The sequence below is a fragment of the Schistocerca serialis genome, chromosome 2 (genome assembly GCF_023864345.2).
Source record: "Schistocerca serialis cubense isolate TAMUIC-IGC-003099 chromosome 2, iqSchSeri2.2, whole genome shotgun sequence".
Classification (NCBI taxonomy): domain Eukaryota; kingdom Metazoa; phylum Arthropoda; class Insecta; order Orthoptera; family Acrididae; genus Schistocerca; species Schistocerca serialis.
The window spans coordinates 1054093354-1054237532 of record NC_064639.1 but is presented as its reverse complement, the minus strand read 5'-3'; the positions used below and the strand labels follow the sequence as shown (position 1 = coordinate 1054237532).

The 144179-nt window shown below is 43.3% G+C and overlaps 1 protein-coding gene across 1 annotated transcript; it reads left to right on the top strand.

The window, feature by feature from the left end:
* Positions 1-33833: 33833 nt before the first annotated feature.
* Positions 33834-133449, top strand: LOC126458505 (clavesin-1). Its single transcript, XM_050095600.1, has 8 exons — positions 33834-33999; positions 84887-85075; positions 104597-104691; positions 108340-108493; positions 115537-115730; positions 119761-119871; positions 128443-128593; positions 132756-133449. The coding sequence occupies exons 1-8, from the start codon at positions 33993-33995 to the stop codon at positions 132785-132787; spliced, it is 933 nt and encodes a 310-aa protein (XP_049951557.1). The 5' UTR covers positions 33834-33992; the 3' UTR covers positions 132788-133449.
* The last annotated feature ends 10730 nt before the right edge of the window (positions 133450-144179 follow it).

Here is a 144179-nt window from a genome sequence, read left to right as displayed (position 1 = left end):
TAGCAATTTTAATGGTCAGCAGTGTAGTTAACTTCACCCAAGAGATCACTGCCTGGATTTACGTCAGTGTCCAGGGCAGGTAACCAATACACTAACGGCCACAAGGCAGAATATTCCGCTAGTGCACTTGAATTGTAGTCAACCAATATAGTTAATTCTCCCACATGGCGGCTAAATGTCAGCAATAGAAACACTCGGTGTTGCTCACAGGAAAACCTCCGCAACAGTGAACCACCGAAACGAACCTCTACAACATGAATGGACGTGTCTTGGGTACCTGAAACCGCTACTCAACTTTGACGTCCTGGGTCGGTGAAACACGAAGCTCGTAGCGATCGGACAGCTCCACACACGCTCCGACACTGCGCAGGGACCACCAGCGGACCCAGCCGACTGCACCGCGCGGAGATAACTTCCGTGGTCCGCAAAAACCGACCGACTCCGTCCGAATGCCGACAACATCTAAAATAGTCGTCAGTTGACATATCGCCAACTGTACACAGAACCTACCAACACTGCACGAAGACCTAAACGATACCCAACAGTAACTAAGCACGCACGAAGACAAATCGGGAGTCGATGCACACACACACAGCCGACTCACGAACGATCGGCGAGCCAAAAGGCGTGGTCCAGTAGGACGACCGACCGACGATCCACCAAGACCGTGGCCCGGCTGAAGTAATGCACGGCGGTAATGGTCGGGCGAACCATGTCGGCGCAGACCTCACTGCTCCAACCCGACTGCACTAGGGCCACATCGCAACTCCCCGACTGGCATGTCCTGACTGTGCTCCAGGAGTGTTCCAACTGACTGGCAGCCCAAACTCGCGACCCGAACTCCCTACGACCGACAACGACCGCGCAGCAATAGCAGTCAAGCAAAGATACTACGAGAGGGTGTATATCGATACGCGCTGCTAACGCCGCTCACCGTCAGGCAAAGCAGCCACTCAGTGGCAGTAGTAATTTAAATTAACGTAGTTAGGTGGAAGTACGTTAAAAACAGGGTGTAAAATACATGATGGCGGGAACACGAGACACGCACGGTTCACATGCATTCGAGTTTACACGTACTGTGCTGTTTATTTACATGCACATTCTTTATTTCCTGCAAGAAAACAATGAGGACGAGCCTGATTAATAGGAAGTCATGATGAAGGTTTTGTTTAGTTTACTTGTCCATAAGGTGGCTCTATTTACGTTCTCCCTTGACAGAACGTGCTATGAATCAACGACAGACACATAAATTACTCAGCGCTGTTGAGAGACGTACAGTACAATTTGGTGGAGCAGTACCTGTACTGCACCTTGTGCATGGAGAAATACGTTGCAGCGTCCTCGCTGCTGAAAGGCTGTACATCATCCGCTACGACGAGTGTTTATTCCTCTCGATCGACGAATGCGGGAGACTGGTTCACTGGAAAGAAGAAACGAGGGACCTGGCAACCTGAGGACCACTCGCACATCCGATTTTGACGAGGAAGCACTGGAACGTGTTGCAGCAGACCCCACTACAAGTACTCGTCGTAGTGCATGTGAAATGGGCACTACGCATACTAGCGTGTGGCGAGTACTCCATGTACAGCAATTACACCCATATTACCCACAATGAGTCTATGCAATGCTTGTGAATGACTTTGCACCAAGGATGGCATTGTGTCAGACGTTGCTCCAACAATGGAATGATCGACCAGATTTCCCCAAAAACGTCCTGCTTACTGACGATGCCTCATTTGATCGTGATGGTATTTCGAACAGCAGGAATAGCCATGTGTGGGATGAGGAGAGCCCTCATGCTGTAGTACACACCGTCAAGTATACCTATTACCTCCTTAAGCTGGCTTCTCGCACCCCAGATTCGCTACGCCAAATTTTTCAGTGGAGCATCCTCTACGTTCTGTTAAATTTTTACATGCTCTTACGAAAACACCGTGCGGAATTGCCGTAACTACATAGTTAGGATACAAATTATCTAACGCTTTTCACAATAAATATGGTTTGAAAGGATTCTGCCTTCATTACGGGCAAATGACGAATAGCTACATGAACAACAGTGTGTGCTAGAAAACAACGTATTTTGTTTAAATTTTTTGAACATGTTTGTTGTTGTGGTCTTCAGTCCAGAGACAGGTTTGATGCAGCTCTCCGTGTTACTCTATCTTGTGCAAGCTTCTTCATCTCCCAGTACCTACTGCAACCTACATCCTTCTGAATCTGTTTAGTGTATTCATCTCTTGGTCTCCCTCTACGATTTTTACCCTCCACGCTGCCCTCCAATGCTAAATTTGTGATCCCTTGATGCCTCAGAACATGTCCTACCAACCGGTCCCTTCTTCTTGTCAAGTTGTGCCACAAAGTCCTCTTCTCCCCAATTTTATTCAATACCTCCTCATTAGTTATGTGATCTACCCATCTAATCTTCAGCATTCTTCTGTAGCACCACATTTCGAAAGCTTCTATTCTCGTCTTGCCTAAACTATTTATCGTCCATGTTTCACTTCCATACATGGCTACACTCCATACAAATACTTTCAGAAACGATTTCCTGACACTTAAATCTATACTCGATCTTAACTAATTTCTTTTCTTCAGAAACGCTTTCCTTGCCATTGCCAGTCTACATTTTCTATCCTTTCTACTTCGACCATCATCAGGTATTTTGCTCCCCAAATAGCAAAACTCCTTTACTACTTTAAGTGTCTCATTTCCTAATCTAATTCCCTCAGCATCACCCGACTTAATTCGACAACATTCCATTTTCCTCGTTTTGCTTTTGTTGATGTTCATCTTATACCCTCCTTTCAAGACACTGTCCATTCCTTTCAACTGCTCTTCCAAGTCGTTTGCTGTCTCTGACAGAATTACAATGCCATCGGCAAACCTCAACGTTTTTATTTCTTCTCCATGGACTTTAATACCTACTCCAAATTTTTCTTTTGTTTCCTTTACTGCTACAGGCTACAACCCTGTCTCACTGCCTTCCCAACCGCTGCTTCCCTTTCATGCCCCTCGACTCTTATAACTGCCATCTGGTTTCTGTACAAATTGTAAATAACCTTTCGCTCCCTGTATTTTACACCTGTTACCTTCAGAATTTGAAAGAGCGTATTCCAGTATTTTGAACATAAAGACAACAATTCCGGAACAACTTGTATGTTCATGTGATATTTTACTTGCAATTCGAGATAAAAATACCAACGGCGATGGCAAAATATCACTGAAACATCTGCAGATGGAAAAGAAAGATAAGAAAATTGTTTTCAAAACTAAGATTGAGTTATCACCTACGGATTAACAAATTTTGTAATATTTCTTTTCAGTACATTCGCAAACCATTTCAAATATCAGCATTACAAGTAGAACCACATGTAATGCATTCTAAACAATGACATAAAGTATGTATACTTAGACTATCACTGAACAAAATTAGACAATGCTAGAAATAGTGTGGTGTTATTTGGCTAAAATATCAACGGATATACGTTTCTCTATTGGCACTATTTCTCAAGTAGCTCGGTAAAGTTCCTCGGTGGACTTCAGGGCACGGCTAGTCACGTTCGACGACGTTTAAAGACGTCTGCATTCTTGCGTGTTCTCTGCAGACTTCCGCATGGGACATATTATGTAAGTTAAATTACTGGGGATAAGGCGCTTGGAGCATTTTTCTTGCGAATGAATCATCATAATTGCACTCCTGTAGGCTAGCGTCCCTTTTGTCACCGAAGGAAATCACGCACGCACACACAATGTCAGTGACCGGAAGCCACTTGACATGAGCGTTGTAACCACTATGTCACTGCCTAATGAGAGGATAGCGTTGACAGCCGGGAATATATAGCGTCTGCAGAATTCCAACCAGGCCAAATGATAGGTTGCAGTTGGAATATCAATTCTGCTTGCTATGCCTGGGCGCTGTAACTCCTATTAATGGCAAAGACTTTCAATGATATTCATTCATCCGCACATTTATAATGTCCAGTAGCTACCGACATATAGAATATTCTGCAGGAATGTGGAACGCGTTTTAACATGAGTAAACACAGAGGAAAAGCTACTCGGCGTACATGTTTATGATATATTAGCAAATAACAACCGTTACGAGCTGATAAATGAACCGGTATACAGCTGCAAGAAAAAGCGGACACCTTGAAAAGATCAACTACTGTCCCAGTTTTAATAATGAGATGATGTTTTGTTTACCTTTTCTTGCTTAACGTTTGGACGTGCACACTAATAATTCGTAAATGACATTATCAAACTATTGAGAGGGACTCTTAATCCTCGGATGTGCGTTAACAGATAATTTCTAAAAGGAGTACCTAATAATTAATCTTTCATTTTCTTTTAAAATTTCAGATTTTTTTCGATATACTGCCGTTCGTCTATTTGAACATCGTTAGTGTGCTTTGCATTACAGCATAAAGGCACTCTGAATGCACACATAGACTCTTACTCTATATTGACATTGTTTTTGTGTGATACGTCATAACTTGGTTCTTGTAACTACACCTATTACCAAAAAGAAATTGTTGTACTGAAGATTTACGTTGATGGCTAACATTCATCATGCTTATCGCATCTTCAATGGGTACTAAATCGTCTTACTTTTTGACACAGTAACGCTTAACTTATCTGACGCTAGTTATACTTAATTAGTTATAATTAATTTGTCAACATTTCGCAAAAATACACCAAATTCCAATAAACGAACACAGCGAAGTACTCCTTTATAAATGAACAGTTTTCTTTAATTGTATACTTAAATATATCTTATACTGTGAGCCATTATGCAAGATGTGTCGCCAAAATCCGGAATAATTTAAGTTTCGCGGTAAAATTTTCTTTCGATTGAATTAGCTCTCGCAAACAATCATAATGTCAAAATAGTTACGATCCAGAAACGAAATGCTGGTTATGTCGAAGGCTTCGCAGAGGGCGCTCAGCAACAGATACAAGTCGCTTGTTTAAACATCCTAAATCCTCAATCCATGATGTTGTGGCTAAGTATTCAGCTTCCGAGCAGTCACACGAAGGCTCCAGTGTACTTTCGAGGAAAGTTCACTCGAAAGACTTCATCGCAGTGAACCAATAATGCATAGACTTACTGAGGCCTGTCTTTAATGCAGGCCTCACATATTGAGAATAAAAGGAATGATTTATGACACTGATAGGACGAACTGGAGTCAATCTCTGCAAACTAGTTTCATGTTTACTGAACTGATTCATTCCGACGAGAAGATTTTTACGGTAGACCAATGGCAGATGCGACTGTTGGCTCGAACGTGATCCAGATATGGTTGATGATGATGATGAGGTCCCATACTCCGAGGAACGGTGGGGACGATGGGGGAGACCAGCACCACTGACTAGGCAAGGTCCTACCGGAGGTAGTTTGCCGTTGCCTTCCTCCGACCGTAGTGGGGATGAATGATGATGATGAAAACGACACATCAACATCCAGTCATCTCGAGGCAGGGAAAGTCCCTGACCCCACCGGGAATCGAACCCGGAACCCCATGCACGGGAAGCGAGAACGCTACGGCAAGACCTAGACATGGTTACCAACCCAGAATTATCAAAAGCAGGACAGACCTTCGCTAACGGAGGCCATTTTTACAAAAAAAAACTGACAGTTGAGTTTTGAACCAATGAATTTTTTTTATTCCACACACTAGGGTAATAAATATGCTCTTGATAATATGAGCAGAAAATAATGCATTGAAAATCTGCTATAGTGATAGACAATAGTATTTCATTGTTATGATAACAGGTTAATTATCCTGAATTAATCTTCAGTTTTTCCAGTGATGTTTCCTTATAAAGTATATTTTTCAACAGAAGGTACTGCTGTAAGCAGAGTTCAGTTGCTAACTATTATGAAGAACATAGCTGTAAAATTCCTCACAAGTCATACCTTGAAGCTGTACTTGACTAGTACATTTCCTTTGACCGAGTCTATCAACAAAAGGTTTCTTACTTTTCTCCACTGAACAGCTATGAGAGAAAACACACATTCTGTAGTTGATTTGCTACCAAGAATCACAATAAAAAATTGGCAATCATTTTGACACATTTCTAAATACAGAACACCACTGTTGATTTAGAGCTCTCATCCAGCATTATAAATATGGCACAATTCCTGATGTTGCATAACTGATCAAACAGAATGAATTTTTCACTCTGCAGTGGAGTACGTACTGATATGAAATTACCTTGCAGACTGAAAAACTCGAACTTGGGACATATAAATTTCGTGGGCAGGAATTCGACCCTTCCTCACAGCTTTTCTACTGTCAGCAGCTGATCTTTTACTTTCCAGACTTCACAGAAGTTCTTTTCTGAAACTGGCAGGACTACCACTTCTGAAAGAAAGGATATTGCAGAGACATGGCTTAGCCACGTGCTTATCTTCGTTTGGAGAATGAGTTTTTCACTCTGCAGCGGAGTGTGCGCTGATATGGAACTTCCTCTCAGACTGAAACTGTGTGCTGTATCGCTCACTTGACCCGCGAAATGCAAATGTCTCAGATTCGAGAACCCGGACCGCCATACATTTTGATCTCCCAGGCTGTTTCCTATCAGCACACACTCTATTGCACTCTGTTTCATTCTGCAGACATCCCTCAGTAAGGGGCCAAGCCATATCTCTGGTATATCCTTGCTTCCAGGGGTTCGGTCCTACAAATTTTGCAGGAGAGAGGTAGGATATCAGGTTTTGCCAAAAGTAAAACTTCGAAGGCGGTTCGTGAGTAGTGTTTGGGTAGCTTACTTGGTCCTAGCACTTTCCTGCTAAAGAGAAAGGTCCAGTGTTCGAGTCCCAGTCCATGAGACAGTTTTAATCTGCCAGGAAGTTTCGAGATTAAGCAGTTTCTAATCATTTATTTTCACACTATTTGGTTTGTAATTACAGAACACATGGAAGAATGTTCTTAAAGAAAATGTCCTTTAAGTGAGTTGAAGCTGTTTGTAGCACCTGTATTCTTCCACCGTCTGCATCAATTTTTCTAGGTATTCAGTGCAACTGTGAAGGCGCAAATTCACAAAATATCTGAAGACAAATTGTCTTCTCAAGCCCAGGGTGTTAAACAGACATTCCAGATAAATATGAACCTGGCCCTGTAATGCAGCTAATATTAGGTGCAATTAGAAATGCTGCTGTCACATAACTAGAATCCATTCATTAATAAAAGTGAAAGGCTGGGGTCTATTCTAGAAGGACAAAACAGCTATTCCCTTTTTCATTCTACATATAATTTATCACTGTGCATTCAGGGGTCAAGTGATACTCAACAATCATGTTCTATTAATTCCAACACTCAATAACAAAAGATTTAAATCTTGGTCATACTATACTGGCAATTATCAAATTCGTTATCTCTACATATGAAAATTTTCATCACAGACAAGAATGGTAAAAAATCTTCATCAGCTAAGTTAACGTCTACGATGGTGTAGCTGGTCAATACACTGAGTTGGTGAAGAATAATTTTACTTTTTAAACCAATGAAAAACTCCCATGCACTCAACATGAGGGTAGGTTAGTATCCTAACTTTTGATATTCAGTGGTCAAAACATACACAAGTTGGAGTGAGCAAACTCTCGACTCAATATTTACTGTGGCCTAATGTGTGATGGTACTTTACCAAGTGGGATCTGCAACAGTGTTGTCTCCGTGTTGGATCTGAAACGCTAATTCGCTACATCTACATCTACATCTACATCTACATTGATACTCCGCAAGCCACCCAACGGTGTGTGGCGGAGGGCACTTTACGTGCCACTGTCATTACCTCCCTTTCCTGTTCCAGTCGCGTATGGTTCGCGGGAAGAACGACTGTCTGAAAGCCTCCGTGCGCGCTCTAATCTCTCTAATTTTACATTCGTGATCTCCTCGGGAGGTATAAGTAGGGGGAAGCAATATATTCGATACCTCATCCAGAAACGCACCCTCTCGAAACCTGGACAGCAAGCTACACCGCGATGCAGAGCGCCTCTCTTGCAGAGTCTGCCACTTGAGTTTATTAAACATCTCCGTAACGCTATCACGGTTACCAAATAACCCGGTGACGAAACGCGCCGCTCTTCTTTGGATCTTTTCTATCTCCTCCGTCAACCCGACCTGGTACGGATCCCACACTGATGAGCAATACTCAAGTATAGGTCGAACGAGTGTTTTGTAAGCCACCTCCTTTGTTGATGGACTACATTTTCTAAGCACTCTCCCAATGAATCTCAACCTGGTACCCGCCTTACCAGCAATTAATTTTATATGATCATTCCACTTCAAATCGTTCCGTACGCATACTCCCAGATATTTTACAGAAGTAACTGCTACCAGTGTTTGTTCCGCTATCATATAATCATACAATAAAGGATCCTTCTTTCTATGTATTCGCAATACATTACATTTGTCTATGTTAAGGGTCAGCTGCCACTCCCTGCACCAAGTGCCCATCCGCTGCAGATCTTCCTGTATTTCGCTACAATTTTCTAATGCAGCAACTTCTCTGTATACTACAGCATCATCCGCGAAAAGCCGCATGGAACTTCCGACACTATCTACTAAGTCAATTATATATATTGCGAAAAGCAATGGTCCCATAACACTCCCCTGTGGCACGCCAGAGGTTACTTTAACGTCTGTAGACGCCTCTCCATTGATAACAACATGCTGTGTTCTGTTTGCTAAAAACTCTTCAATCCAGCCACACAGCTGGTCTGATATTCCGTAGGCTCTTACTTTGTTTATCAGGCGACAGTGCGGAACTGTATCGAACGCCTTCCGGAAGTCAAGAAAAATAGCATCTACCTGGGAGCCTGTATCTAATATTTTCTGGGTCTCATGAACAAATAAGGCGAGTTGGGTCTCACACGATCGCTGTTTCCGGAATCCATGTTGATTCCTACATAGTAGATTCTGGGTTTCCAGAAATGACATGATACGCGAGCAAAAAACATGTTCTAAAATTCTACAAGAGATCGACGTAAGAGATATAGGTCTATAGTTTTGCGCATCTGCTCGACGACCCTTCTTGAAGACTGGGACTATCTGTGCTCTTTTCCAATCATTTGGAACCCTCCGTTCCTCTAGAGACTTGCGGTACACGGCTGTTAGAAGGGGGGCAAGTTCTTTCGCGTACTCTGTGTAGAATCGAATTGGTATCCCGTCAGGTCCAGTGGACTTTCCTCTATTGAGTGATTCCAGTTGCTTTTCTATTCCTTGGACACTTATTTCGATGTCAGCCATTTTTTCGTTTGTGCGAGGATTTAGAGAAGGAACTGCAGTGCGGTCTTCCTCTGTGAAACAGCTTTGGAAAAAGGTGTTTAGTATTTCAGCTTTACGCGTGTCATCCTCTGTTTCAATGCCATCATCATCCCGTAGTGTCTGGATATGCTGTTTCGAGCCACTTACTGATTTAACGTAAGACCAGAACTTCCTAGGATTTTCTGTCAAGTCGGTACATAGGATTTTACTTTCGAATTCAATGAACGCTTCACGCATAGCCCTCCTTACGCTAACTTTGACATCGTTTAGCTTCTGTTTGTCTGAGAGGTTTTGGCTGCGTTTAAACTTGGAGTGGAGCTCTCTTTGCTTTCGCAGTAGTTTCCTAACTTTGTTGTTGTACCACGGTGGGTTTTTCCCGTCCCTCACAGTTTTACTCGGCACGTACCTGTCTAAAACGCATTTTACGATTGCCTTGAACTTTTTCCATAAACACTCAACATTGTCAGTGTCGGAACAGAAATTTTCGTTTTGATCTGTTAGGTAGTCTGAAATCTGCCTTCTATTACTCTTGCTAAACAGATAAACCTTCCTCCCTTTTTTTATATTCCTATTAACTTCCATATTCAGGGATGCTGCAACGGCCTTATGATCACTGATTCCCTGTTCTGTACATACAGAGTCGAAAAGTTCGGGTCTGTTTGTTATCAGTAGGTCCAAGATGTTATCTCCACGAGTCGGTTCTCTGTTTAATTGCTCGAGGTAATTTTCGGATAGTGCACTCAGTATAATGTCACTCGATGCTCTGTCCCTACCACCCGTCCTAAACATCTGAGTGTCCCAGTCTATATCTGGTAAATTGAAATCTCCACCTAAGACTATAACATGCTGAGAAAATTTATGTGAAATGTATTCCAAATTTTCTCTCAGTTGTTCTGCCACTAATGCTGCTGAGTCGGGAGGTCGGTAAAAGGAGCCAATTATTAACCTAGTTCGGTTGTTTAGTGTAACCTCCACCCATAATAATTCACAGGAACTATCCACATCTACTTCACTACAGGATAAACTACTACTAACAGCGATGAACACTCCACCACCGGTTGCATGCAATCTATCCTTTCTAAACACCGTCTGTACCTTTGTAAAAATTTCGGCAGAATTTATCTCTGGCTTAAGCCAGCTTTCTGTACCTATAACGATTTCAGCTTCGGTGCTTTCTATCAGCGCTTGAAGTTCCGGTACTTTACCAACGCAGCTTCGACAGTTGACAATTACAATACCGATTACTGCTTGGTCCCCGCATGTCCTGACTTTGCCCCACACCCGTTGAGGCTGTTGCCCTTTCTGTACTTGCCCAAGGCCATCTAACCTAAAAAACCGCCCAGCCCACGCCACACAACCCCTGCTACCCGTGTAGCCGCTTGTTGCGTGTAGTGGACTCCTGACCTATCCAGCGGAACCCGAAACCCCACCACCCTATGGCGCAAGTCGAGGAATCTGCAGCCCACACGGTCGCAGAACCGTCTCAGCCTCTGATTCAGACCCTCCACTCGGCTCTGTACCAAAGGTCCGCAGTCAGTCCTGTCGACGATGCTGCAGATGGTGAGCTCTGCTTTCATCCCGCTAGCGAGACTGGCAGTCTTCACCAAATCAGATAGCCGCCGGAAGCCAGAGAGGATTTCCTCCGATCCATAGCGACACACATCATTGGTGCCGACATGAGCGACCACCTGCAGATGGGTGCACCCTGTACCCTCCATGGCATCCGGAAGGACCCTTTCCACATCTGGAATGACTCCCCCCGGTATGCACACGGAGTGCACATTGGTTTTCTTCCCCTCTCTTGCTGCCATTTCCCTAAGGGGCCCCATTACGCGCCTGACGTTGGAGCTCCCAACTACCAGTAAGCCCACCCTCTGCGACTGCCCGGATCTTGCAGACTGAGGGGCAACCTCTGGAACAGGACAAGCAGCCATGTCAGGCCGAAGATCAGTATCAGCCTGAGACAGAGCCTGAAACCGGTTCGTCAGACAAACTGGAGAGGCTTTCCGTTCAGCCCTCCGGAATGTCTTTCGCCCCCTGCCACACCTTGAAACGACCTCCCACTCTACCACAGGTGAGGGATCAGCCTCAATGCGGGCAGTATCCCGGGCAACCACAGTCTTAGTCCGATCAGGGGATGCGTGGGACGAGCTGGCCGTCCCCGACAAACCCCCATCCGGACCCCCACAGTGATGCCCATTGGCAACAGCCTCAAGCTGTGTGACCGAAGCCAACACTGCCTGAAGCTGGGAGCGAAGGGATGCCAACTCAGCCTGCATCCGAACACAGCAGTTGCAGTCCCTATCCATGCTAAAAACTGTTTTGCAAAGAACGTCTGAACTAATCTACAGAGAGCGCAAACAAATCGACAAAATTTAAACGGTTATTAAAATACAAGATTGCCTAGTAAATGCAGTAATGCTGTTACTTGCGCACTGCTGACACTGCTCGGCAGCGGAAGGAGACTAAGCGAAATTACACTATTCAGGTACTAAAACACGATGCTACACTCTCAAATACTATAATACGCCCGAAATTTATGAATTAAACAATGCAAGTACCAAAAACACGCAAAGAAATTAAGAATTAAACCATGTAACAAATGAGTGAGCTAGGAGTATACGACTTGCTGCTGCAGCTGCTTATCCAACGGCGGCAGGGAGCACACTGACTGCGACCAACCGACACTGGCCGTTCAAAACAGAAACAGTAGACAAACGACTACGCGAATTTACACTATTCAGGTACTAAAACGCGATGCTACAACTCTCAAATACTATAATACGCCCGAAATTTATGAATTAAACAATGCAAGTACCAAAAACACGCAAAGAAATTAAGAATTAAACTATGTAACAAATGAGTGAGCTAGGAGTATACGACTTGCTGCTCAGCTGCTTATCCAACGGCGGCAGGGAGCACACTGACTGCGACCAACCGACACTGGTCGTTCAAAACAAAAACAGTAGACAAACGACTACGCGAATTTACACTATTCAGGTACTAAAACGCGATGCTACAACTCTCAAATACTATAATACGCCCGAAATTTATGAATTAAACAATGCAAGTACCAAAAACACGCAAAGAAATTAAGAATTAAACTATGTAACAAATGAGTGAGCTAGGAGTATACGACTTGCTGCTCAGCTGCTTATCCAACGGCGGCAGGGAGCACTCTGGCCCTGACTGAATTCACTTAGTCTCAACTTTCCTGCGTTCCATAGAAGGTTAACTTTTCCCTAGTCGAAACAATGGCCGTTGTACACTTGCTAAGGGTTGGAGAGACATGCACAATTTCTTTGCCCACAAAAATTCAAATGGCTCTGAGTACTATGGGACTTAACTTCTAAGGTCATCAGTCCTAAAACTTAGAACTATTTAAACCTAACTAACACACATCCATGCCCGAGGCAGGATTCGAATCTGTGACTGTAGCAGTCATACAGTTCCAAACTGTAGCGCCTAGAACTGCTCGGCCACCCTGGCCACAAAAATTACTGCAGGGATAATTAACTACCTCTTTGCTATCTGTCACCATGATATCATGAAGTATATTGTCCACACTTCGCAGAAGCAAAGCTGTCAATGCCCTCACTATTTTCCACGCACTTGTGCCGTCTGCCGTGAGACATGAGAGATTCTTTGATATTTTAGTTCTCCAAACACCACCGTGTGGCATCTGCCTCGCCCAGTATGGCTTCAGCCAATCACTGTCTCATTAGAGGTGAATTTTATTTTTCTTGCCAGGTCGCCTATTAGCCCTCTTATAGCTGTCCAGCCACTTACGCTTGGTCCCAGCCATATTTACGTTAAAAGGAATAATGTATTGTTCTGGCCTTACCCCTTTCTGTGATGAAGCTCACTGTTTTCTTGTTAAGTGGGGTTTTCCAAGGCCATTAACCACCTCCTGGGTTCGTCTCCATAACTTATTTATGCATACCCCTGTCCTTATATTGGTAGATATTGTTTTGAAGTTTTCGATAGGCTGAAGTTCAAGACATTAGTCAGGAAGAATCAATACGCAAAGAAGTGGGATACGGAAGTACTAAGGAATGACGAGATACGTTTGAAGTTCTCTAAAGCTATAGATACAGCAATAAGGAATAGCGCAGTAGGCAGTACAGTTGAAGAGGGCCATCGCAGAAGTTGGGAAGGAAAACAGAGGTACAAAGAAGGTAGCTGCGAAGAAACCATGGGTAACAGACGAAATACTTCAGTTGATTGATGAAAGGAGGAAGTACAAACATGTTCCGGGAAAATCAGGAATACAGAAATACAAGTCGCTGAGGAATGAAATAAATAGGAAGTGCAGGGAAGCTAAGACGAAATGGCTGCAGGAAAAATGTGAAGACATCGAAAAAGATATGATTGTCGGAAGGAAAGTCAAAACAACGTTTGGTGACATTAAAAGCAACGGTGGTAACATTAAGAGTGCAACGGGAATTCCACTGTTAAATGCAGAGGAGAGAGCAGATAGGTGGAAAGAATACACTGAAAGCCTCTATGAGGGTGAAGATTTGTCTAATGTGATAGAAGAAGAAACAGGAGTCGATTTAGAAGAGATAGGGGATTCAGTATTAGAATCTGAATTTAAAAGAGCTTTGGAGGACTTACGGTCAAATAAGGCAGAAGGGATAGATAACATTCCATCAGAATTTCTAAAATCATTGGGGGAAGTGGCAACAAAACGACTATTCACGTTGGTGTGTAGAATATATGAGTCTGGCGACATACCATCTGACATTCGGAAAAGCATCATCCGCACAATTCCGAAGACGGCAAGAGCTGACAAGTGCGAGAATCATCACACAATCAGCTTAACAGCTCATGCATCGAAGCTGCTTACAAGAATAATACACAGAAGAATGGAAAAGAAAATTGAGAATGCGCTAGCTGACGATCAGTTTGGCTTTAGGAAAAGTAAAGGGACGAGAGAGGCAATTCTGATGTTACGGCTAATAATGGAAGCAAGGCTAAAGAAAAATCAAGACACTTTCATAGGATTTGTCGACCTGGAAAAACCGTTCGACAATATAAAATGGTGCAAGCTGTTCGAGATTCTGAAAAAAGTAGGGGTAAGCTATAGGGAGAGACGGGTCATATACAATATGTACAACAACCAAGAGGGAATAATAAGAGTGGACGATCAACAACGAAGTGCTCGTATTAAGAAGGGTGTAAGACAAGGCTGTAGCCTTTCGCCCCTACTCTTCAATCTGTACATCGAGGAAGCAATGATGGAAATAAAAGAAAGGTTCAGGAGTGGAATTAAAATACAAGGTGAAAGGATATCAATGATACGATTCGCTGATGACATTGCTATCCTGAGTGAAAGTGAAGAACAATTAAATGATCTGCTGAACGGAATGAACAGTCTAATGAGTACACAGTATGATTTGAGAGTAAATCGGAGAAAGACGAAAGTAATGAGAAGTAGTAGAAATGAGAACAGCGAGAAACTTAACATCAGGATTGATGGTCACGAAGTCAATGAAGTTAAGGAATTCTGCTACCTAGGCAGTAAAATAACGAATGACGGACGGAGCAAGGAGGACATCAAAAGCAGACTCGCTATGGCAAAAAAGGTATTTCTGGCCAAGAGAAGTCTACTAATATCAAATACCGGCCTTAATTTGAGGAAGAAATTTCTGAGGATGTACGTCTGGAGTACAGCATTGTACGGTAGTGAAACATGGACTGTGGGAAAACCGGAACAGAAGAGAATCGAAACATTTGAGATGTGGTGCTATAGACGAATGTTGAAAATTAGGTGGACTGATAAGGCAAGGAATGAGGAGGTTCTACGCAGAATCGGAGAGGAAAGGAATATGTGGAAAACACTGATAAGGAGAAGGGACAGGATGATAGGACATCTGCTAACACATGAGGGAATGACTTCCATGGTACTAGAGGGAGCTGTAGAGAGCAACAACTGTAGAGGAAGACAGAGATTGGAATACGTCAAGCAAATAATTGAGGACATAGGTTGCAAGTGCTACTCTGAGATGAAGAGGTTAGCACAGGAAAGGAATTCGTGACGGGCCGCATCAAACCAGTCAGTAGACTGATGACCAAAAAAAAAAGTTTTCTATAATGAGATTGCTGCTATTGCATTTTGTTGATATAATATAATTATTATTTACTGAGGACGTCATATGGTATCATACTGTCATAGTGGATCAAGCTCATGTAAGGTCTGAAAAATCTGGTCACCTTACACATGCCATCCTTTCGAAATTAATTTTGTGCTGCTGTGATCAATGGTTGAGGCATTGCTTATTGCAGTGCAAAATTATAAATTCAATTAATTTAATCATTTTCCACCTACTGGGCTTTCTTTTGAGGATGTTGTCGTTTTAATAACCTATTTTGATTTTAAATGTATTGCTTTACACGGCTTTTTCTATTTAGATGATTATTAAGGGAAGGAAGACGAAAATTTAATAGTCATGGGTGACTGGAATTCGACAGTAAGAAAAGGGAGAGAAGGAAACATAGTGGGTGAATATGGATTGGGGCTAAGAAATGAAAGAGGAAGCCGTCTGGTAGAATTTTGCACAGAGCATAACTTAATCATAGCTAACACTTGGTTCAAGAATCATAAAACAAGGTTGTATACATGGAAGAATCCTGGAGATACTAAAAGGTATCAGATAGATTATATAATGGTAAGACAGAGATTTAGGAACCAGGTTTTAAATTGTAGGACATTTCCAAGGGCAGATATGGACTCTGACCACAATGTATTGGTTATGAACTGTAGATTAAAACTGAAGAAATAGCAAAAAGGTGGGAATTTAAGGAGATGGGACCTGGATAAACTGACTAAACCAGAGGTTGTACAGAGTTTCAGGGACAGCATAAGGGAACAATTGACAGGAATGGGGGAAAGAAATACAGCAGAAGACGAATGGGTAGCTTTAAGGGATGAAGTAGTGAAGGCAGCAGAGGATCAAGTAGGTAAAAAGACGAGGGCTAGTAGAAATCCTTGGGTAACAGAAGAAATATTGAATTTAATTGATGAAAGGAGAAAATATAAAAATGCAGTAAATGAAGCAGGCAAAAAGGAATACAAACGTCTCAAAAATAAGATCGACTGTAAGTGAAAATGGCTAAGCAGGCATGGCTAGAGGACAAATGTAAGGATGGAGAGGCTTATCTCACAAGGGGTAAGATAGATACAGCCTACAGGAAAATTACAGAGAAATTTGGAGAAAAGAGAGCCACTTGTATGAACATCAAGAGCTCAGATGGAAACCAAGTTCTAAGCAAAGAGGGGATAGCAGAAATGTGGAAGCAGTATATGGAGGGTCTATACAAGGGCGATGAACTTGAGGACAATATTATGGAAATGGAAGAGGATGTAGATGGAGATGAAATGGGAGATCTAATACTGCGTGAAGAGTTTGACAGAGCACTGAAAGACCTGAGTCGAAACAAGGCCCCGGGAGTAGACGACATTCCATTAGAACTACTGACGGCCTTGGGAGAGCCAGTCCTGACAAAACTCTACCATCTGGTGAGCAAGATGTACGAGACAGGCGAAATACCCTCGGACTTCAAGAAGAATATAATAATTCCAATCCCAAAGAAAGCAGGTTTTGACAGATGTCAAAATTACCGAACAATCAGTTTAATAAGCCGCAGCTGCAAAATACTAACGCGAATTATTTACAGACGAATGGAAAAACTGGTAGAAGCCGACCTCGGGGAAGATCAGTTTGGATTCCATAGAAATGTTGGAACACGTGAGGCAATACTGACCCTACGACTTATCTTAGAAGCTAGATTAAGGAAAGGCAAATCTACGTTTCTAGCATTTGTAGACTTAGAGAAAGCTTTTGACAATGTTGACTGGAATACTCTCTTTCAAATTCTAAAGGTGGCAGGGGTAAAATACAGGGAGGGAAAGGCTATTTACAATTTGTACAGAAACCAGATGGCAGTTATAAGAGTCGAGGGACATGAAAGGGAAGCAGCGGTTGGGAAGGGAGTGAGACAGGGTTGTAGCCTCTCCCCGATGTTATTCAATCTGTATATTGAGCAAGCAGTAAAGGAAACAAAAGAAAAATTCGGAGTAGGTATTAAAATCCATGGAGAAGAAATAAAAACTTTGTGGTTCGCCGATGACATTGTAATTCTGTCAGAAACAGCAAAGGACTTGGAAGAGCAGTTGAAAGGAATGGACAGTGTCTTGAAAGGAGGATATAATGTGAACATCAACAAAAGCAAAACGAGGAAAATGGAATGTTGTCGAATTAAGTCGGGTGATGCTGAGGGAATTAGATTGGGAAATGAGACACTTAAAGTAGTTAAGGAGTTTTGCTATTTAGGGAGCAAAATAACTGATGATGGTCGAAGTAGAGAGGATATAAAATGTAGACTGGCAATGGCAAGGAAAGCGTTTCTGAAGAAGACAAATTTGTTAAGATCGAGCATAGATTTAAGTAGCAGGAAGTCGTTTCTGAAAGTATTTGTATGGAGTGTAACCATGTATGGAAGTGAAACGTGGATGATAAATACACTCCTGGAAATGGAAAAAAGAGCACATTGACACCGGTGTGTCAGACCCACCATACTTGCTCCGGACACTGCGAGAGGGCTGTACAAGCAATGATCACACGCACGGCACAGCGGACACACCAGGAACCGCGGTGTTGGCCGTCGAATGGCGCTAGCTGCGCAGCATTTGTGCACCGCCGCCGTCAGTGTCAGCCAGTTTGCCGTGGCATACGGAGCTCCATCGCAGTCTTTAACACTGGTAGCATGCCGCGACAGCGTGGACGTGAACCGTATGTGCAGTTGACGGACTTTGAGCGAGGGCGTATAGTGGGCATGCGGGAGGCCGGGTGGACGTACCGCCGAATTGCTCAACACGTGGGGCGTGAGGTCTCCACAGTACATCGATGTTGTCGCCAGTGGTCGGCGGAAGGTGCACGTGCCCGTCGACCTGGGACCGGACCGCAGCGACGCACGGATGCACGCCAAGACCGTAGGATCCTACGCAGTGCCGTCGGGGACCCCACCGCCACTTCCCAGCAAATTAGGGACACTGTTGCTCCTGGGGTATCGGCGAGGACCATTCGCAACCGTCTCCATGAAGCTGGGCTACGGTCCCGCACACCGTTAGGCCGTCTTCCGCTCACGCCCCAACATCGTGCAGCCCGCCTCCAGTGGTGTCGCGACAGGCGTGAGTGGAGGGACGAATGGAGACGTGTCGTCTTCAGCGATGAGAGTCGCTTCTGCCTTGGTGCGAATGATGGTCGTATGCGTGTTTGGCGCCGTGCAGGTGAGCGCCACAATCAGGACTGCATACGACCGAGGCACACAGGGCCAACACCCGGCATCATGGTGTGGGGAGCGATCTCCTACACTGGCCGTACACCACTGGTGATCGTCGAGGGGACACTGAATAGTGCACGGTACATCCAAACCGTCATCGAACCCATCGTTCTACCATTCCTAGACCGGCAAGGGAACTTGCTGTTCCAACAGGACAATGCACATCCGCATGTATCCCGTGCCACCCAACGTGCTCTAGAAGGTGTAAGTCAACTACCCTGGCCAGCAAGATCTCCGGATCTGTCCCCCATTGAGCATGTTTGGGACTGGATGAAGCGGCGTCTCACGCGGTCTGCACGTCCAGCACGAACGCTGGTCCAACTGAGGCGCCAGGTGGAAATGGCATGGCAAGCCGTTCCACAGGACTACATCCAGCATCTCTACGATCGTCTCCATGGGAGAATAGCAGCCTGCATTGCTGCGATAGGTGGATATACACTGTACTAGTGCCGACATTGTGCATGCTCTGTTGCCTGTGTCTATGTGCCTGTGGTTCTGTCAGTGTGATCATGTGATGTATCTGACCCCAGGAATGTGTCGATAAACTTTCCCCTTCCTGGGACAATGAATTCACGGTGTTCTTATTTCAATTTCCAGGAGTGTATAAGCATCAGTGACAAGATAATTACTATTCTCATCCCGTGGAAAAGTTTATTAGTGTCCATTTCACTTGCATTCACACGGATGGAATTAGACTGTTTGTGGAGTATGTTCTGTATTTTGACACTGTTCAACACAATGTAGTGATTCACATGTAAGTTTCTCACAATATGCACATTTTGAACACTGCACCGTTAATCATACAAGTGTCCTTAGTGTGCTTCGTTTACTTAAGCGGAATGTAAATATTTTCGCGACGCGCTGCGTAGCCAACGTTGCATTATTGTTTTGCCGCGCGGCTGGCTGTACAGTCTGTCACATTAAATTTGGCACGCGGAGACGCTTCATATCAAACTACTAAAGGTCATCAGTTCAAATTAATTATTAATACAGTCAACAGTACTCAACGTTCATAGCGTTGCTGCTAACTTTGACACTACAAGAGCGTTCATAAGGTTACGTGATCACAGTTTTTATCACTGTTCATCATTATTCACAATGTAAATCACAGTTCTTCACGCGTTCACTAGTTCCTTCGAAACACGTTTCACTGTTCTGATTGCTGTCAGTAGTTTTCCACAGTACTTAACAGACAATCTATGTGCAAATGACACTTTTCAAGTAATGGGGTCTGATACACTTGCACATAAGTTCATATTACCTTTACTGAATAACAAAATTTAAAACTTTACACTGTCACATGAACATGAGACAATATAAAACTTTCAGAATCTGCTACATTATCTTGACCATGAGATCATTACTGATCTGTCCAGATAACAGTACATTTCCATTTTTATTACAGATACATATATTTATATTTTTTACTTTTTTTATTGGGATTGTTATTTACCATGTTTTTGGGACAGATGTCCATGTTCAGTTTATCTAACAAGAATGTTGCTCATAAGAGCATTTTAAATGACTTCGTAATGGAACTGTGTACGTAAATCAGTACACATTCAGATTTTGCTTCACTAGTGGTGAAAGCAGTTTATTTTATTTTTTTTTTTTTTTTTCAGTCACATGGCTCTCACACAACCAACACTCACTACGTGTGTGGGACTACATGACTTGATCTTATGAAAATATTTTTGTTATATCCATTCTTACACACGAACAAATATATTATTTAAGCATTTTAATTATTTCTATCCTACGTATAGAAAGGTAAAATTCCTCACATTTAATGCAATAACACTCAAGTGTTTATCAAGTTATTTATTATGGGGATTCTTTACTCCTTGTTCAAATAATTCAAGAACATTACAGTGTAATACTTGACATAAAAGCTTATAAAATAATACATACATAAGATTATCACATTATTACTGCTAATTATTTTACCATGAACATTATATTTACAGTTATGGGGTAGTGCACTTGCAATTCTGATTGTATCACTTGGTTTTTTTTTAGTCCAGGGGACCGAGTAAGATGTTCTGCAATAGGTCTTGTGCGGATATACTTTCATATTATACTGGTAATCTTTTATGATTCCAGGGCGTTCAGTGACTACTTCGAGGTATCCGGATAATAATTATGTTAATTGTCTAGCCTCTGAAGCATTAATGCAAGTTGCTTCCTGTACTTTCTCTTCTATTGTTGTGACGATGTCACTCACGTTGCTGGGTGCGTCGTTATTTCGAATTTTGTGACACATCTGTGGGTGCTTATGATCCAACACTAACAACTTCTGTTTGCTGACAGAAAGATTCATATTTCTCATCAGCGGAAGGTTCGCACCGAACTCCCTATTCAGCATTAATGTTAGGGGACGCTGTTGGTACTTGAGTGCACATGTCTCACGGGCGAGATCTATTACAGCTCCCCTTTCCCGAAGGAACTCAGACCCAGAAGCACCGGTATGGACAAGTTATCCATTAGTAGGAACGTGCATAATAAGCGATCATTTCCCAAGGAAACTTCCACCTGTGTCTGGTATTTTATATTCTGTGCCTTTTTTCCCAATGCCCCTATAACCTTAAAATTTGCAACCGGCAAAATCGGCAATCTCCTTATCTCCGATACCTCATCAAGCAAACATTTGATTTGTTTCTAAAGAAAACACAGACAAAAACGCGATACAAATCGCTATCATCAATGGCTGCGCTCGTTGCAGCGGAAAGAAATAATTAACACAGATAATGCTTACTGAGAGAGGAATTAAAGTTCCAAATAATTATTCACTCATATTTATAATAATAATGAACTCTATTTTCAAGTAATAATTAACAAATAATTACAATTTCTTAACAGACCTCAGTTTGATATGCGTCCGCAACTTACAAAAGCCAACCAACAAAAGGTAAAAACAAAGGAAGAAAAACGCAGATCATAAAAGGAATTTACAATTATCATTGTCTTTGTATGATACACATCGATATGTCCAATTACATCAAAGAATATTATATAAATAATTAATATTTATAAGTTTTCACTGTTTTTTCATACGTCGAATGGATAATGTTTATAACTGTTAGAGGCATAATTTCCTCTCGTCGCACTGTAGCCAAAATTATCTCGTGGATGTTACACTGTGCTGAATCGCGACGTCCTTGAGCATCGTGTTCATACCTGAATTCTACTTCTCTCAAAACACATTTGAAAGTTTCTACATTACCGCCTCCACGTCCTATCAAGGCTTGTTTGGTACTTCATTGGCAGTTTCGTTTTGCATATTTGAATCATTTCTCCGTCGCTATGTGGGTTATCTAAGTATTGGTTCCTTTTAGCCATATTCTCAAGGTATTTGACTGCTGCTTTCTCATGTGAATTTTCGAATGAGACATTTTGTAATAACCCATATTTTATTCTCATCTGAGTCTTAGGTGACCAATCTCTTGCTCTAAACGAATCATACGAATCGCTTCTGCATAGTTTCAGCAACGCTTCCCTCCATATGTGCGCAAATGAAACTTATATTTCAATGGCCAATGTACGGTATTTCTACTTTCGATTGGTCGATAAATTTGCGGGGTTGGAGAACATTTGCATCTTCCTTATAGTGCCGGTATTTCTCTCTCGCTTCTCTCTGCGATGTACCTTCTGGATTTTGAAGACTGGAATTCTGTCCTTTTTTTGCATCGAATCTACGCAAACGTGTGTAACGTGGTTTATTCTGTCACATTTGTGCCGTAGAATCGCTTGCAGATCTCATTGTGCAATATGCGTGCATAACGCCCGCTACTGGCTCCGTATCGTGACGTGTAAGCAATTCTGGCTCGTTAGACGCCGTACTGTATGGTTCAAATGGCTCTGAGCACTGTGGGACTTAACATCTGAGGTCATCAGTCCCCTAGAACTTTAGAACTACTTAAACCTAAGGACATCACACACATCCATGCCCGAGGCAGGATTCGAACCTGCGACCGTAGCGGTCGCGCGGTTCCAGACCGAAGTGCCTAGAACCGCTCGGCCACACCGGCCGGCGGCCGCCATACTGTAGCCCAACGGTATTCGTCGTACAGGTTGTGGCGTTGCGTAACGCGACTCTATGCTTTGATCAGCGTGTGTCACGCGTTGTGCTTGACATACAGAACCATGCTGCAAACCACACTCTTGTATTCCCGATTGACTTATTATTCTTTCTTGAACAAGTGGTCGGAATCCACACTTTTCCCTACGGCTACCGCTGGTTTGGACTAATTTCCCGTTCGCAGTTTGCGGTTTTGGACTGACATCCACATGTCCTTTCCATATTATGTCACACGTAATTATGCGTACCCTTTCTGTCACATAATCGGCAACTGTTGATTTTCCATTCTTCACAGTAGTATCTACCGACACTAAAGTGGATTCTGTCGTCGTCTGCGACTTCTCACTAACGCTTTCTACGTCACCTCGACTTTCGATCGAACGTAAAACTTCCGATCTCAGCCGCTGAAATTCGTGTTCGTTTTTCTCTTGTATTTTTAAAATACGAGCATCGAATTTATTTAATGCTGCTTTTGTTGTTCTTTTGTGAGACTTTGTCTCAACAACAACATGTTTCACTTTCTTCCTCGCTTTGATGGCAAAAGCTTCGACTTACTGTTTAACATTTTTGATACTTTGTCGCTTAACTTCACGCAATGTAACCTTCTCTCTTTGGACAGTGTCAATGTCTGTCCTCAACTGTTTGTGCCTTGTAACGAGCGTTTGAAGCGTGATATGCGCTTCCTTAGCTTCAGTTCACATTTAATCTAATTGGCCTTGAGTATTATCACACGTTATTTGTATTTCCTTGTTAGTTTCTTTCAGCCTCACTGTTATGCACCCATATAATTCATTTTGCCCTTTTATTATGCGCGCTTCTATTCGCTTTTCTGATTCCTTACATTGTTCTAATAAACGCTGAAACACTCCAAATATGTTGGCGTTTTCATCTACACCATTTTCGCCTGTTGCCATCTGATGTAACCGTTTCCTATCTCGTTTTTCGTGAACCGTTTCCTTCACTTCTGAACATAATGTAGGAGCACTAACACTCTTTCTTTCATGCAATTGAAAACCTGCCTGATTCAATATGATTACGTTTGGTTCAATATGCTGAAAATTACTATCTACAGGGTCAGCGTCTGATTCATTACCAACGCCGTTCTCATGTCCATTGCATGGACCATATTGAACATCACGTGTTGCATTTTCGGTCTCATTCGGCATTTCAACGTGTTCTGTCTCGTGTTGTTCACGCTGATCTTCCTGCTGCGTGTCCAACTAGGTCCTATTAAAATCTTCCATGACTTCTCTTTGTCTTAAACTATTATTTTCTGCCATTTTTGAGTGTCCCACTGAGCGTTGCTGTTCGCCAATTTTCTGAACCTAACTACACGTTAACATCTGATCATATGACTTGATTCCACCCCAAAATATCATCCACGGTCCTATATTCAATATTTGAAACCGTTTCCTCGTCTTTTATTTAGCCTTATGGTTACTGTATTTGAGTCAGAACTCAACACAACCCAATTCAACGATGTGATGCGCCAGCAAATAAGAAATAAAAGAATATAATTCGGCCTACACTTACAACATAGTTGAGTCACATTTTCATTTACATTTTTTTTCTTTCCGTCAGCTTATTGTTTGGGAGGATTGTGTGTTTTGTACCTATCAAAAGCAAACACTCAATCTATCACAATGCTATAATTTCGAATCCTGGCAGGGTAGCCATTTGTGAACGAGCAAATTGACAAAACATCTGAACTGTCTTCTCAAGCCCAGGCTGTTAAACAGCCATTCTAGATAAATATGAACCTGGCCCTGTAATGCAGCTAATATTAGGTGCAATTAGAAATGCTGCTGTCGCATAACTAGAATGCATTAATTAATAAAAGTGAAAGGTTGGGGTCTACTCTAGAAAGACAAAACAACTATTCCATTTTTCATTCTACATATTATTTATCACTGTGCTTTCAGGGATCAAGTGATACACAACAATCATGTTCAATTACTTCCAAAACACAATAACAAAATATTTAACTCTTGGACATATTGAATTGGCGATTATTAAATTCACTATCTCTACATATTAAAATTTTTATCACAGGCAAGAATGATTAAAATCTTCATCAGCTAACTTAACATTTACAATGGCATAGCTGGTCAATGCACTGAGTTGGTGAAGAATAATTTTACTTTTTAAACAAATGAAAAACTCTCATGTATTCAATGTCAGGGTAGGTTAGTATCCTAGCCTCCGATATTCAATGGTCAAAGTGTATGCTGGTTGGAGTGAGCAAAACCTCAGATCAACATTTACTGTGGCCTAATGTGCAATGGTACTTTACCAAGTTGGATATGTAATGGTGTTGTCTCTGTGCTGCATCTGAAATGCTAATTCCCTACTTCAGCCTTGATTGAATTCACTCAGTCTCAACTTTCCTGCGTTCCATAGAACGTTAATTTTTCCCTCGTCGAAATAATGGCTATTGCACACTCGTTATGGGTTGGAGCAACATGCACAAAACATGCACAAAGTCGCTGCCTCAGCAGTGCCATTAAAGGAGGAACATCTTGTCGGTATATCATATATTTAACAGGGTGGAACATACGTACAACCCTCACACAAAGAGGAGGTTGGTATGTCGCACTGATAAGGTAGCTCTCTAACCACATGGTTTCATTCAAATCATGATCATGAAAGAAATTTCAAATGCGGAATTCAAACGACTTTAGGGAAAGCTATTTTGCAAACAGTGGCAGACGGTTGCTGTGACGAAAGCTGACAGCGTGTGCTCCAGGGAGGGGGAGAGGAGGCGTGAAGTATCTTGCTGTCAGGAAAACGATCTACACAAACTTTATGATCCTCGTCTAGTCAGTCATGGATTTCGTGCAGATGCGTTGCGCAGTGTCTTTAGGATGCCCGTCTATCGCTTCACGTCACACTTTTCAGTTTTATGCACGCAGTAAGATGCCTACGAAATAATTCTTCCACCAAGTGTGAAGTCCTGCTGAGGGGTTTCGCCTGATTTTATGCACCACACACAATGTAACTCTCGTGGGTTTCATGACAATTCTCGGTCACATACTGTAGATGAAAAGAAAACACTCCTGCAGCATTTTCGATGGGAAGTGTTTGATCACCCATTATACAGTCCGGACTTGGCTCCCTCTGACTTTAATCTCTTCGCTCACATGAACCGCTGTCTATAAGCACAACATTTTGGCACAGATAACGGGCTGCAGATCAGCACAGGGAATTGGTGGAAATCGCAGGCGGCTGCCTTCTACGACGAGGGTATTACAAAGTTGGTATCACACTACGATAAATGTCTCACCTGAAGTGGCGACTACGAAGAGAAGTAACTGGAAGTTGTAGCTAAACATTTCAAGTAAAACGTTTGGATTTTCACTGTCGTTTCCATTTCGCTACCGATCGAAGATTTCAAAAAGTAGCATTTGTACGACGGAGGGAAAGAAATTGAATGGATCTGCAACAAATTTCCTCACCCCAGTGTTACGCTGTCAGCGACCGCCATCGAGGCAGGATTCGCCATGGATTCAGATACATTCTGTCGTGCATTCACGCACTTCAGAAACAGACTGGGGGCCGTTATTCGAGATAAAGTGGAATACATGCAAATAGCGATCATCTACGTACCATGTAACAATATTTTGTCACATATAATATTTCACTAGTAAAGCTTTGTTTAAAGAAACTTTAAATTAGAATTTTTGCGTAGGTTTCACCGAAACTGTTATCGATATCAAATGAAACAACAACTTCACTGTTACCAGCCACTAGTTATATATTTCCACGTCATATTTCTGAAGTTTATACCGCTGTCATCTACCGATTTATATGGATTAATAAGGCATGTATGTTTGGTGTTATGACTTTGGAGAAACCAGCGGCTCTGACTCAGTTCCGCACACAGTACGATGGTGTACGTGATGTAACACTACATGGAAAAGAGCTCTGACCACTGGTGACATAACATGACATATATATGCCATATTAATCCACATAAACCCACCTGATGATGGAGGTTTACATCTCCGAAACGCGCAGTGTAAATAAACAAATAGTGACTGGTAATAGCGATCTTGTTATTTCATTCGATTTAAAGACACTGTTAAATTTGCCTTGATTTTGGTGATACATCCTGGGCACCACACGTCTGGGTCATACTGCATTAATGGTTCATTAAAAACTAAATAAAACAAAACTCCGAACAGGTCTCGAAAGACCCTAACGGTACTGACCGATCGCGGTGTCATCCTCATCCTCTAGGAGTCACTGGTTGCGGATATGGAGGGGCATGTGGTCAACACACCGCTCTACCTGCCGTTGTCAGTTTTCGTGCCCGGAGCCGCTACTTCTCAATCAAGTATCTCCTCAATTTGCCTCACAATGGCTGAGTGCACTCCCCTTGTCAACAGCACTCGGCAGATCCGACGGTAACCCATACAAGTGCTAGCCAAGCCCGACAGCGCTTAACTTCGGTGATCTGATGGGAACCAGTGTCACCACTGCGACAAGGCACTTTGCTTAATAGTACATTAATGCAAGCAAAAAATATTTTTTAAACGAAAAGTGAAATGAAATGTGTGGCGAGAGCCTCTCGTAGGGTAGACCAGTCGCCTGGCACAAGATTTTGTGTCGATGATGTTGATGATAACAACACAAAAGCCAGTCCACGAGCAGGAAAAATCTTCGACCCAGCCGGGAAAAAACCTGGGCCCCTTGCATGGCATTCTGTCACGCTGACCACACAGTTATGGAGGCGAACGTAAACGAAACAAACCAGAGTGCTTCAGTGTGTATGGCTGATCGTTTCTGGTAGGATAGTAGGCGGTCATTAGAGACACTGCCTTCAACCAATTGGCCTTCGAGTTTCGCACAGGTAGATGCCGCTGGAGGGAGAACACGCGCAGCGGCAATGGTCGCTCTCACTCGGAGTACTCGTAAACAAACAAAAACTCCAGTAGGCCCTTTTTACTGCCGAAATAGATATTTACAAAAAATGGTTCAAATAGCTCTGACCACTATGGGACTTAACATCTGAGGTCATTAGACCCCTAGAACTTAGAACTACTTAAACCTAACTAACCTGAAGATATCACACACATCCACGGCCGAGGCAGGATTCGAACCTGCGACCGTAGCGATCTCACGGTTCCAGACTGAAGTGCCTAGAACCGCTCGGCCACTCTGGCCAGCATATATTTACCGATGTAGTGTATCGTAATAACTGAAGCATTAATGATCAGTTTCGGAGGTGATAGTAACGACAGGTAATTAGCTACCTATCTCTGGTATCTACAAGTGTTGGACGAACACGTGGCAACACGGTGAGAAATTCACGCTTAAACATACTAGATGCAAATGATAGCCAAACCTGCAGGTTGCGCTGGTGTTTTTGATCACGAAGGCCACCTGTGCAATATCCTCAATATGTTTCAAGTGTCAGTCGAGGTCAGAAGCGTGTTCTGTGTGGTTATGAAAGCATTATATCTGAGCTAAGTGACTTCGAAAGAGGGCAAACTGGTGGTGGTCGTTTGGTGGGTGCTCTTGCAACCCAGATAGCAGAAGTGTTTGGTTTTTCCAGAGGCAGCGTATCAAAGATTTGTACTCCATACAGGGAAAGCGGAAGACTTTCTGGTAAATCACAACGCGGACGAAATTGTATGTTGAGTGATCTTGACGGACTGTCATTGAAGAGGACTGTGACGAGAAGAAAAAGAGAACGACAGTTGTAAAAGTGGCTGCAGAACCGAATATAGCATTCACGAAAGCTGTCAGTACCAAAACAATTGCAAGGGAATTCCAAAAGCAGGGAGTTACAAGACGAGCTGGAATGCGGTTGGATAGAAAGTTTTCTAACATACAGGGAGCAGTATGTCGTCCTGAACGGGGTGACTTCAACAGAAACAAGCCTAACTTCAGGTGTGCCCCAGGGCAGCGTAATAGGTCCTCTGCTTTCTACGATTTACATAAACGATCTGGTTGATGGTACTGATAGCGGCTTTAGACTGTTTGCCGATGATGCTGTAGTCCACAGTAAAGTAGTATCACACGAAAGTTGTGAACAAATCAAAGAGTATTTGCAGAAAATAAATGCGTGGTGTAATGACTGGCAGTTATCTCTTAATATTAGTAAGTGTAACCTACTGCGTATAACAAGGCGAAATCCCCATTAATGTACGAGTACAAAAAAAATGCCCAGTCTTTGGGAACGGTAACGTCCGTCAAGTATCTGGGTGTGACTATTCGAAATGATCTCAAATGGAACGATCAGATTACACAAGTAACGGGTAAGGAGACTCTAGATTGCGGTTTACTGGTAGAATCCCGAAGCGAAGCAGTCCTTCAACAAAGGAAATAGCTTACAATACGTTAGTTCGTCCAGTCTTAGAGTATTGTTCGTCTGTATGGGACCCTTACCAGTTGGGTCTGATTCAAGAGATTGAGAGGGTCCAAAGAAGAGCAGCAAGATTCGTGACTGGTACATTCAGCCATCGTGAGAGCATTACAAATCTCACACAAAGTTTGAAGTGGGACACACTGCAGATAGACGGCGCGCTAAACAGAAGGGACTGCTCACTAAATTCCGAAATCCGATCTTCACCGAGGATGTAAAGCATATATTATTACGACCAACTTCCAAATCGCGCAATGACCACTATTGAAAGATAAGGGAAATTAGAGCTCTTACTGTGGCGTTCAGACAGTCCTTTTACCTTCGCGCGAGTGGAACAGAGGAGGGGAAATATGACATTGGTGCGAATTCTGCCCTCTGCCACACACCGCTTGGTGGCTAGCGGAGTATATATTTAGATGTAGATGTAGATGTAGAATTCCAAAACCACTCATCAGTGATGCAAGTGTCCGTAACAGGAAAACGAGGTGCCGAAGCGATTTAAGCTGATTTTTGTGGAGATGTGGAAGAATGTCATGTGATCGGAAGGGTCTTGTTCTGCACTGTTTCCAACTTCTGACCGAGTTTCCGTCCCAAGAGTGAAACATGACGGGGGTTCAGCGATGATCTGCGCATCAATAGCGTGGTATTCAATGGGCCTTGTGACTCGCATGATCGCGTTACTACCAGGGAATACGTGGCCATTTTGGGTGATCAGGTCCATCCCACGGCACATCGTTTGATCCCCAATAGAGATGCTGCGTTCCTGGACGACAGGGCCCCGGTTCAAACAGCTCGCATCGTCCAGGACTGGATTTGTTGGCACAAGGATGAAATGTCGCATCTCCCTGGCCATCACGGACACAGGATCTCAGTAGCCTATGTGATCTACTGTGACGAGAAGGGTGCTTGATCGCTACCTATCTCCATCATCATTACCTTACGTGAAATGGGCACTATTTTGCAGGAAGAATTGTATAACACTCATCTGAAAACCATGTAGGACCTGTATTTATCCATTACGGGACGACTGGGTCCTGTTTTGAAAGCCAACGGTTTTCCTATATATGACAATGTGTTTCTTGTGTTTTCATATTTTTGTCCACTCCCTATATGTAGGCTCGCTCAGTGACGAAGAGATCGGGCGACAACGGTTTTGGCGTTTATGAAACTTATTTCGCTATTTTTGTGCACTTTGTCAATGATACCGTCTATTGTCTTCTGTGAAGATACATGCAATAAGTTTCCTTTGCTGTAGATCTTACGGTGACTTGTGGAGCGCAAGTACTGGAACTGATGTGATGTGGAGAGTGTCATTAAGGCAAAGAATATGCAGCCCCGTAACGGGATGAAGCCCGTGGACATACTTACAGAGTATTTTCCAACGTATGGCTCCATGAATTTTATCACATAGTGTACTTTCTGCAGCGTTTTTCTTGGCTTCCTCGTAGTAATTCCTTGCGGTGGATCGGTGGTCACTTTCCTTGAAATCGAGAAAGAAGTTGTGCAGAGTGTGACCATGAGGCGTCTACGAGCTGTTTCAAGTACGAGCAACGAGATTTGTCTCTTCGCTTTTTTCGTTTACTCATACTCGCACGTCATGCACACTAATGTCTTAACTACGCGTTGTTCCCTGCTCAAGCTTTCAATGACGCAGCAGTTTCTTCCATGTCGTAGATCGATGAGTAATTACTCGTTTTTTAGACGTCTGTCAAACCTGTTCAGTATTCATGAGTGATATTATTAATAATGAAATATATGCAACACCTCTATAAACATGCAGCTAACTACCCCACACTATCATAACCTTCATGTTAACTGCGGTCTTATACTACCTACTACAGACAGTAAGTACCCACCCACGAACACAATTCGCTGCAGATACTATAGTGCGTATTTGAAAGGCTTTTGAGATCCAGTCTACAAGAATTGCCATTGAGAGGAAAATGTAAAGGAACATTTGTGAGTGTTGAACCGTTGCATAAAACCCTTCAAGTAATAGGCTGGAAGCTTTTCTTTACAGACTAGTGAAATTTCCCTAATTCTTAGATCACTTTTTTTTGTAAAGAGTCTATATTTGTAACAAATTCGTAATCTTATCGAGCCGACAACATACCCTTTATTTTCAAATCTTGATGAATCGCCAACACCCAACACTCAGTGATATTTGTCACTGTGACTTTTCACACATGTGCAGTACTTGTATTTGACAGCCTAGTGTCATTCTCCGTTAGTAGCTTCGCTACGCAGTGACATAGAGCTGACGTTTGCCGTCGTATAGTCAAACCTCAAGATCAGCATTGAACGTACGAAAAAAAATTGCAGTTTACGGGCACTTGGCTTCAGATTCTTACACCTTACAAAAGTAACTAAACAACGTCGAAGATGAGGTATTAGGCCTATCTGAAACACTTCATCGTTAAATTCGTAATCGGTGGTGCTGGCTTCTGATGGAGTAGGGTATTTTAATAATAGCAGTGTAACCACAATACCCTCAGAAACTTACTGGTGTCACAGGAGGCACAGTTTTGACCTAAACATCTAGGTGAATGAACGTAATTTCCTATACTGGATAGTGCCGGCTGGTGTGGCCGAGCGGTTCTAGGCGCTACAGTCTGGAACCGCGCGACCGCTACGGTCGCTGCTTCGAATCCTGCCTCGGGCATGGATGTGTGTGATGTCCTTAGGTTAGTTAGGTTTAAGTAGTTCTAAGTTCTAGGGAACTGATGACCTCAGAAGTTGAGTCCCATAGTGCTCAGAGCCATTTGAACCATTTGAACCTATACTGGATAGTAAAAACATCCTTGTCAACTTCACGAGTACCTAGGACTATTATTTAGCACGAGGGGTACTGGGGAGTGCTGTATTATGCTAACAGCTCAACCTTTCAATCCCACTATTTCTTTTTAGGTGGGGAGAGGACATTTGAGGAAACCACGTAAAACGTGAAATAATAATCGTGAATTTATGGTACATCCTTGTATATACATTTACATGTCCCCAAAAACGTGTTTTGCATTTGGAATATCTGTACCTGTTCGGACGACAGTTACAGATCAGAGACTGTCAGAAGGGCGACACAACCTGTAACTTTAACTCGACAAAAATTTTCATTTACAGTAAGCACATTAGGTCGTAGTAGCAATAAGTCAACCACAGTTCAAGAAAGCAATGACAAATACATTCATTTTGAGAAGTCGACGTGTACAACGAACAGAGATAATGGACTACCGCAGTGGTCATGTTTATTGTATACGACAATTCTGTATGCGAATTATCCAGTTAAGAAGTACTTCAAAACAAATAAAATGGTATTTGCAATAATATAATATGAAAAAGGAGTCTCTTATTCGTGTTTAATAACTTAGTTTCGCAAGATACAGGTGTGAAGATGGGTATCCATGATCCTCATGCCTATGATAGTTATGAGACTCCTTTATATTAAAATTTTCCATAAATAATAGGTCTTAGCGCAGAATCGGTATGCAGAGTCAGGAGCCAGTTAAAATCCTTTCTAAGAATACGTCATTCATCCCTGTACTATTAGCATGTGTTGAGAAAAGGGGCTGTTGACTTGAGAAATAATATGCATGATTACAAAGCAAATAGATTTAAATTAAATTACAATGAAATGAAAACCCTTTGCTGGTTACAAGCGTTGACATACGTTAAAGGGGACATATGAAAATGTATGCCCCGACTGGGACTCGAACCCGGGATCTCCTGCTTATATTCAAATTTCATGTGTGTGTGTGCGCGTGCGCAATCGCAAGTGAAGGCGAAGGAGGAGATGAGTTTTGCATTTCACGTGTAATATTTTATTATTTGGGCAAACCACTTTCATGTACAAGAAATATGTATCAGTAATTCATAACAATAACATAAATATCGTATATTCACTATATTTTCAAGGACGTGAAATTCTAATTTGAAGAAATACTATACATTATGTGGCAGTCCTTGCAATTCTGCTCTTAAATTACACAAATGTATCATTAAAACTAGTTCCAACATTATATCAACACGCACAGATAAAATTATCTGCAATAAAAAGCAAAAATATAAAAACAATTCTTTGGAATGCAAATGAACACTGTTATTGTCACCATATATATATGTTAAATCCCTTACTTTGTGCAAATAATTTGAGGGATGTGTTGAGTTTCGCAGCAATATTTGCGCAACTTTGTAGGTCACTAAATTTTACAATAAAAACATTTATAGTGCCCACTGCAACTGTGGCCGAAACGTTGGTTTCTCCAGTAGTATAATTTTTACATTATGCAGTTCGATGCTCAGAAGACTTTTATGTCAACTGAATCTAGCCACATAAGCCTACGCAATTATAAAAGCATTTCATTTAAAACAAGTAGCGCAGTGAAGCTATGAGAACGGGGCATTAGTTGTGCACGGGCAGTGCAGTCTGTAAGAGCACTTCCCGCCGGAACATAAAGTTCCATGTTCGAGCTGTGGTCCGTAACACAGTTGTGACATGACAGGAAATATAAAATGTGTAAATATTTCGATTTTTTTTTTTTAGTTAGGTTATATCCAAAAACAGTTGTAGATTTGTTCTAGGTAATACGTATTTCCGAACAACAAAATAATTTACGTCAGTGTTACGTTTACGTGAAGAGAAGCGCCATACGTCACACCTGTTCCGCTGCGGAAAGAGCCTGTGGAGCAACGAGACGTGGCCAGCGCAGGGTCACGTCCCTAAAGGCCCCCCTGCCTTACGCGGGACGTTCGTGTTCGTCAGCGGGTGGAAGGGAATTCCGCCGCTGTGTGCAGCAGCCGCAGCCGGTTCCCCCACTCCTGCTACCGGGGGCAGGGCGCCTGCGCGCCGAGACACTCTATAGGCGGCGCCGCGGCGGCAGACGGGTTAGTCTGTCGCCGGATCTCGTACCAAGAGGACGCAGCAGTAGCAGCCGCCATGACAGGTACTGCATCCGATGCCGCTAGCACGCGCTCGCTGTTAGTCGCCCACTGGCCGTAACTAGTTCGATAGCCTGTGCTGCAACGAACAGAACACGCTGTAGTTAATGGCTCGGTCCGGTAGCGTTGCTAGCAGTTGTACTGGTCCCGCCATCTTCTGGTAAACAACCAGCTGGAGCCCTGTAGCTCGCTCGGAAAGTTTGACTGCCCAGCCATGTTCACTGCTTCTCTTTGGAGATTGTGAATGGTTCTATCAAAATTGAAGTCTTGTGTTTAACTTTCATTTAATTTTGTACACTCGCGTTCTCCACTCAGATCATCTGAGCCTCGTACGACTTGAGCATGATTAGTGTCTTAATTTCGGTAACGTGGTACCTTGCTTCTCCCCTCTAAAAGAATCGTTCCATGCTTTACTCGGAGTATAAACAATGAGTAGTCCGCTATTAACGGTAAATTTCATCAAGCCCCCAAGTAATTGAGCGGCTTACCTTGAAAGCCGGTGAATGCACTTTCAGAACGATTTCGCGTCGTTGCATAGCTGCTATTTAACTTATAGTGATTGCTCGGTCTTCGTATCGTCGTTCGTTACTATGAACGACATTTTGACGTCTATGCACGACTTTTCAACAATTGTTCAGTTAACGGTGTAAATCTTCAAAATAATGTGATCAGGCTGAAAGGGTGGCTAGGTAAAACCAAGCATTTCATGAATTTATTTATAGGACTTCAGTTATAGGAAATCTCGTAAAGCTCAGTTTTAATCAATTACATTTGCAGCCAAAATTTAATTGTGAACAGTCGTGACTAGAGTGACTTCATGTTCAGAAGAGAATTACGTAAATCTACCGTAATTGCTTTTAGACTGAAGCACAATGTTCCAAAACTAAGCGTTCTGAAAGTGTCATATGAAACTGAGCTTTGATAGAAACAGGCAAAAGCAAACATTTTGGCTGACTGCAAGCGTTTCTAGCCATCATTAAATATACAGTCATGGTGTTTAAGAAATGTGCATTGTGTATAAGCATAATTTAACGTATTGTTTACCTTTATCCGCTCTTATTTGCTGTTCTATGTTTGAACTTGTGATAAATGTGGAGAAAAGTGTAATTTACGACAGTGTAGTGACGTGGCGGTCCTGTGCAGATCCTTCTGACAGTATAATCTATTTAAATCTCACCAATTTTACAGTAGTTCATTCACCGTTACACGACCGATGCAGATGACGGCAGAAAAACTGATTTGGACAACAAATGAAAGTAGCAAGGTTTCTTGTGAATTTCTTACCTAGCTCATCTCCTTGCCAATCAAACGGGATTTGGAGTTAATAAAGTAACGAAAGACCTTAAGAAAAAAAGGCTTTAAGTTGCAGCACATATAGAACGAACAAGCGAACGAAAACTGAAATAAAAAGCATATGAGTATTCCATCATCCTTGGTTATACACCCGCTTAGGCCACTGAACCTGGCACACACCATTTTGCGGATCAGTAATGCAAATCAAATGTCATTTGAATAAACACAGATAATAGGACGCGTATCAGTCTTGAAAACGTACATACGAATGCGGCAAGGGTGAGGAGAGATGGGCCAATAATCGTAGAGTAAGCTCCGTAGCACATATTGAAGGTACTGCGACAAATTCAATGTTAAACAGAAAGTTCTTATTTCGATACGTGTCCCATTATGCAGCCCACAATTGGTGTACTAAGGACACCAATTTTTCAAATAGCTTCGATGGTCGAAGTGCTTAAGGTATTGCTCATAATTGCGAACAAGTAGCATGTGATGGACCACAATTTCATGCGGTCGCTCGCGACCTCCTGGGACCTCCATTGTTCATACGATAGCCATTGTTCCTGTTTCCACGGTCATTCTCTCGCGTGTTTACAAACGTGACTATGTGCTAACCCGATTGTGTGTGTCATTGGATTGCGTCACAGTAAAAGTAGCCTTTCAGCTGACAGTTCGTAGATCTGTGTTTTAGTCCGCTGAGTTTCTTTTTCCGTCACGCGCAGCCTAGATTCTTTTAACGAAAATAAGTTTTTCCAGTTTTTCCATTGATGTATTATCAGACGATATTGTGGGAAGTTTCCAGGAATACAGTTTGGCGAGTAGCCACACTAGGAGTATAACAATGTGCAGGAGCTCGAACTTCCCGATGGCAGTGGCTCGCGATTGCAAAATGTACTTCGTAGTTGTACATGCCGTTGTCAGAGCGCAGCGTCCAAGTCATGATGAAAGTAACGACTGAGAGAAAACTTTGTGTGCACATTGTCATTTAGGAGGACTGCTTTTGATCAAGCAACTAAGGCAGCTTTTTCTGTAACATGAGCGGCCACAGTAAGTGGCGCGGTGGCTCTTAGAGCGTGAAGGAAAGACAAAAAGGTATAGTTTCGCTAAGGCTATGATTTGCAGTTACTAGAAATTCTTGAAAAATCGTAGTTTGCTGACTGCTGTAAGTCACTTTACTACACAACGATTTGTCATTAACAGACCATCTTCAGGTATATTGCGGCATCATCATCATCATATGTATTACGACCTATAATCACTACCACAAAAACCAACGTAGAAGGTATGGATTGTCATACATCTCACTGTCACAATATACCGGAGAATCGCCTGTTTATGAATGAGACTGCTTGTGTAATAAAGTGACAGAATAGCCGTGTGCAAACGGTGATTTTTCAACATAGGTATAAGTTTTATAGCAGTACATATTTGGCATTAATTTTGTTTATAAAAGATAAGGCTATGTTGGAAGTTCTTATGATGCTGCAGTGGGTATGAGACGACAAATGCAAATATTCGGTTCGAAACGTAATTTAGCATATTATTCCTGCACTGTATTTCACCAACTGGCAATGCTTCGAACACGTGAAAAACGAATACCCACATTTCGTATATAGGTTGTTGGTAACTACGTGTAAGATACTTTATTCCATTTCAGTTCCTCATGATTATGTGAACATCCTAATGCCATGTACGGTCTGTCATTGTGATTTGCAGTGACGCCAAACTTACAGGCATACTTCACAGTAACAAAGTGGTACAAATTGGCCGATAGTAGGTATGACAGGGATTAAGGTATTTCATTCTTAACAACAAATTATGGAACAAAAACGTATTCTGTAAGTTTTATCATGGCTGTGGACGAGAAGTTGGGGGAAAGTACTACGCCAGGGATGCCAAGTTGTACCAAGCTTGCGATTCCACGATTCCTGTTTGGCTTCCTCTATAACCAACCGGTTCTTATCCTGGTGTAGGTAACAGCACACCAACTCGAGTTAGCTCATTCCGTCTAAGCCAGGCTAATGTAAAACGCCAATTTTTTTCAGTTGGCTGATTTACGTTGACATGTTTCACATCTATTATCTCTAACGCCATGTTCGTATTTTGGGCGTCCAATATTTATCCGTGCGTCTAACTTAGAATTGGAGAACGCGTTCTAGTCATAAAAACTGGATAAGTACAGTCAAACCCAAAAGTCTATTTCTCCTTAGTTATAACCGGCCATAAAAAATGTCTCTTTCGGAGGCCGCACAGCCCAAACCCGGTTTGCCAACCAGGCAGAACAACAGTGAGCAGTCAGGTAATGATCCCATCGACACACCAGGTTCAAGGTCCTTTTTAAGACACCGAAGGCGCGATAATCGCGTGAGATGAGAAACATAGGTCGGGTGCTAGAATATCTCCCTCTTAAGTTGGCGTAACTTCTGCGATATGGGGACGTCTGTTGTCACGAAGCATCCCGCAGTGGTGGTTTTCCGTCGGACACGCTGCCCCATACAAATTCTTCGTTCTCCTATGGATGTCTACCTGTGCTGGTTCTTCCCCGGCCAAGAAACGAATAACAGCACGCTGGTCCTGTCTGGGCGCATTTGGTAATAATGTCGCCATATTTCACGTTTCCACATTTACCGCACGCACTACGGAAATACACGAATGCCACACAAATCCCTTGCGTACATGTCGATGCTTATATACACGCACGAGAGTCACGTTACGTTGTATACACGCTGTAGCAGCGTCCTCAAACGGAAACTTTTCGATCACCCCTCATAGTTACATATCGAGACTTCTGTTTCGATGAGTCTTGCCTATTACTATTCACGCCGGTTCTGAGTGCAACACGAATAGCAAAGCTTGTGTAAGACTCATTAAAAGTTGTTCGGTAGATGGCAAAGTAAATGGAAATGCCGCGTGGGTAGGGCCTCCCGTCGGGTAGACCGTTCGGCTGGTGCAAGTATATCGAGTTGACGCCACTTCGGCGACTTGCGTGTCGTTGGGGATGAAATGATGACAACACAACACCCAGTCCTTAAGCGGAGAAAATCTGAGACCCAGCCGGGAATCGAACCCGGACCGTTAGGTATGACATTCCGTCGCATTGACCACTCAGCTACCAGGGGCGGACATGCCAAAGTAGACTGATCTTTACAGTTACACCATGTTCTCCATTTCTGACGTTCGCGAGGTATTTTGTATATTTACAACGCGTGTGAATGAAGTCGTAAGGTGGAAAATTATTCCCAGTTCATGAGGAAAAACATTACTAATTTCTGGCTTGAAATAAATCCAGGAAATGTGTAAAACTCCACCAGGGTTGTTACTAAGAAATGATTTAATTTCTATTACGGCTTTCGTTCACTGAACCCCCTCGGATGACGGATGTCGAAGACCTTGTTGAGTGATTCGGTAGACATGAAAACATTTCCAGTAGCATGTGGTTTATGCCAAGCCTTTTGAAAGAAAGTACAAACACTACTGCAACGTGAGTGAAAATTAAAGCATTTCTTAAAATTTCATACGTTCCTTAGCGTATTAATAGGTGTGGCAGCCAATGCAGAACCTGCATAAAATTATTTTATAATTTAACTGTAGCCTCCAGTGGGCATCTTGCTGTTTCTGATGCAACTGAAAAGTCAGTGCCTCAGCAGTGCCATTAAAGGAGGAACGTTTTGTCGGTTGGTATATCACATATTTAATAGGGTGTAACATACGTACAACCCTCACACAAAGAGGAGGTTGGTATGTCGCTCTGATAAGGTAGCTCTCTAACCACATGGTTTCACTCAAATCATGATCATGAAAGAAATTTCAAATGCGGAATTTAATCGACTTTAGGGAAAGCTAAGTTTCGCAAATAGTGGCACGAAAGCCATGACTGACTAGACGAGGATCATAATTTGTGTAGATCGTTTTCCTGACAGCAAGACCCAAGACACTACCCCCCCCCCCCTTTCCGCCCTGGAGCACACGCTGTCGGCTTTCGTCACAGCAACTGTCGCTCATTAGGGATGTCTAACAATGATTGCTGTTTTAATGGACCTATTGTGCTTGCGTAGACCCGGCAGGCATCTGCACTGAGGATAGGAATAACTGCCGCGTGGAGTATTCCGACACATCTACTTGGGAACTAGCAGCAGTGCCTGGAAGACACGGTCTGTTTGCAGTTCCTTCAAGCTGGAGCACCTAGCGGAGTGCCGTTCTGAGTTCTCTCTTCGTGTCGCAATTGTCCTTACACGCCAACACTGGCATTTACGAGTCACATATCTTACGGTAAAGAGGTGGGAAGATTGCACTTCAGCGGTGAAGAACCCTTATGTGTTATGAGGTAATGCCGGAAGTACTCCACACAGCTACAGCAGCTTAAGTAACATCAGCAACTGTTATCCAGAGTAACCGTCAAAGATGTCTGACAACAACATAAGAGAATATTTGAAATATATCCCTCATAAATAGAGCAACGGTGCTGTAGCAGAGTGGATTTTTTCCGTCACTACGAAACTGGAGTGTTTTGAGGTTACTTATTGTGCTGCCTAGTTGGGATAAAAGCTACTGAAGAAAAAGGATGATGTTGATGGCGAACGGAAGAAGGTTGGGACGAAATATGTTAAATTACACCATTATCAACCAGGTAAATTTAGGTTAAAAAGGTGTAAAATAGCAAAAAAAAAAAAAGACGTGACGCTGAAACAGTGTCAATATAGACCGTTGAGGAGCAGAATGTGACTCGCTCAAGACATGGATGCAACTAAACAGTACTGCAGTGCGAGAGGATGTATTAACCGATCTCTTTCTGGTTAATCAGCAGGCTGGGAGCATGTGTTGACGACTCGTTCATATTGCCTCACTAAGTTTCAGGGTCACAGGTAAGTTAAGATCTTATACGATTCTTGCACGAAAGCTGGCAGTATTGGGGCACCTTGCGCGCGCGTATCGCTAAGCAGTAATTGCGTATCGTAACAAGTTACGATGGCACCAGGTTAGTCACTAAGTGTCACCACGCTCGATGTCCCCCCTAAAAGACCAAACGCAACAAATACGCTGTTGTCACGACAGCGCAGTCAGATAACTGAAATGAAAATACTCTGCAATCCTTATGGCTACCATAAAGCTATATATCTAATTCAGTTTAAACCAAAGGCGGTATATCTGTCACAAACAGATGTTTTTGGCACAATAGACTCGATGTCATATCCAGCGAAGATTGTTAATGCAGTTCAAAAATCAGTTTCCATCCTTTCCATCTTGCCAGAGTATTACGCGTAATTTGTAATTTATTTTCCCTTTCCAAAAACGGTTAAAGTTCGGACAAATTTCCTCTTTATGTTCACTTCTTACGAAATTTTAACGCCCAGCAGACGCTTACCATATCAAATAGTGACATAATTATGTTAGGTTGGTAATAACATGTTTCCCGCCATAATTTTTTTCTTTTCCCCCCTACATGCGCATTTGCATTTAGATTCATGGATTATTAAATGTTGAAATACTGGAATATATGCGTGGGATGAATACGCGTCACGCTTTGTCAAACATATTCCCAGTGAAGAATCTGCATCGTGAATGCCTGATGTATTCTCACGCTTGCACCGAAAATTACGATTTCTACGTAATAAAAAAACAAGTGTGCCCACCGCATTGTGACAGCCGGGATTATATCAGTATAATAGGTAGCACCTTGCGGTCTGAGAGCTGTGTGGTGCGCATGGCGTATATTTTTAAATATGCTGAAGTCTGCTGTTTAGCTACGTAGTAAAAAATGAAGATACTGATGATGCAAGGAAGAGTAGCGTCTGTGCATACATGCAAGAAGTGTTGTGAAGTAAAATGTATCTGCAACAAGCGGTTATTAGGTTATAGAAAAAATTATATGTTGAAATTCGTTGTCCTAAGCGTGTACAGATGTCACGTAACATAGTACATAGAGCCAAAGGCACTATTTTCATAACTGTAAGCTCAGCCTACGTGTGACAATTCTTATCTTCATGGATATGGCAGTTGCAAGAGCAACGAGTTTCGTAAGGTAAGTGGTAGCATTGTGTAATTGATACTGTGGTATAAAACCACAAAGTAGCTTAGTTTCAACATTTGCGGCACTTCAATTAAATCACCGACATTAGTTCCGCCATAAAAATTCCACGCGCAGAGGTCAAAAGTTGCTGAATGTTGTGTAGTTCATTTGGCAAAACTACGAACAGCTGATGCAATAAGAAGTGCATTTTGTTTGTAGATCGTAAACTTTCCGATGGTACCGGTTCCAACGACGTCACAATTCCATGCTACTAGTTTCGGTGCTGGTTGATTTCGTGAATGGCTTAAAAGTCTAAAAAATGATTAGAAATGGATCCTAATCAAACTGATCCTAAATTTTCTGTTCCATTCTTCTGCATTCTATTCTTGTCAGTAAACTAGATGCGTGAACTGTTCAGTTGATTGTGCGATGGTTGTCGCACTTACCTGTCTCTATCTTCCGAATTGTATGGATGATGTTTCTCCGAAAGCGGAGTGGTACGTCGCCAGTCTCTCAGATTCTACACGCCATCTTGAGTAGTCGTTTGGTTCCCAATTCCCCTTATAATTTTAGAAATTCCGATGGAATATTACGTATCCATCTTGTCATTTGATGTCAAGTCTCGAGTGCTCCCTTACTGGATCCTCTGTCATCCCTATCGAACCCATTTGTTCTTCCATCAAGTTATGAGACACGTCCTGTCCCCCTCACAGAGGCCTTCACTGTTACCTTCCCACCTAATTACTCATTTCTTACAGTAGAATTACCACTGCATTCGTAATATTACCACACTTGCTTTTAATTTCACCGAGGGCTGTTTTGACTTTCCTATATTCTGAGTCAGGCCTCCAGACCATCGATTTCTCACATCTTTCCTGCAGTCATTTCGTCTTGACTGCTCTGCACTTCCTACATATTTCATTCCTAAGGGGTTTATAATACAGTATTCCTGTTATTCTCCTAAATATTTTTTTACTTCCTACTTTCGCCAATCGATTGAAACATTTCATGTCATCCAAAGTTTCTTAGCAGTATCTTCCTTGTACCTATGTTCGACTGTGATTGTCCTTTTTAGAGATGTCTAGGCATCTGCAGCTGAACTGCCTTATCGCGGTATCCACATCCTTAGCAAAGTTCAAACATGTCTCATCTTTCGTCAGTACTTCAGTATCCTACTTTCTTTCGCACTGATCCTTCGTAGCGATTCTCTTACACTTCAGTCTACTCTTCATGATTGAGTCTACATCTGCACCTGGGTATGCCTTACAGCCCAGTTTCTGATTTCGGAATCTGTCTGAGCGTGACAGCTGGTAACTTTCGTGTCACCAGGTCTTTTCCTCCTTTTGTGAGTCTGAGTATTCATTACCATCTGAAATTTATTGCAGAACTCAGTCTTTGTCCTATGTCATTCCTACTGCCAAGCCCATGTTCTTCCATAACCGTTCTTCTATTCCTCCCCCATTGTTATCATATTTTCGCCTCCCTTTAAATATTGAATTACCCGTTCAGTATCCTCGTCTACTTTCTTTATCACTTCAACTGCTGCTTGCGACTTTGGTATATACTCGTATACCGGAACTGTCGTTGTAGGCGTTGGCTTGTTGTCGAATCTGATTCACAGGAGTTCACCCTCTGCCCTACCTTCCTATTCATAATGAATCCCACCCCCGTTATACCATTTTCTACTGCTCTTGGTGGTACCCTACATTATTCTGACCTACAATCCTTCTTTCCATTTCATTTCACTGACTCCTGCTAAATCTAGACTGAGCCTTTTCCCTTTGCAGGTCTTCTAGCTTTGCTACTGCGAGCATACTTGTGACATTCCATGCTCCGATTTGTACAATGTTATCCCGTCGTTGGCCATTAATTTTCTTCACATGGTCACCTCCCCTTGGTAGCCCCCTCCCAGAGACTCGAATGGGGACTAATCCGGAATCTTTTACAGTTGGAGAATTCATTGGCATTACAGGTAACATGTACTATTGACGAACTTTGAGTCTTTAATGCAGTGGTTTCTATTGCCTTGTGCATTGTAATGGCGTTGATCATTGCCTTTAGTGGCAGTTTCCCCACCCCAAAGGGCAAGAGAGGGCCCTGGATACTGTCCGCTCCTCCGCGCTCTTTGACAAAACCTTGGGCAGAAAAAGTGACTTCTTCTGCCGTAAGTCTTTTTCCGCCGCTGCTGATGGCCGTTTTGACAGTAGTCACAGATGCTGCCCCCCTAGACCAAGAGTGAACTACTATTTCTATATAAATACATTAAGAAAGAACGTCCTAACTGCTGCTTAAATGACGACTCGGACTCGACATCTATTTCTGGAGACCAATAAATGTCCATTCACTGTGCAGAACGACGAACAATGCGGTAACTTCAGATTCTGTGAGCAAAATCGAACGGCGCACTTCATATCCAATGACGTTCTGTATTTTCAGCAGGAAGACTATTCATCCAGATTCATAACTTAACGTGTCCTTAAAAGGTGGTTCAAAATGATTAGTAAGGTAGACTATGTCCTCGAAGATTGTATATCTTCAAACACACCAGATTTTTCGGTAAAAATGCAGTTAAGTGTAGTCATATCACTAAATCATACGTTTTTTGATATGCGATGTTCTCTCGGCCTGATTGCCGGCATTGTGTAATGAAGTGACCATCCTAACTGATGCTTTTGTTTCTGTGAACAATATTTTGACGAATGCCGTAACCTGTATTACTAAATCGCTACCGAGCGATGTGGCGCAGTGGTTAGGACACTGGACTCGCATTCGGGAGGACGACGGTTCAATCCCGCGTCCGGCCATCCTGATTTAGGTTTTCTGTGATTTCCCTAGATCACTCCAGGCAAATGCCGGGATGGTTCCTTTGAAAGCGCACGGCCGACTTCCTTCCCTAATCCGAGCTTGTGCTCCGTCTCTAATGACCTCGTTGTCGACGGGACGTTAAACACCAATATCCTCCTCCACTAAATCGCTATCCCAGAACCCCATACCACTTGTTGGTTGCCTATCTAACGGCTTTCAGAGGCAACAAGAGTTTGGTTTACCATATTTCGGGTAATTATTTATCGAATTTAAAAATTTAACAGGCTGTCATAATCTACTCATTAATAGGTACAATCTGATATTAAGGCTTAACACAAAAAGACAGATATTACAGTTAGAGAGTATGCTTTCGTCTTGAGGCAGCGTAATTTGATGGCTCACAAATACCATGATTAAATTAATCCAGTATTTGAGAATGAGAGCACTTACCGACTTCCAACAAACTTTAAGCATAATTTCATATACTTCGTAAACTTTTCTTGTTTACGTGCTTAATGTCAAATGTTTAACACATCAACTGATTTGAAAACTAATCGGACGTTTGCATCTGTTTTAAATATGAGAATTCCTGTAAAGAATCAGCGTTTACTGGTATGCCAGGTTCTGCGAACATTGGTCTTGCATACATGGTCGCTGCTTCGAACGAAAAGGTTGTGCGGATGCACCTAAGCCCATCACTAGCAGCATCTAGTAAAATGAAAAAGCGAGACGTCGTGGTGCCACGTATGCAAATAGAAAAGTCAGATTATGTAGACACCTGGAAACGCACAAGCTACCGAAATTTTTAAAAAAAATCTTCGCCCTGTTCTTCACTGCAGGCGAAAATACATACTGCGCTACGTAGTGAAAAACACGCAAAGAAGCGATACACGTATTCAATTGATGTGTAGTGTCTAGTATAAATCATTCCGTTATCTTAAGTACTCACCTCTGTCCCGTTCATGACTCCCGTATTGAGGCCTTGGGTCATGAAAATCGCAACATTTCACCTGGAACTTTTCCTTTATTAGTGAACCATGCAATATTATCGACATGAGTTCTCACTTACCTGCCACCGGATTTTATTTAAACCATTCGTAATCCATATCTGGAAAAACACTGAGTGCGGTAGACTGCGTGCATTGAAACTGCAGCTGTATGAATTCGGGGAGGTGCGTGTCTAAAGATACTCATTTCACTATGGTATACACAGACAGGCAAACATTACAAGACCAAAGAGGAGTTCTGCGACTTCAATGAAAGTTAGTAGGCGTATTTCTAAATTTGACAGACGTCAGTTCAAATTTTGCGCCAGTCGCATAGCAATGGCGCTAGTGGCGACCGAACTCCGGTCGGTTACGTGGCACTACCGAGAGGGTAGACCATAGAGTTCGGCGTAAAGCTCCGGAGCATCGTGCTTCATCTGCAGCAGGTATTTGAGCAGCAGTTGGCACCACAGTGATACAACGAACTGTTACAAATCAGTTACTTCAAGGACAGCCCAGAGCCAGACGCGTATACATTCCACTGACCCCAAATCTACCGCCATTTGCAACTAAAGTGACATCAGGCGAGACCTCATGGGCATGGTGGGGGTCTGTTGTGTTTTTAATGAATATTGGTCCTGCCTCGGTGCCAGCGATGGTTGTGCGTCGTTTGGAAGGAGGCCACTGGAGGACCTGCAACCAAACTGTCTGCATGCTAATCAAATTGGACCAGTACCTGCAATTGCGGTCCAGGGTGCGATTTCTTATCACAGAAGGGGCACTCTCGTGGTTCTCATGCAACCTGACTGCAAAAATGTTCATCAACAAATAATGAAGAAATTGAGAGAAGTTGGGGAGCAGAATTAGGACAAATTACACTGGGAGAAATGGAAATAGCTGTGAAGAAGATGAATGTGGGGAAAGCCCCAGGACCCGATGAAGTATCAGTGGACATGATAAGAGCAGCAGGTCCAGTGGGAATGAAGTGGCTGTATAGAGTACTATCAAGTGTGTGGAGAAATAGTACAATACCTGACGATTGTAGAGAAGGAGACATTGTCCCCATCTTCAAAAAAGGCAATAAAAGACTTTGTAAAAACTGCAAAGGAATAAGCCTCATGAATCACACAGCTTAGATTTTTGAAAGAATTTTACTGAATCGAATAAGTGAAAAGATAGAAAAGGAGATGAGTAAAGAACAGCATGGGTTTAGGAAAGGAAGAAGCACGATCGACCTGATATTTTCCATCCGTCAACTGATGAAAAAAGTTGGGTGTATAACAGGGTGATTATGGTTTTTATAGACATAGAAAAGGCATATGATGACAGTTAACAGGGAAAGACTCTGGGAAGAAATGAAGAAGATAGATATAGAAGGTGGATACATTAATGTAATAAAGACAATGTACAGAGGACACAATTGTAGAATTAGAACACCATTGGGGAACTCTGAATACTTTGAAATAAGACAAGGACTTAAGCAAGGAAGTATTCTATATCCTGCACCTTTTAATGTTGTGATGGAGAGAATGAATAGGTCAGTTAAAGATATAGTAAAAGAAAAAGACAAAAAGACGATTTTTGCAGATCATATGGTAATATGGAGTGATAGAGGTAGATGTACAGTTACAGCTTGATGCGTGGAAGGACATAATGGAAAGGTATGGATTAAAAATAAATAAAGATAAGAGTGAAGTAATGGTATTTGGAAGAGAAAAGGGATCAATGGAAATATAACCTTGAATGGAGAACTCCTCAAAGTGGTAGAAAGTGTGGTGTCACCGCCAGACACCACACTTGCTAGGTGGTAGCCTTTAAATCGGCCGCGGTCCGTTAGTATACGTCGGACCCGCGTGTTGCAACTATCAGTGATTGCAGACCGAGCGCCGCCACACGGCAGGTCTACTCCTGAGAGACTCCCTAGCATTCGCCCCAGTTGTACAGCCGACTTTGCTAGCGATGGTTCACTGTCTACATACGCTCTCATTTGCAGATACGACAGTTTAGCATATCCTTCAGCTACGTCATTTGCTACGACCTAGCAAGGCGCCATATTCAGTTACTATATGTCTTCTGAATAGATAATATTGTGAACCATGTACCTTCAAGAGCGACGTTCATCATTAATGGATTAAAGTTAAGTATCAAACTAATTACGTCCGCTTTCTGAATTCTAATTCCTTGTCATGTTCCAGACCTCACGTCAGTATAGTCCTTCCCTCCTCACGCCAGCCTGCGTGAGCTAAAACGCGTGCATTTCGGCCTCCTCTAGTAACACGGTGTTGGCTCTTCTGCCAACACGAAAGTTTCACTTATTTAGGGAGTGCAATATCTAGGGATGGAAGAATAACCAACGAAGTTAATAGGTTACAGAAGGGAGGCAATTTCTACCATACAATAAAACACCTGATTTGGAATAAGGAAGTTTCAGAACAAGCGAAACTCTTTATGTATAAGAATTATTACTTGCCTATTGTCACATATGGTGGGGAAACATGGACAATGACAGAAAGGGACTGGAGCAGACTGCAAGCAGGGGAAATGAAATTTCTCAGAGCAGTTAAGGAAAAAACAAGAATGGACAGAGTAAGGAATGTAGAGATTAGAAAGGACCTTAAACAAGCAAGTAAGAGAGAAGAAATTGAAAAAGAGAGATTAATATGGTACGGGCATGTTAAGAGGATGGTCCGCAGCTCGTGGTCGTGCGGTAGCGTTCTCGCTTCCCACGGGGTTCCCGGGTTCGATTCCCGGCGGGGTCATGGATTTTCTCTGCCTCGTGATGACTGGGTGTTGTGTGATGTCCTTAGGTTAGTTTGGTTTAAGTAGTTCTAAGTTCTAGGGGACTGATGATCATAGATGTTCAGTCCCATAGTGCTCAGAGCCATTTGAACCATTTTTTGTTAAGAGGATGCATGGGCAGAGACTCCGCAGAATTATGGAAGAACTAAAGATGGATGGAAAAATACCTAGATGGCGCCCTAGAACACGATGGAAAATGGGAGTGAGAATATCTGTGGAAAGGAGAGGTGTGAGCTGGCAGGAAGTGGAGGAAGAATAGTGGTGGGAGGACAGAGCCAAATGGAGAGGACTCGTCAGCACCCAGACGCGGCAGTAGCTGGGGCGGGATCCGGATATAGATAGTCTGGTGATTCTACATGTTGTACTGCCATTCATGAACAGCATTCCATGGGGTGTTTGCAACCAGAATAACGCTCGCCCACATAACTCTGTTGTATCCGATCATCATCTGCATTGTATCGACGTGTATGTGTTCGCCTGCTCGATCACCAGATTGGACTCCAATGGAGCACATATGGAACATCATCGGACGATAGCTCCAGCGTCATCCACAAACAACACTAACCGTCCATGTAGTGACCGACCAAGTGCAACAGGTTTGGAGCTCCATCCCACAGTGACATCCGGCAGCTGTACAACGCAATGCATACACGTTTGCATTCAACATTCTGGAGGCTACACTCGTTACTGATGTACCAGCATTTCACATTTGCAATTTTTATCTCTCGCTTACATTAACTTGGGGGTCTTGAATGTCAACCACTTAAATACACTTCTGGAAATGGAAAAAAGAACACATTGACACCGGTGTGTCAGACCCACCATACTTGCTCCGGACACTGCGAGAGGGCTGTACAAGCAATGATCACACGCACGGCACAGCGGACACACCAGGAACCGCCGTGTTGGCCGTCGAATGGCGCTAGCTGCGCAGCATTTGTGCACCGCCGCCGTCAGTGTCAGCCAGTTTGCCGTGGCATACGGAGCTCCATCGCAGTCTTTAACATTGGTAGCATGCAGCGACAGCGTGGACGTGAACCGTATGTGCAGTTGAGGGCCTTTGAGCGAGGGCGTATAGTGGGTATGCGGGAGGCCGGGTGGACGTACCGACGAATTGCTCAACACGTGGGGCGTGAGGTCTCCACAGTACATCGATGTTGTCGCCAGTGGTCGGCGGAAGGTGCACGTGCCCGTCGACCTGGGATCGGACCGCAGCGACGCACGGATGCACGCCAAGACCGTAGGATCCTACGCAGTGCTGTAGGGGACCGCACCGCCACTTCCCAGCAAATTAGGGACACTGTTGCTCCTGGGGTATCGGCGAGGACCATTCGCAACCGTCTCCATGAAGCTGGGCTACGGTCCCGCACACCGTTAGGCCGTCTTCCGCTCACGCCCCAACATCGTGCAGCCCGCCTCCAGTGGTGTCGCGAAAGGCGTGAATGGAGGGACGAATGGAGACGTGTCGTCTTCAGCGATGAGAGTCGCTTCTGCCTTGGTGCCAATGATGGTCGTATGCGTGTTTGGCGCCGTGCAGGTGAGCGCCACAATCAGGACTGCATACGACCGAGGCACACAGGGCCAACACCCGGCATCATGGTGTGGGGAGCGATCTCCTACACTGGCCGTACACCACTGGTGATCGTCGAGGGGACACTGAATAGTGCACGGTACATCCAAACCGTCATCGAACCCATCGTTCTACCATTCCTAGACCGGCAAGGGAACTTGCTGTTCCAACAGGACAATGCACGTCCGCATGTATCCCGTGCCACCCAACGTGCTCTAGAAGGTGTAAGTCAACTACCCTGGCCAGCAAGATCTCCGGATCTGTCCCCCATTGAGCATGTTTGGGACTGGATGAAGCGTCGTCACACGCGGTCTGCACGTCCAGCACGAACGCTGGTCTAACTGAGGCGCCAGGTGGAAATGGCATGGCAAGCCGTTCCACAGGACTACATCCAGCATCTCTACGATCGTCTCCATGGGAGAATAGAAGCCTGCATTGCTGCGAAAGGTGGATATACACTGTACTAGTGCCGACATTGTGCATGCTCTGTTGCCTGTGTCTATGTGCCTGTGGTTCTGTCAGTGTGATCATGTGATGTATCTGACCCCAGGAATGTGTCAATAAAAATTCCCCTTCCTGAGACAATGAATTCACGGTGTTCTTATTTCAATTTCCAGGAGTGTAGTTACCTAGATAAATATGTTCCCGAAATTTTATTACTCTACATTAATTATTTTTTGGTGTTGCAACTTTTGCATCAGTGTATTTGTGACTGATGCTTAACAGTCGGTAAAATCTCTGAAGGTCTAACATTTCTGGTCTGATTCTTGGTTACTGCAGTTCGCTGGATGAATGAACCCGGAAGAGTTGTAACTTTCCCCATTACCGACAAGTTTCAAAACAAGACAGCTCTGGCTGTGACAACACCATTTCTTGCAAAACACAGGGCATGTCACCGTCAATTACGGGCCGAACAGTCGTAAATTGAAGAGTCAACTAATGACAAACTAGTTAATTACAGAACGCATAAATTTCTTCAGGTCGGCACTCTTTCTAAAGAACTGTGGAATGTAATTTAAGTGTTAACACTGCTACCGTGCCCCTGGGTTGCCCAAGACGGTGCATTTTCTCTGAATTAACGCCGGCCGAGTTTTGTTCAGAGACTAGACTAGTGGTTCCGTTAACAGAAGAAAAGGGCCGTGGTGAAGTAGCTAGTCTTCAGGATTTGAGTAAACGATCAGATTTGAGAAAAAATACAACAAAATGTCAGTTCGTATCGTAGAAAACTGAGATAAATGGAGTTATATGATCATAAAAGAGGACTAAGGTGAGAGGGATTTCACCGTAGCATGAATTGTACACAGTAGGCTTCTATGCAATATCTAAACAATATCTGATTCGAAATCGAATGGTCTTCTGGATGGTTATCATTGTACGTAACGACCGGCCGCTGTGTGGCCGAGCGGTTCTTGGCGCTTCAGTCTGGAACCTCGCGACCGCTAGGGTCGCAGGTTCGAATCCTGCCTCGGACATGGATGTGTGTGATGTCCTTAGGTTACTAAGGTTCAAGTAGTTCTGAGTTCTAGGGGACTGATGACCTCAGATGTTAAGTCCCATAGTGCTTGGAGCCATTTTTGTACGTAACGGAAGGAAGAATAGCATAGTAGCTTGAAACAGTTTCCGAGATGTGGAGAGCCACAATAAGGGAAAGAAATCAGAACTGTTCTTGCGTCTTCATACTGATGGAGAATGCTTTTATCACCAAGTATGTTGTTGCCCCGAATGGGTTTTCAATGTTTCCGCACTTACAGCCAACATTTTATGTTGTCTCAACAAACAGATGCTTTGTTTCAGAGTGGCTATGTAAACAACACATAGCTGTCGCGGTTACGAGGAAGACAGGTTCCCACATACAGGCCTATTCAGATTATCGTCATCTTTTACGATGGGACGTGGCGTAGTGGTTGAGGCATTGGATTTATAATCGGGAACAGAAGGGTCCACCATACACTTTTAGGAAATAGCTTTTGCTAGTCGAGGGTGGATAGTTTGTTTCACCAGTGTCGGCGCTTGTAATTTCATGCCGCACACACGGCTCATAGTCAACACTGCAATATGCAATTAATCCACACGATAGGGACCTCATATCGTAGCAAAATTCCATCTATCATCGTCACAGTAACCGTACTTTCGGTAATTTGGTTGTAAGTTTTTGTGTGACCAAACGTAAATACCTACTCGGTAAATACAGTCCCACAGCTACACTAAAGGCAAGCAGGGAAAATGTACGCAAGCAGTTATACAAATGAAAATGTGAAAGCCGCAGCCGGCCGCTGTGACCGACTGGCTCTAGGAGCTTCAGTCCAGAACCACGCGGCTGCTACGGTCGCAGGTTCGAATCCTGCCTCGCGCATGGGTGTGTGTGATGTCCTTAGGTTAGTTGGGTTTAAGTAGTTCTGAGTTCTCGGGAACTGATGACCTCAGATGTTAAGTCCCATAGTGCTTAGAGCCATTTGAAAGCCGCATGCTTCAGAGATAAAAGCCTAAAGACAGCGTTGTCAATTGATACTGACTATTTACTTGAACAAAACCAACCGAAATGTATGGGTCACTTTCCGAATAGAGGTGGGAATATGAAAGATATGAGCAGTTTAGAGATGTCTTTGAATATAATCATCTGTGTTTCTAACACTGAGATCTGAGGAAGAGACATAGGTAGGTGTAATACCATATCAGTTCCATCCGTATCTACATCCCAATCTGTCACGTTCAAGACACGAAGTGCTCAAAAATACAGCGTCTCTTTATGAACGTTTCTCAGAATAGGGAAGCCGATGCCCTAAACAGGTAAATAAAGTACGTAGTCGTAGCTTCAGTAAGAGAATCCTTTACGAAGAGAAATATAAGCTCATTAACAGCCTCCGACACTGAGACAACATTGTACTGTTTTCCTTATTCTTTTTTTTTTTCTTTCTTGAGACTCTAAAATCTCATAAAATGCCTCTGTGACTTAGAATGAATATCGGTTGCAACCATATGGGCATCATCAAAAGTATTACACGAACATGATGATTGCGTCATGGAAGAAGAGTATTGTATAACAAACTTTCTAAATTTTCTTGTCGAAAGTGCTTTACATGCTACGTGGAAAAAAAATAGATATGTGGGTGACGCGAGGTAAAGGCCATGAATTGCTGGATATACTACGTAAAACAAACCAGCAGCGGACATGCACGGAACGACAGTTGGAGCTGCGGGCACAAGGCACCACATCCGGGAGGAGATAAAGCATCTTCGCGGTAGTGGCCTTAACGACAGCACGTGAGGCAAAAGCATTTAGCCCTAACGACCTGTCTTTAAAATACAAATTGCTCTCTATTGGCGTCGTTGAAGAAAACTATGAAAACTTCCTGTAAAATAAGTACATGATATAATCAAGAAAAAACGGTTACTTTTTTCTTTCGTGTGAATGATAGATATGGGATCGCGCCTTACACTTTCATCTTGCATTACCTTGTTGAGAATGTTACCTCCTTAACAGTATGTAGAGACAGTCCGGTAACGTTGAGCTGTTGCCATAACTGTGGTTCAGATATTGACACGTGGTTAGAGGGATATCCTTTTTATTGTGATAACGCTCCTTTCAAGTCTGCTGGTTACAATTACGATAAATCACCTTAAGTATATTACTGTGTGGAGAGAATGTTGTAGCTGAGTAGCAAGATCTTAACGATTTGCACACGGAAGGGTATTGTTACATATAAAGCCAAGATTCAGTAAGTTTACTCCCAGGCTTATGACAATTATTTCCAGCCTCATAACCGCAGATCACTTGACGCAAGAGTGTTCTGTTTAACTTATTTGACACACTCCAAGCACGAAAATTACCGTATCTGCTCTTATGAAGTTATTTCTTTTAATTATACACTTAGCGTTGGCAATCTGTTTACGATCTTCGTGATGAGGTGGCGTAATGGTAAAAAAAACTATATTCTCATTCGAGAGAGGCGTTATTCAAATACACGTAACACGATTCTTATTCAAGGGTTTTCGATACCAAATGGTTTTGGGCGAGTGCCAGGATTGTTATTTCAGAATTACAATGGCTCATTTACTGTCATGAAATCTCAGCACGTGCTTCGTCTGTAATGAACTCGACGAAGGAAGAAACTTTAAAGGCTAGAACTTGACTGGAAATATGTTTGCACGTGGGACCTTGGTTAACTGTCCAGAATCCATGGCCGGATGGTCAGAATGGGGGACTGGAGTAGTGGAGTGTTACCCACATGCCCTTCCAAAATTGCGTCCTCTCAGTGACGACTGACTACCGTATCAGCTCGGCAATCAGAGCACAACATTGAGAGCGGAACAAACAGGCGGTAGAGATTGCGCCTTGTAATAGTGTTGCCGGAAGCTGCCACGAGGAATAATAGATAAGTGTAGCGCCGCACAGATAAAAATTGTTCTTTAAAGTCTTACATATTGCCATAATAGTAGTTTGCGACCTTATAAATGTTAACATAGTTTCTTACGTCCAGTACTGCTTTAAAATTACGCTGTTCACATTAGGGTTTCAGCACCTGCCTCTGATCATCAGAAGAGATGAATTGCCAACAGCTTCTTCAAGACATTACAATTCCAGCTAAGCATTCTCAACATCATAAAATCATTATAAGGTATCTAAATGAATACATGACATCGTCACAATTAAGTTTCTTTTAATACGTGACTATATGATGTATTCATTGACAGATCTAGTGACTTCATGATGTTCAGAATGTTTAATTGCAATTATTTTTTGACGAAGCAGTTAGCATATTAATCATAAAAGAAGATGACAATCGAATGCTGAAACGGATATTGTGAATATTATAATTTTTAAGCTATCTTTGACGTAATAAATGACTATACGGAAATTGTTCGTTCGAGTGGCACCTGTAAGTTTACTCTGGCAACTTGGTTAGCTTTCTGCTGTTGTCAGTTTGCTGGCAGCTGCGTCGGCGATTTCTTTAAACACTCTTAACTACGCAAAATATGGTAGAATAAGTAATGATCGACGGATGGCTGTGTCAAAAAATCTACGTATACTGGGCACTGAATGCCGGCCTCTGCTTTGACCAGACCAGACGTGGGATTCTTCCTACACTTCGGTCAGGGCCCCTGAAGATGGCCTAATGCAGCGCCGAAACGGGTTTGCTTAAACAAGATAACAACTGGAAACTTAGATGACTGAAAGATGTTTTGATTCGGCAGTTCATATATAATTCAATTAATTTTCACAGCGAATGACAAATTAGTTTGGAGGTTTCACGACAAATAGCTCTGAGTGTACTTGCTTATCGTCAATATCCCTAATAATAATCCTTCAAAATATATATCGAATTTATAAGTCTTTTTTCTCGCTGGATACGCCCATGGCCGTCGTAAATTATCACCGGCAAGCCGCAACTGGAGTTGCGGTCGTCTGAGCCATGAAACTGTGCTGTTGGAAGTATTTCGTAACACAGCCCTTGACGGCTGTGGAACCTCTCACGGAGACCGGCAGCTTGCGCCAAAGGTAGTGTGTGTGGCGTGCAGCACGTTGTACTCAAGTTGACGGGGTCGAGGTCTGGGGACGTAGAACTACGAAACAGCAGCCAGCGCTATACGAAGCGAAACTCTATTGCGTTATGCAATATCTAACCCTCAGCGAAGCGTGTCATATGTTCGGTACAGTGAAAAAGGCATATATGTGGGCAGCATGACAAGCTAATTGGGTTTCACTGGGGAATTTCTAACCTGAAAACTCCCCCCTGCGGGTCCGGGGATTAGAATAGGCCCGAGGTATTCCTGCCTGTCGTAAGAGGCGACTAAAAGGAGTCCCTCCCCCTCAAGGGGGTAGTTAGCGCCTGCGTCAGGAGACGGACGGTTCCACGACCTCTATTTGCGGTCATTTTGCTTTTTCACTTCTCGTTTCTTCCTTCCTTTGGTTGGTTCCTTTCTTTGCTCTTCTCCACCTCACTGTCTTCCTTACTCTTTCCCTTGTCTTCTCCTTGCCTTCTCATTGCCTTCTTCTCCTTGCCTTCTCATTGCCTTCTTCTCCTTGCCTTCTCATTGCCTTCTTCTCCTTGCCTTCTCTGGTCTCCGCCTCGGCGTTTGAGACAGTCTGTCCTCTCTCTCCCTCTCTCTCTTCTTTTTCCTCTTCTTCCTTCCTCCCTGTGCGCGCCTGAAGGCCGACCCACGCGTTCGCACGCGTAGCCGGTGACAGGGTAACGCGTAATTCCACGCCCTGGGTAGACATGTAAGGCACGCACGTACCCCCTGGTAAAGGCCAGGCCCAGGGAGGGGTGATTGCCTGAGCTGATACCTTCTGACCATGCCGATTGGTCCCTCCGTCTGTTTCTCGGGAGGTGTGACCTGAGGTGTAAACATTCACATAAGGCGGGAGTGCCCTCTGAGAGGGTCCCCACAAGGAAGGAGCGCGCCATCGGAGACGCTGGCAATCATGGGGGATTCCCCCGCAATGGATTTCACTCCATCTCTCTCGACTTCTGCCCAAAAACGGAAACTTGACCAGCCACCAGTGACAAAAGTACTACCGCCTGCCCCACAGTTCCTCGTCGTTTCTCGATCTGAGGACGGAAAGGATTTTTCCTCTGTCAACCCTTTCGTTATCCAGAAGGGCGTAGATGCCATAGCCGGATCTGTCAAATCTTGTACCAGGTTGCGTAACGGTACCTTATTACTAGAAACTGAGAGCGCCTTTCAGGCACAAAAACTGCTTCGGGCCACACTCCTGTACACGTTCCCTGTCCGGGTGGAGGCTCACCGAACTTTGAATTCGTCTCGTGGTGTGGTCTATACTAGATCCCTCGACGGATTGACTGACGAGGAGATTCAATCTTTCCTCGCTGAGCAGGGCGTGACGGCTGTCCATAGGGTCATGAAAAAGGTCAACAATGACCTTGTACCGACCCGGACACTTTTCTTGACCTTTGACAGTGTTAAGCTGCCATCGCGCATCAAGGCGGGCTACGAGGTTATTTCTGTTCACCCCTATGTCCCGACACCTACGCGCTGCTACCAGTGTCAGCGTTTCAATCACACTCGACAGTCTTGTTCCAATGCGGCTAAATGTGTCACTTGTGGCAGGGATGCCCATGAGGGTGACTGTCCACCTCCGTCTCCTCGTTGTGTGAACTGTCAGGGTGACCATGCCGCATCCTCCCGCGACTGTCCTGTCTATATGGAAGAACGCTGTATCCAAGAAATTCGGGCCAATGAGAAAGTGTCCACCTCGGCTGCTCGCAAGCTATTGGCTAGTAGGAAGCCCACGCTGCTCCCAGCGGGGAAATACAGTACTGTCCTCGCCTCTCCTCGGACTACCAGGGAGGTGGCAACCCAGACATGCGATCTGACCTTCAGAACCACGGTCGTCCGTTCGGCCAGTGCTAAGATCGCGCGGTCGACGTCTCCTCTTCCTCCCATCACCCCACAGACACCAGCCCCTTCATCAGCTTCTGCTAAGACGAAGACCCAGAAGTCAGATGCACGGGCCTTCAAGAAGGAACCGTCCCGTGCAGACTTCCTACGTACCTCGACCTCCCAGCCTTCGACCGGTACTTCCACCAAACGACCTTCCAAGAAGGCTCATAGGAAGCACAGTTGTCCTTCTCCGCCACGGCGCATTTCTTCTCCTGCGCCACCCAGCGGTTGCCGTCCCAGGCAGCCATCCGTTTCGCCTGGCCGCACCGCTGGTAGCCGAACATCTGGCCGTTCACCGGCGGAGGAAGCTTCCCCTACCGGCCATCTTACCAAGATGGCCGATGAACCTATAGACCCAATGGACGATGACTGTCCGCCTACTGATAGCGGCGGCAGTGCTCGCTCGAAGCCAGGCCCTCAGCGGCCTTCGAGGTGACCCCTTCTTTCATCTTCCTTTTCTTCTTACGATGGCACTTATTCACTGGAATATTCGCAGCATTCGCTCCAACCGAGAGGACTTGAAGTTGCTGCTCCGCTTGCACCGTCCGCTCGTCGTAGCCCTCCAGGAAACGAAGCTACGCCCATGCGATCAAATTGCCTTGGCACACTACACCTCTGTGCGTTTTGACCTACCCCCTGTGGTAGGTATTCCGGCTCATGGAGGGGTTGTGTTGCTGGTCCGGGATGATATTTACTACGATCCCATCACATTGCACACCGGCCTGCAGGCAGTTGCCATCCGCATTACTCTCCCCACTTTTACATTTTCCATTTGTACCGTCTACACTTCATCGTCATCTGCCGTTACCAGGGCAGACATGATGCAGCTTATTGCCCAGCTACCTGCCCCATTTCTGTTAACTGGAGACTTCAATGCCCACCATCCCCTTTGGGGCTCTCTGGCATCCTGCCCGAGGGGCTCCCTGTTAGGAGACCTTTTCAACCAGCTCAATCTTGTCTGCCTCAATACTGGCGCCCCTACTTTTCTTTCGGACACATCTCACACCTATTCCCATTTAGACCTCTATATGTACTACCCAACTTGCACGCCGGTTTGAGTGGTATGCACTTTCTGATACGTATTCGAGCGACCACTTCCCGTGTGTTATCCATCTCCTGCAGCATACCCCCCTCCCCGTGCTCATCCAGTTGGAACATCTCCAAAGCAGACTGGGGGCTCTTCTCTTCCAGGGCGACCTTTCAGGATCAAACCTTCACAAGCTGCGATCGTCAGGTCGCACACCTCACGGAAGTCATTCTCACTGCTGCTGAATATTCCATCCCTCACCCTACTTCTTCTCCACGTCGCGTACCGGTCCCCTGGTGGACCGCAGCATGTAGAGACGCTTTACGTGCTCGTCGACGTGCTTTACGCACCTTTAAACGCCACCCTACAGTGGCGAATTGTATCACTTATGAACGATTACGTGCACAGTGTCGTCGTATTATTAAAGAAAGCAAGAAAGCCAGCTGGGCTGCTTTCACAAGCACCTTCAACAGTTTTACTCCTTCTTCTGTTGTCTGGGGTAGCCTGCGCCGGCTATCTGGCACTAAGGTCCACTCACCAGTTTCTGGCTTGATGGTCGCGAATGACGTCCTTGTGGCCCTGGAGGATGTCTCCAATGCCTTCGGCCGCTTTTTCGCAGAGGTTTCGAGCTCCGCTCATTACCACCCTGCCTTCCTCCCCCGCAAACAGGCAGAGGAGGCTAGGCCACCTAACTTCCGCTCCTCGAATCGTGAAAGTTATAATGCCCCATTCACCATGCGGGAACTCGAAAACGCACTTGCCCGGTCACGGTCCTCCGCTCCAGGGCCTGATTCTATTCATATTCAGATGCTGAAGAACCTTTCTCCTGCGGGTAAAGGTTTTCTTCTTCGTACTTACAATCGCATCTGGACTGAGGGACATGTTCCCGCATGCTGGCGCGAGTCTATTGTTGTCCCGATTCCTAAACCGAGGAAGGACAAGCACTTGCCTTCCAGTTATCGACGCATCTCGCTTACCAGCTGTGTCTGTAAAGTGATGGAGCGAATGGTTAACTCTCGTTTGGTTTGGCTGCTCGAGTCTCGACGCCTACTTACCAATGTACAATGTGGATTTCGGAGGCGCGGCTCTGCTGTTGACCATCTGGTTACCTTGTCGACCTTCATTATGAATAACTTGTTGCGGAAGCGCCCGACCGCGGCTGTGTTCTTTGATTTGGAGAAGGCTTACGACACCTGTTGGAGGGCGGGCATTCTCCGCACCATGCATACATGGGGTCTTCGCGATCGCCTCCCTCTTTTTATTCGTTCCTTTTTAATGGATCCACAGTTTAGGGTACGTGTGGGTTCTGTCCTGTCCGACACCTTTCACCAGGAGAATGGGGTGCCACAGGGCTCAGTTTTGAGCGTCGCTCTCTTCGCCATAGCGATCAATCCAGTAATGGATTGCCTCCCAGCTGATGTATCAGGCTCCCTTTTCGTGGACGATTTTACCATCTATTGCAGCGCGCAGCGTACACGTGTCCTGGAGCGCTCTCTTCAGCGTTCTCTTGACCGTCTTTACTCCTGGAGTGTCGCCAATGGCTTCAGTTTTTCTGCCGAGAAGACGGTCTGTATTAACTTCTGGCGCTACAAAGAGTTTCTCCCACCGTCCTTACGACTCGGTCCCGTTGCTCTCCCACTCGTGGAGACAACAAAATTTTTAGGTCTTACATTTGACAGGAAACTTAGCTGGTCTCCACGTGTGTCATATTTGGTTGCCCGTTGTACACGTTCTTTGAATGTCCTCCGTGTTCTCAGTGGTATGTCGTGGGGAGCGGATCGAACCGTCCTACTTCGTCTATATCGGTCGATCGTCCACTCCAAGCTGGATTATGGGAGCTTCGTATACTCCTCTGCACGGCCATCCATCTTACGCCGCCTCAACTCCATACAACATCGGGGTTTACGACTTGCGATCGGAGCGTTTTATACTAGTCCCGTCGAGAGTCTTGATGCTGAAGCCGGTGAATTGCCACTCACCTACCGGCGCGATATACTGCTTTGTCGGTATGCCTGTCGGCTACTGTCAATGCCCGACCACCCGTCTTATCGTTCCTTTTTCGACGACTCTCTCGACCGTCAATACGGGTTGTATGTCTCCGCCCTGCTACCCCCTGGAGTTCGCTTTCGTCGCCTCCTTCAACACCTTAATTTTTCACTCCCTGCAACCTTTCGAGTGGGCGAGAGCCACACGCCACCTTGGCTCCAGGCTCAGGTTCGCGTTCACCTTGACCTCAGCTCGCTCCCAAAAGATGTTACCCCCGGTTCGGTCTACCACTCCCGTTTTGTCGAACTTCGTTCGAAATTCATTAATATGACCTTCATTTATACAGATGGCTCAAAGACCAATGACGGGGTCGGGTGTTCCTTTATTGTCGGAGCACAAAGTTTAAAATACCGGCTCCATGGCCATTGTTCGGTCTTCACAGCTGAGCTCTTTGCCCTCTACCAGGCTGTTCTTTACATCTGCCGCCACCGACATTCTGCTTATGTCATCTGCTCCGATTCCCTGAGCGCCATCCAGAGCCTCAGTGATCCGTATCCGGTTCACCCTTTCGTGCACCGGATCCAACGCTCTCTTCAGCAGCTGGTGGACGTCGGTTCTCCGGTTAGCTTTATGTGGGTTCCTGGCCATGTCGGTATCCCTGGGAACGAAGCTGCAGATGCCGCGGCCAAGGCTGCGGTCCTCCAGCCTCGGACAGCTTCTTGTTGTGTCCCTTCGTCGGATTGTAGCAGGGTAATTTGTCGGCGCATTTTATCGCTGTGGCATGCCGATTGGGCTGCACTTACGGACAACAAGCTTCGGGCCTTGAAACCTCTTCCCGCGGCTTGGACGTCCTCCTCCCACCCTTCTCGGCGGGAGGAGGTCGTTTTGGCCCGGTTACGCATTGGCCACTGCCGGTTCAGCCATCGCCATCTGCTGACGGCTGCGCCGGCGCCGTTCTGCCCATGTGGGCAATTGCTGACGGTCCGCCACATTTTAACGTCCTGTCCGGATTTTAACACACTGCGTTTTGATCTTGGCCTGCCATGTACTCTAGATGCCATTTTAGCGGATGACCAACGAGCAGCTGCTCGCGTTCTTCGTTTTATCAATTTGACAAACCTCTCTAAGGACATTTGATTATGCTGTTTTTTAAATTCTATGCCTGTCAGTCTGTCTTTTGTCGTGTTTTCCCTTTTAGTTGTTGTTTTAAACTTGTGCCTCGCGGTGCATTCTTAACGTAGTCTGGGCGCTAATGACCATTGAAGTTGCGCGCCCTAAAACCACAAAAAAAAACCTGAAAACTGTGGTTCCAGTGTTGCGGAGTATCGAATTCGGTCGTCTTGATGAATGATGACTGTTGTTTTTATCATGAAATGAAACAAGAGTAGCCCATTCTGCAGTAAATTACCTTGGAGTGTATCTGCGTTGCGGACGTACACAAGATGCCAATTTGTGAGATTTTTCATCCTCTGCATGGATTCGTACGATATGTTCCTTGTTTTATGTTACTGGGGTAGCACCAGATTCTTCATACATTGCAGTAGGTGACCGCGTGTAAAAAGTAGAGGCCATATTCCCATTGGAACACTAGATCATCAAATGAAAATTTGAAGTATCGCTGTAGCAGTGAAACTATCACCGACTTTTCTTTTCTAGCAGCTTCTTGTATGACACTTTCTCTTGAAGAATCCCATTTAACTGGAATTCTTGTACATACCATTTAGTTGAATCAAGGATCGAGTGTTGTACGTTTGAAGTCGGTTTCTTTATAGACCATTGCTCTTCTATAACGGTTCCATTAATTCGACTAATATTCAACAATGAAGCGTATGAATGTTTTGAATGCCGTTCCTTTCACGGAAGAACTATATTTATACAATCACTACAGCGAAACAGTTTCTTTATTTTAGATAATATATGGTGATTGATTCTCGTAGATGTAGTATTGCGTCTTGTATATGAGCATTCTCGTCGCATATGCGAACCACCCCTAAGTCTTATGTAATAATAGGGTTTTCCAATAAGCAGGTTCACGCACCATTTCGTTCACGCTCTTTAGAAGTTAATACAGTGAGTTGTTTTTTCATTCATGTATACATAATGCATAACCCAATAATATAAGTATCCCAAACTTTGTATCTACAAACGTAAAACAACAACACTTCTGTAAATATCTGACCACCGATGTCGCGACGTTAAAGCCTTTCAAATTTTGTTTCACAAAATGTTTCTCACGAGGGAAAGTCATTCCTGTATCTGGCTGTGGGTGCATGAATACGAGTTTCTCTTGTGTGCAAATTACCTGGTGCTATATGCCTATGCACTCAAATATTCTGCAAACACACGACAGACCGTGTTCCTGCGAGACAAGCAAACATGTTACCTGTACTTATTATTCTGAGAAGCTGGTAGCGGAAAGCGTTGCGTTTTTCTGTTAGTGTGTGCTTCCGAGAACATCAGCGGCAGCAAGAAACAGTGAAGTAAGATGTGCGAAAGAAGTTAAAGAAACTGAATGACAACTGCAAAGCCATCTCGTTTAATGATTGTGCAATACATTAACGATCCTGGACTGGAACAACTTCATCGATAAATTTATTCTATTTAGGTCGTAAAATAAATGAGTTGCGAATTCGTGTTTCACGTATTTTTGACACAACGGACTTTCAACTTATTTCTGCTTCGGGTGGCAGCCTATTTGTCTTTTCTGGTGACTGATACGGCGTTTGTCAAGATTTATGTATAAGATGCGGTTCTCAAACTTAAAATTAGAATCCTGTTACCATGAAGTTCTGACGGTAAAAGGCTTGTGGCTAATGTAGCCCGAAAGCAACCTTCTTTGGATTCGAGTTCTTATCTAAACGAGACAAAGTTGCATTGAATGGCTGGAGGGTGAGGGGATGAGGATGTAACAGAGTGTTCACAGCGCTCATATGAACAAAATATTGCCTCTCCCTCCTTTAAAATAGCACAGTTATCGCTTTGCAGCGCCACACATAGTGTTGAACAAGTACGAAGGGAAAATATTTTCCAACACTTGACAGGGTGGTATAGCAATCAGTAATATACGATGAAGAAAGAAACAGGTAGTCGTGGCTGCAGGGGTGTATTAATTATTTATTTACCATTGACGGTTTTCGTCTGGTTCAGGCATTTTCAGAGTGGCTGGATATTAGATGATGATAGGGACATGGGATATCGAGCATACAGAACGTCCCAGCGTATAAATGTCCTCGTCAAATATTTTGATAGCTCGGTGTGCTTGTTGAGGCATGCGACGTAGTCCAACGAATGCGAAACACGGTCAAGCCTACGTAGATCTGTCATCATACACTCGGCTCACTCCTCGTTGTCTTCCCCTGTCCAGTACTAAGTGCATATCACGGATATGGGCAACTACACCTCCGACATGGCTGTATGATTACAAGTCTATGTAGGCCTGAGCCGGCTGTGGTGGCCGAGCGGTTCTAGGCGCTTCAGTCTGGAACCGCGCGACCGCTACGGTCGCAGGTTCGAATCCTGCCTCGGGCATGGATGTGTGTGATGCCCTTAGGTTAGTTAGGTTTAAGTAGTTCTAGGTTCTAGGGGACTGATGACCTCAGAGCCATAGCCCATAGCGCTCAGAGCCATTTGAACCATTTTATGTAGGCCTGATCCTTCTCTGTTCTCGTTGGACAACGTCGCATGCCTCAACAAAGACACAGCGCAATGTTTCCAAGTATTTGACGGGAGAACTTATTTGCTGAGACGTTCTGTATGCTCGGTACCCAATGTACCTGAAAAAATCTGATATCCAGCCAGTGTGAAGATGCCTGCATCTGACGCGTCATTGGTAAGTGAATAATGAAGACATCCCTGCAATCAAACTGTCTGTTTCTTCAAAGTACCTTGGTGTATGGAATCACAGCAGTTAGACATTTTGCCCTGTAGACGCCACATAATGGCAGAAAGAAGCTACTGTGTTCGGACGTGTCCACGACACGGAGAATCAAACAGTCTGGCTGGCCAACGTGTCTGCAAGCAGTGCACAAGAACAGTGGGCGTAAGACAATCCAAGGCGACATTGGCCGCAAACGGGTCTCACGTCTAGCCCGTGACAGTCGCTTTCAAACCAGACAGGAACGGCTGTTGTCAGAGAATAAGGGTCCACTTCAAGCAGTTTCGAGCGAACATGCTTGGCACTTCGACTGGCCCACCAAATCACCCGACACTAATTCCGTAGGAACAGACATCAACAGTTTTCACCGACCCGATATGTCATGCAGGTGCAGGTGTACTGATATCGCAACTATTCCCGTACTGATCGGAAGGTCATCCCTGACGCTGTGTATAAACATACATACAATTAAAACGAGTGTTACCTGTGGGTAAGATACCAGACTCCAGAATTTCAGTTGAAAGTAAAGCATTAGACTCTTCGGCGGAACAGGAGAGATAACATCCACCATGTCACGAAGGAAAATCTCGACACATCACCACGCTACGCACAAGAGGTTTGTCAATCGGAGGTGTTCGACGAATGTACTAAATCCAAAGTGACATGATGCGGACATGGAATCGATTCTTGTTGACAGGTAGTGTCGAGGAATTAACCGGACAGGCCAACCACGTCAGACAGCTGCACAGATTGATCGATATCTGCGACTTCTGAGTCAAAGCAACTGTGGGCTACAGGCTCCAGAAACGATTTTGGCTAGCGAAGAGGCTATAGGACGTCGTGTACCGCAGCAAACGGTTAGGAGACGATTACATGATGCTAATCTCCATTCTCGACTACCATGGCGAGCGTCACAGCGTACACACCACCATTATGGACTCTGTTACAGCTCTTTGTCGCTGATAATTGCAGACAATGTGCTTGTGACCGAGCGAGGTGGCGCATGGTTAGCACACTGGGAGGATGACGGTTCAATGCCGCGTCCGGCCATACTGATTTAGGTTTTCCGGGGTTTCCCTAAATCGCTCCAGGTAAAAGACGGGATGGGTCCTTTGAAAGAGCACGGTCGACTTCCTTCCCCGACCTTCCCTAATCCAATGAGACCGATGACCTAGCTGTCTGGTATCATCCCCCAAACAACCCAACCCAACCCAATGCGCTTGGAGGCAACCTTATAATTTCAGAAGCGTCCAACACTGTGTCCCTTAAGTGCAACAAGGTGGAAGTAGTGATGGGTTGATGCTCTGGGGTGGCGTTATAAGGGGTCTCTCGTGGTTGATGAGAGCAATTCTCACTGCCTTACGGCACAGCCATCAGTGTCTACAAACAATAGTGGGACCGTATCGCCGACATTCTGGTGACAATTTCATTTTGATGGCTGATAACTCATGTGCTCGTCGTGCTGTTCTCCTAAACTCGTTCGTCCATCATGCTAGGACCACCAGAATGGAGTGGGATGCCTGTTCCCTGATCGTGAGCCCATTCCAGCATGTGTGGTGTAGACTGAAACGAGCTGTTTTTTGGACTTAGACATTGACAGCGACCACGCACTCTGTCCGACTTACGCATAATCGACACTGAAGAATGGCACAGTTTGGACCAGGGCTCGCTTGATGATCTCATCGGAGGAAGGGGACGTTCAAGCACCATTTGAGGTTGCCCAGAATCACTGGGCATCGCTGTTCATTCCGTCCACCAGTGTCCTGCAATTGTTGTTCACCGACGAAAGCAACGTCGCCAGCGAATCTAATCATTGATATCGTTTCACCTTGAATTTTAATTCCACTCTTGAACCTTTCTTTTATTTCCGTAATTGCTTCTTCGATGTACAGATTTAACATTAGGGGCGGAAAACTACTCCATGTCTTACACCATTTTTAGTCCGGGCAATATGATCCGATTTTACAGCATTGAATACTGCGTGCAGTGGAGGAACAGTTCCAAGACGTTGATTGTATCAGCATGACGATGCACCCTGTCAAAGGAGCATCTAAAACGCAACGCTTTGTGGACAATAATATTCTAGAAATGGTATTTCATTCATAGTTGTTATTTTCCAGCAACTGTAGCATATATTTCAGGATAAAATTCAGTCGTCAGTTGTAAATGTATTCTTATTAAGCTTTACAGTTTTCAACATTTGTCATAATCAACTTCGCTCTCAAAAATTCCAGGACATGTTTAGATTTGCTTGGACATATGCAGGATTTGACGGTCTACACATCAAAAAATTTGAAAACGTTAAAAAAAAATGTTTTGACAGAGCACAGGGAATACTGTGCGACTGTGAAACTGTTGCATTCATTTGTTGCAGTTTATGTGACAAACTCTTATGTTTTCATCACTTTTTTGGGAGTGATTATCACATCCACAAGAAAACCTAAATGGGGTAAAGTAGAAGAACCTTTTTACTCATTCGCCAAGTGTACAAGTTAGGTGGGTCGATAACAAATTCCTGTCATGTGACGCACATGCCGTCACCGGTGTCGTATAGAATATATCAGACGTGTTTTCCTGTGGAGGAATCGGTTGACCTATGACCTTGCGATCAAATGTTTTCGGTTCCCACTGGAGAGGCACGTCCTGCGGTCGCAAAACACAGACACCGAACTTAATGCAGTGAACAGAGACGTCAGTGAACGAACGGACAGATCATAACTTTGCGAAAATAAAGAAAGTAAACTTTTCACTCGAGGGAAGACCTGAACTAAGGACACATCGTTCCACAACTGTTCACGGGACCACGGCGCTCCTGAGCTCACACTATCCTCGATATTGCCTATCTTGCGCATGGACTACTCAGTTTTTATATTTTGCTTTTTTTTTCATAGTACCACACAACTTCTTCCTGTTTTCTCGAGTGATCTGTGTTCAGTTTTTCAAGGCCCATCCACTGTGCCAGCTTATAACTAAATTTGAGGGGGGGAGGGGGGGTCCGCAGCTCGTGGTCGTGCGGTAGCGTTCTCGCTTCCCGCGCCTGGGTTCCCGGGTTCGATTCCCGGCGGGGTCAGGGATTTTCTCTGCCTCGTGATGACTGGGTGTTGTGTGATGTCCTTAGGTTAGTTAGGTTTAGGTAGTTCTAAGTTCTAGGGGACTGATGACCATAGATGTTAAGTCCCATAGTGCTCAGAGCCATTTTTTTCTGAGGGGGGAGCGATGGGGAGGTTCCCTTGTGAGAAACGCCCCTGTAGACGCACCCTGCCTCACTGGTAGTGGTGAGCGGCCGTCACGGCAGAGAAGTCCCGGCCAGCTGCGCCACACGTGCGCCACGCTGGTGGGCTGTCACGCCCGCAGTGGCCAGACGCGGCGACTCGCATGACAGCAGCTGGTGGTCACGTGGCGGCTGAGCCACGGAGGACGCCGGCGAAAGAGAAAGTGTCGGCCACGGGGCCAGCGCCGCACTGCCTCACTGTGTCGAGGTCACGCCGCAGCCGCTCCTCCCTACACCTGCCTAGGCGGCCGTCTGGAGACCAGCCGATCTACAGGTCACCACCAGCAGCGGAAGAGGTGCTCTAGATGAAGTGAAGGAGCCATCTACTGGTGCCCACACCTACCGCAACATTTGTAGTTGGTTTTCGTTTGCTACCAGTTAAGTGGACCGATAAGGAACTGCATTTTCCAGTCGCCTTAATTTGACCACTTGCCAAAAGTCTGAAGAACCAACGTTCATAGCGCTGACCACTGCGAGACGTGCAGAAAGATCGCCCATTAGGTTCTGGAATATATCGACAGGGATGTGGAACCATGCCGACTTCAGTGCCCTGGCCAGATGCGCTAGGTTTCTCGGTTAGAGATTTGTGGTGCGTACAGCAAGATTGAGGTGGTTCCATAAATTCTCGATTGGGTTCAAATCCGGGGACTGCAGTGGCCAGAGGAGTACAGTATACTAACCCTTTTTTCGCATGATACCTTGCGAAACATGGATGAAGGATATCAGACGGATGCCATATTCCTTGACTTCCGGAAAGCGTTTAACTCGGTGCCCCACTGCAGACTCCTCACTAAGGTACGATCATATGAGATTGGTTCCCAAGAACGTGAGTGGCTCGAAGACTTCTTAGGTAATAGAACCCAGTACGTTGTCCTCGATGGTGAGTGTTCATCAGAGGTGAGGGTATCATCTGGAGTGCCCCAAGGAAGTGTGGTAGGTCCGCTCTTGTTTTCTGTCTACATAAATGATCTTTTAGATAGGGTGGATAGCAATGTGCGGCTGTTCGCTGATGATGCTGTGGTGTACGGCAAGGTGCCGTCGTTGAGTGACTGTAGGAGGATACAAGATGACTTGGACAGTATTTGTGATTAGTGTAAAGAATGGCAGCTAACTCTAAATATAGATAAATGTAAATTAATGCAGATGAATAGAAGAAAGAATCCCGTAATGTTTGAATACTCCATTAGTAGCGTAGCTCTTGACGCAGTCACGTCGATTAAATATTTGGGCGTAACATTGCAGAGCGATATGAAGTGGGACAAGCATGTAATGCCAGTTGTGGGGAAGGCGGATAGTCATCTTCGGTTCATTGGTAGAATTTTGGGAAAATGTGGTTCATCTGTAAAGGAGACCGCTTATAAAACACTAATACGACCTATTCTTGAGCACTGCTCGAGCGTTTGGGATCCCTATCAGGTCGGATTGAGGGAGGACATAGGTTTGATCATCACGCGAGTGTTACGGAAATGCTTCAGGAACTCGGGTGGGAGTCTCTAGAGGAAGGGAGGCGTTCTTTTCGTGAATCGCTACTGAGGAAATTTAGAGAACCAGCATTTGAGGCTGACTGAAGTACATTTTTACTGCCGCCAACTTACATTTCGCGCAAAGACCACAAAGATAAGATAAGAGAGATTAGGGCTCGTACAGAGGTATGTAGGCAGTCATTTTTCCCTCGTTCTGTTTGGGAGTGGAACAGGGAGAGAAGATGCTAGTTGTGGTACGAGGTACCCTCCGCCACGCACCGTATAGTGGATTGCGGAGTATGTACGTAGATGTAGATGGTGTTCTTCAAGCAATGCGGATACGCTACGAGCTGTGAGATACTTCGCATTGTCCTGTTGTTAGACGCCATCATGCTGAGAAATGTCCGCCCCCGGTAGCTGAATGGTCAGCGTGACAGATTGTCAATCCTCTGGGCTCGAGTTAGATTCCCTGCTGGGTCGGGGAATTTTCTCCACCCAGGGACTGGGTGTTGTGCTGTCCTCATCATCATCCTGTCATCCTCATCGACTGCAGGTGGCCGAAGTGGCGTCAAATAGAAAGACCGTCACCCGACGAACGGTCTATCTGACGGGGGGCTCCAGCCATACGATTAAATAAATAAATGCCGAGGAAAAGCAAAATGTATGGTGGGGGGAACATGGTCCTCAAGGATAGATGTTTGCTTGTGTTTATCCATGTACCTTTCACAACACGAGATCACCCACAAATCGCCATGAAAATATTCCCCAGGCCATAACGCTTTCTCTTCCGACCTGGACCCTTCCGACGATTCTTGCAGCGTGTTTGCTTTCGGACGTTTCATGTCGTACAAGCCAACGGCCACCTGTCCAATTGAGCATAAAATCTGATTTACATGAAAATGCCACCCGTTTCCACTCAGTGGACGTCCAGTTGACGGTATTGGCATACAGATTCCAGCCTTCGTCGCCAACGGCTGTCAGTCGCCATGGGTGCATGAAACAGGCTCCTGCTACGGAGGCCTAAACGCAGCAACGTTCGTTGCCCCTTGGTTCATCTGGACGGTCAGTTGCTCAACAGTTGCGCGTTTATTCGCCCGTACACATCTCCCCTTCCGTCGTTCACCCTGTCATCTATGGCTCTCGTTGTCCACACTTGCCTCAGCGCAGATTTGGATAGCGCCATTTTGCTATGCACAGAATAGCCGCGGCGACACGAGCAGTTCACAAACTTAGCCCTTTAGGAAATGCTTAGACCCTTGGCCCAAAAGCCAAGCCCTTCTAGACGTCAGATAAGTCACTATAGTGCAGGAAGTGCAGCATTGAGGCAACGACTGCCCTGTTTTTTGCATCCCCGACACGCTTCATATACCCTACGGTGCTAGTGCTGCCACCTACCGCCTGTGCGTGGTTATTGCAAGTTGTCGTCGAACATGGGTAGTGGTCACATTAATATGATTAGACAGCGTAGATCCTTCGCAGAATCGTAGAGGACCGGAGTATGTCGATAACGGTAGAAGGAGCAGGCTGATGGGATATGTTTCGAGACAGCAGGGAAAACTTTCACGGTACGTTTTGAAAACTACAGGGAAGGTAGAGATTGAAATATATACAACACATTATCCAGAATGTTGGGTGCTGAGAGTGACAACTTGCTTCTAATGTGAAAAAATGTGAAGTATTGCAAATCAGCAGGAAAATTCCTATAAGGGATCACAGTACCACATTAGTGGTCTTCTGCTTGACACAGTCACAGCCATTAAATATTGAGGCGTAACTTTTCTAAAACATGAAATGGTACAAGCACATAATGTCAACTGAAGGGGAGGCGAATGTCTGACTTCGGTTTATTGGGAGAATTCTAGAAAAGTGTTCAACTGCAAAAGACGCGGCGCACAGAACACTTGCGCGATTCGTCTTGGGTATTGCTCGAGGGTTTCGGATCCCCATCTGGTTTAAAGGAAGACATTAAAACACTTTGGGGCCATGCTGCTTGATTTGTAAAGGGTAGATTCGAGAATATTACGGAAATCCCAGGAGGCAACACGACGCCTTTGAGTGTGAACCCTTTACTACCTTGCCTTCGTGCGGCCTTAATTCGCTTTCTTAAGACACTACTCCAGCCTCTCTCTATCGCCGTACGTTTCACAATCTTCGCACACAACTTGCCGATAGTACATTTGTGTATAATGATGGCTCTCGGACTGACCGTCGTATCGCTTGTGACTTCGTCATTGGCACCGACGATTTTCGGCATCGGCTTTCGGAATGCTGCTCGTTATTTACGGCAGAGCTATTCTCCCTGTACCAGGTCACGCAGTACATCCGGAGACAAGCTTTTCAATTGCGTCATCTGCTCCGATTCCCTCAATGCCCTTCAGAGCGTCTGTGTGCTGTACACCGTCCATTCTTTAGTGCAAAGGGTCAAGGAAAGGTTTTACTTGCTCGCTCTTGATGGAGCCACTGTGTTTATGTAAGTTCCTGGTCACGTCGGTCTGGCGGGAAAACTAGGCCGCTGACGCTGCTGCCAAGGCTGCAGTTCTCGTATCTCGGCCCGCTAGTTCTTACATTCTCCCCGATGATCTCTGTGTTGCCGTGTGTCAGAAGGTGGTGTCACTTGGGCATCACCACTGGTCCTCCGTTCATGGGAACAGCTGCGGGGAATTGAGCCTCTCCCAGCGGCTTGGACTACCTCCTCTCTGCCCTCTCGCCGCGTGGTTGATTATTGCACACTGTCTTTTTAGCCGTCGCTGCTTGTTAAATGGTGCTCCCCCACCACTTTGTGCTCATTGCGCTCAACCTTGGACGGTCCGGCATTTGCTGACGGAATGCCTTTTTTTTTTTAACTACTTACGTCCTCATCTATGTTTACCGTGTGAGTTATCGGCCGTTTTAGCGAACGACGCGCGAGCTTTAGGATAAGTAAAGGCATCAGAGAGGCAGTTCTGACCAAGAAAGAAATGATCTTATTAAAAATGGTGTAAGACAGGCCTACATTCTTTCTCCCCTTCATTCTGTACATCGAAGAACAAACGCCACAAATAAAAGAAAGTTTAAAGAGAGGGATTAAAATTCACGTGAAAGCATATCAATGATAAGATTTGTTGACAACATTGCTGTCCTCACTTAAGGTGAAGATATACAGAATCGAAATAAATGGTTGTAGCTCCGTCGTAAGTTCATTTAAGAAGTATCTCATTTCTTCCTTCACGGTGACTAGTTTGGGACAGCTATGTCCATTTTCAGACCATCCGTATCGCGTGACAATACAGGCGAAATCGTATGTACAAAAGCTACCCCTGCAACGACGATCAAAGTAGTCGCAGGTTTTGAACATAGACTTTCGCCTGCATTGTAGCACGGTAGGGATGCTTTGAAAACGGACATAGCTGTCCGAAACTAGTCACCATGAAAACTAAAAAAAGATACTTCTTAATTGAACTTATGACGGAGCTGTAACCATTTATTTCAATTATAAAACAAATTGCGGACCTATTTTTCACATTCAGAATTCTATAGGTTCGTGAATTACAGGATACTTTGAATGGAATGGTAAAATGAGTACAGAATATGGCTTGAGAATAAGCCGAAGAAAAACGGAAGTGATGAGAAGTATCAGAAATGAGAACAGCGAGACATTTAGCATCAGAATAGTGTATCACGAAGTAGACGCAGTTCCAGAATTCTGCTGTGTAGGTAGCCAAATAACCTGTGTTGGAGGGAGGAAGGAGCACATAAAAAGCAAATCAGCACTGACAAAAAGGAACATTTCTGGCAAAGAGAAGTCTACTAGTATCATAGACCTTAATTTGAGGAAAAAATTTCTGAGAACACGTTTGGAGCGCAGCAGAGTATGTTAGTGATACGTGGGCTGTGGGGAAAACCGGTGCACAATGCAATCGAAGCATTTGAGAGGTGCTGTGTCCACCAAACAAGACACAGCCAGGGCAAAAGCACCCATAGGCGAAATGGCGCCAGTGCTGTAGAGAGTCACCACTTGCGCGAGTTCCACCGGCGCCACGGGCGGCGCTGAGGATGAAGATATCGACTTCGCCTCGGCCAATTGCTGGTCGAGTACAATCCGCCGATTACCGGACAACGGACGGAAGCCCATTCGGAAGATATAAGAGCAGCTCTCGCCCATTTGGTTATAGATGATCGTTCAGGGCTAACGTAGTGAACTCTTAGATGTATAGATGTGACTAGTTTCGGACACCTACGTCCATTTTCAAACCAATCCTGTCAGCTGTAAATTGCATTTGTTATGTACTGTGTTTACCTACGATTATTTGCGCTTAGCCATTGAGGGCCCTTTTTGTTATATATTACAACTAGTGTTGCAGACTTACAATTCAACATGTCACAAAGATAAGTAAACCTTGTCAAGGCATTAGTGTGAGTTTGTTGCTAATTTGTTGGAGTGTTGTAGAACTTTCGCGCTCCTATCCGGTTTCTTGACCCCGGGGCGAAGGTGTGTAATAGTGGCAAGGAGATATTGTCTTACAGGTGAACTGCACCAGAAGCCGTTTTACGAACTCAGAAACTCGACCTACCGTAACTATAGTGGCAACTCGGTCTTCACAGCAGTAGCGACGAGGCCATTACAAAACTGGTGACAAGGGCTTACAAAATGATGTCACAGAAGAATGTTGAAAGTAAGGTAGACTGATAAGGTAAGGAGTAAGATGATTCTCTCCAGAATCATTGAGGAAAGGAACATATGGAAAACACTGACAAGAAGGGACAGGATGATGGGACATCTCTTAAGATATCAGGGAATAACTTCCATGATAGTAGAGGAAGCTGAACTGCAGAGGAAGGCAGATACCGGAATACATCTAGCAGATAATTGAGGAAATAGGTTCTAATTCCTGCTGTGAGATGAAAAGGTTGCCACGGGAGAGGAATTCGTGGCAGGTCGCAACAGACCAGTCAGAAGATCGAGGACTCAAAAACTTATGTTAAGTATAATCCACAGCTTTTTTCTTTTTTTTACGATGAATGGTGAGCAAGCAGTAAAGGAAACAAAAGAAAAATTCGGAGTATGTATTAAAACCCATAGAGAAGAAATAAAAACTTTGAGGTTCGCCGATGACATTGTAATTCTGTCAGAGACAGCAAAGGACTTGGAAGAGCTGTTGAACGGAATGGACAGTGTCTTGAAACGAGGATATAAGATGAACATCAACAAAAGCAAAACGAGGATAATGGAATGTAGTCGAATTAAGTCGGGCGATGCTGAGGGAATTAGATTAGGAAATGAGACACTTAAAGAAGTAAAGGAGTTCTGCAATTTGCGGAGCAAAACAACTGATGATGGTCGAAGTAGAGAGGATATAAAATGTAGACTGGCAATGGAAAGGAAAGCGTTTCTGAAGAAGAGAAATTTGTTAACATCGAGTATAGATTTTAGTGTCAGGAAGCCATTTCTGAAAGTATTTGTATGGAGTGTAGCCATGTATGGAAGTGAAACATGGACGATAAATAGTTTGGACAAGAAGAGAATAGAAGCTTTCGAAATGTGGTGCTGCAGAAGAATGCTGAAGATTAGATGGGTAGATCACATAACTAATGAGGGGATATTGAATAGGATTGGGGCGAAGAGGAGTTTGTGGGACAACTTGACTAGAAGAAGGGACCGGTTGGTGGGACATGTTCTGAGGCATCAAGGGATCAAAAAATTTAGTATTGGAGGGCAGCGTGGAGGGTAAAAATCGTAGAGGGAGACCAAGAGATGAATACACTACGCAGATTCAGAAGGATGTAGGTAATGGTTAGAGTTGTCGACTGCACTCTGGAGCCCTGGCTCGCGCTCTGCAGAGATTGCTGTGGCGCTAATCTGCAATGCTGCTGCGGAGACACGAGGCGAGTTGCCTCACGCTGGCGCGGCCGCCCGGCACGTGTTCGGGTTGGGAGAGTGCGCGGGCCACGGCTGCGAGGTAGCTGGCTGGCTAGCACCTTGAGGACCGGCGCGACCGCTGTCGAGCCGCGCGTGCCCATGGGGCAGCCGCTCCTGCCAGAGGTTGCCGTCTCCAGCGGCAGTTTCAACCTGCAGGGGACACGTTCTTACCAAGGAATGATGCATGTGCACCCAGCAGCCGACTAGTGCCCATAGAATTTTCTTCGTTATACACTGCCCGAAAAAATTATTACACCCTTTTACAGGCTTCCAGGTCACTCAAAATTCATTGTTGCAACAGCGGATATGGAGTACGTGAAACGATTACATTTACATATCAATAGCACAAGTGATTCTGTGGTACCACATACCGACCCATGCTTAAACACCCACATTAGTATTTGGTGTAGCCTCCACAGGCGGCAATGCACGCGGTGCCTCTTGACATCCAGTCAGTCGTATAGAGGACAATACTGTCCTGGGATACGTCATGCCACGCCTGCTCGACCTGTTCACGTAGTCCTGTAAGAGTTTTTGGCTGACCAGTCACACTACTCACTTCTCGTCTAATCATATCCCACACGTGCTTCATAGGAGAAACGTCGGGAGATCATGCTGGCCAGGGAAGTTGCTGCACGTAGAGTTGGAACAATGCATCACCTTCTGTAGCAAGAACGGCAAAGGAACGGGTCTAACAAGTTTCTGCACACACCGATTGCTGGTTAGCGTCCCCTCCAGAGACACGGAAGGTGAACCAGGGTTGTAGCTTATCGCACCTCAGACAATAGGCAGTTCGTGTTGACATGTCTGGGAATACAAGCCCTTTTACCTGTCCTGTGGCAGCTGTACGATCTGCCACTGCTGCCCTTACAATACGACGACAGCAAGGCCAACGTGTATGGAAATTCTCCGAAAGGACCGTCCAACCACTAGGAAAGCCACAGTTTGACTCCTTTCAAACTCGCTCAGTTGGCTATAGGAAGCACGAGTGCGTTTCGGAGGCATGCATCACAGGTTTGCACCACACTGAGCTTTCTGGCTGTGAGCATTCCCCATTAAACGAACGACACAGACGGCGTTCTGGTAGCTATGCCACTATGCTATCTGTTGGCAGACGACGTTGAAACTATTATCAGTACACGTACTGTCCCCCCGGTGGCGTATGCCGTCATAGAATTAAAATCGACGTCTTCTTTCCAGGTGCACTAATACCTTTTTTTTTCCAATAGTGTAGAATGACGTGAAAGATGTAGCACGTATCCAATAAGTTGCAACCTAAGGGTAACTACTTCCTCTTGTACACTCCTGAACTACGATGAATTTCTTGCTACAAGGTACTTCGCACAGAACCTATACTAGTATAAGGATTCCCTCGGGTCTGGGATGCGGGAATAGTTGAAAAGGGGCAGCTAGTGGGGATCTGGAAGCGGTAAGGTGCAGGAAGTAAAAATTGGCATGTGCACCAGAAAAGATATTTATCTGAAGACGTAAGTTAAAATTACTTAACATAAAAATTCAGATGTACAACTTCGTTTCATATTACAAAAGGCTTGCTTACGGCAGCAGGATGAATGACTCTTACAGCTCAAACAATAAAAAAGCCTGAAAGATTGATAATGATAGTTAGTGAGTAATAATAATTTAGCAAGAAGACATCTCTATTGAAACAGTATTTAAGCAAATAACAATTTTAAAAAATTTAAATATCAAGGCCATAACGACAGGGTCCGCCCCGATAGCTGAGTGGTCAGCGCGGCGGTCTGTCACGCCAAGGGGCCCGGGTTCGATTCCCGGCTGGGTCGGAGATTTTCTCCGCTCAGGGACTGGGTGTTGTGTTGTCCTCATTGTGATTTCATCATCATCAGTGGAAGGCCACGGGAAACCTCCACTGGAATCACTTCGCTTGACGCTCATGCGGTGGACCTCTCTGACGAGGCTTTGCCCATGACAAGACCTGCCGTAATGCAGAACACAAAATATAATGACAGGAGGTATGTAAAGGTGAAATTTAATTAGTCGTCTTCACTTTCCCTGGTTCAAACAATACTAAAATAGAGAAACAAAATTGCATTAGACATATTGATGGGAATCAGCAATCAAAAATGATTAAGAGTTGTCTCAGACTAACCAGTGGGCCGTCATAACAAATAACCAGAAGACCAAGTGGTCACAGTACAACTTGTAAGTACGATTGACAGAATGGAGCCCCAGATGCTGCAAGAACCACGTGTGCTCAAAATACTGAACTTCAAAGTAAGTCCACACTACACATTCAAGAATATCTTTCCAATAATGATAAACGTCAAGCAAATGCCCATATTACACCAAACAAAATTTTTAAAATTGAAATTATTGGGGAAATAAAATTTACGCTCAAGAGTGTGCTTTTTCAGTTTAATAGTTGGTATTCGACAACGAAAGCGAACACGTGTAGTGTCCTATAATGAAATTCTGACGCAAGCTCGTTATGTACTCGCTTTCAGGTAGGATATATCGTCGTTTATTAATGGGATAATTATCCACCATATCGACACCTACTACACTTGAAAATGGCCTGTAAGGCTGAAATTGCTCAATCGTGCATGATGTAATAAATTGAGTACTTGTGATAAACAGCCGAGAAGATTCCGGAATAGTCCCCCATTCGGATCTCCGGGAGGGGACTGCCAAGGGGGAGGTTACCATGAGAAAAAGATTGAATAATCAAAGAAAGGATAACGTTCTACGAGTCGGGGCGTGGAATGTCAGAAGCTTGAACGTGGTAGGGAAACTAGAAAATCTGAAAAGGGAAATGCAAAGGCCCAATCTAGATATAGTAGGGGTCAGTGAAGTTAAGTGGAATGAAGACAAGGATTTCTGGTCAGATGAGTATCGGGTAATATCAACAGCAGCAGAAAATGGTATAACAGGTGCAGGATTCGTTATGAATAGGAAGGTAGGGCAGAGGGTGTGTTACATCATTCCAATAATGATAAACGTCAAGCAAATGCCCATATTACACCAAACAAAATTTTTAAAATTGAAATTATTGGGGAAATAAAATTTACGCTCAAGAGTGTGCTTTTTCAGTTTAAACTATGTACAAAAGACTTTTTTTTTAAAAAAAAGGCATCAATGACTTACAGCATGAAAAACGCAACTGGATCATGCTTAACAAAACTACTTCACTTTGTCAGCACGCTTAAATATGACCAACACAGACCATTTCAGCGGGCTCAAAAATAAAAAAATAAAAATCGGAAACTTGAGCTTGCCATGCACTAAACAATGCGACACACTTGTTAAACACATACGCCCCAAAAGGAAAGTGTTGCACATAGCACGTTGCACGTCGACAGAGTACCAATAACACCGCTACCAGTCCACCTCCACAAGCACGCTACAGGTCCTAGCAAGACGCTCGTCAAAATATTTATGCGTCCACTGCTCCGCTCTGTCCTTACACCCACGGACCAAGCGGAAGATGTGGACCAATGCCTTGTTGGAACTAGTGCCTTGTGTTTCTCAAAGAAGTGAGCTTAGCAATCGAGGACCAGCTTACAAGACAACACAATGGCGAGAGATGCTCCGTTGTTTACAGCCAACCCCTCGGAACGACCAATTATGGCTGCTTAGTAACTTCCTTCTCCAGCTACCGGCAAGATGGAATTTACCAAGAGCCAAAGCAGTTTGGTGTGAAATTACACCAAGCTGGTCGTGCGCGCGTCCTCTTGCGAGATGTAAGGAAGAAAGTTGCTTAGCAACCGCTGAAGATGTAGTCTCGCGCTATCGATGGGGAATCTAGTGCGCACGGGTCAATAGCAACTGCTTAAATGCGTCTGTGTATGGTGTAATTAGTCCAAAATTGGTTTCACAGTCCTTAAGGAAGCGATAAGTAGGAGGCCGTAGTACATTCCTAAAGTCCCCGCTTAATACTGGTCCTTTAAACTATGTAATAGGACCTTTTTTTTTGGGGGGGGGGGGGCGGGTATTTGGCGTGTATGAAGCTCCGCCAGTTCAGAGTTTTACACTACACCCATAAATGAAAGTAAGCAAATTCAACAAGCTTTGTCATACGCATCACTATGTGAGGCAAAATTTCAGTTGCCTAAATGCGTTCTTTGAAACTCTGATAGCCGATGCCATCGTTAATGTCTGACACAATGTTCTAAGAACTGTAGATCTCACAGTAATGACAAGACGCCCTACAACGAGAAGACTGGAACACATGAGTCCTTGTCCCCTTGGGCGGGCTACTTTCTCCAGTCGTTGACCATGGGAGCCGCTCGCATCGTTTCGGCCTGCGTTGCTGTGGGGCCAAGTATGAGTCAGTGCTTAATTACGAGGTCATGTCAGCATTGTAGCGGCAGACTTTTGACGATGGTATTAACAGTGGAAGACCGAGAGAAAAAAGACGTAAATTTGGGAGGCCATCTTCATCTCCTACTGTTGAACAAGTGTATAAGAAGCAACGACGCAAATAAAATAAAGACTGGGGATAAGGGTTGAAATTCGGAGCGAAATGATATCGATGATAAAATTCGCCGTTGACATTGCTAACTCCTGTGAAAGTGAAGAATTTCAGGACCTATTCAACGGAAAGGAGTTGACAGTAAATCGGAGTGACTAGTAGCTGAAAAGAGATAAGTAACTTAACACCAAATTTAAGGACCACAAAGCCGGCCAAAGTGGCCGTGCGGTTAAAGGCGCTGCAGTCTGGAACCGCAAGACCGCTACGGTCGCAGGTTCGAATCCTGCTTCGGGCATGGATGTTTGTGATGTCCTTAGGTTAGTTAGGTTTAACTAGTTCTAAGTTCTAGGGGACTAATGACCTCAGCAGTTGAGTCCCATAGTGCTCAGAGCCATTTTTTTTAAGGACCACAAAGAGGAGATCGGTTACCACGGAAGCAAAATTGCGTATGACGGACGAAGCAAAGATACACGGAGCAGACCACTAGTGGCAAAGACTACATTCCTCGTTAAAAGAACTAGTATCAAATGTATGTCGTAATATGAGGATTCTGAGTTCCGTCTAGAGCACAGCACAGCATCATATGGGAAGGAAATCTGGGCTGTGAGGAAATGGGAAGATCATTGGTGCCCAAAGGCATGATGAAAATTAAGTGCACTGATAAGACAAGAAATACTATGACTGTCCGCAGAAGCGGTGAGTATGTGTGAAAAACATCGAGGAGGAGGAGGACAGGATAGTAGAAAATGTGTTGAGATATCCGGAGTTACTTCATGGTACTTAGGGCAAAAATGTGGAGTAAGACAGTTTGGAATATATTCAACAAATGATTTTTGAGGACGTTGAGTAGAAGTGATGGTCTCAGATGGAGAAGTGGCAGTGGGTCTCTTCAAGGCAATCACCAGACTGGTGACTAAAAATTGTAGCTATTTTATCTTCTTGCAGTTGTAAATGGATGTTATTCAGAACGGATGGCACTTCAGTAGTGCCTTTTGCACCTTTAAGGGTATTGTCGTTGGTCAATAATTTACAGTTTTCAGACCTACCTCTCCTACCCTTACCTTGAGCCACTAATGCCTTTCCTTTCACCAAAATATATTTAGGAATTGCGTTTGTCTGTACTTCTGTAACGGTTTAATACACAGCTTTCGCTCTTTAATAGACTCAATGTCATACTACGAAATTCCACAACTGCGACGGTTAAAAGCCGTTGAGAAAATGTTGCTGGTAAAAGCTTCGTGTTCGCAGCTCTAGCGGCCACGCGAGAGTGTAACGAATTAAAAACTCGTCAGTGCCGATGGTTGCAGCGGTTCATAACATCAGTCTGAATTTCACAAAGTGTTATTTGGACGACTGCATTTGATAAGCACTTCAAAAATACGTATTTTGAGTGTAATACTTCGTACGTCACATAATACTTACTTTCGAACCAAGTCAACAGTTCAACGTATAAGAGAGTAACCGTAAATCCTTAGGCGAGAACGCTGTGATAAGTTCAGATTAAATATAAATACTCTCGGTACACTATGGGGGCTAACAAATGTTTATTAAACTAGTAGTGTGTGTTCTCGACATCGCAACGCTTCCTTCCCCGCACATAACAAGTTGGCCGCTAGCAGCGGCAGAGTAGACCTACGAAAACCGTCCTACTCCAGATCAGCTGACATGGTGTTTTCGCAAGGCAGATGCACGTAAATGCAATTTACGAAATTCCCTTAAACATGAAAGTGGATAACCACTGACGTAAAACCACAATTTGTGTCTTACCCTGTTACGTCAAGTGGACTGCTCGGTTTGGAAATACTCGTACTAAATCATTTTCGTTATAACAGTTACTAAAAAGTCGGTGAAGTGTGGATGTAAGCTTTAATATAGATTCAACAAAAGTGGGCGAAATACATACGCTGTAAAAAAAGTGAGACGAGAAAATATTTGATGCCATGATTAAAAATCTTACTTCAATTTACGTGCAAACAGGTAATCTAGCCTAGAAGAGCAAGAAGTTTCTTGTTACGTTACGTCAAAGCACTTATAGATAGTCATCAGAGATGAGATAGATAAAAACCATGTTAGACTACGTTTGTTGAAAGCAATTATATATCACTGACTTTTTTTTGCATGAAAATTTACCGTTGCGTGATGAGGGCGAAGATATTAAGACAGAGAGAACTACAAAACGTGTAAATTGCCCTACGCGTTCGCCAGTAGTGGGAATAAACATTACTCTAGCGGTGACTTCTCGACAAACCAGTTTACTCATCTTCTGGCTGTTATACTCCGTGAAACTCTGCTCCTTATACTTTACTAAGGGCGAGTAGAACCCATTAGCAAGGAACGTGTAATTTAATCACGAAAGTGACGGTAACAGTTTTTTTAACATTTCATATAATATACGTGATCGCTACTGAATATCGATTTCGTACTGGATTACTAAAGATAACGTAAAGTACCTTAGTGATCGTCTCAGTTCAATGTTATATTTGCACTACATTGTTAAGGACCTCTGTCCTGACATCAACAATTATTTTCGGATATTATTATTATTATTCAGCAAAAGCTCCATAACAAGTCCTCAGCTCTACGTGATCATACATCGAAGCGTTGTCATTTTGGAAGTTACGTGCGAAGTGAAATTTCTGTTACGAGCGCAGCTAGAATTGTTTGTCCCTTATTTTCAAATAATTCTTTCGACCGTTGCCGGGTACTAATGGTATACTTAATCAGATCTTAGATCACTTAAAATTTAATATAAAAAGGAATTTTAATTCTTGTTCCGTTCTGTCCATTTTCCTTCAAAGCCATAAGTTATCAGAATAATTCAATGGTAGGTATTGCTTCTTCAGAGTATTTTAACTGGCGCATATTCCATTCTCGGAAGCTCTTGTAGGCTTCAGTAGTTTAAGAACATAATAATAGTATTATTTTCATGTTGGTCAGGAACCTGGTGCAAGTCTTTAGATTGGACGCCACTTCGGCGACTTGAGTGCCCCTAATATACCCCATTTACCTAACTGGGAAAAGGGGAACCACACTTTAACGTGGAATGTAAACCACGTGTCGTTCCTGGCGACCTCTCAAGTCGTTGAAAGGTGAAGGCCGACTTAAAGACATATTAAAATTTTTCGAGATTCGATCCAGCGACATCTTAGTTTGTCAGGCACACGATTTTCCACTAGATCCCTTGGCCCGACATGTATTGTCTGAATGTCCAGTAGTGAGAAAAAGGAAGACGTTCAGGAAATGGATTCTTATCGTCGTTAAAGGAACGTCTTCAGCATTCGTCTATCTTCAGAAATCGTGGAGCAAGTCAATGAAAATGCTCAAAACTGGATGTAAAACAAATTTTCCCAAAAAGGAGTTTCGTTGGGGGTGAACGGAACGACTTCTATACGTCTCTGCATACATAATCAAAACACCAGTCAGGAAGACACGGAGAGTATCCGTTAATATAATGTCGAACATTATTCTGAACCTCGATTTTGAATGCCTTGTTTTCCCTTAGTGATCTATAAGTCAAGGTTACACGCTAGTGCGTAGTACACGGCTAGAGACCTGGTGGTGGATGTAACTTATCAGTGAAAGCGACGAACAGTGTTTTAGTTTCATGATGGGAAGCAAGGCATAGGTCAAGGAAATAAGTTCCGTCGGTTAATCTATGCTTTTGGTTAATGGAACATTTTCTAATACGTCCTTCAAGCTCCGACGACACCAGAAACGGGGAACACTAAGCTGACTACACTTCTACGATGTTCAGAAACACGTCCGATGCCTCTTGCATTCCCTCCTTAAGTGATCCCAAGAGGCAAACTTGGTTATCAATTGTACAGTAGTCGACTTGTCCCTGTCAGAATATATTTTAACCTCCAGAAGAATGAGGAAAATAAATACCAGATCCGACAACTGAAAAACCTGAAGGACGAGAAGTGAGAATTTTATATCACGAACAGGATCTCCACTAATCAAGACTTTGACTATGAGGCTGTGCTGGCGCTGCGCCACTCCTAGTTTTCACTCCACCACTTATCCATGTCTCGACCACACAAACACAGCACTCCCCACGCACACAGTACTGCCGTGAGTTCTTACCGCGGAGTCACTGAAATTATTCAACGGTCGGAGCAGAATGGTGACAATGTACGTGATTTATGAAAATCTTTTCGTTTACATGTTTGCATCATATCTCTTGATGTCCGACACGTTCATATTTTTACTCAGCTCATTTTAATTTTAACTCTAGACTTCAGAACGTAATGCATTAAAATGTGACATTGTAAACACAGCTCAGTTCAACACTGCTTCTCTTTGCTGCTACATTGCATCGAACGTTTGCACTGGCAGTTCTCCGCTTTACTTGATGCATATCTTCACTTCTCAAAAGTAATATATACTAGCAGAAAATGCTCCTCTCGGAGCACAAGAAGGGTAATATACTCCTGTTTTAAGAGACTGAAAACTAAGATACAAGCTGCCTTATTCTACCTTCCTCAGAACCTTCAAATTTTTTCCCAAAAATTTTGGCGTGTGAACATATTCGCACCCTGTTTAACACGCAACTCAACTCACTCCCACAAGTTTACCCAATTGTAATTCGCTCACGTCCACTAGTCCATCGTCGTAAGTTACTCATATCCACATATACTCCCACTTGCCAATTCTCACGCACTTGCCGCGCGGGGTAGCCATGCGGTGTAGCCGTCATGTCACGGTTCGCGCGGCTCCCCCCTCCCCCCCCCCCCCCCCCCCCCCCCCCGTCGGATGCCCGAGTCCTCCCTCGGGCATAAGGGTGTATGTGTTGTCCTTAACGTAAGTTAAAGTTAGATTAAGTAGTGCATACGGCTAGGGACCGAAGACCTCAGTAGTTGGTCCCATAGCTCTTACCGCAAATTTCCAATTTTTCTCACGCACACATTTTGTCAATTTTCACGCATACGTTCAGCCTAACTCTTTCTCATTATCTTTCTTTATCTAACTGTTACTATCTCCTGCGTCACAGCCAGAGTCTCTCTCATTCTTTCCTACTACTACAGTCTCCTCTCACTTCACTGTCTCACTCTTGCACTCTCATTCATTCATTCATTCATTCTCACTGACGCTCTCTCTCTCTCTCTCTCTCTCTCTCTCTCTCTCTCTCTCTCTCTCTCTTTTCCTCGTTGTCCTTGTCATAGACTCTGTCTCTCATTAGCACTGGCTCTTACCCACTTCCACTTTCTCTCACTATTTATTTTTATTTCTCTTCAACTAGCAGTTCCTCCTTCCCTCTTTTGCTAGCATTGCTCTGTCACTGTCAACTATGTTCCCCTGCCACTGTGTTCATCATTTTCCGTCTCTTTCCCACTGCCACTCTCTCCTCTCTGCGTAAGAAGCGCGATTTGTTCGCAGGCCAAAATTTTTGTGAAAATTTTTAAATGTGCTGATATCCCACTATTACGTCAGTGTTTAAACAGGAGCATATTCACCTTTTTTGTGCTCTGAAGAAGGGATCGGTTCGTAGGACACGATCTGAGGCAACATACCAATTCGGTAATGTAGAGAGGCTTGGAGGGTAAAATTTGTAGAGGGAGACAGTTATGAATACACTAAGCAAATTGAAAAGGATGTAGGTTGCAGTAGTTACACGGAGATGGAGGCTTGCACAGGTTAGAGTAGCATGGAGAGCTGCATCAAATCAGTTTCTGAACAGAAGACCACAACGCAACAAGAGCGTTTCCCCGTTGGTTCCCTTTTTCTTGCCACAGTAGAACGAGTCACTCACATCAAAAGAACTTTACGGGTCAATATAATTGTTATAATGCAGTTACGTCAAACTGAAATAACGTAAAATTAAGTTTACACCTCAGGCCGGATATTATGTACACAAAAAACTTGCATTTGTTTCAGTAAAACACAGGCTTCCCAGAACCATTCTAATGATAACGAAGGCAGTAGTATATTTCTCCGTGGTACTTCACTTTATGTACTACGTTTTCGCCTCACACTGGATTTTACGCGTACAAGCTACCTGGGGGCGGTAGGGAAGCCGTTCTGTGTACAGTGTTCACTGACTCCAGTATTTATTCCGCAGGCCAGGAGGACAAGATGCTGAAGCTGGCCAAGGAGCCGCACCCCACGGTGATGCGCGGCTCCTTCGCAGTGGGCCTCGAGTTCAGCCAGGAGCTGTCGCCGCAGATCCAGGAGGTGGCCCGCACCGAGCTGCGGGAGAACCCGGACCAGATTCGGGAGTCACTCGCCGCCTTCCGCGACATCCTCAGGGGTGAGTAGCGGCCGCAGGGCCATCGACACAAAGCTGCACGGGCCGCCGCCGTCAATTTTGCTGAAAGAAATTCCGCGTACTCTCAGTGAGGCAGGGCTGTACAACTGGCGTATTTCGCGAGTGAACACTCGCGCCTTCTTACGCTCTTGCCTGCGAGCAGAGCAGGTGCGGCACAGAATGGGCCAACGGGCCTCAAAACCTGCACGTAATAGAAAAACGGATATAAAATTCTACAAAACTATGTTCTTTGGGATGGTAAGTGGGAATCTGATGTTGGAATTAGAATATTCAGAACGGCGGACCCAATAATGTAGATCAAAAATCGAGTAAGGCATGGGGTGTAAAGGAATGAGAGAGTTCTGATAACGAATTAAGTCGGAATCGCCGTACTGAAAAGTTTTATTCGGTATTTTAAATTTTTAAATCGAAATCAGTCTCATTTTTGTCAGTAAAAACGCCTCCTCTTGCTGCAGTGTATTTTATAACTCCCGCACGCGTTTCGCCTTTTTTCACTTTGACTTCATCCCACTGATTTAAAGTGGAAAAAAAGGCGAAAAGCGTCTGGGACAAATAAAATACACTGCAGCAAAAGGACCCGTTTTTTATTGACAAAAAACATATTTCTGTGCTTGCTGCGGAGGTGCAAATGACTCCAAGCACTATGAGACTCAACATCTGAGGCCATCAGTCCCCTAGACTTAGAACTACTTAAACCTGACTGACCTAAAGACATCACACACATCCATTCCCGTGGCAGGATTCGAACCTGCGAGCCGGCCGGAGTGGCCGAGCGGTTCTAGGCGCTCCAGTCTGGAACCGCGCGACCGCTACGGTCGCAGGTTCGAATCCTGCCTCAGTCATGGATGTGTGTGATGTCCTTAGGTTAGTTAGGTTTAAGTAGTTTTAAGTGCTAGGGGACTGATGACCTTAGCAGTTAAGTCCCATAGTGCTCAGAGCCATTTGAACCATTTTTCGAACCTGCGACCGTAGCAGCAGCGCAGCTCTGAGCTGAAGCGTCTAGAACCGCTCGGCCATGCTATGGAGGATGGCCGCGCAAATAAAATGGAAATGAGTCACACTTGTCTCTTGTATCATTGCCTTCAGAAGGATCGCTGTGGGGCTGTCCACTGGAAGATGGTTCTAAAAGCAGATCTTTCACCTCGTATGGGACCTGTTTATCTTCAGTTGTCATTTTCTGGAATCTCGAAATGGATGAATCCGCAAGCGCCAGAAGCCGATTCAACACGACATGCATCGTTATCTTACTGGAATATTTGCGTGTAAATTCCTCTCGGTATACTTATTCCGATCTTCTTTCATCTTTATCTTCCTTCAACTTCAGATACCCGACCAGTCGGCAACGGAGCAGTTTCGATTATGCCATATCCTTGCATCAAAACGACGCGAACTGATGTCAGCATCGGACATTGTTGCAAATATTGGCAGTCTGCTGAAACTGGCGCCCGACTTTCCAGAAACGTGCATTTTTTAAGAGCTCTTGATAGGTATGTTTTAGTTTTAGACTGCTCTGCAAAAAGTTTGAATAGTTCTCCCGCATTTCGCAAAAAGGGAAAAAGTTATTCGCCAATTTGAGAAAAAAACTATGATCAAAAGGTAGCGTTATAGGCCCTTTGCTGTTCCTTATCTATATTAACGATTTGGGAGACAATCTGAGCAGCCGTCTTCGGTTGTTTGCAGTTGACGCTGTCGTTTATCGACTAATAAAGCCATCAGAAGGTCAAAACAAACAGCAAAAGGATTTAGAAAAGATATCTGAATGGTGCGGAAAGTGGCAGTTGACCCTAAATAGTGAAAAGTGTGAGGGCATCCACATGAGTGCTAAAAGCCGGCCGAAGTGGCCGTGCGGTTAAAGGCGCTGCAGTCTGGCACCGCAAGACCGCTACGGTCGCAGGTTCGAATCCTGCCTCGGGCATGGATGTTTGTGATGTCTTTAGGTTAGTTAGGTTTAACTAATTCTAAGCTCTAGGGGACTAATGACCTCAGCAGTTGAGTCCCATAGTGCTAAGAGCCATTTTGAGTGCTAAAAGGAACTCGACAACTTCGGTTACACGATAAATCAGTCTAATCTAAATGCCGCAAATTCAAATAAATACCTAGGTTTTGCAATTCAAAAAGTTCGAAGAAAGGCAGCACATTTTGTATTTTCGCGAAATATGGGAGAGAGTGTCACGGAAATGATACACGATCTGGGCTAGACATCATTAAAAGAAAGATGTTTTTCGTTGCGAAGGAATGTTCTCACGTAATTCCGATCACCAGCTTTCTCCTCCGAATGCGAAAATATTTTGTTGACGCCGACCTACAGAGGGAGGAACAATCACCACGATAAAATAAGAGAAATCAGAGGTCGTACGGAAAGATATAGGTGTTCGTTTCTTTCCGCGCACTATACGAGATTTCAGTAATATAGAATTGTGAAGGTGGTTCGATGAACCCTGTGCCAGGCACTTAAATGTGATTTGCAGAGTATCCATGTAGATGTAGAAAATTCCGAACAGCTCTCCAAAAATTCTACAGAATACCCTAATGATACTTTTTGTTCAGATAATAGTTGGAGAAGTTCAATAATGAGGGACCCATTTTTACCGTGTGGCAGAAAAATACTTTCGAACTCGTTAAGTATACTGTCAAGTTAGTATGAGAGCTGCTTACAAAAGTGGAGCCACGCAGCCGAAATTTTGCACCTAACCGGTTTCGAGTAATACCGGTAGTATTAAAGTCGATACACGTCATTATGCGGGTTGAAAATGTCACAAAACCTCCTTCTGGAGTGCTACCAGTCTTACTTTATTCTGTCAATTAATCTCCACACACACACACACACACACACACACACACACACACACAATATCTGAACAATGTGTCATTGCCCGATTCACTGTTTACCGTCAAGTCTCACGGCACGTATCGTACCGACTTGAGACTGGAATGACACTGCACATTGCGCACGTATACAAAAGTGCAAACTCAAAAGATTTTCCTGTTTTGTCCAGGTTTTCAAGCGAGCTAGCCCAATGTGCGGTGTGGTATGGAGTGAGGATAATGGATGTGCACCATGTGGTCGCGAATACACGTGAGAAGCGCCAACTCTGAAATAAGGGAGGGCAAGTTTTGACAGCGGTACCATCTAATAGTATCATTAGTGTAGACATTGTGAAGCGCCGGCAATGTCTTTGCATTTCAATCCACAGTGCGAGGAAACATGAGTTCGAAAAATCTTTAGTGTATCATAATACACTCAGCACTTTCAGGAAGATCAGTTTACGAGGGCACTAAGTCTTAACACGTCAAATAATACAGAAACCGAAAATGTGAAAGACTTAAGCTTGTAAAAGAGGTTTTAAAACTTAGAAGCAGGTCACTGAAGAGGGTGGAGGAGAGGAGGAAAAATCATGTGAGTACGCTGTTCGGAACATATACATCTACATTTATACTCCGCAAGCCACCCAACGGTGTGTGGCGGAGGGCACTTTACGTGCCACTGTCATTACCTCCCTTTCCTGTTCCAGTCGCGTATTGTTCGCGGGAAGAACGACTGCCGGAAAGCCTCCGTGCGCGCTCGAATCTCTCTGATTTTACATTCGCGATCTCCTCGGGAGGTATAAGTAGGGGGAAGCAATATATTCGATACCTCATCCAGAAACGCACCCTCTCGAAACCTGGCGAACAAGCTACATCGCGATGCAGAGCGCCTCTCTTGCAGAGTCTGCCACTTGAGTTTGCTAAACATTTCCGTAACGTTATCACGCTTACCAAATAACCCTGTGACGAAACGCGCCGCTCTTCTTTGGATCTTCTCTATCTCCTCTATCAACCTGACCTGGTACGGATCCCACACTGATGAGCAATACTCAAGAAAAGGTCGAACGAGTGTTTTGTAAGCCACCTCCTTTTTTGATGCACTACATTTTCTGAGAACTCTCCGAATGAATCTCAACCTGGCACCCGCCTTACCAACAATTAATTTTATATGATCATTTCACTTCAAATAAATCGCTCCGTACGCATACTCACAGATATTTTACAGAAGTTACTGCTACCAGCGTTTGTGTCCCTGCACCAAGTGCCTATCCGCTGCAGATCTTCATGCACAGTTACTAAATTGCAATACTTTTAGCATGGGTGTTGATTTAATGAAAGAATACTCGGTAGCCGCAGCAGAACATTTGCGTCCAAAAAAAAAAAAAAAAAATGGTTCAAATGGGTCTGAGCACTATGGGACTCAACTTCTAAGGTCATCAGTCCCCTAGAACTCAGAACTACTTAAACCTAACTAACCTAAGGACATGACACACATCCACGCCCGAGGCAGGATTCGAACCTGCGACCGTAGCGGTCACGCGGTTCCAGACTGTAGCGCCTAGAACCGCTCGGCCACACCGGCCGGCCATTTGCGTCCACTTCAGGGTGAACACTGTCGCGTAGTGATGTTATCAAACATGACAATCACGCATTGCACATAGGTTATAACAGACGACGTTCACAGCTACATTGCATAATCTGTGTAAATTGTTCGCTGCATATTCTTTACCGCTAGATGAAAGTGTAGGGACACAGTTGGATGTGACAATCTTAGCAGCATACAAGATGTAGATTTGTCTTGGAATTTAGTAGTTTATGCGTCTACAGTCGGGGTATGTTGGGAAATGAATCAGGATTCTTAGCGCAACTGAAAATGAGAGCTTCCAGTACCCAAATCGCGATGATCTGCAGCTTGCAGTGCGATACGGAACGTAGGTTATATTTATTCAAGAATATCTGTCAGAATTGCTTTCCACTTCTAGCAAGTCTCCAGAGGGTTCCTTATCTTATCGTTGCTTGTAGCATTTACTGCCACTTGCGGAGCCCGCTTGCTGTGAAGCCCTGCAGTAAGGACAGAATTGTATGCAATGTCTGTATTGTGCTGTCACAGCTGGTAATACTTCATAGTGTACAATGTGATTTAGAAATATGTTACCACTGAAATTGTAGGTACGTTGCTGGCCATTAAAGGAGTGTTTCAATGAACTAAATTTATGCGATTTGTAATTTACCTACTCGTCTAGACTTGATCGCCACCATGTGTAACATAGAAGCTATGCTATGCTAAAGATGAGTAAAGTTTGGTACGTGGTTGCCAGTTATGTACTTGAGTTGGAACGTTCATAGCTCTGGAATACCCTGTATGTAAAACACCACTTTGCCGGCCGCGGTGGTCTAGCGGTTCTGGCGCTGCAGTCCGGAACCGCGGGACTGCTACGGTCGCAGGTTCGAATGCTGCCTCGGGCATGGGTGTGTGTGATGTCCTTAGGTTAGTTAGGTTTAAGTAGTTCTAAGTTCTAGGGGACTTATGACCTAAGATGTTGAGTCCCATAGTGCTCAGAGCCATTTGAACCATTTTTTTTAAACACCACTTTAGTTGTTCTTAATGCTTTAATTTCCACTAGAAATTCAAAGGAGGTAGTAGAGTGCTTTGCCGTACATGAAACCGGTTTCATTGGCGTGTGACAAGCGAGAGAAGTTAGTCTCCGTGTATGTAACGGAGTTTTTCGCTACGTACACGAACACGAAGTGTTTTTTGTCGTTGTTTGTGGACAGTAAAGATGCACAGATGGCTCACTTCAGCTTGGCACATCCTCGTTACGGTGAAGTAACGTTTGCACTTGTTACTGTGCTGTCATAAGAATTGGCACAAAACAGCATGCTGCGGGAACTGTTTTCGTGTGTACCAAGGCACTTCACGAGGTCATAGGCACCTGTCATTTGAGTGTGTTCAGTGAGCGAAACAGTAGTGAAAATTAATTGTCCGCAGCTCGTGGTCGTGAGGTAGCGTTCTCGCTTCCCGCGCCCGGGTTCCCGGGTTCGATTCCCGGCGGGGTCAGGGGTTTTCTCTGCCTCGTGATGACTGGGTGTTGTGTGATGTCCTTAGGTTAGTTAGATTTAAGTAGTTCTAAGTTCTAGGGGACTTACGACCATAGATGTTAAGTCCCATAGTGCTCAGAGCCATTTGAACCATTTTTTTGAAAATTAATCTAAAACATTTTTGCTGTATTATTTTATTTTCGAGTAGTGATCATTAAGCAGAAGTCGTTTTCAAATTGCTGTATCTGTGTTGATACCTACATTGCGTTCCATCTCAAGGTGCACAACGCCAAAGCCAAGAACTGGTTAAGAGATTCAGTACACAGATTTCAAACATTCTTCAGCGATGCAGTGCTTCATTAATGTTATAGTACGGTGCAGAAATAGACGTACAAAATGATCGAATACCATCTGGACGACGTCTCATTAATCTAGCAGCAATCTGATTTTGAATGCAGAGTGCTATTATATTGACGCTGAATCGTCTGATTCGTGTACGCGATGATAACTAATGCCCAGGTCATGTTTTTGACGTTATGCAGAGTGAGATCAAACATCTTGTATACATCCACAAAGTCTCGTACTCACCTGAAGATGGCTGCATGTTTGTTAGCCGAAATATCGTGCCAAGATGTCAACGTGATCCGGCTGCAAGCCCGAAATATGATGGACCAATCAATACGCCGGGAAAACTTCAAGATACACATCCACAAAGATGCTGTAATTGAAAAATCGTCTTGTATCCGATGACTTAGTAAAATCGAAAGTGGTAGCAATAACACTTTAATAGTAACTAACTGTGTAAAACAAGGTTAGGTGCTGCTTGAAGGCGGAAGTAAGACTCGGAAACTAGTGATGTGCAAACATGTTCACCACAGTATCGTCTATCTGCACGTCTAGACAAAAAAAAAAATTAGTTCCCAGGCATCAGTTCCACTGTTTGAATGTGTGGAAAACAAACCCACTTGGTACTAAGAGGCGGCGCCGAAAATAGACATCGGTTGGGCATATGGTCAAAGATATTAAGCGAGTGTGATATACGAACACTGGAAAAGTTAAAACGGGAAGGCGCTTATTATCACACTTCAGGTGATAAAAGTCGTTTCGTGAATAATGAAATAATATTCAACAACTCCTTGAACGTCACTCTGTAGGGATAATGAATGTGAGATTAAACTCGACGCAGACCATTGCTCGCATTCCTGCTGTCGTGATTCGCGTGACGACATCAGAGTATGGACGTGCTAGGACGTCGAATTTAGACGTAAACAGCATCCATTTGTTTCCAGTAGTGTAGCTGTCGTCGCCGTACATCAGCGAAGGTACTGCTAGTTGTACTTCAGAGACGGGAAGTACACTACTTTCCCGGCGAAAGAAACCTAAACTTTGGTGTACTGGAGGTCGGCAACTGTGCATCCTGCTAAGTTTTGCGGACGTGAAGGGCAAGCGCGGCTGCCCTTGCGACATTGCGAAGGTTGCTTAGCCGTCTCAGGTTGTCTAAGTCGCAGGACCGGTCTACGTGGAAGCTCGTTCCGTCCTTGTTGGCGGCAGGTCTCGTAATCTGTGCTATCAAGATCGAAGGGGGGTACTTTCTACTATGAAAGAGACCATGGTCTGATGGCAATGCCCGTAGGGAGAGTTTAACATATGCTAGAAAAGTATATTCGCCTTTTAAGCCTGCTTCTCTCTTTTTATGTTCAGATTACATACAAATATGTATCCTGAAACCTTCCCTCAATAAAATACCCTTTTCTGTACACGGTTTACGCCAATCTACATCTAAAAAAATTAAACTCCTCCTGAACAGGCCATGAAGGCCCAAAGGTACCGACCGGCCGCCGTGTCATTCTCAGCCCACTGACGTCACTGGATGCGGATATGGAGGGGCAAGTGGTCAGCACACCGCACTCCCAGCAGTATGTCAGTTTCCGAGACCGGAGCCGCTACTTCTCAATCAAGTAGCTCCTCAGTTTGCCGCACAAGGGCTGAGTGCACCCCGCTTGCCAAAAGCGCTCTGCAGACCGGATGGTCACCCATCCAGCTGCTAGCCCAGCCCGACAGCGCTTAACTTCGGTGCTCTGACGGGAACCGGTGTTACCACTGCGTCAAGGCCGTTGGCCATCTACATCTACATCGGCACCCCGCAAGCCACCATGGGTGCTTGGTGGAGGGTACTCTGTACCACAACTTGTCATTTCTCATCCCGGTGGACTCGCAAAACAGAGCGAGTGAAAAACGACTGTCTGTACCCCTCAGTTTCTCTTATCTTCGTGATCCTTAGGCATAATGTATGTTGGTGGCAATATAATCGTTCGGCCGTCACCTTCAAATCCCGGTCTTCTAAATTTTTCGCCTTCCCTCCAGGGATTTCCATTTGAGTAGCCGAAGCATCTCCGTAACACCTGTTGTTTGAACATACAGGTAACAAATCTAGCAGCCCGCCTCTGAATTGCTTCGATGTCTTTCTTCAGTCCGACATATGGTACGGATCCAGAACACTCGAGCAGTACGCAAGAATAGGTCGCACCAGCGCCCTACATGCGGTCTCCTTTACGTGTGAACCACTCTTTCCTAAAACTCTCCCAACAAAACAGAAGTTGACCATTTGCCTTCCCTACCACTGTTCTCATATGCTCGGTCCACCTCATGTCGCTTTGCAACGTTAGCTCACACATTTCAATGACTTGACAGCCGCGCGGGATTAGCCGAGCGGTCAAAGGGCGCTGCAGTCATGGACTGTGCGGCTGGTCCCGGCGGAGATTCGAGTCCTCCCTCGGGCATGGGTGTGTGTGTTTGTCCTCAGGATAATTTAGGTTAAGTAGTGTGTAAGCTTAGGGACTGATGACCTTAGCAGTTAAGTCCCATAAGATTTCACACACATTTGAACATTTTTTTTTTTTTAGTAAAGATCATGTGACAACGCTGACTCCTGTTTCTTAAGGGAACAGAACAAGAACTGGAGTACCTTACTTTTCGAAACATAATAGTAATGAGCATAAATAAAGACTTACTGATTATATGAACGTACTAAGTTGCAATAAGCTCGTGTCCTGGCATCAGTAATGTGTAAGTAACCGAGCTTACTGCGAAGCTATGTGCAGTGAATATGCTTGGATCTATCTTATTAACCCTATTGCCAGTACAGACTTGTTCTCTGCATTCCATGCTGGGAGCGGCTTTTACTATGGCTGTACTGCTCGCCAAATGCTGGTGGCTGTGCTGAGATACTTACCATGGGATTTTTCGAAAACCCTTAGATGAAAAATCTGATTTTTTGCACATCTTACAGTTTGATGTCTTCACTCGACAAAGAACTGAATTCATACTTTTTACACTGCATCACATTAAATAAAACCTGCATGAAATTTTAAAGCGTTTGCAGACGTAAAAAGGCATTGCGTAAGCAATTTTAGCTCATACATTGCAATGAATAAAATGTAGAAAAGGTAATGAATCTTATTTAAAATTGAGAGCAGAACGATATCTCATTGCGTTTTCAAGGTATTGGATTTTGCATCCGACGGACGATCGGGCGTGACTTGTTCGTTCAAGCCCTTGCGCAACGTTAATCGTGTGGTCATAACAATCGTCATACATCCTAAACAATTCAAGATAACGAAACGAGTGTTTTTCTGTAAATGATAACATGCAATGAGGCACATGTGTTATGTGATGAATACTCGAAACCGTTTTTATTCACCGAGGTATGGAAGTAAGTCGTCCGCAGCAGTGAGAGGTCGGCAGCTCTGTACGAATACGCAAGCGGCACGCGTATACACGTCTACAGCATCTGAGCAGCATGGCGTGTGAGGACGGGCACATATGTCCACAGCAACGAAAGGACCTAGATTTTCTATTTAGAAATATGAAATTTAAAGGCGCAAAGCAGTAACGTTGTATGTAGAGTGATGAACTGCCAACTCTCGCTACATCTCCATTTGCTGTCTTAGCTTATGGCGTGGAAAACATGCAAAGAGATAGACGGAGGGTACTGTTGACTGCAGGTTTGAAAAAAGCAAATCTGGTTATGATAATTGCGCAGCTAAACTGGTATCTCTCCTGCAGGCATAAAATCTGAAACATTGTGACATAGGAAGATGACAATTACAAACTGCATTCTCAGTAGTATAGATATTAGAATCTTAACGTAGCCAATAAACGCCAGAATCTCTGATCAAGAAAATATAACTGCGTTAAAATGGTTCAAATGGCTCTGAACACTATGGGACTTAACTGCAGAGGTCATCAGTCCCCTAGAACTTAGAACTACTTGAACCTAACTAACCTAAGGACATCACACACATCCATGCCCGAGGCAAGATTCGAACCTGCGACCGTAGCGTCGCGCGGTTCCAGAGTGTAGTGCCTAGAACCGCTCGGCCACTCCGGCAGGCTAACTGCGTTTAAAGCATAATTACGGGCAGAATGATGCACGAGACATCTGTACGTGGAACACATGCTACAAGAAATCACCACAAACGAAAGATTTAAACCGAAAGAAATCCATAATCCATATGCACTAGATAGTGTTTAAAAAAAATCTCACTAAGGAAGAGTGTGATAAATTCAACGGCCCTAGTATTCGGATGGACTAATGTGAACACAATCGTTCCTTGCTTCGATAACTGACCATCATCTGAAGCGAACTTATTGTTTGAACATAAAGTGCTCATTAAAGCTCTGGGATGTAAATAGTACTCCAAGCGTTGCAATAAAAGTCAGAACTTCGGGAAACATTAGTATCATGAGATCTCAAAATGGAAAAACAGAGACTGGCTTCAACAGTAGCGTCTCTGCTCACGGACATAGGCGGCGCGGAATCCCAGGACAAACAGCGTCGAACTAGTACTCCGTTCGTGAGTTTAAACTAAAAGTTTACCACAAGACGCAGCACTCTGGTCCCTGACTGGCGGCCGTAACTGCTCATCATGGTAAAGTTCTTCCCACATTCGGCGGAGCAAGTCCACATCAATCTGTTCAAAAGCACTGTTGATGCGAGCTCGCAGTTCTGGTAGGTTTACCGATAGAGGATGCATATACACTGAACCTGTCACATTAGACACACAAAAGTCCTATTGGGCTAGGTCGGAAGAGCTTGGAAGCCATGACATGAATTGTTGGTCATCATCAAAATGGCTCTGAGCATTATGGGACTTAACATCTGAGGTCATCAGTCCCCTAGAACTTAGCAGTACTCAGATAAACTTCCTTGCAGGTGAAAACTGTATGCAGGGCCATGACTCGGAATCGGAACCTTTACCTCCCATGGGAATGCTCTACCGACTGAGCTATCCAAGACGACTCACAACCCGAACTCGCACTTTTACTTTTGCCGGTACCTCATCTCCTACCTTCATTCTAAAGTGCTGAGAATGTTTAATTAAGGAGTCTATCGAAAGAAATGTTCAAATGTGTGTGAAATCTTATGGGATTTTTACTGCTAAGTTCATCAGTCCCTAAGCTTACACACAACTTAACCTAAATTATCCTACGGACAAACACACACGCCCATGCCCGAGGGAGGACTCGAACCTCCGCCGGGGCCAACCGCACAGTCCATGACTGCAGCGCCCTAGACCGCTCGGCTAATTCCGCGGGGCGAGTCTATCGAAATCAAAAATGTTTGGCAATCTAATAAACCGTTAAATTTCAGTTTAACCCAGGCCCAGTTTATTAAGATCTCGCTGTCATTTGCATCAGTGCTGGAAAACGCGGAGAGAACGTGCATTTCACAGAATATCAGAACACAAGACTCTACAGCCAATGCTCGCACCTCACCTTGCGACTGCGCAAAGCCTGTTCATCCCTATTCTCAAACAACTAAATATTAAGACTTCGTCCGCCTACGTAGCGCAGCGGTAGCGTTACCACCTACCACGCAAGGGGGACCCGGGTTCGATTCCCGGCAGGGGAATGGGTGTTTTGTGTCCATTTTCATCATCATTGACACGCAAGTCGCCGAAGTGACGTTCAACTAAAAAGACTTGCAATACGGTGGCCGAACCCCGAAGGGGATATACCGGCCAGTAAATGGCATAACGCCACTTCATTTTTTCATTCATGACATCGAAAAATATACATGTCATTGCTGCCCGGTTCGCTCGCATCAGTTTAAGCTGTACCCTTAGATTCCTGCCTATCCATACTCTAGGAAACCGTGACATATTTTGAAAAAATGACCCTTGTCCCAGGTTTTTTTTACAAAAAGGAAAAAAAGTAGCATACAGCGGGATACGAATCTACCTCCATCTGCTCCATGACAGAACGTCTCCTAGCCACGTGACCATAATGAAGATAGACAGTTTCCATTTATGAAGGCTTTTACCGTCAATGCGTCATTAAGTGACACATAATCATAAGAAATCCTACGAAAGGTGACATGTTTGTGATAAACCTTCGATTCGTCAAAAACAACGGTGAGGTGAGCGTGCTGGCTACGTAGAGGCTTTGTGCACGTGCAGTGCGGAGTGCGGTTGCTGGTTACAGAGTCTTGTACGAAGGTTGGAACTTAAATACTGGCAACTATTTATTCACAACCGACACAAAAGAGATACATGTTTGCACCTGTTACTGTCCTTCGAAGTAGTCACCAGCGTTGTGTAGAACCCGTTGCCAGCGATGTGGAAGGCGTAGTATACCGCTAACAGAGCCTACGCTGTTGATAGTGGCCGGCCGTGGTGGCCGAGCGGTTCTAGTCGCTACAGTCTGGAACCGCGCGACCGCTAAGGTCGTACGTTCGAATCTTGCGTCGGGCATCGATGTGTGTGATGTTCTTAGGTTAGTTAGGTTTAAGTAGTTCTAAGTTCTAGGGGACTGATTACCTCAGAAGTTAAGTCCCATAGTGCTCAGAGCAATTTGAACCATTTTTGTTGATGGTGTGAATGGCGAGGTCTAGAGTTATGGTGATTCTCGTGTACGACTGTGATGGTGTTATCCTAACGCATTACGTTCCTCCACGGCAGACCGTCAATGCACACTATTACTGTTGTTTTTGGAGCATCACCTGCGACCACCTTTGCGAAAGAAGCGGCGACACTTTCTGCACAACCCACCCATCATTTTGCACGACAATGCGCGGGCGCATACAGCGCGAGCTGTGGCTGCTCTGTTCGTTCGATGAGACTGGGAAGTACTGTACCATCCACCATACTCCCTGGACTTAATTCCTTGTGACTTTGATTTGATTCCGAAGATGAAGGAACCACTTCGTGGCATTCGCTTCAGAACTGATCCAGAGATTCGACAGCCAGTAGACCGCTTCATTCGCACCATCAACAGAACATGCTCAGCTAACTGTATGCTAAGCCTTCCATATCGCTGGCAACGGGTTCTACACAATGCTGGTGACTACTTTGAAGGACAGTAACAGGCGCAAACATGTCACTCTTTTGTATCGGTTGTGAATAAATAGTTGCCACTATTTAAGTTCCAACCCTCGTATACCAGTGCGCGCTCTGAGAAACAAACTGGCATCAAAGGTCGTAGTGGACGCCGGGAGTTGAGCTCGGCTATGGATAGCGGCGCGGTATCAACGATGATTCACAGTCTGGTTGGAGTAAGGGCGTGGAATACATACCATAAGAGCACAATTAACAGCAGCCGAAGAAGGCGACTAGGTAGGTCGTCGAAAAATTGTTCTTCAAACGGCAACAATGCTCGGATGACCACTCGGAAGAATGTCAGTAACCAATCACCCCAAGAAAGACTCAGAGAGCATATGAAGCGTTGCTATTTGTTTCAGTAATAGACTTGAACATTTGTCAGAAACGTTGTGGAGGGTCTTTGCTCGTCTTGTAATACATAAACGCTGAATTTCCTCTGCAAATTGCGAAATTCATTATCTGAATAGTGGGATCCAATCGGTCTGAGTTGGAATTATGTATGGAAAGTAAGAAAGAAAGAAAGAAAGAAATAGTCATATAGCATTGTTGACTGAGAGAGGCGGAACAGTAGGTTCAACTTGGCTAATAGAAAAGGATTGTCAATTCGCGGTGTGCGACATCTGTGTATTAAGCACGTCTACTTAATTACGTAATAGTTTGTCTACTGTAGTGTCGTTTTTGTTGTGTATGATGATGAGAGAAGGGAAAGGGTAAAACCCAGTGTTGACATATGACATACTTGTCTCCAATAGGACCAAGGAAACCAAAGAGTTTAACGTTAACATCCTGCGGACGGGTCATCATAAGGTGTCATCAGAGACTGTGGAGAGATTTGAAATTTAATCGAGTAAACTGACACAAAGACTGATGATTAGGAACTTTATACCACCAGCTCTCGCGGTTCCAGACTGAAGCGCCTAGAACCGCTCGGCCACAACGGCCGGCTGATCATCATCCCCACGACGACCGAGCCAGGAGTTTCTCAATTTCCTGTTTAAGACTTCACGAACATCATGACAGAAGTGGGGTGGGGCACCATCCTGAAGGTAGGGAAAGCCCAAACTGTCGGTCTCCAGTTTTGTGCTTTCCAGCATGTCCAAATACACGTTTCCTCTAACGATCTTTACGCAAAAGAAAAAGGCATAGCAAACTTTAAACCGTGAGACTGCATAGAACAGATTAACCTGTGGTGAGTCTCTAATGTATTCCACGACAGCGTGGTGGTTGCTTCATCACTGAAGATGAGTTTATCGCAAAACCAACGCTCTACCATTCTGTGCAGTCTCACGGTTTAATGTTTGCTATGTCTTCGATAAATTTTTGCAACTGTGCCTAAAACTCAAAGCATCTGACTTTGTCATCGGAAGTCAGGGCTTGGATGAATTGCTAGTGGGAAGGTTTCAGCTTCAGTCGTTTCCTTAAGATCTTGCAAATGGTCGGTTGTGGTGCGTTCAGCTATCTGCTTGCTCTGTTTGTAGACTTCTGCGGACTACGTTTGAAACTCGCGGTCAACGGTTTCTTCACTAACCGCGGATCGACCCGATGATTTTTCCTTACAAATCCATTCTGAAGGTTTAAACCGCGCAATCATGGCCGAATGGAGTTGGCAGTTTGTGGATCTTTGTTAAACTTCGTTCTGTTGTACTATTACGGCAGACTGATGTGAATGCATTTCTCGGCAGCTCTCGCCATCTTACTTAACTATTCACTGCCCCGCATTCGTGGCAGAAATCCGAAGTGCATCTGCGGGAGTACAAAGCTTTTCGTTGTTTCTCTAGAGGAGTGTTGAGTTTTGTGGAAAATTGCCAGTTAATGTAGCTAGAATGAATTTATGAAATCGCTCAAATTATTTACACTCCTAAAGAGTTTGTCTTCAGAGATAGATTTCTCGGCACAGAAACATCTCTGCAGAGTGCCTGCGGTTTAGAATGCGCAAAAGAAAAATGAAATTTGAAAGTTGCAACTGTGAGAGACGCGTTTCAGCATGTTATGTATAGCATTGCATGGCTTTAATGACAGGCCTCACAGAAAGAACTCCCGCAGTCACTACTTTTCTAACTGAGAATTGCTTACACAGTAGTCTTTCCCATGCTTCCCTCATAGCAAGTGTCGTCTGCTGCTGAGATGCAGTACTGCAGGCTACGTGGGAAACTCGTGGTGAGACAAAGCTAAGGACCGTACTGAGTTTGTTTCGTATGGGACTTTTTAACAAGTTTTGCAAGAACTAGAAAAACACATTTTCGTTGGACAGTAGATGACTGACTATTGCCTTATATTTTCTTGCTCCTTTTCTTGTAGCGTCAACCTAAGTATGCTGACGACCCAAGAGCCACATTACGTCACCTCTTGCACCACATAATGGCTGATCGAAACCGGTAACTGTGTCTTGAAACTCTTTTGTCATAGCTGTTGCAAGAGAAGAAAAGAGCTTTGCAACGTGTTTCACGCCTCACCTTTGGTCGAACAAAGTGGTGGGATAAGCAAAACACCATTATAACGATCGTTTAACTGATGAGACTGTTCTTTCATATACCAAAGTTTTTATTCTTTTGAAACAGTATTGCCAGTTTTCAAGTAGTTCTCATCGCCAGCGGAGTCGTTGTTCAGTCTTGGCAGCCGCACTGAAAGACTCCAACTGGTATGGCCTTTAACATGTCAGTCAAATTCATTTGAATGTTCTCCAGAGTCCCAAAATGACGTCCTTTTACGAATTTAACAATTTCGGGAAAAGAAAAACGTTACAAGGATTCAGATCAGGGCCGGCCGCCGTGGTCGAGCGGGTCTAGGCGCTTCGGTCCGGAACCGCGCGACCGCTACGGTCGCTGGTTCGAATCCTGCCTAGGGCATGGATGTGTGTGATGTCCTTAGGTTAGTTAGGCGTAAGTAGTTCTAAGTTCTAGGGGACTGATGACCTCAGATGTCAAGTCCCATAGTGCTCAGAGCCATTCAGATCAGGTGAATAGGAGGGCTGCAGGAATGCCTTTTGAAGAGAGAAATTCCTGATGGAAGGGGCCGTGTGACATTGGCCGTTGTCATCATGCAGAATCCAATTGTCTGCAATGTCTGGTCTCACTGAATTCACCCTTTACCTGAGCCTTCCAAGGATATCTTTGTAAAGCACTTGGTTGCCAGTATGTCCTGGAGCAATAAATTCTTTATGCACGATACCGCTACTGCCAAAAGAGCATTGTTTTTATCTTCGATCAACTCGTTTGAGCTTTTTTCTGTCGAGGAGATGTCGCAGTGTGCCACTTCTGGCTACTCCGCTTTGCCTCAGGATCGTAGTAAAAAAAATCCAGAATTCCTCACCTGTGATCACACGAGTAAACCGTTCATGGGCGTTGGCAACCCTCTCAAGATCAACGCACATGTTTTTTCGATTGGCCTCCTGCTCAGTTGTGAGGTTTTTCAGCACTATTTTGGCCTGTGCAGAGTTGCGGTCAAAATGTGATGTACAGTGGAAGTGTTTAACAGGTCGTGTATCATCCTTTTTGTTAAACGTCGGTCTTATCTCACAAAAGCACGCATACGTTCGACGTTTCCGTCGGTTTTTGAAGTTGAAGGTCTCCGTGAGTGAGGTTCATCTTCGATGTGTTCTCTGCTTTCCAAAAACGATTTCTGCCAGCAAGAAACTTGTGCTCTAGATAAGGAAAGTTGCCCACTGGCCTATTGCAGCTTGTAAGAGGTCCATGACTAAGGAATTTATTGCCAGCGCACTCGAGCAGTTGTAATTTCGATGGTTGCTCACGCGCTGCCTGCGATATGTAAGCTATAAGAGAATCTCATACCAGAGAGCAGTGTTGTATGCACTAGGAACTGTGTGGCAGTAGGAGTAAGTAGTAGCTAGCAGTCGTGTGTATGGAGTTGGCTGGGCCGGTCGTGGGGAGCGATGGCGCTGCCTGAGGAATGTAGTATAAGGTAAAAGCAGCCTCGCGCATATGTACTATTGTTATATCAAGTCCCATGTAAATGCTTTAAAAAATCTATTAATTATAATCTTTCATATAAAAATTAACTTTTGACAAGCATTCATCTCAATTTAAAGAATTTATTAATTTCTCCAATCCATGGTCATCCCGATTATTGTAAAGAAAAATCAGTTGTTTGTATTATGCATGACAAATCTATCGGCCAGCATTGCACCGGGCTGTGCCAGAAAAAAAATTCTTACAGGAGCAGATATATATGCGTTATCCGGCGACTTCATTGAGGTAACAATTTTCAATTTATTCAGTATGAACTTCCAGGGCCATGACGCAGCACTGCTGACGTCCAAATTTACCAGTTAAGATTCACAGTCGGTTAATTATTGAAAGGCTATAAGTAAGCCACAATTTTATTGAGAGGTCAGTCACATTTGATTATACCAAGATTACGGAAGTATACTGTTGGTAGGTTACGCTGAATGGGAGTGTTATATACATATTTTTCTGTTGGGAGGTTACAAGCTTTTCAAAGTTCATACTGGCTGGTTCTCCAAGCGTAACACAAAACTTGCTGGCATAACTTGCTTTAAATTTCGCTGTTCCGTTTTCGTGACCCACTACAAAAACACAGCTTCACTGATGGCGCTCTCAAAAATCACGGGATGGCTGTACCGAGCCAAAACTCGGACTGGGCATCTGGAAGGGACAAACACGCCGGTCAACACAAATAGAACCACACAGCGTTGTCAGTCTCATTACCTTCTTCGCACACGTCTTACAAGGAGACGGCACGACCGTGGGGTCGGGGATTTGTCCGCAATTTTGTGTGGTGAAAGATGACCCCTAACACCTCACATGGTTAAAATATTAGGACGCACTACTCGGAAAATCCCGGGAAAAATCGATCCAAAGTTTCTTAGGTGCCTTATGAGCATAAAATGTTAGTCCATTGTCGCGCAGCCGTCTGGCCTACATGGTTAGCGCTCGGACCCTTACGCCAGAGGTCTCAGGTTCGATTCTTCCTCCGGCACTTTTTTTTTTCTTCTGTTGCTTGCAAAATTGCAGCGCATTGTTGCAGGAGAATCGTGAAATTATTTCGCGGGAAGATTGTATACAAATTCATTGTATAATTCGCCATCAATTATCGTCACCAATATTCCGACACATGATTTAGTATGCCTGGTTTGCCTCAAAATTGTCAAAAGCTCGAAACATTTTCGTAAATGTTAATGGGGCATGTTTTTGTACAGATTTATTGCAAACGCCCTGTGGTTTTAAAAAAATCCGCTTTTATATGTTGCGCAAGATGTCGCAAAAATTATTGCTTTGTTTGTTTTTGCGATAATTACCGCTACGGTTCTTGTTTATAATTATTATATGTATGAAAATTGAATGTTTCCCAATCGACTTTGTTATTCTGATTAAACAGGCAATGTTTCTCCTCATATACTTTACAATGAGAAATGGAAAACCCACCGCCAAGAATTGTGTTGTTGGACAAAAAGAAAATAATTTTTATTCAATAATGTAACTAATTTGTTAAAGATAACGTAGGTTTGGGAAACTTTCTGAATAATTAGTGGAATAACCAAAGAAAATGAAACAGAAGGAAAAAAAAGTGCCAGAGGAGGAATCGAACACGAGATATGTGGCGTAAGAATCCGAGCCCTAAACACGGAGGCCAGACGGCGGCTCGGCAGTGGACTAACATTTTATACTCATAAGGCACCTAAGAAACTTTGGATCGATTTTTCCCTGGATTTTCCGGGTAGTGCGTGCTAATATTTTAACCACGTGAGGTGTTAGGCGTCCTCTTTCACCACACAAAATTGCGGACAAATCCCCGACCCCACGGTCGTGCCGTCTCCTTGTTACTATTAAATCACTGGATGCGCAGAGCTGTATAGGACACGATACGAATAACTCTTTTTCGAGTAATGAAAAAAGATTATATTGATGATGATTGTCAGAGTTCTCGAACAGTTACTTGTAATTATCGACTGGTATAAGTATACTCATATCAGTTTTCACTATATTGCAAAATATGCGGAAAATTGATGTGATTAGCAATAACAGTTTGTCTTTCAGCCTGGACAGCTAGTCATTGCAATTCTTTCACTTTGTGCATATTTGTGTAGACAATGAATCAAGAAGCTGTCATATTATTGTGTGTCCAGGCTAAACTTTGAAGTGTTTTAAAAAGAAGCGGCCGACACATGAAGTAGCTGACGGCGTTTACGGCAGCACGTAGCCGTGCAGTGCACTGCGGCGCGGGTGCGTCACGCAGTGCGTAGCAAGGCCACGTAGCCGGAACGCTGAGCCAGCGCTAACGCCGTGTTTTTCCTTTCCAGAGGAGACTGACTTCAAGCTGCCCCTGGACGACGACGCCTGGTGCATACGCTTCCTCAGGCCCTGCAAGTACTACCCGGAGTCCGCCGCAGCACTGGTGAGTGTGCACGCGTTCACCTCCCTCCGTCCACACACGATCTGATTTCATTTGACCTTCAGCAAGTAAGACGAGCCCTGGAAAAATTCACAACGAGACACAACATTTTTTGTTATTTCTTGTCCACACTATGTGCAAAGATTTTACTAACCACCGTCACGAACTCTAATGTACAACAAATGCGGAGGCTACACTTTCATGGCCGGCCGGAGTGGCCGAGCGGTTCTAGGCGCTACAGTCTGGAACCGCGTGACCGCTGCGGTCGCAGGTTCGAATCCTGCCTCGGGCATGGATGTGTGTGTTGTCCTTAGGTTAGTTAGGTTTAAGTAGTTCTAAGTTGTAGGGGACTGATGAGCTCAGCAGTTAAGTCCCATAGTGCTCAGAGCCATCTGAACCATTTTTACACTTTCTTGTAGTAAAGATATCCCAATTAAACAGTCCAGACTAATTTACTTTAGCCCTGGTTCAGTGTCTACCACTTTTAGAGGCACCTGTTTTTACTTAAAATTTTTGCTTGATTTTGTAATTTTTACAAAGCTATTCCGTTACACTTTCCGACGTATTTATATCGTTTCATCAATAATTTCGCTAAATTTTATTTCCACTTGTTCAACAATAAAAGCTAAAGGAAAAATCATTGCTAGCGTATTATCAGTGAAACAGTTTTTTGTTTTTATATGATGAAAATGGTGCACCTAACGAAAATGCATGCATCAAAGCATGCATGTTTCGAAAATATTTATCCCGCCACTTCTGATAACTAGGCCCTAGCCTATGTAGGTATTTCTTCTCGTTCACTCGCTGCTTCATTGCTAACTCGATCACAACATTTGTTTCCCGTCATCTATCATCTTGCTATCCAACATCATCTGATGTTCGCAGCTGCTGATTTTTACAGAAAGCACTTGCTCTATACAAAACATTCTCGGACTTCTTGCCACGTCAGTTCAGAGTAAAACCTCGAGCTTTCGACGATTCCCCCCATCGTCTTCGGCAGTAGCAACTGACTGTCAAAACTGCTGCTGGAGTGGCCTTATACAGCCCAAAGACGGCTTCTGATTGGTCGGTATTGCGTAATGCTGTCGCAGGTTGTATCAACGTCTGTGACAGTAGCAGCCCCTCTCCCTTCGTAGCGTAAACATGGCGATGAGTTTCTCTGGCTCTTTTCTGTATCGAGAGCTCGCCGCCACGCACCACTAAGATTATATCAGCTGTCACGGTTGAACATTCTCTCTCACATTCTTATTTCTACAGCCTCTTTAATTTATAGAATCCCAGTATGTAGCAGCCTGGGACAAAACATTCGTTCGTTAAACAGTATTTTGTGATGCTTTGCTCAGCAGCTGCAAATTTCCCTACTTCTAGATTTTTAATATGCCGTTGATGGTCTGCGCAGCGGTCGGAAACGGTGCGGATGGACTGACCGACTGACAGGTTGTCCGAGAATGTTCTACACAACAGTGCCGTCGCGAAAGAACTTCTCCGCAGTTCATTCTGTGCAATTCATGTTACTATACCTTGCCTGAATTTTCTCTCTGTATACTTTTTACCTTTAATGCAGAAGAATTCATCCATTTCTTTTCCAAAGTAACTATTCAGCCACCCACCAAGTCCGTTGGGTGAGCACATCGTCACCTAAGCGCCGTTCTGATTGTGCATAGTACACCCAAGAGCTATGCCACCTTCTATTCCAGCACGCATCCAACTCAATTTCTATCCAGCTTGTGACCACTGCTACGTCATCAGGGAGCCGTATCATCCCATTTTCTCTCTGACAACTTTAGACGTTGGTAGTCGTCTACTCCCCTTCGTTGTTTCCTCAATAAACAAGTTAAATATCAATGATGTACCTGACCTTTTCCGCTCCCTCTTGTAACATTCAGTAAGCCGACTATTCCAAGCTACACCACATAACAGTAATGAATTACCATTTGATCTCTACAGCTAATACGACACTGCCTAAGAATGAAAAGTATGAAATTCCATTCCCTCCCCAGTATTCTCAAAACCTCCAAATTCATTGTATGTTGTTTTTCATAAATATGCCTATTTTCTTAGACGCAGTCCTAATATTGCTGCTTGAGAGCTACCGACGCTCAAGTTTCCATTTCTCGATAAAGCACTTTTGTACTTCTGACGCATGTGATACATTTTTTCTATCTGTCCGCTCCTGCTTTGCCAGTGTCAGTTTGCCAGCAGTTGTGCTTTGATACCCTAGTCCTGTCCTACGTACACTGTAATTAACGATTAAGAAAAAAAAATAGTGATGTGGCAGGGAAGGCACCGTCGGATGGAGCTACGGCCATGAAACGACAGCCAATCAACGACGAGCAGCGGAATTTTGTGCCTTTAAACTGACTTGTTCCAGATAACATCTGATGCGCAGAAGAGAGCAGATGCTGATCAAATCAGTTGAAGAGAGTGGTTCCAACCGAACAGGGAAAGCTGGAAAAACTTGAATCACTTGCCCATGGTTGGTTAAGTCTGACGCGAGTTTCCTGTGAAATCTAGGGTGAAACGCTGCCATTAAATCAAACTAGGCTGAAAGTACCTTGACGCCTTTAATCTGTTAAGATGATAAACGGTAGTGCAGAAATGGCACTGCAGTAAGATGTTAGAAATGTGGTGCTTTTTGGCTGAAACTTTATCAATAATGAAATCTAAAGGCGACATGTTTCAGTTTTCGCTAGTGTACAGAGAAAATGAATTTTTGTTCCATCAAGTACAAACATTACATCAGGAAGTGTGAACTAAGACAACGGTGAAAAATAAAATATTTTTTTCAAGAATTATATTTTTACAGCAAATGATCGAAATACTGTAACAAGTGTGGAGCACAAAAACCCCAGCATAAGCAGTAGCAGTTTAGGCAAACAAATGGACCTGCCACAGACACCTATAAACTTCTGCGCGATCTTCGTTAAGACGCTGTCGTTTTGTGGACGTAGCTCCACATTGCTGCGTTTCCCATCTTTGATGATATGCAAGTTTTGTTAGATTCTATGTTCCTTACTCTTCTCTGATATTACCAGCCTGTTTTTCACCACCCTACACTCAAGAGGACGACGACCTCCACATCCATGTATGGACTTGAAAATGGGCACGCGCTTGTAACTGGACAGTAGAGTCTACGAAAATGCTAATTTACACTAACAGCATGAATATTACGAAGGTCACTGGAAGAGGTGCAAGGAATCCCAAATAACCAGTTTTTAAGTAGTAACTTGTTCATGACCCTTATGTCCGACCTCGGTGATATTTTACATGACCAGTCGGAGAGCTTTTTATTTACTCGCCTGACACAAGAGCTGATGTTATTTTCCTATTTGACGCCACTTGAATGCAAAGTCTCTTACGGTTTTTGTTAAAGTTGTCACACTCTGCGCACTAATGACTGCTTCTACTGTGCACGACGATTATTCTCTTCTGGGTCATATGTTGGCCAGTAATACGATTAGTGGAACAGCCAGCTGCAGACACAGTTACTTGGTCTGACGTGTGTCAGCCGCCGACGGTACATTTTCTCCGTTGTTAGGTTGGACTAGAAACACTTACTTCTTTGATAAATAAAAGAAAGTGGCTAATAAAAAGCATCGTGTAATGTTTGGTGCATCGACAGGCCTTGTGAGAGATTCTTTCTACTTTCAGGTGAAGCGGTACTACGAGTTCAAGGTTAAAAACGCGGAGCTGTACAAAGGCTTGATACCTTCAAAGGAGAAGAACCTGTTCGACCATGACATCATGCAGGTGCTGCCCAGGAGGGACCAACACGGCCGTCGAATTCTCGTCATTGAGTTGGGCAGTGAGTATCTCAGGTCAACGATAAAATTGTTAGTTTTACAACCTTGGAGGTAAAACGAAGAAGTGAGGTGGCACTACAGACTTAACGCTGTACGTTGTTTTGGCAGCAGCGTGGGCGCCGTTTTATGTAGCCCAAAACATTAGCAGACTACTGTTTACGAGTGCTTCTTGTTCATTATTTCTGTCGCGTGCGCTCAGTTATAGAGCTTACATGAATAACATAGAATCAGGAAGGCAATTTCGAACGTTCTCCTTTCTTGAATGCTCTAGTAGTACGACAGTCAGTGACGTCACGGGGAAGTGTCATTGCGGTGAACCTGATGTTTTGTGCTAGTTAAGATGGCGGACATAGGCTTTAAGTTCGTGACGTAATGTCACCTTCCCCATATTTTTACCTCCATAGCTATAACTGATTGTGGTTATATAAGAAACTCTGTTACAGTTGTTCAATCTGTTGAAAAAAAACCTGCTATGAACTGTTGAGAAAGTTCCAATCTCAAGAGGATCTTATATTTAATTCTATGAGTCTGGTAAACCAGACTTTAAATCGAAGTCGGTGTGAAGAGCGCAAAGCTTCAATGACTTGATCTTATTGGTTATGACAAACAAACATGAGTTCGTTAGACACGTGATAAGACACCACTAGGCAGTTGTACGGCGACTTGAAGGTAAAAGTGTGAACAGAATCAGGCGACTTGGGCGTTATCACATATAAAAAGCTCTCAGAAACTGAGGCAAGTGAAAAATAGAAAGAAAAAATCAACTAGTTTCACGCTGCCACGGATGAACTGTATAATACGGCACGTGTTCAGGAACGAGCATTCATTTAATACAACGTGAGTACAGAATTAAATGTTAACGCTACTCGACTGTGTCGTTTAAAACACTGAATTTTCCTTCATCCATTATGGAATTTGTGGGGAATGTCCACAACTGTGTCTACATAAAGTTAATTCAAATAGGAAATAAACTTTTCTAATGGAAACTGCCGCAAAATTTTTTTAATGCGCCAAGGAAGAAGCGTTTGGATACTAAATTCCATTTCAAAGTTTAAGGTGTTCCACTATTCAAACATACCTACAATGTGGGCTTTCTCACACTTCTGTAGTTGTGGTACATGCGAATTACAGTCCTGCAGTGCCACAGTCTTATACACGAAGTGGTGTCCACTACCGATACAATGAAGCATTAACGACACAACCACAAAAATGGAGAAATGACTGGTACAATAAGTATGTGGTACTGAACGTTAAGCTTGAAACAAAATTAATTTTTTATGCTTGAAGAATTTCAAACCCATAATCTTTCAAATTCTAAAGGTGGCAGGGGTAAAATACAGGGAGCGAAAGGCTATTTACAATTTGTACAGAAAGCAGATGGCGGTTATAAGAGTCGAGGGGCATGAAAGGGAAGTAGTGGTTGGGAGGGGAGTGAGACAGGGTTGTAGCCTCTCCCCGATGTTATTCAATCTGTATATTGAGCAAGCAGTAAAGGAAACAAAAGAAAAATTCGGAGTAGGTATTAAAATCCATGGAGAAGAAATAAAAACTTTGAGGTACGCCGATGGCATTGTAATTCTGTCAGAGACGGCAAAGGATCTGAAAGAGCAGCTGAACGGAATGGACAGTGTCTTGAGAGGAGGATATAAGATGAATATCAACAAAAGCAAAACGAGGATAATGGAATGTAGTCGTCTTAAATAGGTAGAGAGGATATAAAATGTAGACTGGCAATGACAAGGAAAGCGTTCTGAAGAAGAGAAATTTGTTAACATCGAGTATTGATTTATGTGTCAGGAAGTCGTTTCTGGAAGTATTTGTCTGGAGTGTAGCCATGTATGGAAGTGAAACATGGACGATAAATAGTTTGGACAAGAAGAGAATAGAAGCTTTTGAAATGTGGTGCTACAGAAGAATGCTGAAGATTAGATGGGTAGATCACATAACTAATGAGGAGATACCGAATAGAATTGGGGAGAAGAGGAGTTTGTGGCACAATTTGAGTAGGAGGGGGGATCGGTTGGTAGGACATGTTCTGAGGCATTAAGGGATCACCAATTTAGTATTGGAGGGCAGCGTGGAGGGTAAAAATCGTAGAGGGAAACAAAGAGATGAATACACTAAGCAGATTCAGAAGGATGTAGGCTGCAGTACGTACTGGGAGATGAAGCAGCTTGCACAGGATAGAGTAGCATGGAGAGCTGCATCAAACCAGTCTCAGGACTGAAGACCACATCAACAACAACACCACTCTGACACAAGGACACTAGCTCCCAGAGCCGGATATACTGTTAAAGTATCGACTAGTAAGTAATAATTTAATACAAAATCCATCTGTCTTTTCAACGCTGTTCCTCCAATGTGCATTTCCAAACACACATTTATCATGGCTTCAGTCGTTGAGAGTCTCTCCGTTAAGATGTCAACACGACAGTAACGCTTATATGTTAATTTCGGTGATAGCTGTTGTGTAGGACATCACTTTGAAATAACGTATTTACACATGTTGTTTTCACTGTCCTTCGATAACAGCTGTAGTCCTCGTGCTGTTGTGGTGCGAAATGATGTACACTGGCGAAGTGAAACCGCTGTTGCAAAGGCAATTGTTGGACTTCGTTGATGTTTCCGTTCCATTTTCTGCCTCGGTTTTGCCATGGGTCGCCGTTATGGCTACAATGATATCAGTGCTGTGTCTTAAGAACGCGTACGCTGAATGACCATGAACTAACTGCTTTCAGAGATAGATGGAGGAAGCTGACAAGTAATTGCTACACTTTAGAGACTGGACGACACACACACACACACACACACACACACACACACACACACACACGATGCTATTTGAATCTGACATTTCGTATTTCCTGGATGATATGTCACTAATAATCAAAATTACGTGCTTTCTACACAAGAGGGAGCCAACATACTTTTCAAGCGACGTACGGTTTTGAAAGTTGTCCAATGACAAGGACAGACACTGTAGATGGTCTGACAATGTACTCAGTTTACTATAGTTCAGTAGGCTCCTACACAGAATTTCGCAGCTGTAAAAGCTGTGCACTAGGCTCCTGGGATGCCGTATCGTGTACGACGGTCCAAATGTTCCATTTCACAGTCTGTCTTAAGAACATATCGTTTGACATTTCTAACAGCCAGCGCAAAGAACGAGTCATATATATAGTAACATAATACATATTGGGTCTAACAGTAACGAAAGTTTTTTCTTGTAGGTTGTTTTCTTACTCCCGTCATCGGGCAACCTTCTGATGCCGGTTTTAGTATCCTCTTACAGCGAAGAAATGCTCCTATCTGACAAAGAAAGACTAATTTGCTTCTGTTTTAAAAGATTCAGACTGAAAAATGAGGTACCGGCTGCCTCATTCTGCCTTTCTCAGAAGCTTTAGAAATTTTCCTAAAAAAATTTGGCCTGCGAACACATTTGCGCTCTTTTTGACTCGTATGTCGCGTCTCATTCTCTAATAGTAGCTCGCTCACACACACTAATCCATCGCTGTAGGTTGTTCGTACACATTCGCTCCCACTTGCCCCCCCCCCCCCCCTCTCCCCCCCCCCTCTCTCTCTCTCTCTCTCTCTCTCTCTCTCTCTCTCTCTCTCTCTCTCTCTCTCTCTCTCTCTGCCGTATGTCCTTATGTCTCACAGCAATTCTCCTTTGTTCTGTCCTACTACTAAAGTCTCATCTCACTGTCTCCCTGCTCTCTGTTACTGCTACTACCTCATTCATTTCTTCCAACTGCTACCTCTCTCTCTCTCTCTCTCTCTCTCTCTCTCTCTCTCTCTCTCTCTCTCTCTCTCTCCCCCCCCCCCCCCCCTCTCTCTTTGTCGTTGTCAGACTCTTCCACTATCATTGCCTCTCACCCATTTCCACTTTGTTTCTCCTTGTTTCTCTCTGGCTGGCACTGTCTCCTCCACTCTTCTCCTAGCACTGTTCTGTAACTGTCATCGATGTTCAACTGTGCCGCTGTGTCTCTTTCTCTCACACTACCATTGTCTCCTTCGCTCTTTTTATACCACAACCACTGTTTGCCATCTTCCAGTATTTATTACTTTTCCATGTCTTTCCCACTGCCACTGGACTGATGACCTCAGAAGTTAAGTCCCATAGTGCTCAGAGCCATTTGAACTGCCACTGTCTTCTCTCTCAGAATAAAAAAGATGCATGAACATGTAGGCATGCCAAAACCTTTGCGAGAATTTTGAAAGGTGCTGAGGGAGGTTGAATAAGGAAACTGGTGTCCCACTTTTCAGTCTGTCTTTTCACACACGAGCATATTAGCCTTTTTTGTGCATTTTCCACTGGTTCCCTTCTTTTCCTTGTAACAGCAGGGCATGTCACTCATGTAAGAAGAACTTTATGGCTTAGTAAAATTTTGATGGTTTACTTAGGTTAAATTGAAATTACGTAAAATTATTTTTACACTTCGGACAGCATTTTACGTGCACAAAAATTTTTCATGAGCTTCAATATTACAACAAGGGGGCTTCCAGAACCCTTCTGCTGATCACGGGGACACCTTACAGCATGTTTCTTCGTGTTACGTCACTTTATGGACGACGTGTTTGCCTCACATCGGATATTCCGTGCGTATTTTGTGTGTACAAGTAGGGAAAGTTTGAACATTTGTATCTCGGAAAATAATAAAGATCAAAAAAAAAATATGCAAAGCTATTCGAGATCGGGATTTTTGGAAAATATCGTAAAAAAATAAAGCGATTTGCTGAGCTTTGCCCTTAGGAATGGGCGGCTCGGTTTTCTCAGGAACCGTCCATGAACTAAATGGTGTCTCCGTTTTTGAAGTTCCTTGGCGCGCCATAGTACACATATAACGCAAAAACCGATTTGCTCCATTTGCCTAAGATGGGAGAAGTTTGTAACACTCATAGTTTACCTGTGCTGCAGGATAATGACACAAAGCCGATCCTTCTGATGAGAACACAAATGGACCCTACCCCAAAGGATATCGAAGGCACTTCACCCTACCGTTGTATCACCAATAGAACCCAAAGGATAAGACCCGGTAAAGTCCCATTTTTATGCGCAGCGTTTCGGAACAAACTAGCTAACTCATGCTGTCGCAGGCGTACAGATATTTTCCAGCTTGCAAAGGCGACTGACACATTAATGAAATGTCTTGCACGTCCTCAGAAATGACACTGAAAACTACAGGCTAGTTGTGCCTAACCATTCAGTACAACCGCAAGAACGTTTATCAGTAGACAGTACACTAGGTATCATAGTAATAAATTAATCCCCAAGTTGAATGAATTATGATTTCGATCTTGTCAGCGTCCTGACTTGATTGTCTTAATTACCACACACAATGTGTCTCTGGCATCTACAAGTACCCACTGTTATCGTTGCTTTTCATTTTTCTTTTTCTTGGAAGTCTAAGTTAAAGAAGTGTTGAAATTCTTTTTGTAATTTTTTGTACGGTCAATGGCTTAAAGCTGTCGATCTTGTATTACGTCTTCACTCGTTTCCCAACCAGGCCTTTCCTTCTTTGATAGGACGTTCGTTTGTCAGATACTACCACCCAAACCAAAATTCTTAGTCGTACAGTTATTTTTTCTGTATTTTTAATGATATGTTTTTTTTCCTTGAAATATTAGTTCACTGCCCCTATGTTACTTACCCACTGAGATTTGTTTCAACGGACACTTATAGCGTATGTTAACAAATGATCAGCAGTTGTTTTGTTTGGGACTGCCTGGTAGGTCGCTGAGGATAGCATTGTACGCTTTTCCGAACTTTCCTTCGCTAGAGTTTGTGTTAGGTCGAAAACATAAGGAAATACCAGGTATAACTAAGTTTATTGACAATGGCGGAACATCTTTGAAACGCGGTTTGATAAAGCTCAGACGAACGTTTTGCTTCATTAAGCATTTGTAAATTCCTGTATTACATGCAGTATGTTTGCGAATAGTACCCAAAACGTCTTGATAGCATAAAACGGGTCTCTATTTCTAGGGCTGTGTTTCAACACGACTTGAACTGTTCGTACAAGTTACGTCACAGTTCGGGAGATCTCGGGTTCCGGTCGATCTTTCGAACGGCCTTTGCTCTACCGACTTTTGTTGGTACTATCACAACCACCTGTCTTAGCGTTTTTAACGCGCTATGGTATTTAATAAGAACAATAACTGAAACACGGACTGAAATATCTTCTGAGGCATAGGTTATACGTTACAGTGGCAAATAATAAATAAATAAATAAATAAAAGATTGCAATCTTGATTCTGTCTCGTTCTCGAGCTTTCGCTCGTCCCGCGATCTATTGAGGTCTGTTGGTACTGTCGCAAGACTGGTCTTGGAGCTATAATTCATTCTCGCAATAAAAATTACAGTCACTTCATTACGATCAATTTCGTGTGTTCGGCATTTAATTCTTGATTGACTGCCTTGTTTCATATGAATGTTGCAGTCTTGCTCTGAAACTGATTAAAATGTGGTAACGTTTCTGTCTGTTATTCTGATACGTGAACAGGTATTGAATTGCTCGTCTGCAACCTATTTGGTAAATCATTACTGTGTCTCGTGAACAAATAAAATATTATAGAGAGTTCAGTTAAGCAACAATTTTTGGTGGACATTATCGTCTTTGCCTGTTTCTTTTACTTAAAAATGGGCATAAATACGTATACATCCACACATACCATTACCGTATGAAAACTCGTAATTTCGTTTAAATACAACAGGAGTTCGCGCAGTGGTATCATTTAATGCTATTTCCTCTAGTGTTCCACGAAACTGACAAATTTTAAGCAGAGCTATAGCTTATTGTTGAGACTAGTGAGTAGTTTCTTCCGAACCCCTTCTATTCGCACCGCACGAGTCAAATATCAGGCATAGGTACTAACTGGACACTGTATGCAGCTTGTGGATTATCAGGGAATGTCAAACGCAAGTATAGTTTGCTCAGCCCTCCCTATTTCCCTAACAAAACAAAAGCGGACCACGAAGCACTCGGCTCGAGTGCTCGAGTACCCTGCCACCGGCCGCTGACCGCGTGCCTGTTGGTGGTTTCAGAGAAGTGGAAGCACAAGAAGGTGAGCCTGGAGGAGGTGTTCAAGGGCGCCGTGCTGTACCTGGAGGCGGCACTCTGGGAGCCAGAGACGCAGGTCGCCGGCGGCGTCGTCATCTTCGACATGGACGGCCTCTCGCTGCAGCAGGTCTCCCAGTTCACGCCGTCTTTCGCCAAGCGCATCATAGACTGGCTGCAGGTCAGTAACAACCGAGCCTGCTACGTCTCAAGACTTGGCGCTCAACTGCTTTCATTACCGAGTGAGTGGGCGCCGTAGGACTACACTCTTATACGAAAGGACGGCAGTTCATTTTGCAGATTCAGTTTTACTGTGGTTTCCCTAAAACGCTTATCGCAAATAATGGGGTAGTTCTTTCGAAAGGACGTGGCCGATTTTCTTCCACGTATTTCCCGTCTGACCTTGGGCTGTGTCACAAATGAACTCTCCTATTGTACGTGAAGTCTAACCTTGTTTGGTTTTTCCCTTGCTAGCTTATTTTCTTCCTTTGCTGGCTTATTTTCTTCCCTTGCTAGCTTATTTTCTTTCTTTCTTCCTTTCTCGCTTCTTTCTTTCTTCCTTTCTCGCTTCTTTCTTTCTTTCTTTCTCGCTTCTTTCTTTCTTTCTTTCTCGCTTCTTTCTTTCTCGCTTCTTTCTTTCCTTTTTTGTCGCTTCTTTCTTTCCTTTTTTGTCGCTTCTTTCTTTCCTTTTTTGTCGCTTCTTTCTTTCCTTTTTTGTCGCTTCTTTCTTTCCTTTTTTGTCGCTTCTTTCTTTCCTTTTTTGTCGCTTCTTTCTTTCCTTTTTTGTCGCTTCTTTCTTTCCTTTTTTGTCGCTTCTTTCTTTCCTTTTTTGTCGCTTCTTTCTTTCCTTTTTTGTCGCTTCTTTCTTTCCTTCTTTGTCGCTTCTTTCTTTCCTTCTTTGTCGCTTCTTTCTTTCTTTCTTTCTTTCTCTTTCTCGCTTCTTTCTTTCTTTCTTTCTTTCTTTCTTTCTCTTTCTCGGTTCTTTCTTTCTTTCTTTCTTTCTTTCTCTTTCTCGCTTCTTTCTTTCTTTCTTTCTTTCTTTCTTTCTTTCTCTTTCTCGGTTCTTTCTTTCTTTCTTTCTTTCTTTCTCTTTCTCGCTTCTTTCTTTCTTTCTTTCTTTCTTTCTCTTTCTCGCTTCTTTCTTTCTTTCTTTCTTTCTTTCTTTCTCACTTCACTTTATTAATGCATGATAAACTTAAACTGTCCAAATATGATTCATGAACAGAATTTTGTGAAGAACATACTGTGATGGTGACACCAACCAGTGACACTGCATAGATAGTTATCTTGGTGAAAATTCATCAGCAAAGATTAGTCTGGTGGTGGTGGTGGTGGTGGTGGTGGTGGTGGTGGTGGTGGTGGTGGTACTAGTTTGTTGTTGTTGTTGTTGTTGTTGTTGTAATAATTCTGTAACAAATTCTTTCTTCATCTCGGTAATAACAAAAAACCGTTCTCCCGCCTGTTTCCCCTCTTTGAGCTCCATGCAGTTCAAAGCTTCCTTCACAAGTCATCCATCTTTTAGGTGACTTCATTCTCTTTTTCCTCTCTAGGTGTATAACACCAGTTCCTCCTTTGGCACAGTTATCGATTCATTCTAAGCGGTCATAACATATTATTCCCTTCCTTTCCAATCGCTTCCATTATGTTCCCTTCTTGGATATCAGATGATCTTTTCCTCTCTTTCTCATTTTCCCAACTTCTGACCCATAATACATTTTTCGCTACTGTTATGTGCATAATTACTGAGACAGTATCTACATTGTTTAAAATTTGTTTTGTATTCCGTTCGAAGGACAATCTGCAACAGTTGGTTCATAGCAACAGTGGATACAGTAGCAGCATCAGAAATTTGTTTAGTATTACTGGTATAAACCTCGAATAGGGATGATTTCAGAAAGTAGTCAAATACTGTACCATATTGTCGAATGGTAACAAAGGCGTAATCATACAGAGTATCTTCACAGATTACAGGTAGGTGATGTGTGTTTTTTGAGTGATGCAGCCCAGACAACAGCCAGTGTTGAACAGAATCAGAAGAAATATGTACGTGTGTGTGTGTGTGTTTCTTTCCTATCTTTCTTTCTTTCCTTCTTGCTTGATATCCTTTCACATTGAATTGTAATTCCACTGTTGAACCTTTCTTTTTATTTCCGTCATTGCTTCTTCGATGTGTAAATTGAAAAGTAGGGGGTGAAAGACATCACTTTACACCCTTTTTAAGCAGAGCAATTCGTTCTTGGTCTTCCAGTCTCATTGTTTCCTTTTGGTTCTTGTACATATCGTATACTTTCGGAGAAACCCGGCGTTGCCAAGGTATTTATTTACAGCTGCTCTTCCACGCCCATACCACACAGCATCGCCCCTAGTGATTAATCTTTATGACGTCATATGTTCTGAAATTCATACAACCATATAATTTTATAGGTACACTGAGCGGCATATGTGGATACCACGTGTTTTGCTTTTTTCGCTGTTTCTTCTCGCCATTTTGCTTCAGAACTGTCGAGATTCCTCCTCTTTTACGTTTCGGCATTGTCTAAAACATAAATCAGGTCACCTTGTTATTAACAAATATACTAAGTACGCTTTACGCACTTTCCACACTTTATTTCCAATTTATATTCAGGCAGTGTATAGCTTCGACTACTCACACTTCACCGTTTGTTTTTATTCTCATACTGCACTACTACTTCTGTTGCTCCCTTCATCACTGATAAGAAACTGACATTCGAACCCACGACGGGTCTTACTTTATATACTGCTACCAATAGGTAGCCCCACAGTGGCGATTTCCAGAACATACCAAAAACGCTTCGAATGGTCCACGTTGTTCATGAACATTCCACAACATTCGAGAGCGTTCTGGTATGTTCCACAATGATGTGGGATGTTCCGGAACATTCTGTAATCTTCCTGAATATTCCAGAGAGTTTCCAAACATTCCTGAACATGTCGAATGTTCTAGAGGGCGAAACTTCCCAGCCCTCATATCGTGAAAAGCCTGCTTCATGGATGGGGAATAGAGGGCTGCCGCACCATATAACTCCCTTGATCGTATCGGGATTCGTTTCTGAGTTTTAGCGGCACGCACATTGTATAATTTTATAATATATGTTGATTACCCATCTTTTCCTACAGCTTACTGCTGTTTTTCTCAGAATTTCGAACATCTTGCACCATTTTACATTGTCGAACGCTTTTTCCAGGTCGACAAATCCTTTGAACATGTCTTTATTTTTCTTCTGTCTTGCTTCCACTATCAAGTGCACCGTGAGAACTGCCTCTCTGGCGCCTTTACCTGTCATGAAGCCAAAATGATCGTCATCTTACAGATACTCATTTTTCTTTTCCAGTCTTCTGTATATCATTCTTGTCATGTTATTTAGATGCGTGAGCTGTTAATCTGATTGTGCGATAATTCTCGCACTTGTCGGCTTTTGCTACCTTCGGAATAGTGTGTACGATACTTTCCCCAAAATCTGAAGGTATATCGCCAGTCTCATACGTTCTACACACCAACGTAAATAATAATTTTGTTGACACATCTTCCCAAAGATTTTAGAAATTCCGATGAAACGTCGTCTATCCTTCTGCCTTACTTCATCATAAATCGCCAAAGGCTCTTCTAAATTCCGATTCTAATGCTGGATCCCTTCTCTTCCCTATCGGCTTCCGTTTATTCTTCCATCATGTCATAAGCCAAGTTCTCCTGCTCGTAGAGGCCTTCAGTGTACGCTTTCCACTTATCCGCTCTCTCCTCTGCATTCAGCAGTGGAATTCCCGTTGCACTCTTAATGTTACCGCCATTGCTTTTAATTTCACGGAAGGCTGTTTTCACTTTCCTATATGCTGAGTCAGACGTACCAGCAGTCACTTCTTACTCGATTTCCTCACTTTTTCATGTAGCCATTTTGTCTTAGGTTCCCTGCACTTTCTGTTTATTTCCTTCCTAAGTGACTTGTATTTCTGTATTCCTGAATCTCCCTCGACATTTTTGTGCTTCCTACTTTCGTCGATCTCATGTAAGGGAGAGTTATCAGCGGCTGTAGTCTTATGTACGTGCAGTCCCAGTTGAGCCTACATTCCCAGGCAAGTGGCTATGCAGATGACGTTATTGTATGCAAACGGCCGACACCGCTGTGACGCGCGTTCGGTGACCTCGTGCTGGAGTCTCGATGACTGGCGGGTGACACGTTGCCCTCTGTTGACAGGACGCGGTACCCCTACGAGTCAAGGGCTTCCACGTGGTCAACCAGCCCTACATCTTCAACATGGTCTTCGCGCTCTTCAAGCCATTCCTCAGGGAGAAACTGCGCAGTAGGGTGAGTATCTTTAGCGAGTAATCCGGTTGCGTTGCAACTGTGCTTGTTAAATTTCATTATTAGTTCTCCTGGTCTCGAACCTCATGAAAATACTCAATTTGTTTTCTAAACATTTCACTGATTTTTGCATTTAAGTTTAGCTCATAGGTATTTGACGTTCTAAGATGTTTTTGTTTCTAATTATGTAAAGGTTACGTGGATAATCGTTTTCATATGTAACAGTAGATGTTTTTCAACGTACTGAATGTAAGCGAGGCTTTTGGTGCCGCGAAATCTTTGCCTTTTTTAGCCTGGCTTCATGCTGTTCATCACTGGGCTGAGATATTGATGGCTGACGAAAGATTTCAGGTCGACACTGAGGGAAACAAAAGCTAGTAGGGGCCAAGCGACTGTCTTCAGATCCGGGACGTGAATAACCCGATTCTTTCTTGTCAGAAATGGTAGTCGTGTAGGCTGCCGATTCCGTAGACGTAAAATGGTGCACTCACTATTTTTCTTGCTGGGTCAACTTCTGTAGCCTGTATGGTTGTAGCACCGGTAGTACAGGATTTTTTAAGTTTACAAAATTTCAGCGACACCTTCAACACCAAAGAGCGTCAGTAACATTTCAGAACGCCTTCCACCCTCTTCCTGTTACCCAATTCTCTCCTTAGAATAAAACGTGAGAAACGAATGGGGCAGTGAATTCACACACCTGGAGCATAATCCGCAGTGTTCTTCATAAAGCTTGCAAACGCCCAAAAAACTCCACATTGCGATTATTAGGGCTAAGCATCCGAAACTGCTTCAACTGCAATGGGGCCAATCTTGAAACAGGGTGAGAAAGTAAGCAACATTTTCATCAATCAAAATTTCACATTGCTGAAACAGACCATGACTCTTCTCACATGAGCAGGATGCAGAAAGTACTTTTCTAGCTTACCTCGCGTCCGTCAGCGGTCCTAATTTAATATATTATTATTTTAATTGTTGCCGACTTACGTGGTGGGCCTTAATCAAAATATTCCATTCAATTTTGATTTAGAATTAAATGCTTTCGTGAAGTTCTCCTTTTTAACAACATTAATCTTAAATTATTTGTTACGTTAATGAATGTTAGACTCGCTGAATCTTAAAACATGGGCATATAAGTTGAACAATGGAATAAACGTTTCATATTAATTTCCTCGGCTAGTCAGTTCACTTTAAAGCAAAAAATCTTTAGTTATTAATTGCAATTGCGGCCTACACACGCGCGAGAGTATTTTTTCTTACCTCCGTTAACCATTGCATTGTAGTCGGAGTCCTGGCTCTGGCTCTCGGCTATGGTACTGAAAATAAGAATCTTAAAGCTACGTATTTCTGCAACGTCGGGCGGCTGTGGAGAAAAATGTATATTATGTTAATAGCGGGCGGGCGAGTTTTTCGCTTCCGCTAATTTTTCATAAGTTAATATCGCCACGTAATGGCGTCGCTGGCTGCATCGGCCGCTGCGATTGTTGAACTGTAAATTACTTGAATGCAGGTTAATTCAAGGAAGGCGGACATGAAATCGGTATCACCTCTTACAAGTTAAAAGTGAACAATGATATTAAATCAATATATTATGTGCTTAATTAGTACAAATATGCTTACATTTGCCAGCACTCGCAAGATGTCCGTCTACACGCAACCAAGACAAGAGAAGAAGTGAAGACGACTAAAAAATTAATAGAAGAGCGTATCTTGTCGTCTCTTTAGAACATTTTGTTATATTTCTTTGCACTCGAAACTTACACAGAGAAATTATTATAATACGGTTACATGATAAAAAATCTATATTATTCAAGTTTTAAATGCCTCTTCCTTATAAATACCGTTTTTTAAGTCTTTTCGTATTATTTCACTGGGGACGACGCTATACTTACTATAGGAATTTCAGTTTTCAATTAAGCCTACTTTGATCGTCAACTTCGTCAGCACTATCTGCAGCTGTTCAGGTGACGACTTAACGCAATTGTTTTAGTTACTGATAGATCAAAGTGTCCACCGAAACTACGGAACCATTCATAGCCGGCCGTTGTGGCGGAGCAGTTCTAGGCGCCACAGTCCGGAACCGCGCTGCTGCTACGGTCGCAGGTTCGAATCCTGCCACGGGCATGGATGTGTGTGATGTCCTTAGGTTAGTTAGGTTTAAGCAGTTCTAATTCTAGGGGACTGATGACCTCAGATATTAAGCCCCATAGTGCTTAGAGCCATTTGAACCATTTAAACCATTCATAGCCAATGTCTCATACGTAGTTTATGTGTACGTAGGGTTACTGGATTCTTTGTAGAAATTGGTAGATCTGTCCTTCGCAGCAGTTGAACTATGGGGTTACCTTATGTCTCTCAAAGAGAGATTCACTGGGAAGGTCTCTCAAAGGACGACCTTAATTAGAAGCTGAGAAGAGACGTCGTTTTTCATACTCAACAGTCGCGCAGTGGAGGCAGCCCGCACTAATGATTGACAGGCTCTTTAAATCGCGCTGTGCAGTGCGGCTCATTAAAAATTCTGTTGCTTTAACAGGAACGCGTCCTGGTCCATTATTGGACGTTCTATTTTAATTGGGACTGCAGCCGGCCGGTGAGGAGGCTGTCCGGCTTCATTGTTCGAAAGCGATAACGGATGAGACTCACGCGATTTTCATAATAAAATGTCACACACAGAAAGGGAAATGATCGCATAAAATATCTCAAGGGATTCTGACTTTCTGTTGTAAGGCAGTTAACCAAAGATCACGAATAGTCCTGAATGAGATTTTCACTCTGCAGCGGAGTGAAAATCTCATTCTGGAAACATCCCCTAGGCTGTGGCTAAGCCATGTCTCCGCAATATCCTTTCTTTCAGGAGTGATAGTTCTGCAAGGTTCGCGGGAGAGCTTCTGTAAGGTTTGGAAGGTAGGAGATGAGATACTGGCAGAAGTAAAGCTGTGAGGACGGGGCGTGAGTCGTGCTTGGGTAGCTCAGGTGGTAGAGCACTTGCCAGCGAAAGGCAAAGGTCACGAGTTCGAGTCTCGGTCCGGCACACAGTTCTACTCTGCCAGGAAGTTTTGTCACGAAAAGTGTTCGGTCGTCCGCCTCCGAAAAATCTGCTGAGAGCCCCTACTTTTTGAAAGAAACACATTTAAAAGATACAGCATAAATTTAATTGAATGGTAAGGAGATATGATGGTTGTCCTTTTGAAATAATAAACCCGGTTAGTTGTGGTGAGATAGATAATTATTAAGCCAGCAAAATTACACTTAACATAAATCTCTTCTGTACAAGATACCATCAAGGTAAGACAAAATGAAAATGCAAAGACAATTGAAATCATCTGTCTTTTGCTCTCAGCGACGTTGCTTTAACTTGCCACAGTTCTGGGAGATTCTACCAGAGTAAATTTTCACTGGAATTACTAAAGTGTTCACTGGTTTATAGATAATGACTTCTCACAAGTTACATTTGGACGTGCTTTAGATATTATGATGATGATGATGATGATGATGATGATGATGATGATGATGATGATGATGATGATGATGATTAGAATTGAAGGACAGCACAGCAGACTATCTATTAGAGCAAGTGACGTCTGAGAGGAGAGCAATGCCGTCACAACCTTGCCGACAAAAGTATGTTGAATGAACATCTCACAGCAAATTGCATCAGATTTCTTCTCATTTTTCCGTATTGCTGGTAACAGTGAAAGTGAAGAAATACAAATAAACTCTTTCCTGCATTGCCCTAAATACACATACTTAAGAGAGCTCATGGAGGTTCTTGAGTTTTTATTGTAATGTTATTTAAAGAAATTTAGAAGAATAACAGGTTCGCGAAGTCTAAGACTGAAACACTGTACGATGACAACCGAGGCAATAAATCAGCTACCCAGTATTAACGAGAAATAAAGTCAACGGTATGTACCTAGTTGCCCTGTAGTGCATTTTCGATTTTGCCAGGAGCAGCGTAGAGTGGACTGGGGTAAGTGTGTTATGGATGTTTGTGCTATGACAGTAGCCGACCGAGGTGACCACGCGGTTCTAGGCGCTGCAGTCCGGAACCGCGCGACTGCTACGCCCGCAGGTTCGAATCCTGCCTCGGGCATAGATGTGTGTGATGTCCTTAGGTTGGTTAGGTTTAAGTAGTTCTAAGTTCTAGGGGACTGGTGACCTCAGATGTTAAGTCCCATAGTGCTCAGAGCCATTTTTGCTATGACAGTGCAGACTATTTGCCTCATGTTGTGTCTAGACAAGACAGCCTAGACACAATGAGAGGAAGCCGAAAGGCACGCGCTAAGCTAAAGCTGGATGGCGTGAGGTCTGAAACAGGATACGTAATGAATACTATAAAGAAAAGTACGTAGCTTCTGGAATACTTAACGTTATTCCATCCTTTTGGTACATCTGGAGATTGTGGCGATACAAGTGAGACTCTTTAGATACATGCAATGTTACTAATGGCGCCTTGCTAGGTCGTAGCCATTGCCTTAGCTGAAGGCTATTCTAACTATCGGCTCGGCAAAGGAGCGAGGCTTCGTCAGTATAGTCGCTAGCTACGTCGCCCGTACAACTGGGCGAGTGCTAGTCCGTATCTCGAGACCTGCCTTGTGGTGGCGCTCGGTCTGCGATCACACAGTGGCGACACGCGGGTCCGACATGTACTAATGGACCGCGGCCGATTTAAAGCTACCACCTAGCAAGTGTGGTGTCTGGCGGTGACACCACACCTCATGTCCTTTTATGTTCCCTAAATATTGATTTTTGATTTATACTCTTAGGGGATCATTAACATACAGCTGGACGTAGATAACTGCACGGTTGGCGAAAATGGCAGCACTACAACGCGTTTTCCTTTGGAGAAAAATTAGTGGAACTCTTAAAGGACTCTGGATCAACAGATAATCGATTTTTCTTAGCAAAGAAAACGAATGGAAAACACTGAAAATAAAACGTTTAGAACGTATTGTACCCGAAATAACTCCGAAACGAGCCGTACTTCCTCAAGGCAGACATCTTATGGTCGGAGTATAACGTTTACAGGCACTGGAATAGGCGGGGTTACTGCCATGTCCCTGCAGAGGTTTCCTGCAGACATGGCGTTTCCTTGTTGACTTAACGCTCCAGCGCGCGCGAGCATAGTGTCAACGTAGCGGCACTGTATTAGCAACACATCGTGACTCGAACGGGGGAGGAAATGGCATATAGGTTTTTCACTAAGCAGTGTATGGAAGCGGCGAAGAGAAAACAGCACGAGGGAAGCTACAGCACTGAGTCCACAACAGTGGTCTGTGTTCTGGAGATGCCTGAAATTAATTTTAATGAAAATACGTATCTGTGTATAACCAAATAATGCAACATCAGTATCCACAAACGCGATCATTTATTTGACGTCGGAACATATGACAAGGTACAAGAAGATTCCGCTAAGGTGAAATAAGATTGAAGGGCATGTAGCTACGTCCAGAAAAAAATGCGGTACTATGTAACGGAATATGAGGGTAATAATACATAATAAGAACACTGCTCGCGTCATCTTCCTACGCCGTGAAGTTGCGCTCGCTGGAGTCTTTACGTCTGGGAAGTCCGAACAGTAACAGTTAGGCAACGCGGCGAACCCTTAACGGTGTATGAATCATCGGAGTCTCCTATAATGCGGCATAAGCGCTGAGTCTGCGAGTGTGGAGTGCCAGAAAGACCACTGCGCCCAGCTGCTTGGTAGAAATGTCATTCCAAGGGATAATGGGAAGTCTTTACAGATACACTGCATTACAGACACGCTACAAGAGGTTGTAAAAGACCCTAACGTCACAACATTTCTTGGCGCGAATCCTACGTCTAACTTGTTAGATTCGCCTCTCATTATTACTTCGTCTGGGCAATTTCTTCCTTTCTCTAGTTTCAAGAAACAACACAACCACTTCTCTTCTTAAAATGTAGTTTTCTTTGAAATAACATTGCCATTAAAATGCTCGTATTAGTTAAACAAAGTGCCTCGTAGCTAATATTCATTGCAGTTTTCGTTAAGTACAAAGCTAATAGAAATTTCGTGGCCCTACACCACTAAGAAGAAGATACACAAGCAATTACGTCGCGATATAGTAAGTTACTAGAGTATTTTGTCGCAGCAGATACATCTCTGCGTTTTGTATGCAGTTCAGACTTCCCGAAATATAGCCTGGTGATAAGACAGTGACGAAAATTAAATCCTCGGGGCGTATTTTTCATCAGGTCACTTAAACAGGACACTTCTCACTTAACCATTTGAGTTCCACTTACAAACATAAAATAAAATAATTTTTTCCACAAAATTGGCCTTCATCATCATACTAAGCAACGCATACAAGACCGAGCGAGGTGGCGCAGTGGTTAGCACACTGGACTCGCATTCGGGAGGACGACGGTTCAATCCCGTCTCCGGCCATCCTGATTTAGGTTTTCCGTGATTTCCCTAAATCGTTTCAGGTGAATGCCGAGATGGTTCCTTTGAAAGGGCACGGCCGATATCCTTCCCTAACCCGAGCTTGCGCTCCGTCTCTAATGACCTCGTTGTCGACGGGACGTTAAACACTAACCACCACCACCAACGCATACAAGAAGAAATTGATAAAATATACATAACCAATTGTTTTCAAAGTGGTTTCACTTTGAATCTCTGTGACATTGTTTTCAACCACCCATCATTTCACGACATACATTTAAAAGCAATTTTGCATTTTTCCAAGACGCAATCCCACTTCTAAAAACTACCTTGAACTCATAATGCCTAAAATAAATTATAGTCGTAAATAACAAGCAAAAGTAGGCGTACAGTGTAATAAATTTATATCAACAGTACATACTGCTCCAGTGATTTCATTTCAAAACCACTCATAAAAGCAGTACTACAAAGTAAAATTTACGTTAAAACTAACTTCATGCATTTACTTGAGCTGTCAATGCTCTCCTCAATGTGATCACTACAAAAAGAAGTCGGCCTTCTTTAGTCACGTAGAATGCTCTACATGCCGTCTGTTGTTCGAGCTCTGTGACTGCTGCAATGCACCACATTCGTAGAAGTACGTTAGTGTACCAGTAGATGTCTCTGTCTTGCAATGGCGTTGGTGGTTTCGCGTGAAAGGTACTGGTAAAAGAAGTAAAAGAAACGGTAGTTTCAGGCACAAACCACTGGTATTCAAAGGGTCAAGTTTCTTGTCACACATGCAATTCGTCCTTCCGATTACGTTTCCTCACTAGAATAGCAGTCACTCACAAACCTGGCCGATTTTGAATACTGACTCATTCTGAAAATATATTGTAGATTGGGGATGAGGCAATTTTCACCACATTCTTTCTACAGGAAGCTCTAGACCAGCCGGTTAAGTACGCGGGCCTCTGCGGAGCATGTTTCTGCACCCGCTGTTTTCTTTGACGAGGCCCAGGAGTTTTCATGGAATCTTTCTTTCTTTCTTTCTTTCTTTCTTTCTTTCTTTCTTTCTCTCTCTCTGGAGTCAAGTTTCTCCGTTTGACTTTCCTTGTTAACTGTAAGAGTCTCTGCCACCAGCAGTGTCTCCTGCCGAATGAGAGTGCAGTAGTATCTAATTTTGGCGCAGGAGAGTATGGATCTTACGGTATATGCCTTTAGTTAGCTTATAGGCAATTTCCATTTTGTTACTGCAAAACACGAAGACTTCTTTCTCTGACACATTAGGCTCTCTCTTCACACAGATAAATAAATATTTCTGTCTGCTTAATTTTTTCCAGTCAGACACCCAGCCCTGTGGGCATAGCTTTCATGTTTGTCATAAAGTGCGTCTTCTCAAAGACGGTTTGGATCCCAGTCTATGACGCCTGTCTTTTCAGTTGGTTATTTTGCTGCCGTATCTAAGACATCTGAAAAAATTACTAGGTCTGCAGAGGCCATACAGTCGATTGTAAAATCAATATACCTGAATCCTAGCCTTAACCCATTTTAGGCCCCTGAATTGTTGTTTCTTTGCGCCACCCTCGGATGACCTTTTCTGAAACAAAATTGAAGAGCAGAGGCGATAGCCCAATTTCCTCTGAAGTTCACTTTGGAGGTGGTGGTGAAGGTTGTCCCAATTATCAATTTTGTCTTGATATCCAAGCCAAACTTTTCAAGGATTTGCAGTAGGGTGGTTCGGTCAATTCAGTTGTACGCCTTCCTGAAGTGGACGCATGTCACCGCTAATTCCCTGTCGTTGAGCTTCAGAAACGAAAAGATGGAAATGAGATTCATAATCTGCTCAGCGTTGATAGTCTCCCAATTGTGGATCAACTTGTTGATCCCTCCACTTCTAGAGTTTTAGAGAGGATCTCGTAAGTTGATGGCAGAAGACAGATGCCACGGTAGTTGTTCACAATTGTTCTCCCCAGTTTCTTGTGTCGTAGACGAATTCCAATAGAAATCTATCCACTTTGGATTTTTCGCTTTCCCAAATGTGTTGAATTATTACGCCAGATTTATCGATTGGCTCATACCTGAGTGCTTCCACTGCATTTGTCAGTAATTCCTAATGTTAATATTTTGGCGGCGACCAGTAATACTCGACTGTGCCGAGGCTGTGACGTGTGGCGGCGCCTGTGTTGCAGATCGTGTTCCACGGCACGGACCGCGACTCCCTGCACAACTACATCAGCCCCAAGGTGCTGCCGGAGTGCTACGGCGGCACCCTCGACATCGACAGGGTGACCGGAGCCGAGTGGTACAAGCTGCTCATCCACTACGACCCCGTCTACGAGGGTAAGGCTGCTGGCCACTGCGCCTGCGACTCCTTTCACTTTAACGCGGTTCTGACAGTTTCTAGAGATACTTTGCGGTAGTTCTCATCAGGGAGAATCTCAAATCAGTGTAAATTGGTAGAAAGTGGTACGTATGCAGCAATTACAAAACGGTCGAACAACAACATACTAATCTCCGGTAATGCACAGATTTAAAAAGAAAGCCAAAGTCGCTATCAGACGTTTGGGAATAGATCATTCGATATTTGTCAAGAATAATTTTTTTACGACTGGATTATCAGCAACAATAAATTTTTCCACATTTGACGCCATTAAAATTTAATCTTGTGCATTCCACAGTTGATGTTTGAGACGTGATATAACGCCTTTGTCTCTCATATCTAGTAATGTGGTAGACTAGTTAGGATTGGGAGGTGTGTGTGTGTGGGGGGGGGGGGGGGGGGGAAGTAATGAGACTGACAACACTGCGCTCGATCTGGCAACACTGTGTTGTTTTACTTGTGTTCATCCCTTCCAGATGTTCAGTCAGAGCTTTAGCTCCTACTGCTGTTAAGTGATTTTTGAGAACGCCTTTGGTAAAGTTGTTTTTGTTGTGAGTTATGAAAATTTACAGCAAAGTTAAACCATCAAATTTTGTGTCAAACTTGGGTAATCTTAGAGTGTGACCATTGAAAAGGTTTATTTATTTAATCGTATCAGAAGCATCATACATAAAATCAGAATGATTAACACATACATATCAAGTATATAACAAATACAAAAAGAGAGTAAAAGTATACAGATATATAAGCAGGGTCAAGTAGTTTTTTATTTTATGAAGTCTTGGACCAGAACCTGGCCACGTCCAGCGCTTCCGGGGTGGCATTCATCAAATCCTTCATGGTACAGGTGCTTGGGCACAGCACACACTGCGTGAGGTGGATGGTGGCTTGAGTGTGTCCACAGTCACACGGTGCCGGTTCATTTGAGAGGCCCCATTTGCGCATATTCTCTTTGGATCGTGTGACACCAGAGCACAGCCTGCTGAAACAAGTCTATTGGAAACATTCCTTATTTAGAGCACAAGTTTTCTGCGGGCACAAATCGTTTTTGGAAGGCCAAGGTCACGTTGAAGATGAACCTCATTCTTGGAGACCTTCACATTCAAAAACCGACGAAAACGCTGTGTGCCCTTCAGAGATCAGATCTACGTTTAACAATAAGGATGATGGGTGACCTGTTAAAAAGCTTTCACCGAGTATCACATTTTGAGAGAAGTTTTCCATATACGAAAGGTTTGTCCCAAAATAATGCCGAGAAACCTCACAACTGAGCAGGACAACAATCGAAGAAACGTGTGCGTTGATCTTCCTGAGAGGATTGTCAATGACCATGAATGGTTCAGTGGAGTGGTAACAGGTGATGAATCCTGGATTTTTAAGTGCGATGCTGAGACAAAGCGGCAAAGTGAGGAGTGGCACCCTGAGACATCTCCTCGACTAAAAAAATCGCGAATGAGCAAATCAAAGATCAAAAGAATGCTGATTTGCATTTTCGACAGTAGGAGCAACGTGCATAAAACACAAACTGTCAGCCGATAGTTTACAAAGATGTCTCCTTGAAAGGCTCATGAAAATGGTGAATCGAGACACTGGACACTGAAAAGAAGAGGATGTTCCATCAGGACAATGCCACATGTCACGCTGCCACTTCCATCTCAGAATTTTTTTACCTCAAAAGGCGTTCCTGTTCCACGGTCCACCCATTCACCTGATCTGATTCTTTTCAATTTTTTTGCCAAAATTGAAAAATGCAGTAAAAAGTCGTTGTCCTGAGACTCTGGAGAATATTCAAAAGAATGTGACAGATACATTAAAGGCCATACCACCTGAAGACTTTCAGCACTGCTAACAAGACTAGGACCAACGACTCCTCCTTTGTACACCTGCTGAAGGAAACCATTTTAAAATAGACAAAGTTGTGGTTTGAAAAAAAAATGAAAATTTGTCGATAAAAATCAGTCTTATTATTCTTCTTCACACACCTCGTACACTACTGTAATTATACACTATATTCTTGAACGTTAAAGGAAGTATGAGCAGAATAACAGTTTGTATCATAGCTCATGTCTAAAAATATTCCCACTGTCTAAACTGGTTAGTAATTTAATGGTAAAAGACGTATACATGTGTGTACTTAATAAATGTCACTTTTGGATTCACAGCTGTATCAAGTGCTAAGAATAAGGGTTTATACAAAATTAACATCTCAATAATAATGCAAATAGCTATAACAGTGACTTGATTTCTGTGACGCACAATATTATTGTAACTATAGAAATATTCCATACACAATTGAGCTACACTTAATAACAAAGCATTATCTTGCTTTGATACCTGTAACTGCCTACTTTGTAAACGTCCTCTGAATATTGCTGCTATATGTTCATTGTGCAAGTGATCTTTACCACATGCACTCTTGCACGAAGCATCGATCCACTAGTCAAAACCAAAATTGTTGGACAGTGTTTTAGTGAGTTTGTATAATCATCGCTAGTTACACAAATCGGTAATAAAACAGTCTTTTCGGATTTTATCATAATTAAATTTTTGACTGTGTTTGTCCTGAGTATCAAATTTGTCACATACAGGTCTTCGACTTCTGGGTATTTGTTTTGCAATAACAAAATTTTATGTTGACGTTAATTCTCTCTTAATGTAGCTGACAGGAATGAAATTAGAGGGAAATATTGTAGCAGATGAAACTTAGGAACTGTGATTGTGTGTGTCATTAAAATACTAACTCCCCTAGTATAACAAGCGTTTGAAGAACGTTTGCTTCCCATACAGATGTGGCAGCCTTAATCATGTGAGACTGATCGAAATCGGACGCACTTAAATAGTTTTGAGTGAACCAGTACTCGGGTTGAATCAGCTCTATTAACTAGAATGAAGTTTCCACACTGCATCGGATGTGCTGGTGGAAGTAAAGCTGTGAGGACAGGGCATGAGTTGTGCTTGGATAGTTCAGTCTGTAGATATATGCCCGTAAAAGGAAAAGGTTCCAAGTTAGAGTATCAGTCTGGCACACAGTTTTAATCTACCAGGAAGTTTCAGCTGTAGTGCCATTTAAAAAAAAAGAAATCTGTTTGTTGACCTTACATTACAAAATAATCGAAGAAGTTTTGTTCGAGCCAAGTGTTGCTCCAGTATTGTCTTATCTCTTTTATTCTACAAGAATTTTAAATGTGTCCCGTGTATAGTAACTTACTGGTGATGTATCGAGCATGCATTTTTCGAAACACTTTTGTTAGGGTTTCTATGACCGTATATTTTTTGTTTGAAAAAATGCAAGATACTTCTAAAGTAAATAACCTTTCTCCACCCTGCTTAAGTTTACAACATATTTTATAGAAGAAAGAAAAGAGCACGAACCTTCTTAGTTCGGTCGAGGTAATCTCTCATTTTCTAAGAACTACATTACGCTAGACCTATAAAATGCATTTTAAGCCATAATATTGACCGCCATATTTCTGTGCTATCATATAAGGGTAAGTTATAAATTTGTAGTCATCAACTCGAAAAAATAAAGTTAGGTAATAAATTTGTAGATAGACTTCTACAGTTCCGGTCAACATAGAAATATCACACTATAGTACCATAGCTCAGCATTATAAGATCTAAAATAAATTGTGCAACCTGTCTTTCTCTTCATCAATCGAATCTGCTATTGAGTTCTGGCACCTTTGCTGGTGTGCTATGGTACTGTGATGCGGGATTTCACTGTGTGTACCTAGAAACAAAAAATTAATTACAAAACTTTATTTTTTCTAAGCAGTAATTGAAACTTTTACTTCATGTGTGATGCACACTAAAATGGATCCATATCCTATCCTTCCAATGATTCGTCTTTTGCAATTCAGCTTCGTTTGCTTTGTCAAAGAATATAACAGTTGCAAATTACAGTCTGTCTATCTTAATGGCCTAGTACTACCAGAAAACCAGCAGTTAGAGTATTTAACTATTATTAAATCAACTCACAAATGAAAAAGGTTTGTCCTAAACTTAGTAAGTGTAATTCGCCAGTAAAATACCTCATTGATAGAACACTTTGTAATACGTTTCCATAATTTTTGTGTTCTCTTTCTGACCAAAAGAGTTACATAATTATATCGTTTGTTTCAGCTGTTAATTCCTATGGCTACAAGAAGCAGTAGATGAGTCATTGCTGATGGTTCATTGAAGTTCCACGCTGTGATAATGACGCAGAAATGCATATGGTGGGAAAAGTCAGTGCTTCCAAAGACGTCTGTAGAGCAGACGTCGCACAGTATTAATTAAAGTTTCTTCAGGCCAGCAGTTAATTAAAAGTGATTGGAGGCGGATCAGTTGTTGCCAGCTGTGTACTTGCCATCTTTCTAAAATGTGCACTCTGTGTGGGTGTGAGTTTCCTATAGATAAAAAGATACAAGTTTTCACACGAATGAAAAGAGGGCATTATTATGTGTCAGAGACCCTTATAAATGTGTAAATAGCGTAATATGTTAGCAGTTATTATTTTATGTATCAGGCACAATAGCCTCCATTGTTGAATTTCTGTTGGGGTTAGTTAATTGTTATAAAGTACTAATGTTTGTAAATATCTATTTTATAGCATTATGGCACATGGAAGGATGAATATAATATCATATTATGTATGTTTTTATATTGTAAGTAGAAAAACTCAGATGGCCTCTATTCACTGTTCATATTGGCCTTTATTTTTTATGGCGCTAACCTTGCCATTTTGTTTATATTATATGCTCTCAGATGATAAATGTAATTTACTGTAATAATTGTTAAATTTTATAACAAATTTACATTGTCAAATGTTTTTATACTCTTCATCCTGAAAATATACTTGCCCTCTAATTTTGTCAAAACAAAATCTTTCTTGTGTGACAAAACCCTTTATACTCCTGAAATGAAGTTTTTGCAGACTGGCACTAAAGAAATACCATTTACCTAAATGTAGAGTACATAAAGCTATAGGCAATGAATACTAGACTAGAAATGTGAACTTGCAAGTGCAAAATCCTATGAGAGAAAAACTGTAAATGCAAAGAAACAGTGAATGCAAGAATTCACTGATTCCTGTTCTACTTTCTGAGGAATACAGCATCAAGGAAAAAATTGTAAAATATTTTCATTCACTACTAAATTTGTCCACTTTCTAGTCTGATCATCATTTGCATGAAGTGGACACACACATGGCACTTACAAACAAATGAAAAATGAATCAGTATACCAATTGTAAGAAAAATAACTAAAGTCAGTTTTCTTCTTGTGAGATTCCTGCAATTACAAGTTAATGCTTATAACAGTTAATATATGAATATATCAGCTTCATAATATGGAACTCCAAAGTTGTCATCACAGTTGAAGAAATCGAGACCTGTTTCCTTGCATAATTAACACACCTCATTCATCTCCACATTTTTAATATGTTCCTCACTGTAAGTCACACCACCATCAAATGTCTTACATCTCTCATGAATAGTGTTAAAATATCGTCAGTGTCAGTGTCCATGGAAATATTGACAGAAGAGATGGCTTAAGAGGAAATACTTCATTTCATTAAATTTATTCATTCATAATTGGCAAGGGCACTGATAACCATGCCATTGAGCAAACTAAAACAAACACCTTCATTACCTTAAAGGTTCTTATGACATCTTGTACCTACTATTAAACTTAGGGGTCCTCCAAAATGTGATGTATTCTAATGCACTCCATGTATGTCTCTTGTTTAACTAAGAAATATGAGCTACATATAAAACATTCCTATAGCTAGCAACAGAAATAAAGTGACTGTATAGTACCCCTTATAACATGTTGTGACTGAGGAAGTTCAGGAAACAGAATTGCAACAGACAGTTGATCATTCCTGTTGCCTTGAACATTATTGTTTAATAATGCCCATAGGGACATAATTTTTTTGTCATCAGTCTTCTGAGTGGTCTGAAGCAGACAGCCATGAATTCCTCTCCTGTGCCAGCCTTCTCATCTTAGAGCAGCAGATGCAACCTACATCCCCAATTGTTTACTGTATATATTCCAGTCTGTTTTCCTGTACAGTTTTTACCATCTACAGCTCAGTGTAGTACTATTGCTATTCTCCAATATCTTAACAGATGTCCTATAATCTTGTACTTTCTTCTTGTCAATCTTTTCCATACATTCCTTTCCTCACCAATTCTGTGGAGAACCACCTCTTTCCTTACCTTATCAGTCTGAATAATTTTCAACATTCTTCAGTAACACCATGCATCAAATCTTTTGATTCTCTTCTGTTTCAGAATTCCCCACAGTCCATGTTACACTACCATACAATGCTATGTTCCAAATGTACATTCTCAGTAACATTGGTTGTTTTGGTGCCTAGGTAGCAGAACTCCTTAACTATATCAACTTTGCGATTCTCAGTTCAGATGTTAAGTTCCTCACTGTTCTCATTTCTGCTGCTTCTCATTACTTTCATCTTTCTTTTATTTACCCTCAATTTATATTCTGTACTCATTAGACAGGTTATTCCATTCAACATATCTTGTAATTCTGTCTCACTTCCGCTACGGGTAGCAAAGTAATCAGCAAATCTGATCTTTCACCTAGAATTTTAATCCCACTCTTGAACCTTCCTTTCATTTTCATCTTTGCCTCTACTGCACAATCTATACATCAAAGAACCAAAGACTACATCCCTGTGTTACACCCTTTTTAATACAATCAGTTAGTTCTTGGTCATCCACTCTTATTATTCCCTCCTGGTTCTTATTGTATTACCTGACTTGCAGTATACCTTACCCCAGTTTTTCTCAGAATTTCGAATACTTTGATCCATTTTACATTATCAAAAACTTTTTTTTTTCAGGGTGTCAGTTCCTATCAACCTCAATATTCTTCGGTCTTGCTTCCATTATCAACCGCAACATCAGAATTGCATCTCTGGTGCTCTTACCTTTACTAAAGCCAATCTGATCGTTGTTTAACAGAACCTCAATTTTCTTTTACATTCTTCTGTATAGTATTCTTCTCAGCAGCATGAGTTGTTAAGCTGCTTGTGTGATGACTCATGTATTTGTCAGTCTTGCTACCTTGAGAACTATGTGGATGTTTTTTTTGAAAGTGTGATTGTATATCACCAGTTGTAGACACCAATGCGAATAGTCATTTTGTATGGATGCATAGTGTCTGTTCTTTGAGACATGTCTGCATGATAACCCGATGCAGCTGACATCAGTTATCCTTTTCCTTTCTTCGACTTCCCAGTCAGTTCACATATGTCATTTTGTTGCTACTTCCTACAATGATTTTTGAAATTCTGGTGGTATTTTATCTATCCCTTCTGCATAATTTCTTCCTAAGTCATCAAAAACTCTTCGAACTTTTGATTCTAATACTGGATCCCCTATCTCTTCTATACTGACTTATTTCTTCTTCTGTCACATCATCAAACGAGTCTTCCTCCTCCTCATAGAGGCCTTTGATGTACTTTTTTCAGTTATCCACTCTCTCCTTTACATTTAAAAGTGTAATGTTACAGCACTTGATTTTAATTTCACCAAAGGTTATTTTGATTTTTCTATATGCTGAGTCGGTCATTTCGAGAATCATTTCTGTTTCAATTTTTTCACGTTCTTCATGCAGCCATTTCACTTCATCATCCCTGGACTTCATTTCATTCCTTAATGATTTGTATATCTGTATTCCTAAATTTCCCAGAATATTTTGTACTTTCTTCGTTCATTGATTAACTGAAATATTTCTTCTGTTATCTATGTTTTCTTTGCACTTACCTTCCTGTATCTGTTTTCTTTTCAAACTTCTGTGATTGCCCTTTTTAGATATGTCCTGTCTCTTCAACTGGAATGCCTACTGAACTACTCATTATCACAGTATATATAGCCTCGGAGAACCTCATTCTTCAATACTCCCGTGTACTCCTCCTTTTTGCATTTATTCTTCCTGACTAGTCTCTTAAGCTTTAGCCTACTCCTCGTCATTATCAAATTGTGATCCGAGTCTATATTTTCCAATGGGTATGCCATAAATCTAATATCTGATTCTGGAATGTCTGCCTGACCATGATGTAATCCAACTGGAATCTTTCCATATCTCCCAGCCTTTTCCAGGTACATCTCCTCCTCTTAAAGAGAGTATTCGTTATTAGTAACTGAAATGTTTTGCAGAACTCAATCATTCACCTCTCTCATTCCTACTACCAAGTCCATAGTCCCCCCTTAACCTTTCTTATGCCCCCCCCCCCCTACAGCCACATTCCAATCCCATATGACCATTAGAGTTTCCTCTCCTTCTATGAATTGAATTATCCATTCAATGTCCTCATATACATTGTCTGTTTCTTCATTTTCCACTTGTGATGTCATGTACACTAGAACTATTGGTGCTGTGTTGGTTTGCTGCCGATTGTTTTGAGAACATTCCTATCACTGAACTGTTTGCAATAGCTCACTATTTGCCCTTCCTTCCTATTCATAACGAATCCTACTGCTGTTATAACATTTTCTGCTGCAGCTGCTGCTATGACGTTCGTACTTTTAAAGTATTCCAAATCAAGCAAGTACGGGGGACAAATAAAAACAGGTCCTTTCTGAACATTTTTACATGTCATCCCCACACCCACCTCTAGGGGTAGCAAGGGATTCTTATTGCCATAATATTTTTATACAAATAATGTCATTATACATAAAGTTTGGTAGAAATTGCTCTAGACATTCCTGAGTGTGGATTTTATGCACCTTCATCCTTACCAAGAAGTTTGTCGTCTTTCTTGCGTCATCAGTCTTCTGACTGGCTTGATGCGATCCACCATGAATTCCTCTCCTATGTCATCCTTTTCATCTCTGAGTAGCACTTGCCGTCTACACTCTTAATTATTTGTTGGGTGTATCCCAATCTCTGTCTCCCTTGTAGTTTTCACCCTCTACAGCTCCCTCTAGTGCCATGGATGTCTGATGTCTTAACAGATGTCCTATCGTCCTGTCCCTTCTTCTTGACGGTGTTTCCCACATATTCCTTTCCTCTCTGATTATGCAGAGAACCTCCTCATTCCTTAGCTGATAAGTCCACCTAATTTTCAGGCACAGTAATTTTTTCCAGACAGCAAGTGCTACATACGACGGGTTTCATAAAAATTACATCAGGCATTATGGAGATATGTCACTGTCTTTCCCTATACCCCCATCACAGTCCCAACACTAGATGTGAAACTTTATCAGCACTATTAGAGATTACCCTAGTGACTCTGAAACCTGTTTATCAGTATTATCACCTGCTTTTCCTCCCTCCTCACACCATCTTCTTCCATCTTGCATCGTTGCTCTCTCTCTTCAATCTCCACCTCACATGAATCTCCTTTACCTGTCACCATCATCCTCTTACATTTATCTACTCCTCTCTCCCCCCCCCCCCCTCCCTCTGTTTGTCCATCTCCTCCTCCTCGCTATCACTGTCCATCTTCTGTCACAGCGACCCCCATGGGTGCTAGGTGTTTCTTATCCTCAAAGTACTTCTTCCCAGACAATAACTGTTACGTGTACCATGTTTTGTTGGAACTGATCCAGTGGTTTAGGACACACACACACACACACACACACACACACACACACACACACACACACACACACACACACACACACACACACCCTGAGGGAGGACTGTGACAAGACGCCTCAGCCCCACGTGGGGCTAGGGACAGCAAGTAAATGCTTTTTAAAGTGGTCTTTTTGGATATTGGGACCCTATTTCTCCTCTGTGAATATCCAGCTTCCATGCACTCGGTCTAGTAGAAGAGTGAAGGAGACCATACGAATTTGTGAGAAAAGCTAGGTATATTTGCACTTTACTGGTGTGTAAATAATACCAACTAACAGGTAATTCTACTGTGTAACGTGAGAAACCAACAAAGTGACTAAAATCCCTTGGTAATGACCTTCCTTTCTTCGTTTTGTACACTAATCGCAAATTTCCTTTCATTCATAAACATCTTTTGTCAGCCTGAAAACGGTCCTAACTTCCCTGTCTTCTGATTGATTAACTACCTTGACTCTTGTTAGAAAGGTTCAGGTAGTTTTGTGAAATTTGTGGAGGTTGTAACGATTTGGCGTGCTCTACAATAGCTCCGTCTGTAATTAACAAGTATGAGCAAAATCAATGTTCTTCCAACTCCAAATATTTAAATTCTGATAGCAGGAGTGTATTATGTCGTCGTAAATAGGTAACGACTCAGTATTCAATGTGTCCACCACAGAAACTTGATGACTGGCAAGGGGACCACACGACAATAAGATTTTTGTAACATTCTTTATGGTTATGGACGTAAAGTCAGTACTCAAATACCAATCTTGCAAAGCAGTTCGATGCAACTCTGAAAAATAGGAAAGACTTTGAAGCTTGCTGACCATTTTTAATATCCTAAACCGAGGTGGTGGTGTTTCCGACTGGCATTGTGGCTACATGGCAGAGTATTTGTTTGATGGATGGAGGCTAGGGTTCGAATCTTGGGGTCATCAGAAACTTAAACAAAGGTGCATGTTCTATGAGAATTTAGCTGAAGGGTAAAATACAAGAAGATGGAACAAATTCATTTGTGATTTTTAAATTCTACATCCTTTATTAACAATTTCTTATAAAAATCAGTGATTAATGAGTTATCTAAAATTACCTCAAGAAAGTACACGGAATTCTGTAGTGGAAGGTAACAAGAGTGCATATAAATAAAGATGTACAACTTTACAGAATTTTATTTCGCCAAGTAATTCCAAGGCAAACTATCAACTTCGAAATCTGGCCATCGTAACTGAATACCGTTATTTTTTTTTAAACATGTAATTAGACAACAATTCCTTAATGGATGCAACGTTTTCCTGCATCTGTTACAGAGTAACTTCTATGTCCAGTATTCCAAAGGCGTTCCTTTCTCAAACAGTTATTATACAGGGGGGCTCACGCTCTTTAGTCATATAAAACGTTCATAAAAGCAATCATAATAAATGTCTTAATGCAGAATAAGCAATTAAAACCTATAACATTATCAAATAAAGGAAACCTTACAGAAAATGCACTTGATAAAAGACAGTGAAACATTTTTGATAATGTAATTCGAAGACAAATTAAGTGTTAGAACAAATATTAAATCATAGGGACCTTAATCAATAAAAATTTAACTCCTCAGTCTGGCTTAAATAACAAAGATTTTACAAATACTTGGCCAAAATACTAGAGATAAAAAATAAGAAACCGTTCCCAATATAAAATATTTAAAAACACTGTGTCAATAACCACCACAGTAATCAAAATGCTTAACAGCACTCAGCAAAAGTTAAATACCAAAGAGATCAGTGAAGAGTGTGCCAACGTAGTATACATTTGCAATGTACAACTTTAGCATAAACGCTCTCAAACACCATAAAAGTATAAAACAAAGTAAATCAGTGTCATACATTAATACCAGAAGCTGACAGTTTTCGCGTATTGAACTGTAGATCTTATCGTTTATTGGTTTGTACTCTTTCTTCTTTCATGCATGAAACTCCACAAGCAATAAGGCGGAATTCGGCCGAATTAGCAAATGAAACATGCTGAAATTGTTTTTAGATCATACAGACAGTACATTCAGCAGTGCACAAACAGCACGTAATCTCGAAGGAAAACTAGTTGGCCCAATACGTAGTATAACACTTTCACACAAATGTAGGGTTTAGACTTAAACTGAAACTCCACTTTTCTTTAAGGCGACACTGCTAACATATATCTTAAATGGTTTCACCGAACCTCCGTCCAAGGTAACAGGATGTTCCAAATGTCAACAAGTTCCCGCTGTCTCACAGCTCTCATTCTCTTGAGGTGAAAAGACCATTAGCCTGTCCGCGTACGGCGATTTATAGCCTCATAGCACGACTCAGCTGCCATCTAGCGAGACCACGACGAAACCGTCGCTTGGAGACACGACCTCGGTATCTTTGATATTGGTAGCGAACCAGTTTAATTAAGAATCTTTGTTTTCAATGAAAACAGGATTTTTGTATGCAATATTAATTAGAAATAAAAATCATAAACTTTTCATAAAAATCTGAAATATTTTAACTAGCAAATATTCGATGAATTTTGTATTTAAATGACGTAGATATTCAAACTAAATGGAAAAATGGAAAAGAATGACAAAAACGAGACTCGATCCAGCAGTTACCAGTCTCATGTGCTTTGTTTTTAACGCTTTGCGGAAATGCTCTTAGAACATGCACTTTTGTTTAAAAATTTCATTCCAACTGGAATCGAACGCATGCGCCGGACCCAGAGAGCAAGCACTCTACCACAGAAAATATGTGTCTCCTTTTAACATACTAAACATGGTTGTAGAATCTAAAAGTACATTTTCTTTAGAGTTTCTGAGAGATGCACAGAACTGCTTTGTGATAGATATATTTGAGGTCAAACTCACGTACCATAAATATACAAAAAAATTACAAAAATCCTATTGCCGTGTGGTGTCCCTGTAACTGTAACCTGAGGCGCCACATCCTTTCTGTCAGATTCAGTTTAATGTGGAAAGCTTCCAGTCTGAATGAAAGTACTTACGAAAAAATCTGCCAGCTAGTTTTTACTGAAATGGTCGGTGTGGCCTAGACACACTCACAATAACACTTACAAAACAACGAATACCATGAAACACGCATTAATATAAATACACAAATGTTACAGGTACTGCTCTAATAACAACTGCTGCCAGTCAACTCTTAGGTACAAAAAGTAGATGTGGGAGTAAGAATCTCAAATGTGCTTTACAGAATGCTTATGCGCAGAGTGACAGAATATGGGACTTTTGATGACATGAATTAACAGTTCAGTGTAACAAAAGTTCAAACTGATCGTAGTAACCAAATGTTAATTACTGTGTAGGATACAAGCATTTAGCGATGTGAACCACTGCTGGAGTTAAATGATTTGTAATACTGATTAAATCTTTAGAGCTTTGCTTAACAATACAACTACTGCACGAAGACACAATAGAATGTAGCTGTCGGCTGAATGACATCTACTGTTCTGTTTAACAACAGTATGAAAACATACTATTCTACACTCGCAAGTTCTAGTGAATTAATATCATCTTTAATCTTTTTTACAAACTGATCAAGCTTTTGACAATGTTGACTGGAATACTCTCTTTTAAATTCTAAAGGTGGCAGGGGTAAAATACAGGGAGTGAAAGGCTATTTACAATTTGTACAGAAACCAGGTGGCCGTGATAAGAGCCGAGGGACATGAAAGAGAAGCAGTGGTTGGGAAGGGAGTGAGACAGGGTTGTAGCCTCTCCCCGATGCCATTCAATCTATATATTGAGCAAGCAGTAAAGGAAACAAAAGGAAAGTTCGGAGTAGGTATTAAAATCCATGGAGAAGAAATAAGAACTTTGAAGTTCGCCGATGACATTGAATTCTGTCAGACAGAGCAAAGGACTTGGAAGAGCAGTTGAACGGAATGGACAGTGTCTTGAAAGGAGGATATAAGATGAATATCAGCAAAAGCAAAACGAGGATAATGGAATGTAGTCGAATTAAGTTGGGTGATGCTGAGGGAATTAGATTAAGAAATGAGACACTTAAAGTAGTAAAGGAGTTTTGCTATTTGGGGAGCAAAATAACTGATGATGGTCGAAGTAGAGAGGATATAAAATGTAGACTGGCAATGGCAAGGAAAGCGTTTCTGAAGAAGAAAAATTTGTTAATATCGAGTATAGATTTAAGTGTCAGGAAGTCGTTTCTGAATGTATTTGTATGGAGTGAAACGTGGACGATAAATAGTTTGGACAAGAAGAGAATAGAAGCTTTTGAAATGTGGTGCTACAGAAGAATGCTGAAGATTAGATGGGTAGATCACATAACTAATGAGGGGTTATTGAATAGAATTGGGCAGAAGAGGAGTTTGTGGTACAATTTGACTAGAAGAAGAGATCGGTTCGTAGGACATGTTCTGAGGCATCAAGGGATCACCAGTTTAGTACTGGAGGGCAGCGTGCAGGGTAAAAATCGTAGAGGGAGACCAAGAGATGAATACACTAAGCAGATTCAGAAGGATGTAGGCTGCAATAGGTACTGGGAGATGAAGAAGCTTCCACAGGATAGAGTAGCATGGAGAGCTGCATCAAACCAGTCTCTGGACTGAAGACCACCACAACAACAACAATCAAAACTTCTGTAAATGGTAGAGCAGAGTTTTAATTAAAAGTGATGGTTTACCTCTCATAACCTTTAATGTTAACAGCTCTATGTTATCTAGACTGAATACAAAGCTGTGACAGTGACTGAAATCTGCTAGGCTGCAACAGTAATTAGTGGACTCTGGAATAAAGTTAGTTACCACCTGGGATGGGGGGGGGGGGGGATATGAACTGTATAATACAGTGTAATATGACGTTAGGTAAGTAGCTTAGTTTTCTTATGGCGCAGCGGCATAAATGGCTACGGATTATAGAAAGCTGATATGTGGATGTAGCCTCAGATACTTCCTACTTCTTGATGACTGCAGAGTAATCTCTGAAATCGACCCTCTGCTGTCTTTTATAACGTACCTTTTGATAAGACGCAGAGGTGAACTTTTATGGCTGACTAAGTGGTCCTTGAGGGACAACACAATAACAACAAGTGATATTTCCGCTTGTGGATTGTCACATGTCAACTTCTAATATTATTTCAGTTAAAACTGTATAGTTATTCGGCCATTTACATTGAATGAACAGTAAAACTACACTCCTGGAAATTGAAATAAGAACACCGTGAATTCATTGTCCCAGGAAGGGGAAACTTTATTGACACATTCCTGGGGTCAGATACATCACATGATCACACTGACAGAACCACAGGCACATAGACACAGGCAACAGAGCATGCACAATGTCGGCACTAGTACAGTGTATATCCACCTTTCGCAGCAATGCAGGCTGCTATTCTCCCATGGAGACGATCGTAGAGATGCTGGATGTAGTCCTGTGGAACGGCTTGCCATGCCATTTCCACCTGGCGCCTCAGTTGGACCAGCGTTCGTGCTGGACGTGCAGACCGCGTGAGACGACGCTTCATCGAGTCCCAAACATGCTCAATGGGGGACAGATCCGGAGATCTTGCTGGCCAGGGTAGTTGACTTACACCTTCTAGAGCACGTTGGGTGGCACGGGATACATGCGGACGTGCATTGTCCTGTTGGAACAGCAAGTTCCCTTGCCGGTCTAGGAATGGTAGAACGATGGGTTCGATGACGGTTTGGATGTACCGTGCACTATTCAGTGTCCCCTCGACGATCACCAGTGGTGTACGGCCAGTGTAGGAGATCGCTCCCCACACCATGATGCCGGGTGTTGGCCCTGTGTGCCTCGGTCGTATGCAGTCCTGATTGTGGCGCTCACCTGCACGGCGCCAAACACGCATACGACCATCATTGGCACCAAGGCAGAAGCGACTCTCATCGCTGAAGACGACACGTCTCCATTCGTCCCTCCATTCACGCCTGTCGCGACACCACTGGAGGCGGGCTGCACGATGTTGGGGCGTGAGCGGA

Coding starts and splice junctions, on each gene's coding strand:
- LOC126458505 (XM_050095600.1), top strand. Junction 119,872..128,442: donor GGGAGAAACTGCGCAGTAGG/GTGAGTATCTTT, acceptor CCTGTGTTGCAG/ATCGTGTTCCACGGCACGGA. Junction 128,594..132,755: donor CTACGACCCCGTCTACGAGG/GTAAGGCTGCTG, acceptor CGTTTGTTTCAG/CTGTTAATTCCTATGGCTAC.